Source organism: Caretta caretta, chromosome 4 (assembly GCF_965140235.1).
Source record: "Caretta caretta isolate rCarCar2 chromosome 4, rCarCar1.hap1, whole genome shotgun sequence".
Lineage (NCBI taxonomy): Eukaryota > Metazoa > Chordata > Testudines > Cheloniidae > Caretta > Caretta caretta.
Window position 1 is genome coordinate 130675411 of NC_134209.1, and position 121400 is coordinate 130796810.

At 43.1% G+C, this 121400-nt stretch overlaps 1 protein-coding gene across 4 annotated transcripts; it reads left to right on the forward strand.

The window, feature by feature from the left end:
- Positions 1-11767: 11767 nt before the first annotated feature.
- SH3TC1 (SH3 domain and tetratricopeptide repeats 1) lies at positions 11768-67130 on the forward strand. Of its 4 annotated transcripts, XM_048848978.2 has the most exons (19): positions 11768-11869; positions 20736-20834; positions 21068-21359; positions 25353-25424; positions 28041-28168; positions 34674-34779; positions 36539-36697; positions 37484-37661; positions 39614-39687; positions 44742-44937; positions 46337-46470; positions 50230-50271; positions 51930-53621; positions 55288-55468; positions 59460-59610; positions 62620-62742; positions 63083-63233; positions 64970-65166; positions 66470-67130. In XM_048848978.2, the coding sequence occupies exons 3-19, from the start codon at positions 21173-21175 to the stop codon at positions 66725-66727; spliced, it is 4029 nt and encodes a 1342-aa protein (XP_048704935.1). In that variant the 5' UTR covers positions 11768-11869; positions 20736-20834; positions 21068-21172; the 3' UTR covers positions 66728-67130. The 4 variants fall into 4 exon arrangements, with proteins under 4 accessions (XP_048704935.1, XP_048704936.1, XP_048704937.1 ...); XM_048848979.2 differs by lacking the exon at positions 20736-20834; XM_048848980.2 differs by lacking the exon at positions 64970-65166 and having other exon boundaries at positions 66470-66593.
- The last annotated feature ends 54270 nt before the right edge of the window (positions 67131-121400 follow it).

Sequence of the window (121400 nt, forward strand, 5' to 3'; positions counted from 1 at the left end):
CATTTTTTCCACAACCTCCACCTTGCACATCAGTGCAGAAGGAGACAGGATCAGGAACATAAATTTTAAGAGAGTAAAGGCTTGGACAGTATTTTGGCACATCAGCTCATATCCCTGTGCAACTCAAACTGAATACTGTGGGCTCAATCCTCCACCCCGTTACGCCAGTTTTAGACCATTTTAACTTCATTAAAAACAATGGTGTAATGGGGTAGAGGGTCAGTTTCTGTGTCTGTTGCTCAATTCAGGGTTCAGTCATCATCTAAAATGTTATATGTGGCTAGACAATCATCCAAATTCTAGGCAATTCCATCAGCAGCTTTACAACATCAGAAGAGGACCAGACTGTGTACTGGGCTGAGAAGGGGCAATTCTGAATAAGAGTGTATGAGACATATTGCAGAAAAACCTCCCAGTGAACACAGCTAAGAAACACAAAGGGAAGATACTTTTATGGTCACTAGAATAAATTGGACACAAAGTTTAGCCTCAAGAGTGCATTTAAAGAAAGGGAGACTAAGATTCCTCTGTATGATTGGACCACAAAGCAAGAATGAGCAAACTTCATGTTGTGAAAGGTAATTCTAGTGTTATGTTAGCATACCCTTAATTAAACAGCCCAGAAAATGCTACTATGGATTAAGATTTTCTTTCTCATTATAATCCTTCCAGTGTTTTTCTAAAATTAGAAAGAAGTTGTTGGTACAATCTTTGGATACAACAACAGGATAGGCCATACCTTGACGTAAGTTCTACACTATGTTAGATGCTCTAAATAGATTGCTGAAATGTTCTCTCTGACCAACACGGAAAAAATTACACTCATGCATGGTGGAAAATACTGACAATAGCTATTCATTATTCCTCCAGGATTCATTAACACCTGAATGAAGGATACTTGCAGTACATCTGCTGCAATACTATAAACTGTGATCTCATCAGATCTCATATGAAAAATAGAATTGAACCAAGGCTCACACAAAAAACTCAAGTGCTGCGGGAAGTCGTGCTGACGATTTAGTTGGTGTCACTCTTCTGTCTGTGTCACTTAGTGAACCAATACCCAAACATAGTGCTGGGTGGACTGTGCTACTGGAGAGGATGCAAACAGGAGGTATTGACAATTTCTAGTTATTAAAGATTCTGATCATAAGAACAGGAGTGTAAACCATAGTATTGTGGCCAAATTTCAATGTCGGTAATTGCAGTCTTCCTACATAGAAACTCTCCCTTTAGTTTTAAATGGCTAAAGTACTATCTGCTTTCTGTGAAAAAGGGTTGGATAGCATTCCCATGCATTGGTTGGGTTGCATTCCCATGTGGAAAAACTGGAAAGTGTCCAGCGGAGGGCAACAAAAATGATTAGGGGACTGGGGCACATGACTTATGGGGAGAAGCTGAGGGAACGGGGATTGTTTAGTCTGCAGAAGAGAAGAATGAGAGGGGATTTGATAGCTGCTTTCAACTACCTGAAAGGGGGTTCCAAAGAGGATGGATCTAGACTGTTCTCAATGGTACCAGATGATAGAACAAGGAGTAGTGGTCTCAAGTTGCAGTGGGGGAGGATTAGGTTGGATATTAGGAAAAACTTTTTCACTAGGAGGGTGATGAAGCACTGGAATGGGTTACCTACGGAGGTGGTGGAATTTCCTTCCGTTGAGGTTTTTAAGGTCAGGCTTGACAAAGCCCTGGCTGGGATGATTTAGTTGGGGATTGGTCCTGCTTTGAGCAGGAGGTTGGACTAGATGACCTTCTGAGGTCCTTTCCAACCCTGATATTCTATGATTCATTGTTAAACAGCTACTTTGCTCTTCCCCAGAGGTGATTGCAATGATGCATATGCACACATGTGCACAATCCTATCACTTATTTTGCCTCAGAGATTTCTCAACAAAAGCCAATTGCCATAAAATTAATTTTTTTTAAAAAGGGGAAAGATATCTTCTATGTTAAATGAATTTTAACCATGGTGGGGCTCAAGAACAGCCTTCCTTGGGGCTTGTCCAGACAGGATCTTTTTCTCTGTTCAATATCACTTCCATTCCTGTGGCACCTGGGGTCCTGGTAAGCACAGCCATGGTGATGCCAAAAGCCCTGTGGTGAAATCCTGGCCCTATTGAAGGCAGAATTCCCATTTTGACATTGACTTCAATGGAGCCGGATTTCACCCCCAATGTTTCAAAGGCAGTACAGAGAGCCTAAGGAATCTTACAAAAGCCTGAAGCAGGTATGGTATGGACACCTAAGTCACAGAATAAATCACAAACCAGGGGAAGGCAGGTGTGGGGCCCAATCTGGTAGGTGACCTTGGAGCACCTGAGCCCATTCAAAATCCAGCCTGGGATGGAGGTGTCTACCTTATAAACTTTTATCCCAATGGTTAGAGCACACACCTAGCATGTGGGGAGACCCAGGGTTAATCCCCCACAACTCTGCTAGAGGAGGAGAAAGGACAGGGATCTATGACCTCTCAGAAGAGCACTCTAACCACAGAGCTATGGGATATTCTGAGATAGGGCTTATGATGTTATTGACATAATCTGGGACCGTATAGATCATTGTTGCAACCGAGGTCCTGTCGTGGCACCAAATCTTGTATAAATGGGGTCAAATAAGGTGTCTAAGACAAGGTTATGGTTTGCTGGTTATGATTATGCGATCTGTATGCATGTACCATATTTGTGTTTAAAGTTATGAATATTGGCTCTATACTGTCTGTATTTCAAACTTATGCTATGCTTCTGGGTGACACCCCAGACAAGTTGGTGTCAGCTCTGCCTAGCCTGCTTGATGGGCCATTAAGGACCATCAGCTATACAACTGACCCATTGAGAGAAGGCAGACACACCTTGTAACTCAGCAAGGTATGCAGGAACATACCTATGGACAGAACTCTGAGGTTTTTCCATGCCATGTGATGGACAGCTTGTCTTTGAAACAAAGAAAGAAAGACCACATGGCAAGAGAATATAAAAAGCTGCTGGAGCTCCTCCATCTTGTCTTCAGTCCTGCTTCTTACCTCTGGAGGAAGTTTGCTACACTGAAGCTTTGAACCAAGGACTGAAAGACCCATCCCAGCTGTGGATGTACTCCAGAGACTTGATTTGAACCTGCAGTTTATTCTATCACTGCTACAAGCCTGAACCAAGAACTTTGCCATTACTGTATGTAATTGATTCCATTTAACCAATTCCAGCTCTCATCTATATATTTTTCCTTTTATGAATAAACCTTTAGATTTTAGATTCTAAAGGATTGGCAATAGCGTGATTTGTGAGTAAGATCTGATTTGTATATTGACCTGGGTCTGGGGCTTGGTCCTTTGGGATCGAGAGAACCTCTTTTCTTTTACAGGGGTATTGGTTTTCATAACTATTCATCCCCATAACGAGTGGCACTGGTGGTGATACTGGGAAACTGGAGTGTCTAAGGGAATTGCTTGTGTGACTTATGGTTAGCCAGTGGGGTAAAAACAAAGTCTTCTCTGTTTGGTTTGCCTTGGTGTGCAAGAAACCCCAGCCTTGGGCTGTAACTGGGCTGCTTTAAGCAATTTGTCCTGAATTGACACTCTCAATTGGGTCCTGCCAGAACTAGCATCGTTACAGGGCTCCCTCACTGTACCCTGCTGAAGCTGTTCCACTGTGAATAAATAATGAGAGTGACTGAAGCAGGGGGACTGGATCCTGGGTCTCTCACAACCCAGTTGTGTGTCCTAACCATTGACCTACAGAGTGACTTTCACATGCTCTCTCTTTCTCTGGCCCAGTGACTATTTAAGTATTTATCCACAATGAAACAGTCACCACCACCCACTGAAATTTGGCCCATTATTGCCCCCTACCCCCCAATCATGATGGAAGGGCTGCTGGCCGGCCTAACCCTGAGTAGCACTGCAACCCTGCACGCCAGGCCACAACAGCCAGAATGGGGACAGGAGTTGCTGCTATGGGGTGAGTATGGTGCATGCTTAGTCTCCCACCCACCCTCAGACTCCACTCAGTGATAATTTTTTTGGGGAAGAGTATGGGGGAACCTTAGTTTCAGATTTTTCTCCAGGTCCCCAAAAGCCTCTATGTGGCCCTGCCACCACCACTTCCTCCTCCTTCTCCAGCCTTTTTGTGTGAAGCAAAGCAGGTGCCAGCCTTAAGTACCTAAGCTGCCTAGCTCCAGGCTGCTTGTTCCCATTTGTGCATTGCTAGAGGAAATAGGTACCCAACTCCAAGAGAGGGGAGAGGCCTGTCACCCATTCCCATTACCTAGCTTAGATCGTTCCCCATCTAGCATGCTGGCTTTTGTGGATGGCATTCTAAGGCACCTATCTCTCCCCATTCATTGTATAGGAAGCCTAAGCACTTTAACTCAGGTTTTGAGAATCACAGTGTTGTTCCTGGGATTGTCTAAGCACCTAGAAGTTGGCGCTTTGCCACTCGGAGTGACACAATGCTTAAGTCCCTTCATGGATCCCACCCACATTTTCTCATTTGAGGTCACAGCATGGGTCTCGCTGTACTGTACATGTCAGAACCTCTTTGTGCCTACAAGGTTCAGACTGTTGGTAGCTACTGCTTCTGGGAGAAAACACATTAACAAGGAAAATACAATCTAGAATACAGTACATTTTGCCTAATACTGTCAATATGAAGGAAGAGTTAGACACAGAGCTAAGTGGCTGCTGCTTTTTATCAAGCAGCCATGAAATTCTAGAAAAGGTCACCCTGTGCTCAGAACCCAGCTCTTCTCTATTTCTATTTTCAGCCCTATCAATTCATCACTCAGGCACAGGTGGACACCAAGTCCCTACACTCTGGGGAGCTGAAGAAAATTGCCCAGATGAAAGGCCTTATTGAGGGAAGAGCCTTGGTTAACATCCCTTTTTAAAATGAGGATACAGGAATTAAATCACATTTCTCACAACAATAAATTTGATACTCGCATACCAAGCTTATTTGAGAAACACAACAAACCAAACAATCTTCAACCAAAATGGTATATACCCCCACTAGCTGGAAGTCTCCATTAGTACTCCCAAGCAGGTGCTTTCATTAAAATCCTTTCCTTATTGTCAAGCCTGCTGAGAAGCTGAGCTTTTAAATGGAGAGCTAAGTCACATGACTACCTCACCCCCATGGACTCTTACATTTCCTAAACCACATAAAACATAATGACAAACTATACAGTGATTCCTACTGGGGGAAAAGTATTTAAATTGTTCCACCAGTCATTATGGCAGCATTTAAACTTCTACCAAACTGTGTTTAGACATTTCATAGTATCTCCCCTCCCATACTGAATGGTTTGGCCCTCTCTTGAAAGGCCTTTGTTATTTCACCAAAGCCATTTATACGAGCTCTGTTATTCTAAACAGAGAAGTACTGGCCCAATGTTTTACTGTGCTTCATCCCTCTATGCTATAAATCCAAACTCCTGCTTCATTGGGTGGCTTTATAATCCCAGTTTCCAGAAGATACAAGGGGTTTAGCTTCCTCCCAGTGGTTTCCAGCTTTACAGGAGCTGGGGAAAACTGAATGTCTCAACTATTTTTTGTAGATTAAAACCCCCAAGTACACTAAGCCTCCCTCCTTTTCCACTGAAATCCAAAGATAAAAGATTTTTCTCTATTTGTACCACCCAAGAATTCATGTTTATTTAAAGAAGGAGGTTATCCCCCTTGGAAAGGAAAGGAGTATACCAGAAAGCAAGCAGACAACACAATTTTGCTGAGCAGCAAAAGGGGGAAAAAAGACATTACATCTTCCAACGGGTAAGTCTCTACCATTCATTTTCATCCTGAGCTTTGTCGGTTGAGGCTACTTGAGCTGGCTTCACCCATTCTAATACAATAGAAACCCTGGGTAGGGTTGTAACCCTATTTAATGTCAGCTGAATGTTAGGACCTCTAACAATGCAGGCTTCTATTAGTACTGTGTTGCTTTGTTAGAATTGGACTCTGATCCTGAATCCTAGCATTCAACTTGAACTCATTGCCTTCTTGGGGCTGGAAGTGCTAAAAGTGAGCCGTATGAGTCCATAATAGCTAGCAGGAAGCTTTGTGAGACATACAGCATGTTGCCTTTCCTGCTGAGAAATAACAAGCTGCCTAACAACATACATCAGCAACATTAGTAATCTCAAGTAAATGTAACTATTATTGATAAAGCTAGGTAAACATCTTCAGAGCAACAGCAATGTATTGTCACAGCTGGGTGCTTTGAGTCAGCGTTTCCCTGCAGACTACAGGGCGACTGCATTTCCTTAGAACTGGACCAGAGTATATTTTTCTCTTGGTGTTTTCTGTTTTTACATTCTGACCCAGATTGCAGAGCCAGTTTTTCATTTTGCAAGAGCTGGGGGAAGCTAGGCTATCTTGATTCCGACAAGGAAGAGGAAATGCTGACACAATTTGATGCCAAAAGATTTTAACCCCTGAGCTGATTTTTACTGGGAGTTTCTGTTCAGGTGTAACATGCTTGTTAGAGTGAAGCACAGTCTGGAATCTAATCTTCTCAAAAAGTGGAATTTAAATTTAGAGTAATCCTAGTGTAAAAATGATAATCTAGGACCATGATCCTGCAGACCTTTCTGCGTGCCAGGAATCCTACTGAAATCAATGCAATTATTTAGGTGAGTCACTGAATAAAAGGCTGTAAGATCAGGTGCATGCTTCGGGTATGTCTACACAGTAAAGAGAGTTGTCACTTTGGATGGGCTATTACCAGCAGGAGAGTGAGTTTGTGTGTAGGGGGGTGGAGGGTGAGAAAACCTGGATTTGTGCTGGAAATGGCCCAACTTGATGATCACTTTAGATAAGCTATTACCAGCAGGACAGTGGGGTGGGAGGAGGTATTGTTTCATGATCTCTGTGTGTATATAATATCTGCTGCAGTTTCCACGGTATGCATCCGATGAAGTGAGCTGTAGCTCACGCTCAAATAAATTGGTTAGTCTCTAAGGTGCCACAAGTACTCCTTTTCTTTTTGCGAATACAGACTAACCCGGCTGTTACTCTGAAACAGTAAAAGTTGTGCACAGGCCAGCCTACCTGAGCTAGCTTGACTCTAGCTAGTGCACATAATGACAGTAGTAAAGACAAGTGCAATGAGGGCTTCAGTACAAGTAGTTTAAGCCTGGCACAGACCTTGGGTATGTACTCTGCTCACTAGCCTGTACTGAAGCCCCCGCTTCTGTTATTATCCGTGTTAGTTGGATTCAGGCTTGTTCAGAGAGGTTAGTCCATGCAAACTGTTGTTATATAGACATGTCTTTAGCAGTTGTGCAATATGTCACATCTTCAAAGCATTATACGCATATTAGCTAATGAATGTTTACAATCCAGATTACAGTATTTTGGGGGATTACGCATCTGAGGGACTAATCAGACCAAAACTGTGCAAGAATACAAAACCGTCTTAAGCCCATTTCAAAACCTACCGTGTCCAGCATATATATATATATAAAGAACTAGCATGACTGCCACGTTAAAATGACATTTCTCATTTAACTACACAGTGCATTGGGGGCAGACAAAGTTCAGTCTGGAGACTGCAGATACCGTGAGATTGGTGTTTAGAACCGCACAAATTTCCCTGCAAGTTAGAACATACACAAGGCAGGCAGGAGAAGCCCCCTTAGTCCCAGTTCCGAAGCTCCAGGATTGGCACTTGCGTTAAAGGTTCTCAGCTGTTATATATCCCATGGAGTCCTTAACTCAAAATATCCTTTCTTCTCACGGTTTAAATTGGGCTCTTAAGGCCAAAACCTGCCCTCCTATATATATATCTCACCAATTTCAGTGGGACTGCCTGGGTGTAATTTGGGGTAGAACTTGCTCTTTAAATATTAACACGTTATATAATATTTGAGAGGCACTGCTGAAGAAAAACCCTAAAGCCTTCAGCCAAATGCGCAGCTGCATTGAAGCATGCAAACAGGATGCTGAATAGCAATGCCAGAGAAAGACAATGGAAATTAAAGGAAATATCTTGTTTTCATATGAGACGTCTTTCAACTTCCTGGCAGCTTCTTTCAATCATCCTGAAAAGATCCAGGACAGCTAGACAAAAACAGGGGTTTTTTCTCATCTCATTTGTGTCTAATTATTTTCATAGTTATGAGAGAGATCAAAGCACCAACAGAACCTATGCCCCAATGTGAAGGAATCTGAATAGTTTCTGCAAGTCATGCAGCACCAAATTCCTAGGACTTTCAAGCTGGAACATAAGGGAATATGGAATTCCTAATGTGGTATCCACAATGTACCCGAGTTGTGCTTTTTCCTGTTTGTTACAGTGCATTGGTCTCTGGGGTTATTTAATGAGGGCAGGTGTCCACAGTGTAGAGGTATTGAATTGTCTTTGTGTAGTGGTGTTTTAAAAAGGCTACAGAAGGTCAAGGGCCAGGGCCAGTTTGAGATGTGTTCATTCCCTAGGCACAAACCTTTCCATTTCCCCACGTCCCTCCAGATGCGCATCTTGAGTGAAAAGGCACTGGTTAAATTCCATTGAGAATACCACAATGTAGGGTGTCCACCCAAAGGAATCTAAGAACAATTACAGGCATGTACATGAACTATAACGGTACTATCTTCTAGGCTATAAACCACAAGAAAGGCTGAAGAAAATGGTGATTCTGATGCTGGACTGGGACTAAGGTGATTTGGGTTCAATTCCTGGTTCTGTCATAGACTTTCTGTGTGAAATCTGGCAAGTAATTTAATCCCTGCCTTAGTTTCCCTGTCTGTGAAATAGGGATAATAATAGTTGCCTACTTCACAATGGTGTTGTGAGGATAAATTTATGAGATGCTCAGATACTACAGTGATTGGAGCCATAAAAGAAACCTAGTAAGAGAGTGAGAGACTTTTCTGTTACTCACAGAACAGTCACAAATTTGAATTTGGATTAGATTTGCACAGTTACAAAAGAAAACGATACATTTAATCCAAATAAAGGAACCAATTATCTCTTCAGTCCTTTCCTAGAATCCCCAATAATGTGACTTGAAATTAGGGGAGAAACTGCTCCCAAATCTTCAAAGAAAACAAAAATGTGCCAACAAGCTTAAATATTTACAAAATTGAAGGGAAAATGGTTAGTTTAAAATATATTATTTCCTGCTAAAAAGCACAACAGTGCTACAAGTTAATTTAAAATGTAATGCCTTTAGCACAACGTGTTTTATGCAATCTCATATTATATTATTATGCAATATCATACAGTCACGTTATTGATGGAAAAGACTATCAGGTGAATGGTAGTCTTGACTGTGCAAGGATTTAAGTCGCTTCCAGTTCCACTGATTTCACTGGGAATGGAGGATATTCAGCATATTGCAAGGTCAGAATATAGATGTCTATTGTTATCATATTATAACAATGTTTATAATGCACACTATCACAGTATATAACAATAAAATAACTCATTTATATGTTGCTGCTGTAGCTAGCTTACAAAGTTCTGAAGAAAATGTTAGCTTCTTAATAACAGATATTAGTAAGTATCATAACAAAGATGGTTTAGTATTTTGGGGCTTTTCCCCCCGTGTTTGTATACCACCTAGCACACTGGGGTATGCAATGGTCCATGTCTAGGGTGTGAACACTACAAATAAATAAATAAATAATGGGTATTAAATGAACTTGAGTCTCTACTTTTACATTTTAAAACCACTGGAGCTAAAAGGAAAATGTGGAAAATATACAAGGTCTGATTTTGAGCCATTTTGTAACTGGAAGAATTTCAAGTAGGCTAATACTTAGGGCAGTCAAGCGATTAAAATAATTAATCATGATTAATTGTGCAATTAATGTGCTGTTAAACAATAATAGAATACTATTTATATAAATATTTTTGGATGTTTTCCACATTTTCAAATATATTGATTTCAGTTACAACACAGAATACAAAGTGTACAGTGCTCACTTTATATTTTTTATTATAAATATTTGCACTGTAAAAATAAAAGAAATAGTATTTTTCAATTCACTTAATACAAGTACCGTAGTGCAATCTTTTTATCATGAAAGTTGAACTTCCAAATGTAGAATTATGTACAAAAAATAACTGCATTCAAAAATGTAAAAAATGTAAAACTTTAGCGCCTACAAGTCCATTCAGTCCTACTTCTTGTTCAGCCAATTGCTCAGACATACAAGTTTGTTTACATTTGCAGGAGATAACGCTGCCACTTCTTGTTTACAATGTCACCTGAAAGTGAGAACAGGTGTTCACATGGCACAGTTGTAGCCAGTGTTGTATGATATTTAAGTGCCAGATGAGCTAAAGATTCATATGTCCCTTCATGCTTCAACCATCATTCCAGAGGACGTGATGATGACGGGTTCTGCTCGATAACAATCCAAAGCAGTGCAGACCAACGCATCTTCATTTTCATCATGCCACCAGCAGAAGGTTTATTTTCTTTTTTGGTGGTTCCGGTTCTGTAGTTTCCGCATGGGAGTGTTGCTCTTTTAAGACTTCTGAAAGCATGCTCCACAACTCGTCCCTCTCAGATTTTGGAAGGCACTTCAGATTCTTAAACCTTGGGACGAGTGCTGTAGCTATCTTTAGAAATCTCACATTGGTACTTTATTGGCTTTTTGTCACATCTGCAGTGAAAGTGTTCTTAAAACAACATGTGCTGGGTCATCATCCGAGACTGCTATAATATGAAATATATGGCATCATGCAGGTAAAACACAGATCAGGAGACATACAATTTTCCCCCAAGGAGTCGAGTCACAAATCTAATTAACGCATTATTTTTTAACAAGCATCATCAGCTTGGAAGCATGTCCTCTGGAATGGTGGTCGAAGCATGAAGAGGCATATGAATGTTTAGCATATCTGGCATGTAAATATCTTGCAATGCCGGCTACAAAAGTGCCATGCCAATGCCTGTTCTCACTTTCAGGTGACATTGTAAATAAGAAGTGGGCCACATTATCTCCCGTAAATGTAAACAAACTTGTTCCTCTTAGCGATTGGCTGAACAAGAAGTAGGACTGAGTGGACTTGGAGGCACTGAAGTTTTACATTATTTTTTTTTGCATAATTGCAGTCAAAAACAAAACAATCTACTTTTGTAAGTTGTACTTTCACCATAAAAAGATTGCGCTACGGTACTTGTATGAGGTGAATTGAAAAATACTATTTCTTTTGTTTGTCATTTTTACAGTGCAAATATTTGTAATAAAAATAATATGAGCACTCTACACTTTGTATTCTGTGTTATAATTGAAATCAATATATATTAAAATGTAGAAAAACATCCAAAATATTTAATACATTTCAATTGGTATTCTATTGTTTAACAGTGCAACGAAAACTGTGATGAATTGTGATTAATTTTTTTATCACAATTAATTTTTGTGAGTTAATTGCATGAGTTAACTGTAATTAATCAACAGGCCTACTAATACTTTGACCAAAATCAAACAAATTAAACGAAGTCATGTATTCTCTGCCTTAAGGACTACTTATTACTCTGTTTGTGTAGTGCTTAGCACAATGCGTTGGGGCTTCCAGATATAGATGATAATAAATTTCAGCTCTTAAGAGCAAATGTATCTGACTGAGGCTTTCAGTATATTTCTGACATATTTTCCTGCATGGCAAATTGTTAGTAGTCCAATGCACTGAGCTTGCAATTGTGAGCGTTTTAGAAAAGGAGATTCTTGGATGGACGGTATCAGTTAATGGTCAACTATCAGTTAGTTCATATATCCAAGCTGGGCTGTTCAACCAACAGGAAAGTAAAAAGGTCAAACAGGAAGGGATGGATCAGGAGTCAGTTCCAACTAGAGCTGTGGAAGGCTGAGATCTGCCTGCAGTTCACCAGAATGTTAGAATAGAACAAATCAGATTCGGAAAAGGTAGGAGAAATATTATGCTTCATACCTGAGTATCTAGCTGTATTTAGGCTGTTTGTGTTGTAATATTTGATTGTTGGACTCTACTATGTCTGAAAAAAATGTGAGCAACTGAGGGGAATGATTTTAGTAGCAGAGTAGCTTACTGCTTGGTTACAGGGATAGATTTAAAAATAAATGTAATGGTAATGGGTTGTAGTAATAAATTTCAGCAGTGACATTTATGGACATTTTTATGTGATGTTTTTGTTGCTTTTGTCAAGAACCAGGATGTTTCTGTTCTTTGCTTTTTGTTTTCTCTTCTCTTCTACAGTTTATTCAGAATAGGCCAAACTTTTTTAAACCTGAGCACCCAAAAGGAAGGATTTTGATCCATATTTAGACACTTTAAAAATCACCTGGTTTTCAGAAGACCTGCAGTGCACAAATGTTCACAAATGTTCACTTTAAGTTAGGTGCCTAAATGAGGATCTGAATCCATAATTTTTAGGTGCCAAAGTTTGAGAATTTTGAACATAGGATACATTTTTCAAAAACACTGAAGTCCCATTTTCAGAAAGGGGTGTAGGCAATTAGGTGCTTTTGAAAATGTTAACTATGCTGCAAACAGTAGCATTGTCTCTGTTTTAATCTGTCAATGAATAAAAGCCCTAATGAGCTTTTATGAAGGACTGCAAGTTTTCCATTTTACCTCCCCTTAACTTGAGCACTGAGTTTCACAAGGTGCTGTTTCTATGTAATAGGGTAATACACTGAAATTATATGTTACATTTTTACTGTATCTAAGTGCTGAGAGTATAATACGTTGGATGGAATATTATTATTTTGATTTACAATTGCGGTAGCCCCTAGAGGACTCTAGCAGATCAGGACCCCATTGTGCTTGAGTACAAGCACCTAATTAATGTCAGTCTTTGCCATATGAGTCTCTGCTATGAGAAGTTTGCAGTCTAAAAGACAAGATGAAACAGGTAATGAAACAAACAAATTCGGAGAGAAGTGGGTGAGAAGGAAGGGTGAAGTAGCAGCTTTCATAACGTAAACCAATTTATGTTGCAGTGTTGCTGTAGCCATGTAGGTCCCAGGATATTAGAGAGACAAGGTGGGTGAGGTAATATCTTTTATTGGACTTCAGGACTGGAACCTGGACCTGAATATTGGACATGAAAAAGAGCTGTGTGTAGCTCAAAAGCTTGCCTCTTTCACCAACAGAAGTTGGTCCAATGAAAGATATCACCTCACTCACCTTGTCTAACCAAAATATAGGGTGTCTTGAAAATGATGCAACTTCTAAGGGAATTTAGCAGGGTTCAAAGGGAGATTGGACACTAATATGGATAACAAAACTAACAGTTAATGCCAACAAAAAGTATTTGAGGGGAGAGACGCTGTGTTTCATGTTTTAAACAAATCTCTCATTATTAGTAATTAGGATGAGGGCAGATTATACCTCATCATCTACTGTGGAGTTTCTTGCACTTTCTTCTGAAGCACCTTTTGCTGGCCACTGTTGGAAACAGGATACAGGACTAGATGGACCGCGGGTCTGATCCAGGAGAGCAGTTCCTATGTAGGACTATGTTACTATATTGTTCACTTAGCAGGACAGATAGCAGGAACCGAATGGCTCAGGGGCTTTAGAATGGGATAATGGGAAGGAAGCATAGCCCTGCTGTGTGTGGGTCAGAATCTGTAGTGTGGATTAGTTTTGCTGTCCCAATCCTGGCACCAGTTAGACCAGTCTAAAGACTTGTAATTTACAAGAGCTGTCCATGAGCCCCAAGAAGCTCCTCTGAGATAGCTGGGGCATAGAGAAACTCCAGCTACAATCCCTTTCCCTCAGACCATGCCCACTGTGTGGGGATGTGGCTGGAAAGAGGTGTGCCTAGGAGCTACAAAGGTGATTCTGCACCATCCAAGCATTCCCCTAGGTGTGAGGAATTCTTCAGGGGCAAGTTATGCCAGCCTTAGGGCTGCTTTGAACCACTGAGTGGCTGAGGAACTGGTTATTGGTGTCAGGTGGCTTGGGTTATGTTCTTGGCTCTGGTACCGATTTCCTGTGTGAGTCAGAGAAACTCACTTCTCTCTGCGTTGGTTTCCTCCTGTGTAAAACTGGGATAATAAATTATAATACTGATCACCACACAGGAATATTGAAGCAAAATTAATGAATGTTTGTAAAGTGTGTTGGAATCCTCAAGTGGAAGGTGCTATATAAGTGCTAAGTACAATGGTCATCGATTGCATGTAGCTTTCTAGGCCACCAGTTCAAACCTGGCCCAGATTAGAAATGGCTTCCTGGTGTCCTATTCAAAATAAATGGGAGTCCCTCCCAATGCAGATCCTAGTTCTAGTTCCACATTGGAAGACACACCACTGCAGTAGGCAATATGTTAGCCTCAGCGAAGGGTCCAGTAATGGCCACCTTTCTGACCTAAAAACATAGTCTTCTCAACTTTCTCACCTCCGAGGTGTACCTTACAAGTCACGTTTGATGCACAGGGCAATAGACAGCATCTTGCATTGCAATGTTCTATGCTGTACCTGATTTGTGGGTACAATCAGAGGGTTTTAAATTTCTTGCTCCTCCATCCACCACTTTACCTAAGGAGTAAATTCACTAAATCAAAATGGTGGTGATGGAAAACAGTAAGTCTACGCTGTAACTCTTTACTATTTTCTTAAGCATTTTTAAAAAAAAGTTGCAGACAGAGTTAGCCTGATATTTTCCATTCCCCTATCTGTTTTGTTCCACTCTGTGGCGTTTTAAAGTTGCTTTCCAGATACTTTTAAAATTAAGTGGCAAGGGGGACAAAAATTGTGGGAAAACAGTATTGTTCCGTTTATCTTCCTTCCAAAAGGAAAAATAATGCCTTCCTTTCCCTGCCTGTCCACGCTGAACAACTCTCAAATCAACATGGTTAAGAGCCATGTTAACAAGCTGTACTTAATGCGCAGGAAAATATCTATGGCCTTCTGAGCCACACATGCCAGAATAGGCTGTTGCTAGTGGCTCTCAGGCAGGCCAGCCTGTTCAGATGAGAGACTGATGTATCTTGCTGAGAAAGCTGATAACAAAACCCAACCTCTAGCTCTACATTAGGATGTGTCAAGCAGTCCAGCTGCTATCTCTGCTCTGTTAGTACTGATACTCATGATAGGCTCTGCAGCTAGGAAATGAGCATTGTTATTCTTATTTATTTATATTATTGTAGTGCTTAGGAGCCCCAGTCAGATCAGAACTCTGGTATGTTAGGCACTGTACAAACAGAACAGCAAGTCCCTGCCCCAAAGAGCATCCCCAGGCCAGGGTGCCACAGCTTTTAAGGAAGGATATCTCCTGTTCTCCCCACATGCACTCACTGAATGAGGAATAGGCTCCTATTCGGAGAGATACAGAAAGCCCATGCAGCTTCCGTGGGCCAGCATGCTGTGATACCTATTGGCTTCCAGATCAAGGTTCAAAGAATATGGAATCCTGCTATAGTAACTGTTGGTTTATTTCAAAAAAAATCTGTCTAATAACTTCATTTTAAAAAATTCAAATGCATTGACAATCGCTGATTATAAAGAAACAAATTCATTCAGCATAGGAATTGCCATGTAGCACCAAACCCATGGTCCATCCAGTACAGCATCTCATGTTTGACAGAGGTCAGAACCAGCTGTTTCAGATGAAGGTGTAAGTAGTACCCCACAGTGAGCAGTTGTATCCCACATGCAAGCTTCATCCTAACCCCTAGTAGTGAGAGATTGATTAAGCCCTGAATTCTGAGGTTTAATGTCCCTTCTAAAGTTGTCTTGGCATTAATTACTATAGCTCTGGATATTCTTGTTCTCCCTCATAAATGTCCATTCCCTCTTTGAGTTGTGCTGACTTCAGTATTAAAAAAACAACTCGTAAGCAAAAGATAACTGGCATTAGCACAATAGATAAGGTAATGTACCAAAGTATGGATTGTTTAGTATGGTTTTGCTCCTTGTTGGATTATTTAACTGGGCACCTGAACTTTCAGTGAGAAGAAGAGAAACATGGTGACTAAAACAATGTTTAATAAGTCCTGTGGAAACCCATCAGTTGCTTGGGACCAGCTTGTCAAACGTATTTAGGTGCATACAGATGCACTTAGCTACCTAGCAGGATTTTTAAAAGTACCGAAGAAGGTTAGGTGCCTAATGCCCATTGAAATAATTGAAAATCTGGTCCCTGGTGCTTGTATGTAACCCAATGGATTAAAAAAAGGTAAAAATATAAATATTAGAATTGACAGCTACTGTATCTCACCCATAAACATTAAAGATGGGAAGGGATACTACAGAAAGGAGAATCAGGTTGTCAGGTGCTTGAATGAGACATTTGCTCTTGCTCTGTTACCCTCAGAAGAGCAAAGGGAGAAAACTATCATTGGTACAGACATAGCTTCTCCTGTTCTTTCCCGCTTTGATTTGTCCCTTGGCTTGTGCTCTGAGAAATTCTGTGTCTCATTCTCCTTAAAGTGCTGATATCTATCTTAACATTCTGAGAATTCAGACTTTGTTCTGATACCTTTCAGCATTCTTCTCAATGCATTCCTTCAGGCTAGTGCTCAACCCCGTTATATGTGTAACTCTTAAAACACGCACGCGCGCGCACACACACGTGCACGAAGGAGATAGCAAAAGTTAATTAGTATCTTTTCCATCACTCATTATCCAAATTCCTGGAATTCTAGTCCTTTGTACAGGCTGCTCCCTTCATGTTATATGCATTTGCTAAATTTTAATGAGAATTTGTTTCCATTTACAGATATAAAGTGATGTATATACAGATATTCTGAGCATTGTTGAATGTGTATGATATATTTTGCTATACATTCAGCTCTGCTTTTAGACCAAGATTACCCTTAACATCTGCAACTGTAAAGGACTTTCGAGGTGCCTTGAATAATAGAATTTGAAATACTAGTTCTGGAGTTTAATTATGGAATAATGGTCCAACAATCACCAATCTGAATTGATGTGCATGGGTTCTATCATTCAGATTTTTATTTATACATCCTACTTCCAAAAGTTAGCTCTGAGCATGTAAACCTTTATTGCCTGTGTGATTCTTCACTCATGTGAGCAGTTGCATTGACTTAAATGGGTCAAAAAGGTAAAATATTATTCATTTATTTATTTATATTTTGGTAGTACCCAGATGCCCCAGTCATGGACCAGAATCCCATTGTGTAAATGGTTCCAGATGTGCAATTACTTACGGAACTTTTTGTTTTGCACTTTTGTGCATTTGAAATATTGCGCTTAGGTTTTGATATAGTACCTGTCACTGTGGTCCCTAAGGGCTTGTCTACACTTACTGGGGGATCGATGAATGGTGATAGATTTTAGCAGGTCTAGTGAAAACCCACTAAAATTGACCACAGATTGCTCTCCCATCCACTCCTGTACTCCACCGGATAGAGAAGAGTAGGGGGAGTCGATGGGAGAGTGTCTCCCATCAACATCGCGTAGTGTGGACCCCGTGGTAAGTAGATCTAAGCTACGTTGATTTGAGTTATGCGTTCAGGTAACCCAAATTGCATAGCTTAGATCAAATTTCCCCTGTAGTGTAGACAAGGCCTAAGATAGACAGATATAGAGATAATTAGAAAGAAAGAAACCGCTTTATCCTGATTTATTGGTGACATATAGGTTCTAAGTGACGATAGATTTAGAGCTGGATGGGAAATGAAATTTCACAGGATGGGACGACAAAGATTTTGAAAATTTTTCCCTTGGGACAAAATGTACATTTTCATGAAATGCCCTCTCCGCACACCCCCACCCCCCAAATCAGTTTGGGTCAATCAAAACATTTCATTTCAATAATTTTTAAACATTTAATTTTCATTTTGAACATTTTTAAAAAAAAATTCTCTGTATTTAGCTTAAATTTCTAAACAAACCATTGTTTTGAACTGGAAAACTGGAATTTTATATTTCTAGTTTTGACAATTCCAAAACTTTTCCTTAGTTGAGAAATTCTTCAAAAATAATGCTTTCCCATGAAAAATTACATCAGGATGTTCTGATGAACAATATTTTTTCATTGGAAAATGCTCATTTGTCAAAACTTGAACTGTTTGTGGGATATATATCTGTACATATATATAAAATATGAAGGTTTCTACAAATTTGTTGTTTTGAAACAAATTTGGGAAAAGTTTTGAAATTGTCAAAACAGGATGTTTTGACCTTTTTAATTCAATTTTTTGGTTCAACACATTTCCTTTCAAAATGTAAGGTTATTATAAATTAAAAAATCAATTAAAAAGTTCAATTCAAAACAAAACATTTTGAAATTATGGAAACAAAAGGGTTGGATTGACCTGAACTGAATGCTTTGTCAGATTGTCAGTTTGTGAAAATTTTCAAGATTTTCACTTTTTGTCCCAGTTCAGAATGGTTTTTTTTTTTTTCAAAATCTTGAAAATTTGCCTGAAACAGGAACACCATTTCCCATCCAGCTCTATTCAGAAGGCACGCACTTAGAGGAGCACAAGCAACATGGAGGACAATGCACTATGGAATATCCTTTCAGACAGGGAGCTGGGAGGACAGAGAAATGACTAGACTGATTATGCAGGCATGGTTAGGGGGGCTTGTCCATAGAGCAACCAGGGTGGTGAAGGTGATTGTTTACCACTCCAGTTCAGGGCAAGAGTAAACTATCAACTGCCATGGTTACTCACCAAGTTTTAACCATGTTTAGAGACATAAATGACACCAACAGGTTTGAAACCTGGTATAATTGTACTTAATCTTTTACTGTGAAAGGCTTGTCAAAGCAGGAAAGGATTCCACATGCCTAAGTGGAGTTTACACAAATGCAACAGGGCTTCCTGCAACCAAAGTCAAGCAATGATCAAAAGCATTAGCTAAAGTATGGCTCACTTAAGCCTGGTTCTGTAGAGGGAGGGGTGAGGCCATGCCTCTGCTTTTGCTCCCGATAATTTCCTTTCAGCTCTATCCCTTTTCTCTGGGTATGTCTTATACAGCAAAGAAAAACATGCAGCTGGCCCGTGCCAGCCATCTCGGGTTTGTGTGGCGCAGACTGTGGGGTTGTTTCATTGCTGTGCAGACTTCCGGGCTTGGAATAGAGTCCGAGCTCTGGGATCTTCCAACCCTGCAAGGCCCTAAAGCCCAGGCTCCAGCCCAAGCCCAGAAGACTACACAGCAATAAAACAGCAGAGTCGGCACTAGGCGTAAGCAGACTAAACAATAGCTCAAAGGGGCCCTCAATTTGCTTTTTTATTATGTGTTGTGTAGAAGGGGCCCCCAAATATTCCCATTTAGAGCCCGCAATGGAGTAGCACTGTGAAACAGCCCTGCAGTCCAAGCCCTGTGAGCCCAAGTCAGCTGGCACGGGCCAGCCACGGGTACTCTTAGAGATCATTCCTCCTTTACTCTTGCTTCCAGACTCAGCCCATAATTTCCTGCACCACATACCTCTCCTAGGGTGCTGCAGGGAGCTAATAACTAATTATCCACCTCTGACTTAGCCCTTCTACCCTGAAGATTCCAGCACTGAGGGTGGATCATTAACTGAATCCACAAAAATCAGCTCCCTTTCTTGCGTTCTTTAAGAATGCAGTACCTATACCACCAATCTTGTCCTCTTCAAAATGTTACTGACATTTTTCACTGCATTGCCACTGTGATGTGGATGAATGCTATTCCTGGGAGGCTGTGTGTTAAAGCTAGCAGGGAGTGAACAATCGGCAATGGGCATAAGTAAATTTCATTCTGTCTTTCATTGTTAGTCATACTTATCTCTCTCCCTGCTTATCCAGACATTAATGAATCCAGATTTGCCAAAGCCTTTTCCTGGGGTGTAATAGGCTCAAAGTGCCATGCAGGAAGGAAGCAATCAGAACTAACGTGTAACAGCAGTTACCGTTTTCAAAGCCTTTATAAACCATCAGTTATTAATCCTCACAACATACTAATAAGGTAGATACATTAATATTACTTTCCCCATTTTAAAGTTGGGAAAACTGAGCCAGAGAAGTTAAGTACCGGGGCTTTAGTAAAGGTGTGACATACAAGTGCTGAAAAGAGGCTGCTCTTCAATTTCTAGTCCCTATTACATGTTCTTCATCTGGATTACAGAAAGTTATTTCCTACTGTGCAGCATCCCCCCTGCCATGCGGGATTTGGGAAAGAAACTGCGGGGAGGCGCGAGCCAGAGACTGAAGCCCACACAGCATCAGCAGAATCAGCCTAAGCAGGGGCTGCTGAAGACTTTTAACTGGACTTTTTCTGCCCTCTGTTGATTGGCTGTTTGCTTCAACCTTCTCCTGCCCCCGTCCTCACAGTATCTTCACCTGAGCCTCACTCCACCCTGCTCTCATATCTTCAACCCCTCCCTCTTCTCAACTGCTTGTGTCCCCTTTCCTCCCTCTCTCTTCCCTTCTCTTTCGCTTTAATCTCTTCTTAATTAACCCCCCCAAAAACCCCTTCCAAACTCCTCCCCCCAAATACCCCCAAACATGGAACTAACGTGATATTTGCTGCCATCACATCAGTGGCTCTGCTTGTGTGTTATAACTCTTTCCCCTACCCTCTGTCTCTTTTCTGTTTATGAAATTGTTAGCTCTTTGGAGCAGGGATTATCTGTTATTCTCTGTGAACAATGCCTATCACAAAGGGGCCCTGATCTGGGTTGGTCCCTAGGCGCTGTAGTAATAAACATGATGATTATGATTAGAAAGGGACTACTCTAATAGCTCCCATTACAAAAACTGTACAGTGAATCAGTGGCAGAGCTCGGACTAGAATTCACATGTTCTTGATCCCCGGCCTCTTGCTTAGTCCATGTGACAACACTGCTTCTTTACACCTCCAGATCAGAGTATTGGGGGAGCTTGAGATCTTGTTGGAGAAAAAAATCTGATGATGGAAGGTTTTAAGGAAGAAGCACAGAATTCAACTTACTGTTGAACTGGTGAGCACAGTATAGTTTTTCTTGCTACAAAGAATCCTTAGTTGGTTGACATGTTTTATTTTTTATTTTTTCAGTATTCAATCAAGGAGAATTCAATTTGTATATGATTTCTCTACTGGGCTGAATGTGATGGAAATGTTTTGCTTGCACACACAGTGCTGAAAGTTGTTGAATACATATTAAAAGCAGAGTCCTAATAGTGAGTTTTTATATACTGTGTTGATTCTCTTTAGAATTCGGACGATGCAAATTCTATAGCACTGCTTGGCATTGCAAGTGCTGGAGCTCCAGCAGCAGCAGTGGAATGCAATGTTTCTGGTTTTGGGCTCCACACCCTGATGGAGGAAGAAGGATTCTGCAGCTCTGCTCCCTATCTGGAAAGGAAACAACTTAGCTCTTGGGAAGGAAATAAACAGCAGCTGGGGAGGAGTGTGTCTGATTGTACGCATGTGGCAGCTAATACTGCCATTTCCACATCGATTAACATGGAAGAGGAGGTCTCTTTGCAAGGACAAATGGCCATGGGTAAGTCCTTCACTGTTATATCGTCTGGTCATTTTTGCTCTTCACTTGTTTGTGCTGCACAAAGCTGAGAACTGTCGGGTGTGTTTTCAGTTGTGCACTTTTTTCCCTCCTAAAGAACTTCTACAACTGTTAAACTGAGCAATACAAACAACTATATCTTTCCTTTCCAAAGGGGCTAAATGACCATATTAATGGTTCCTTTTCAGGTTTTTTTCCAGAATATCTTAAATCAGAGGTAAAATAAGGTTTAGGATTACATTGTATCAATATTCCAGGGCCAAGGGAATAGTAGAATATAAGTACTTTGCGAAAGACTCGCTTTTTGCAAAGATCCATCAGACTTCACAAACAGGGTTGATTGGTTTGGACTCCTATGAACACCTAGTTGCTTTAGGGTTGGTGTTGGAGATTCAGTAAGTGACATTCTTCTCTCTGACTCAGAATTGAACTAATATCCAACTATAGTCTTAGAAGGCACTGCGCATCTAGGGCCTCTGTCTTTAGAATTACTGATCATTTGTGTTCATTAAATATTCCATGGACCCCACATTTCGTAGGAGGAGGGTTGTTAATCCAAATGTTCTGAACCAAATACCAACTCCGATAATTATATTCTCCTTACTGAAATTCCCCTAGCAGTTTTAGCTGATTGAGTAAACTTTTTCAAATCCTCCCCTAAATTTATGAGTACCGTTTCTGTAGACTATTTCTCCCAATCATCAAGAACTGCTAGTTTTTACAAATTGTATCTCAAATGGCTTAGGGAGAAATTGTATCCTCTGATGCGCAAATGCAACTCCAATTGCAGTCCAGGAGCCAGGTGCAATCTCCAAGGGCAGAATTCAATCTCCAGTTTAGCTAGATAACTAAGCATGTGACTATCTTTAAACATGCAAAGAGCGCCATTGACTTCAGTGGGACTACTCACATGCTTAAAGTTAGGTATGCCTTAGCCTTACCGTTAGGTCCCTGGGCTTGTTTAAGATATCACTTAGATTGGTTTGATATGGGTGTAACTCCAGTAAATCTGAGTGGATTTACTCCTAGGCTACTCTAGTGAAAATGAGATCAGAATCAGAACTTGTATCTATATTTAATTCACACAAATGATTGCTCATGGTCCCTGGTACTTGCATAAGGTTACAGAAAAACTTGTTGGTTTTTTCCCCCCTGAAACTGATATATGTGAAAATGGTTATTATCCATTGAAGCACTTAGTGAGTCATAAATAAACTTTTGAAAAAGTTAGTCCCTGGTGCTGTATCAATAGCAATAGTGACAAGTCCACATATCAAAAACATTTCCTAATTAAGCAGCACTCTAGACTTCTATTCATGCTCAAAGCAGTAGCATGTCATTGTAGTTCTAAAAAGTGGCTTGTTTTGGGCTTGTGACTAAGCACAGAATCAGAGCTGACAGTCTGGATGCGAAATGATTATACTTATGATAATAATACTCATTAAATCCAGTTAGGCCTCTTCCGCAGCTGCCATATTGCCAGATTTAACTCAAACTGAAAGGTATGTTAAATGTTTTGCATCTATTTTCTCTTCCCTCTTCCATCCAGGTCAGCAATATAGAGAGAAGGATGAAGCCTTTTAGTCCTTTTACATGGAGTCTTTGTTATTCAAAGACTGATAGAGATTAGATTGGAGGTTTTTTTAAAACTGTACATTTGAATTAGTTGACTAGATAAGAAGTAGATATTGAGGGGACAAACTTACTGAGTATTTGCTCAATGTCAAACCATCCCATAAGGATGCAGCCATAGGACCCCACACAAACACCGGCTGGTATGCCTGGAAGAAAGGAGATAAATGTAAATATATTGTTATCCCATCCCTCTGAAACTCATGGAAACCATCTCAATGGACTGAGAGAGGCCAGAAAAGATCTACTCATGGGTATCACTTATATAATCTATAATACTTACAATGGTGACAAGTATCTTATATCGTCCCCTTCTCATCCTAATGAGGTTTCCTTGTGCTAGATCAGTGGTTTTCAGCCAGAGGCCTAAGGCCCTCTGGGGGGCCACAAGCAGGTTTCAGGGGGTTCGCCAAAATAAACCAGAGGGCAGAGCCAGCATTAGATTATCTGGTGCTCAGGGCAGAAAGCCGAAGCCTGAGTTGCACAGGGCTGAAGCCAAAGCCCGAGCAATGTAGCGTGGGGCCATAGGCAGTGCCCTGCTTGTTACCCCCTAATGCTGGCCCTGACTTTTAATCTGTCGGATATGCAGAAAAACAGTTGTTTGGGGCACAGGTGGGCTGTGGAGGTTTTTATAGCGTGTTGGGGGGGCCTCAGAAAGAAAAAGGTTGAGAACCCCTGTGCTAGATAATACTCATGTGGTCAGTGTTACCTTGTGCAGAGTCACAATTCATAAATGAGCCCCTGGGGTGTGCTGGACTGCTGCAGGGGGTTCCCATGGCTACCTAGTTCCCGAGAATCCTGCTGCAGTGGGAGCTGTGGAGGCTTGTGAGGCAGACGTTCTCCTTTTCTCACCTCCACCCAACCTGCCGGGTACGTGAGTTTGTCTAGCTCCAGAGCGTGAGTTAAAACCGGTGGTTGGCACTGAGCGAGTGCTACACTGCTGCTGCCTCTGCAATGGGTCTGGGACCGCACCCCAGCCTACTCTGCAAGGAGGCAAACATTACTGGCTCCCCTCAACATGAGGTGTATTCACGCAATGCCGTGGGACTGGGTTGAAAACACTGAGTGGAAATAGAATCACAGAATATGCCGGTTTACACTGCTGAAGTCCTGCGGGGGAGAAGGAAGGGCTGGAACTCGCAGAGGCATGCATACCGGGAGGCAGGGGCGCCGTCTCTTCACACTGCAGCCTCCACAGTATTGCCAATTGAACAAGTTTGTCACTAGATCTGGTGATTATTATTTTTTTTTTTTTTAGGTCTGCTACAGATTTTTTCAAGCTTTGCTGTGACAAGTCACCAAACTAAACTTTTAATGGCATCTGGTGACATTCTGGTGACTTTTGCTAGATCTAGTGATAGAATCACTTAATAGGTGACACTGGACAGAAGACAGACCTGAGGAGCTGAGATCCATGGGGGGCAGGAATGGGGGTGACTGGGGTAGCACTGAGTCTGTCAAGGGGCCTGGGGTTAAGCGGAGGGAGAGCAGGGGAGATATTGGGGGCTAGAGGCAGGACAGGGATGATATTGGGGCTGAGAGCAGAAGGCAGGAAAGGGGAGATATTGGGGCTCAGGGCATGGTGATATTGCGACTGAAGGCAGAAGGATATTGTTGATCAGGGGAGAGTAGGTGGCTCTGTGACTGGTAAGGAGAGGATTAAAAGAATCATGGTCAGCCAGAGAAGGGGGAGTGGAAGGGGCTTGGGCAGGGGCATGTGGGGCAGCTGGAGAGTCCCCGCTCCATTGCTGGGAAGACCACGCTGGGCAATTCCTGTCCACCGGCCCTGGAGAGCTCAGTTGCAGGTTGCTCCTCTGGGTTGGGCTCTGTAGTACAACCCTTGCCATTTAGAGTTTCCTGTCCCTGGAGATGTAGATCCCAGCGTGGTGGGCTCAGCTCGGGTGGAAGGTGCCTGATGTGAGTGGAAGGAAAGATGGCAATTGAGCTGGGTTTGGACTCTGGAGGGAGGGGTTCCCCATCCCTCATGGGGAACCACTAAAACTGGCTCCTCGCTCTGAAAAGAGAGATGGCAGAGGGTTACTGAGCCTCCATCTCTTCTTCCAGAGCAGGCCCAGAAGTGAAAGAGGCAGCGTGAGGAGATTTTTCCAGTGCCTTACAGCATGGCCACTCAGTTTACTGAGCTGCCATCTCTCCTTCTGGAGCGAGGTGACTTAAAAAACCCTTAAATTCCCTTAAGAAGTCTTTGGGACTTTCTTTGTGCATAAACAACCTTTTTCCTTTACTGTTCACTGCAAAGGATCAGAACTTTAAAAATATGTTTATGCTGTTTTTACTCAGTCTGATTATGAAAATGCCTCTTACTAGCCATTTTATTTGTTATAGACTTTTCTCAGAATAACTGCCTGAAGGCCAGTTCAAGGATACCACCCAGTCCAGCAGAAAGTTTTCCAACAGGTAGGAAGGACCTTTTTCTCTGTTACACATCATTTGAGTATTTGCTTTTTTCCACTAACCTTTGCTCTTCAGCTGAGCTACTAGATAAGTGATATTTCCAGGGTTGCCAACTCTTGCAATTTTATCACAAGTCTCACAATGTTTAATGTTTTTTTTTTTAAACCTTAGCTCCTGGAGGCATGTGATATGTTGAGAATCTCAGCTTTTATTTAAAAAAACAAAATTCAAAGTCTTCATGGATAAAAGCCTGAAAATGTTTACAGATTGTACCTTCAATGGTCTCAAGCCAGAAGGCACCATAAGAAGAACTTAATATTTATGGTATATCATGATTTTCAAGTCAATCTCGTGATCTTTAAGGCCCTCTCTATGTTTTGTGAACCCTTAGGTTTGGCCGTGCTGTATCTGTTAGCAAAGATGTAGGGATACTTTCCGGGTACGGAGGTGCAGCAGGGTTGCAGTCCTAGTATTTATGGGAGTTGAGCCCTAGTACTTATGGTTGTTGAGCAGCTCATGTTCTGCTCAATGACTTGAAAATGTCATGTTTCTGTTCTGTTTGTTTAGATTTCCCCCCCCTCACCTGTGGGGAAAATAAATAGTCCATTGGATAAAACTTTCAGAGGCAACCACTGTAGTTCATGCTGATTTTTCCTTGTTTTCAAGCAAATAGAGTAACTACATATATGCATAGGTAAATGACTTGCACGATACCTCAAGATGGTTTGGTGTCCTAAAGGCAGTGCTGTGCTCTGATGAGTTAGACATTTGGTCCAGAACTTGAACCAACTTGAACATACTGTAAGCAAATGCAACTCCGTGAATTCCAATTGGTCCCAATTGATTAGAGTCTGATCCAAAGCCCATTGAAGTTAATGGAGAGATTCACATATGCTGAGCACTCTAGCTTGATCCAGCAAAATACATAAGTAATTAATTTTAAGGGAATAACCTTAATGAATAACAACTGCTTAAGTCTTTCACTGAATCAGACTGGAGTGCTCAGCGCCTTGCAGAATTGAGCCCTTACTTCTTAAAGATCTGACTCAGAGCCTAGTAACATAAATAGGTAGACTCCAATGATATTAATGAGTCCTGAAGTGTGTTCTAAATTGGCCAAGGGGGCAGCATGCTCAACCTCTACAGAGAGAAGTGTTTCACATCAGTCAATATTAACTCTTTAGCTGATTAAGGGGGTGATTTATCAGGATTATTGGTTAATTTCTTGGAATAATTTGAAGAAAAAACATAAAAAATCTAGTATTTAAGTACAGAAATTGCTTATTTATTAGGGTCGTGTATGTGTATTTGGTTGAAAATTTGATAATGGTTTTTTAGGATTTATTGTGGTTGAAGTACTGTTTAATAGCTGCAAAGGAAGTGAATGAGTCAGTGGTACAAATTAATACTTATCTCAGCAATAGTATTCAGAGCATTTACAGTTTATCATGTTCGTGACTGACTCTAAGTTTACTGATGCGCAGCTAAATAACAATTTCCTTAATAATGCTTTGCCCTTCCATAACACCCTTCAACCCAGCCTTAAAGAGATTTTACAAGTTGTTACATTAGCTTTAATATTAACTGAGCCTGTCAGACTGTTAATGGTCCTCGGAGAAGTGGCTCCTAACAGTGCATAACAGTTTAGGACAATGTGTGAAGATACAGTTTTGGGGAAGGTATTACAATCACTTAGGTAAGGCTTAGCGAGAACACATTTTTCAATAGGTTGCTCTCTTCCCTCTGCACTAGGAATGAAACAGTTCCTCAGCCTGTTGTTGGAGGGCATTGTGTTTTATTGGTGCCCTACTTCTAAAGACATGTAAAATCAAGGTCTTGCTCATTTTGGCCTCAAAGATTCTATGAGTGGGAATAATAAGTAGGACTGGGTTTTTTGGGGTTTTTTTTACTTTATATGGATAATTTTGAGATTTTGTTGAAAACTTTTCATCTGAAAACGTCTGTGTTTCAGCCAAAAATTTTTGGTTGTGGATTTTTCAACAAAAAGTCAAAGTCTTCCATGGGGGTGGAGTGGGGGGTCGGAGGAAACATGACCAGTTCTCGTAATAATTTGTATCCTGGCTCAATTCTAACTCAGGCAGGGTAACTACCTACATTCTATTTACCCTAATTTCCTTCTCCCACCCACAGCTTCTGCTGGAAAAAGTTATTTTTCATTTCTTTCAAACTTTTTTGTGATGTTGCCAGCTGCTATTAAATAGCAGCCACATCTCACCACAGATGTCAGCATGTGAGTGGTAGGTGAAGTGATCCCCGTGTATTGTTTCTATAGCATATTGGTTTGTAAAGTGCTTTGGGGCCCATTCAAGTGAAAGTTCATTGTCATTCCTATTAAAATTGCTGCTCCGAGCAATGGGAATAGGTTAAAGTGCACAATATTATTCATTGTATTCCGGTGAGTTTCACTATTTTTTTACAACCTTGTATTTTTGTAGATTCAGAATTAGCAAATGCCCATGGATGTCATGCTAGTGGCGGTATTCTATTCTATATTTCTCTTGATCAGCAGAGTAGCCTTTTCTTGATAAATGAAATGCGGCAGAACTGGCTCTCCCATTCCAAAGAACTTGTGTGACTATAAACCAATATTCTTCTCAGATATCTCCCTGAAGCTAATCATGGTAAAACGAAAGAGTGGACTTCCTGACCCCCGACTGCAGGGAGAACTGAGAGGACGACTCCGTCTTCTGGAGAATGACAGCAGGGAGGTCATGGCAGTTTTTAGTGTAAGTCAGCTCTGGTATATTTACAGAACAGTTTGGGGTGTTATCAATAACAGAGTCTACCAAAACATTTCAGCATCATCGAACTAACCTCTGAAACGTGCAAGGGTCTGTTCTCCCATTTGTATATGTGTGTGTATAAATTGAAGGTGGTCAAATGCAGTCCACAGACACTGTCATTTTTGACTTGGAGGTGACCAAAATTGCTCAGATCAAAATGGGATCTCTACATGTCTCTGGGCCATACTTGCTTACAGGAGATGACATTGGCTTCAATCTGCTCCATTTAATGTAAATTAAAGGACTGATTTTCCTTCACCTCATCTGGCACAGGGGAGCAAAAATGCGTGCTCCTGAGTTTGGAAATGTGAAGGGGGGAGCAACATGTGTCTCCTCCCCCCCTTCAAGGGCCCACAGGCTCTCACAAGAGGACCCTCTATATTGGCTTATGCAGGACCAATGAGGAAACTATTCCTATTACACATATGGTTTGCATAGGCAACCTGGCCTGATACCTGTACAGGGCTTAAGTGATGTGTAGGGCTTTGCGCCGACACTAGGAACCCAGATGAATTTTGCCCATTCGTTATATGGCATGAAGCTGTTATGTATTTAGGAACAGAAGGTATAATAATGGAGACAGTGGCACTCTGGGATAAGTTGGTCTTATTTATATCAGAAATTTACTTCCAGTGCTCAAAGGATCAGACAGATCACACTATTACAACATCTGTTTGATGAAGTAAAATGAGAGAGAAAACATGCAGGTTTACCAAATATTCAGATACATACAAATCCAAAATATAGTAAAATGAATGAATATTAATATTGACAATAATGGCCAAACTTTCAAAAGGGCTCAGCTCCTGTTTAGGCACTCAGAGTGGCCAGGTATTAAAAAGAAGTCAGGACTCAGTAACTCCATTTAAGAAAAATGGGCTGTGTTGCACGGTAAGCACTTCTAAAAGTCTGGCTACTTCACTTCATTAATGGACCGGATTAGAGTAATGCACTGGAGACAGCGCCACAATAATAGAAAATACCAGTTAAACCAAGTTCGGAGTTTAACATCCCAATGAAAAGCAAATGGAATTCAAGATATAGAAATGGAAAATTGGTACAGCTCTTGAGTTTCCTCATACACACTTTTAATGCACATAATGGAGGTATAAAAGGATATGCCTAGAACACATCCTACCAGTGAAACTGTCCAACAAAAGTGGGAGAAAAAGAGAAAGAGAGAGAGAGAAAAAAAATTCTAACTATTGTGAGAGGTGCCAGACCAACTCATTTAATAAGATAACGTGTGTAAGTCCCAAATTGCAGGTACTGTACAATTTATACAAATGTAAAAGGGACCTGAAATGCTATCCATATCACAAAACTGTGTGTACTGAAAATATTCAATTAAGAATGTTTGGAAGTAAGATCCTTTGTATCTTTGTCTCTGACCTGGATGCAGAAAACAACTCTATAGGCATGAAGTAGTAGTTTCTTGACTTAATGAAAGCAGAATCTGTCTACAGAAAAAGAAGAAACATGAAAAGGGACAAACTATAGATGATCACAGAATTGATACACACAATCATGTGGACGCCTTTGTATCTTCTGACTCTCAGTGAAAATCAAGACTAGTCTTGTTATGCACTCCTTCCTTTCTTAGCTCAAATACCAACTGATAGAACAAATGAACCCAACTGGAGGAAGTGAAATAAGCCACAGTATTTGGGACATTGAAATGGACAAGAATAGGATCAATTATTTATTAGTGTGATTGTTACTATACGTTACATAAAGTGTATAGCAGATGTCTGTAAAGAAAGGAATAAGACATTATGTTCTAGATTTAGAAAAAAACCAAACAATAAAATTATTACCATAGCAATGGAACTAGAAATACTGGAGAACAAAGCAGAAGGCATTTTAAATAAAACTGCTGAATGCATTGCATGTAAAGCGTAACTAGCTAGTTTTAGCTGTTTGTGTTTTTGTAAAAAAGTGGAAGGAAAAAAAATCACATTTTTCCAAGCAGTTTGGAAGAAGTAAGTAAAGAAGTAAAGTAAAGAAGAGAGGCATAAATATGGGATTTATCAGGGTTGACTATTTGTAGTTTTAAATTACATATCAGTGGCATGGGTTCATTTTTTTTTTTTTTATTCTCCCGTAATACGGGTTTGCATTACGGATGAGCTCCTCACCAGTGATAAGCTGCCAAAATCTTAACAGCGGTCCCTCCTCACCCCCCAAGGGGGTTGTTGCCCACTCCCGCCCCCCGGGACTTCTGCCCCATCCAACCCCCTGCATTCCTTCACATCCCCCCCCCCTCAGGACCCTTGCCCCATCCACTCCCCACCCCTGTCCCCTGACTGCCCCCAGAACCGGGCAGGACGGTCTCATGGGCCACCGTAGTGGGTGCCCACCCCTCCCCTAAGAGCCAGAGGGGCCTGCTGGGGGGCAAGGTGGGGAGTCCCGGCGGTGCTTACCTGGTACGGCTCCCAGGAAGCATCTGGCAGGTCCCCCTGCCTCCTAGGGGCGGGGGAGCATAGCTAGGGGGGGAGCAGGCGGAGCGGCTGCTTCCCCCGCTGATCACATCCAAAGTGGTGCCTTAGGCACCGACTCTGTGGGTGCTCCGGGGCTGGAGCACCCATGGGGAAAATTTGGTGGGTGCAGAGCACCCACCAGCAGCTCCCCAGCCCCAGCTCACTGCCGCTCCGCCTCGCCCCTGAATGCGCCGCCCAGCTCTGCTTCTCTGCCCCCCCCCCGGCTTCCGGCAAATCAGCTGTTCGGTGGGAAGCCTGGGATGGCTGAGAAGCAGGCGGTGGCTTTGTGCTCAGGCCCAGGGAGGCGGAGGTGAACTGGGGCGGGGAGCGGTTCCCTGGCGCACCCCTGCCCCCCGTGTTACTGGCTGTGGCGCAGGAGGCTCTCCTCGCGCCCCCCGCCCCGCCCCCGGCCCAGCTCACCTCCGCTCCGCCTCCCTGGGCCTGAGCGCAAAGCCGCTGCCTGCTTCTCAGCCCTCCTCGGCTTCCCGTGCAAACAGCTGATTTGTGGGAAGCCTGGGGTGGGGGGTGGAGAAGCAGAGCGGGGAGGTGCATTCAGGGGAGGAGGTGGAGGCGGAGCAGAGGTGAGCTGGGGCCAGAGGCGGGGCAGGGAGCTGCCGGTGGGTGCACCAAATTTTCCCCTTGGGTGCTCCAGCCCTGGAGCACCTATGGAGTCGGCCCCTAAGACGCCACATTTGGCCGGTTGTTAAATTTAGAAGCCCTTTTAGAACCGGTTGTCCCTCGTGGAACAACCGGTTCTAAAAGGGCTTCTAAATTTAACAACTGGTTCCAACGAACCGGTGTGAACCGGCTCCAGCTCACCATACTCCTCACCAAACCTGGATAGGATTGCCCCCAAGTATTGGGATGCTATAGATTTGGGTCCAAACATTTTTACTCAATAGCATCAGTTTCAAAAATGATTTGAATCATCATCATTTCATGTTGGTGGAATGATAACTATTTGATCTTCTGTGGTTGTCTTCTGCATGGTTCATGTTTGCATTATCCATTTTAATATGGATTCCCCATCTCTCTCACTAACAAGTCAAACACTGAAATCTTCATTACTTAGCATTGAGTTAATAGTATCCATTTCTACATGTTGTTGTCTCTTTCGTGTGCAAGATCTCTTATTACCCGTCTGCTATTGTTATTTCTACCGACTTTATAACCTGTTTTCTTGCTAGTCTGTTTTGATGAATGTTTCTTGGGGGCGGGGAAACGACTGTGCACAAATGACTGGATTTTAAGGCACTGCTAGTGTTTAAGAACAGATTTAGGAAAAGGACGGTCAGAAAAGCAAGATTTATAATGCCAAATTTACTTATAAAATGGTGAATTTGTTTTGATATTGAGTAATGCAGGATGCCTAGAGGTTGTGATATTTCAGCCTTTGGAGGCAATTTATTAATAGATTTTGGTCTCAGAAGACTGTAATTCTGTTCTTGTATTAATATTTAATCAGGTGTAGAGACTGGAATACATAGATCTATGTGCAGATGAAGGGGACCATCTGGGAATATGACGCTTCAGTTTTTTAAAGAGACAGCAGCACTTTTTTGTAATCCATTTATGTTATGTAAATGAAAAATAACATAAATTGTGTGTAAATTGATGGAATATTTCCCAAGATATTGAAATGAGTAAAATACTACTAATAATACCTAGTTCTCATATTTCAGAGTAGCAGCCGTGTTAGTCTGTATTCGCAAAAAGAAAAGGAGGACTTGTGGCACCTTAGAGATTAACAAATTTATTTGAGCATAAGCTTCCGTGAGCTACAGCTCACTTCATGGGATGCATGCAGTGGAAAATACAGTGGGGAGATTTACATACATAGAGAACATGAAACAATGGGTGTTACCATACACACTGTAATGAGAGCGATCACTTAAGGTGAGCTATTACCAGCAGGAGAGTGGGGGGGGAATCTTTTATAGTGATAATCAAGGTGGGCCATTTCCAGCAGTTGACAAGAATGTCTGAGGAACAGTGGGGTGTGGGAGGGGGGTGGGAATAGACAAGGGGAAATAGTTTTACTTTGTGTAATGACCCATCCGCTCCCAGTCTTTATTCAAACCTAAATTAATTGTATCCAGTTTGCAAATTAATTCCAATTCAGCAGTCTCTCGTTGGAGTCTGTTTTTGAAGTTTTTGTTGTTGTTGAAGAACTGCAACTTTTAGGTCTGTAATCTCTTTGGTCACTCGATTACAGACCTAAAAGTTGCAATTCCCCCCCGCCACTCTCCTGCTGGTAACAGCTCACCTTAAGTGATCACTGTCATTACAGTGTGTATGGTAACACCCATTGTTTCATGTTCTCTATGTATATAAATTTCCCCACTGTATTTTCCACTTAATGCATCCTATGAAGTGAGCTGTAGCTCACGAAAGCTTCTGCTCAGATAAATTTGTTAGTCTCTAAAGTGCCACAAGTACTCCTTTTCTTTTAGTTCTCATATAGCACTTTTCATTGGAAGACTTCAAAGCGCTTTTCAAAGGAGGTCAGTACTCTTTTATTAAGGAACAGTGGGTGAAATGTTATCTGGCATAGGTTGTGTTAAACATACGTTTGTATGGCAGTTTCTTTACAGAATTAATAATCTTTGAATCACAGACATGTAGGACTGGAAGGGTCCTCAATAGGTCATCTAGTCCAGTCCCCTGCACTCAAGGCAGGACTAAGTAATAACTAGACCATTCCTGACAGGTGTTTGTCTAACCTGTTCATAAAAATCTCCAGTGATGGAGATTCCACAACCTCCCTAGGTAATTTGTTTAAGTGCTTAAGCACCCTGACAGTCAGGCAATTTTTCCTAATGTCCAACCTAAACCACTTTCATAATTAATTATATCATTTAAAAACTTTTTTTTTTCCGTAAAACTTACTGCAAATTTGTGACCAGACAAAGCCATAGGTTATTTGAAGAGTAGGCGATTTATTGTGCTCTCCATATTCTGACACATATTCCATTAAAATCCTGCCTTATTAGAACATTAAGGATGAGCGTGCCACAGTTGGGAAGCAACATAGTAAACTCAACCTTAATTCTCATTCTTGTGCATACACTGTGATAAAAGGTCACTTCCTCTGCTGAGGCTCTAGCCCACAGTTTTAAAACATCTCGTAGTTGAAAGGTAATCATGCTCTATAATAAGACTGCTGGCTAGAAATTGCTGGAATACTGTATCTCCATTAGCTTATGAGGGGGTCTCCTGCCGGGCTGTGTAGCTCTTACCTTTATAACTGCAGACATGGTTTACATACTGCTCCAACACAGCTTATGAGAAAGAGACCCCAGCCTCGTTCATGCCTTGTCTTATTCATAGTGCACCTTTTATTGTGGGCTTTCACAGTAACATTAGCTCCCCTAAAAGGCACAGATATAATATTATTAGTTAAGCTTTTAAATGTTCTGTCTCACACACACACACTCTCTCTCTCTCACTCACTCGCACACACACAGGATCACATTCCGGTTTCAGTTACACTGGTGTAAATTGTAGTAACTGTTCATTTCTGTCGGCAAAGGGAGCTTAGCTAAATTTTCCGCGAGAAAACAGCAAACGAAAACACTCTTCTTCTGAATTTTACTGTAATGGAATTTTATGGTGGCCAATGTAGCTTTAGAGTATAAATGAGATGAGAAATCTGTCCACAGTATACATTTAGGTGAACGTTTATGACCCAAACAGGTAGCTAAAGGTATTGGGTGAAATCCTGGCCCCAGTGAAGCCAATGGAAGTTTTGCCATTGATGTTAGTGGAGTGTGTATTTTTTCATCTATTCTGTATGTGCAATGTGGATGAATAACTGACACTATGAAGAACCTCAGCTTTTTAATTTTCAGATTTTGTGTGTGTGTTTATAGAAACATTTTTCTTGAATTTAATTACTGATATAACTTAATGAATCTATTATTACCTGTAAGAGTATAATGAAATAATGTGTTTGTTTGCTTTGTTAGGAGCTGTCTGCCAGATTGTTGTCTATTCACAGTGACCAAGACCTAATAGTGGTGACATTTAAAACATTTGAAGAAATATGGAAGTTTTTAACCTACTATTCCCTTGGTAAAGCAATTTCATCTGCAGGACTGTTCAATATTGTTGTTGTATTTTTATTGTAGACATAACTTTTTGATTAGCTGGAAACAATTGTTGAAAGGGATTAGCAAGATAAAAGCACTGGTTCTTAATGTATAATTTTGATTGTTTTAAAGCAATACTATCTATCTGCCCCCGCATCTGAGCACCTCAGTCTTTTATATCTTCACAACACCCTTTGAGGTAGGGAAGTACGATTATCCTCATTTTGCAGATGAGGAAGAGATAATGAAATGACTTACCCAAGAGATCTGTGGCAGAACCAGGAATTAAACCCAGGTATCCCATGGCCCAAACTAGAACCCTAAACACTGGACCAAGCCTCCATCTTCCTAATACTGTCTTTCCCAAGGAGAATTAATTATCCTATTAACAGTGGCATCTTAAAGAAAAAATTCATTCTTGTCACATAGATAGTATGATTCTTGGGATGATATTCTAGTTCACATGCATGCATAATTATTCAGCTATCTTCCAAAGCAGATATTCTAATATAGGCCTTGCATGTTCTAAACTCTGTAAAATGGTATAATCTCTATGTCCTATTGCACTGAGTGAGAGTTTTAAGATGTAAGGCATACAAGATTCAGAAAACAGAAATGATTAGCTAGGAGAGTTTATATAGGAAATGGAGAGTTTTATATAGGAAATTAAGGGCAATTTTTCAAACATGTCCATGTTTTTTCATTGCCTACATTTTTGGGTGCTCAACTTCAGTAATTTAGAACCAAACTTTTAAGAGATGTTGACCACCGCCAAATCCGGCTGAAAGGTGTTCGGCACCTCTGGAATCAGGCTCTAGCTATCTCAAATTTTGACCCTTGAAAATATGGGCCTTAGGCCTGATTCTGAGAGTTGTTGAACACAGGTTGCTTCCATTGACTTTAACTGGAGTTTTGGGAGCTCAGCACCTCTTAGGTGTCTGAAGTTGAGCATCCAATATTGGAGGACAATTTTGACAGTTTGGGACTAAGTAAGTGGTGAGAGAATCCTGCAGGGAAGTATGTCAGAGATGGAAAATCCCATGATGTTTTCCATCTAGAGAACTTCATTTGTAGACATATAATTTTGCTCAGTTTATTCATGATCCTGATGCCAATGTTTTTGCTCTTGAGTCTTGAATTCCATGCAGTTAGGGATGAAAAATGTTAGGAAGAAGTAGGGAACTGATGACAGGACTTGTTGCAGTGGTAGTAAAAGTCTAGTAAGATGAAGAAAGACAAGAGGAGTAGGCACTGCTGGCTAATGGGCTGGCAAGACCTTTGTGAACAGCACGTATCATGAGGCACTGAGCAGCTGATTATGCAAAATACTCCTTGATTAGAACTCTGACATTTCCACCATCAATATTTGGGCTTCATGGCCTTTTCTTAAATGCATCCCTTACATATTTGCTGCTATTTGCAAATTGCTATTTGTTGGCAGTAGAAATAAATGAAAATCTTAAAATTCACTGCTACTCCTACTGGGCCAGATACTCCAATGAATAAATCAGCATCGATCCATTAATGTCTCTTATGTGTATATCCTTGAGTCTGTCATAGATTCCTCTCGATGTCAATGAGAGTTGTGCATGTGCATTTTGCCAATACTGCAATCCAACAGCAGTTGGACATCGTATTTTAAGCAATAATTTGGATTGTCTGACTGGTAACCACCATTTATTGCCTTTTGGAGAAGTCTCTGTGTTAATTTAATTAAAGAGGCCACCTTAATTTTTTACTAGGTTTTATAAATCACTGCATGGAGAATTTGTTGCTAGATCAGTCTTTCTGGCTCTGTTCCCAAGAAGAGAATGAGGATAAACAAGAAGAAGCTGGAATTGAAGTCGATATAAATGAAGAGTCTCTAAATTTGATGTACAGAGGTCTCTTAATACAGGAAGGTAAGGAAGATTGTATTTGTAAAAGGATAACTATTATAGAAACAAGTATAGTCCCCACGGCCCCTTAAAGATTTTGGTTTTGAAAATGTAAGAGTGAAAAGTTGGGGTTTAATCTATCTCCAGTTAAATCAATGGAAGCCTTTCCACTGATTTCACTGGGTTTGAATCAGACACTAACTGCATCAGAATGTAGACAGAAAGAGAGTTGGAACAAAAACCATAGTATTGTACAAAGTTAGAAGAATCTTGAATCTTTTTAGAAGCATTGGCAGTAAATAGCATAAATAGCTGCAGATCATTTTTTAAAATGTATTTTTTTCTACAAGCCCAGTAAACAAACCTACCTAGGAACGTTAAAAACTTCCAGACTTTAAAAATATACAGTGACCCAGATTCTGCAACCCTTATTCACACGAGTACTTTCATTGACACCAATGAGTTAGCAAGGACTGCAAAATCAGGCCCTGGGGCACTATATCACCAAGTGTGTCTTAAGTCCTTTGATACCTTCTAATGTTACAATTTAAAAGACTTCTACAGTTACTAGTAGTTGTTGACTCTGCTCCACATTTTGCACTATAAGTGTCATTTTAGTTTGCATTAAATTCACTCTGGCTAATAAAAGTTTAGAATTTAAAAATATGTGTTAAAATTGTGATTAAAAATAGTCTTCTGAATTAATATCAATTAAAATGATCATTCTAGATGCTTGTGTTAAAAGCCACATGTGACATTAAAACAATTCAATCTCTCTAAAATATGAAATATATTTTATTTCTTTTTAAGGAACTTTCTTTGTATTATGTCCTGACAACCTCATAAGAGAGACAACTGCTGCAGACATGGCAGTGAAAGTTTATCAAGAGAACAGAAGAGTTACTGAAGACATCTCTGGTGGATCACTGCGTGAAGACCTGACCACAGTGTCTAAAGCTGCTGCAGAGACTTTGATTCCTTTTCATCAGTAGGCACCTGACTTCAATTTCCTATTTCATATGTATAAGAATGTGTATTTATATACAGACAACTTTAAACTGACAGCATTTTGTAGCTGGCTTTGGAGGGCTCCCTCCTTTATTCAGGAGGTCTACAGATCTCTCACTCATTTCCTTCTTAAGTTCCATACCAAGTCAGATAAATAAGTGCTGATGCCATAGTGCAGTATTCAGGGAGATGGTTTACTATCTTTTGTATTAGATATTAAACCAATGTCCCTTCTTCCTGACTCTGGTGGCTATCCACTTGGATGTTTAAGGATGCAATGGAAATGACCTAGGTTTTGAAAAGCTCTATAGTGGTGTCAAAGATTTTCACTTTCAAAATCCAAAACATGGAAAAAATAGTTTTCACTTGCATCATCTTAGTGGGGAAGGATTGCTGGCCTCTTACATCACTCCAGCTTCTTTGGCAGGTGGCAGTCAAGCTCCTTTTTGCAGTCTCCTTTGGGATCATCCCAGGGTCACTAATCCCTAAATCCAGGTGAGTGGGATCAGCCTTGGTGCCTAATTTGTGCCAATGCTGAGCTGCAGCACCTCTAGATTTGGCAATTTATAGCCCTGGCACCTCTGGGCTTGCTGCATCAGTTATGAATGTAAAAAAAATTGCTCGAGCCCCGGCACCTCTTTCATTACAAATTAAGCCCTGATCAGCAGAGAACCACTCTAGTGGTGCTGCTGGCCCATAGAAATCTGAGTCTGAAGCAGAGCCCATAAGTTAGTGTCAGTGGTTACTAAGAGATCCCAGGAAATATACCTGACCCCTAGAAGAAAAGCAGAAATTCGTGCTTTAGTTTTGTTTTTCTGACTGGCTGAAGGAGGACGCTTAAAATACAGCCGCTTTATCTAGAAAAACAAGTCCAATTAAATCAAAATGGCTTCTGCTGACCCTCCTGAGTGAATGGGTTAGCTGAACCAATCAGCAAAGCAAACCAAATACCATTTGACTTCATTCATATAACCCATCCCAGCTGATACTCACAATATGAAATGTATTAGTAAAAGATACTTGAAACTTTCACAGATAATCGAGCCTATCTTTTCCTTTGACAAAAAAGGGCTTATTATTATTACTATTACTAATTTGCCATGGACTAGGCTGCATTGTGCTAGGCTCTGTACAAACACAGAACAAAACAACAGTCCCTGCCCCTCAAGGCTAGAGAGTTTTACATGAACCACAGCATTTTTACTAGGAGTCCGGTGGCACCTTAAAGACTAACAGATTTATTTGGGCATAAGCTTTCGTGGGTAAAACACCCATGCATCTGAAGAAGTGGTGTTTTACCCACGGAAGCTTATACTCCTTGTTGTTTTTGTGGATACAGACTAACACGGCTACCTCCTGATACTTGACAGCATTTTTACTAAAGCTCTGCAAACTTTAAAACAGGGAAATGCATAAAGTGTTAAATTTCATGTTGAATGTCTTATCACAGCTCTATTATATGACTAAATTAGTCAGTTATTGCTGCTTTGTTAATTTGCCATATTGAATAATTTAATTCTGTGGTCATCAATACCTTTTTGAGGTGGAGCTGGCAAGCAAATATGCATCAAAACAAAATTTCAACCAAGAATTAGGAAAAAATAGTGAAAAATGTTGTGATTGCCCACTGCCCCCTGTTCCCTTTCTTCTTCCAGCTAGCTGTACCTGTAAAGAGTGTTCAACAATTACATGGTTTGCATAATCAAGAAATGGACAGGATATCATTCCATTATATTTCCAGTCTCCTTCAGATTCTATGGTGCTCAGTTACCACACTGATAAATGTCTTATATGTATTTAAAGTGGACAAGCAGAAGCATTGAAATCAATAAAAGTTTGAAGAAATAGGAGTTTAGAATATCCCTGCCTCTATTAAAACCTTCGGGAGGTGTTTCAGATACTTATTCCAGTGTCCTTTTTTCCTTCCTCTAGATGGTTTCTTAAAGTATACTCTGATCCTGTTCATTTTGCGAGCAAAATGGAGTCTAAATGCAGCAAGCAAATAGGTAAGAAACTCCATCTAAACTTTTGCATCTAATTTTATAGATATTTAAACGGCATTATATAAATTCCCAGAGCTAGATTTTACAGGGTTTGGTAATGTTCGCACCTTCTCATTTAGCTGTACTAGAATAGCAAAATTGCCATAGCAATTATGGTGCTGTAATATAGGATGGCTGGCATAAATTTCTGCCTACAACTAGATTTAAGCATAGCATATCTACTGAGTGTCTTTCATCCAGAAGTGCTTTACAGGCAATAGCCATGTGTCTAATTAATGTCTAGCAATATGATGTCTAGCATGTGTCTAAACTCTGAAGGTCTATTTTCTTGACTTTTCAATTTTATTTTATTGTTTTGCTCATAAATATTCATTCATACTTCAAGGCATATATATCAAGTAGATATGTAATATATTCCAGTCAAAAGAAATACATTAATAAGCTATTCCATAGGTCTGACATTTAAAGTTTGTAAAGAAAAGAAGGAAAATTGGAAATTGAAAGCATTTACATATAATGAACACATGTTCACACACACACACACACACACACACACACACACACACACACAGGTTCACATATATTTTTGTCTGAAACAGCCACAGCAGCCCATGTACCAGATGATCAGTTATTTTCTGACTATGGTTTATTTTGTTTTCCATTCTTTGACTTATTCCAATCATTATACTTCTAGACTAACATAAAGTCATAGATCTATTTAACAGGTACACCGTGCATGTATTCACATTTATTTACTATAGAACAAATCCTGCTACCCTTAGCTAAAGTATCAGTATCCCCAAAAGACCTGTTTCAGAGTGGTAGCTGTGTTAGTCTGTATCAGCAGAAAGAACGAGGAGGACTTGTGGCACCTTAGAGACTAACCTATTTATTTGAGCATAAGCTTTCGTGGGCTAAAGCCCACTTCATTAGATGCATGTCGTGGAAAATACAGTAGGAAGATACATATATATACAGAGAAGATGAAAAAATAGGGCTTGCCATACCAGCTCTAACGAGACCAGTCGATTAAGGTGGGCTATTATCAGCAGGAGAAAAAAACTTGTGTGTTGATAATTAGGATGGCCCGTTTCGAACAGTTGACAAGAAGGTGTGAGTAACAGTAGGGGGGAACATTAGCGTGGGGAAATAGTTTTTAGTTAGTGTAATGACTCATTCACTCCCAGTCTTTATTCAAGCCTAATTTAATGGTGTCCAGTTTGCAGTTTAATTCCAGTTCTGCCTTTTTTCATTGGAGTCGGTTTTTGAAGTTTTTTTGTTGAATAATTGCGATTTTTAGGTCTGTAATTGAGCGTCCAGAGAGGTTGAAGTGTTCTCCAACTGGTTTTTGAATGTTATAATTCTTGACGTCTGATTTGTGTCCATTTATTCTTTTGTGTAGAGGCTGTCCGGTTTGGCCAATGTACATGGCAGAGGGACATAGCTGGCACATGTTGGTAGATGTGCAGGTGAACAAGCCTCTGATAGTGTGGCTGATGTGATTAGGCCCTATGATGGTGTCCCCTGAATAGATATGTGGATAGAGTTGGCAATGGTCTTTGCTACAAGGATAGGTTCCTGGGTTAGTGGTTCTGTTGTGTGGTGTGTGGTTGCTGGTGAGTATTTGCTTCAGGTTGGGGGGCTGTCTGTAAGTAACGACTGGCCTGTCTCCCAAGATCTGTGAGAGTGATGGGTCATCCTTCAGGATAGGTTGTAGTTCCTTGATGTGCTGGAGAGGTTTTAGTTGGGGGCTGAAGGTGATGGTTAGTGACGTTCTGTTACTTCCTTTGTTAGGCCTGTCCTGTAGTATGTGACTTCTGGGTACTCTTCTGGCTTTGTTAATCTGTTTCTTCACTTCAGCAGGTGGGTACTGTCATTGTCAGAACACTTGATAGAGATCTTGTAGGTGTTTGTCTCTGTCTGAGGGATTCGAACAAATGCGGTTGTATCATAGAGCTTGGCTGTAGACAGTGGATCATGGTGTGGTCTGGATGAAAGCTGGAGGCATGTAGGTAAGTATGACGGTCAGTAGGTTTCTGGTATAGGGTGGTTTTGTGACCATCGCTTATTAGCACTGTGGTGTCCAGGAAGTGGATCTCCTGTGTGGACTGGTCCAGGCTGAGGTTGATGGTGGGATGGAAATTGTTGAAATCATGGTGGAATTCCTCAAGGGCTTCTTTTCCATGGGTCCAGATGATGAAGATGTCATCAGTGTAGCAGAAGTAGAGTAGGGGCATTAGGGGACGAGAGCTAAGGAAGCATTGTTCTAAGTCAGCCATAAAAATGTTGGCATACTGTGGGGCCATGTGGGTACCCATAGCAGTGCCACTGATTTGAAGGTATACATTGTCCACAAAAGTGAAATAGTTGTGGGTGAGGACAAAATGACAAAGTTCAGTCACCAGGTTTGCCGTGACATCGGGGATACCGTTCCTGACGGCTTGCAGTCCATCTTTGTGTGGAATGTTGGTGTAGAGGGCTTCTACATCCATAGTGTCCAGGATGGTGTTTTCTGGAAGATCACCAATGGATTGTAGCTTCCTCAGAAAGAAAGTGGTGTCTCGAAGATAGCTAGGAGTGCTGGTAGCGTAGGGCCTGAGGAGAGAGTCTACATAGCCAGACAATCCTGCTGTCAGAGTGCCAATGCCTGAGATGATGGGGCGTCCAGGATTTCCAGGTTTATGGATCTTGGGTAGCAGATAGAATGCCCCTGGTTGGGGTTCTAGGGGTGTGTCTGTGCAGATTTGTTCGTGTAGCTTTGGCAAGAAACTAGAAACCAATACTAGCGGGATTTTTGTTGTAGGCGTAACCCTTCTGCCCGTCAGAGTTGGCAGCAACAAGGGCCGGGTACAATATCTAGGGGATCCATTCCAATAACACGATGCAAACTGGCTCGAGCCCCCACCCAGTGACCTGGGACAAATATATACCACCCCCGCTGGGCGCCTCCAAGAGGCAATACTTGCCCTCTCGCAAGCACCTAGTCTGAGTGTAGCAAAAAACCTTTGTTTCTCTCTGTTATTAAATGTGGCATTATGTTGGGGAAACACCACCAACGGGATTCATAACACAACCCATGAGCAAAAAAACCCACCCCAAGCAAATTGGGGCATGCCCCCTTCCCTTTGGTTCTTGAGTCCAGCAACCCCAAATCACCCAAAGTCCCAAAAGTCCAATGACTCAAAAGTCTCTGTCCCTGGTCAGGGCAGCTCCAGAGTTCGAAAGTTTATCTGCAGAGCTTTACCTCCCAACCTGGGTGGAGATGGGGGCGGGGTAAGAGGCACCTTACATGATCTGAAGCTGACCGCCCCACAGCTCCATAGGCCTCCACTCCGCCAGCCGCCCCACGAACTCCTTCGCTCAGCTCCGCAGCCCACAAGCAGCTCCCGCCGTCCCATAAACTGCTCCACCAGCCCGTCCACAAACTGCTCCACGTCCCACCAGCAGCTCCCGCCGTCCTACGAACTGCTCCACCAGCCTGTCCACAAGGCACTCCAGCCGTCCCGCAAACTGCTCCACAATATATCTTCAGGCTCCCCCACTACTTAACACAATGCTCAGTGATTTCAGCTCTTAGTCAGTTCAGTTCTTTGGTGACTTCAGCTTGTAGTAGGGGAGCCTCAGTGCTGGTGCACTGTTAGCCCAAAGTGAGCTCAGCAGCCTGTAACTAAACTTCTAATGAAATCAAAATTAGCTCTGATATTCCACAGTGGAGAGAGGAGGAAGCGCAATTAGCATGTAAGGCCCTCACCAAGGGGCCATGCCACCAAGTATTAATACTTGTCCACAGCCTCTCTCCATTCACAGAGTTTTGGAACCCATGACCCTTGCCTAGAGAGTACTACTTAGTTGATGGTGAGTCCCTCCATTATAACAAAAGGCCAAATACAGTTCCAAGCACAGTTCCCATAATCAGGGTAATAACAATTTATTCTTCCTGCCCCAATAACAGAGACACTGGGGATCCCACAGCAGCCAAAGTGACCACTTGGGCAGCTATAGCCTCATTCTAGGCGGGGTAGGTGTGCCTATGCAAATGAGATCAGCCCCTGAAGTTCTTTTCCACAACTTGCCACACCTCACCACCAGATGTCAGGGTGGAGCTCATCCTGACACTGCTTACATAGGTAATATCTGAGAATAATAAGAGCACTCACTTGTAATTACTGGATTGATTGGAAGAAAGCAGAAAAGACTTAATTTTAATGTTTGTTTTTGAAATTTGAAATCTTAAAAAAATGTCAATCAGCTCACGAGCTTTTCAAAAAATGGAGGAAAGAGGGGATTGAATTTTTTAACATCTTTCTAGCTTTTTTTTTAAAAAAACAATTTTTTGATCTATTGGTTACCACCAGAGCCAATTAGCATCCCTCAAACATGTTTTGGTCAGGGCAGCGTCCAGAAGAACCAATCACTGTTCCAGCCCAAGCAGGAATAAAGGTGATGGGGTGCTTTAACCAAATTTTCCCTAAGAAAACAGCAATCCAAAACACCAAATGCAGCTGTGGTGCATTTAACTCTAAGTAACACACATTTATGATGTTAGATGCATCCCTTTAACAGTGGGCATTGCCGATGTGGGGATATTTAGATTGCAGATTGCAGTCCCATCTCCATTCTTGTTTGGACCATACCAGCTCCTGCTTCCACAGGGTTTATTTATGGGGATTTTCTTTCTATCAAACTCACAAGTGGGTATTGCAAAATCTATTCACCTCTTCTTTTTTTTTTTTCTAGTCTGTTACAAAAGTAGGTAAATGACCATTATGTTCATCTTTAAAGCAAGTGGAATTTTGAATACATTTTAAATACTGTTTTATATGGGTTGAAGGACTGTGAGATAGATTTGATGCCTTTATACAATACTGTAGTGCTCTAGAAAGCAATTGCTTGCTTCAAAGCATCAAAAAGTAATAAATCTCTCCTCACCATGAGTGCAATTCACAACAATGTCTTTGGCCATAATATTCTCCCTCGTTATGCTGAGTCACCATGATGTTAAATGCTTATGTAGTCATATTTTCAAATTAATGCATCTCCAAAACCTTATTATGCAGCTACGGGATCTTCTGAAGCAGTGATTAGTTATGCAAGTGCTGTGCCTGAAGAGATTAGCTTCCAGAGTGGAGACAAAATTGAAATCATTGGCTACTTCATAGAATGTCTGGAGTGGTTTGTTGGAAGACATATGTTGACGGGACAAATTGGTTTTGTAAAGACCAGCCACGTTAAACCTGACACCTCTGGAACTGAGTAAGTACTATGCATTATATTTTAACCAATGAATTTAAAGGGGCACAGTCAAAATTTTTTTTAAAGTCTTTTAATATACCTTTTGTTTGTAAAACTCTTACATCTCTTTATGGAGAGAGTTTCCATTGTGTGACATGGAAAAAAGAAAACTGTAGCATAAGCTGCTTCTCCTCCATTAGTAACCCAGATCCAAATGTGAGCAGTTCCTGTTGTCCCAGAAGGCACATCGTACCCACTTGATTCAGTCTATTTTTTTCTTGCCTTGGGTCTTTCATTTCAATAGTCTCCATACTCCGTGACCTCCAGTGATCCATGTTAGACAGAGGCACCCAAGGCTCAACCAAGGATCACACTGGTACCCTCAGGCCACTGGCAGGTTAACTCCTAACTTTCCTAGGATACAGAGGAACAGCCGTGTTAGGGATGGGCTAGCACCAGCAGGAGAGTGAATTTGTGTGGGGGGGTGGAGGGTGAGAAAACCTGGATTTGTGCTGGAAATGGCCCACCTGTTGATCACTTTAGATAAGCTATTACCAGCAGGACAGTGGGGTGGGAGGAGGTATTGTTTCATATTCTCTGTGTGTATATAAAGTCTGCTGCAGTTTCCACGGTTTACATCTGATGAAGTGAGCTGTAGCTCACGAAAGCTCATGCTCAAATAAATTGGTTAGTCTCTAAGGTGCCACAAGTACTCCTTTTCTTTTTCCTAGGATAGATTGCAAACACTTCTATTCTGAGGTGCATGCAGTCTGTGGGCACTACAGGCTGTATCATCTTGAACTGAGTGGAGCTCATTGATTCAAACATATGGAGGGTTTGCACATGGAAACAGTATGCTTATAAAACTTGCAGGTGCAATTTTTGAGGCCCATTTGAAAATTTGGCCCTAAAGATTATTGGAAAAGAAATATTGTGATACATGCAATCTTAGCACAGTGAATGACTGTTGTAATAAAATGCTACCATGATACACGAATATTGATAAAACTTCCTTTGATGTGCTTGAAAAAGGATTACCAGCATGCACAATTGGCATTATCAATATACATTTGTATGCACAGTTACCATTATCAATTTTGAACACACCACAATTGATTCTATGATAATGCAAAGATTTTCACCATTTCCTGTAACAAGCACAAAGTATAATAAACCCGTGCGTGGTTTGTTAGCAGGGTTTAAACCTTGGATCTTCAGCTCTGCAGCTGAGACCTATGACACTTGAACTAAAAGCGTTAGTCATTTAGCTGGAAGCAGTAGTAGGCTGATATCCTCTAGTGGGCAAGCTAATAAAGGGGGACAAAGTGCATGTTATGTTCATGTGCTGCATAAGCCAAATATACTAATAACGCAAAGGAATATGATAGCTGTTATTCAAACTTACTATTCCCTTTTGTAGACAACAAAATCTGGATTTTCTTGATAAGGAAGAGAAATCTTTTTTCGCAAAAGAAAGAAATGTTGTGGAAGAGGATGTGGTGCATTTATTGAAGCAGACATCAAATACAGAAGTTTGCACTGTGTATAGAGTAGGTAAGGATAGGTTCTATTCTTTGAGGGATGGATTCTCTCCTCCAGATGCATGCATAGTTCCCATTACTCCTCAGTTATTTTTGATTTCTTTCTGTATCTCAATGAGACGTTTTCCCCATTTATAGGCATTTTGAATGTTATTGGCAGGTGCATTTATATCACAGAAATTGCATGTAGAAAGTCCTTTTAGATCATCTACACGAATCTCCTGCTGACAAAAGACTGTCACTGCAGGGTATTCACCCAGACTTTTTTGTCCACTTTTGAATGACTCAAACAATGTGGCTCCAACATGCCTCCAAGAAACTTTTTCACAGTTGAATAGATCTTGCAGCTTTAAAATGTTACAGGTTGCTGCATTATAAAAGATGCAATGCATACAGCCAAATACTGTATTGTATTGTTCTCAGTTAAGGTTGAATACTAATGTAAACACACACCTTTATGCTTGAATGAGATTTCAAAGTGTAGAAAAATAGCTATAATATGTCAGTTCAAAGAAATAACATTCTCTTTCTCATAGCAGTGGCATTTTTGATGTAAAGTTATTATCATTATAAAAGCCCTCTCACTTTCCATACACAGATAGAAACAATAGGGGGCCATTCTCCTCCCACTTTGCTATGAACAAAAATTGTAGGCCATACTGACAAGATGGGGGACTCTATCCTGGGAAGCAGCGACTTTGGAAAAGATTTGGAGGTGGTGGTGGATAATCGGCTGAACATGAGCTCCTGATGTGATGCGGTGGCCAAAAGGGCTAATGCAGTCCTTAGATACATAAACAGAGGAATCTCAAGTAGTAGTAGAGAGGTTATTTTACCTCTGCATTTGTCACTGGTGCAACCACTACTGGAATGCTGTGTCCAGTCCTGAAAGGAAATTGGAGAAGCTTCAGAGAAAAGCCATGAGAACACATCTTATAGTGTGTTTGGGAAGGGGGAGGCTTGTTGCATCTGAGTCCAGTGGTATTATCAGGTGATGGGAGTCTGTGGAGCTGGTGGTAGGGGAACCTGGGCCCTCCCTACTCCACTGGACCCTGTGACTGGCAGGTTGGATATACAGCCTGGGGGCGGACGCCACCAAGTCTGTTCCCTGGGTCACTTCGTACCTCAACCTCTGTCCTTCCAAAGTCAAAACAGGGCCTGTTTATGGACTCATAGGGTGCAGGGGAAGGAGAGGTTCTCCCTGACAATGATCCAGAGGCTTTTCTTAAATGGCGGCCTGCCGTTCCTGGTCTCCATGAAGCCTTCAGCAGTGGGGCCTGGTTTGGGTAGTGTGGTACCTCCTGCAGGAGCTAACAGCATAGGACTGTTTGCTTACTCTGTCCACCTTGACTGAGCTCTGCCTCCAATGTGAGCATGCCCAGCAGGTGTGGGTGGATGGGGCCTTCTAGGCCCAAAACTGCTCATTAACACTTGGTTCCGCAGGGTGGGGCTTATACATCCCATCACATAGTGATAGATTCAAGGAGCTCAATATATTTAGCATAACAAAGAGACGTTTAAGGTGTGACTTGATTAGTCTATAAGTACCTAAATGCATAGGTACCGACTCCATGGGTGCTCCAACCCCAGAGCATCCATGGGGAAAAAAAATAGCCGGTGCTCAGTGCCCACCAGTCACAGCTGTTTTTCGGTGCCGCCAAATAGCTGTTTGGTGGCTGGGGAGGGGCTTGGGAAAGGGCGGAGAGAGTGAGTGGAGGCCTCAGGGAGGGGGGTGGAGGAAGGCAGGAAGAGGCGGAGCCAGGGTGGGGCCTTGAAGGAGGGGGCAGAGTGAGGGTCAGGCCTTGAGGGAGGGGGAAGAGTGGGGCTGGGAAAAGGCAGAGTGAGGGCGGAGCTTTGAAGGAGGAGGTGGGGCCTCTGGGTGGGTGGAGCACCCCCGGGAAGAAAAAATACTCAGCACCTAGGCCTAGATGGGGAACAAATATTTAATAAAGGGCTCTTCAATCTAGTAGAATAAGGTATAACACGAGGTTGAAGCTAGATAAATTCAGACTGGAAATACGGCATAAATCTTTAATGCTAAGAGTACTTAACCACTGGAACAACTTACTAAGGGTGGTGCTGGATTTTCTATCCCGGGCAAATTTAAAATCAAGATTGGATGTTTTTCTAAACGATATGCATTCGGAATTTTTCTTGGAAAAGTCCTATGGCTTGTGTTAAACACGAGGTCAGACTAGATGATCACAATGGTCCATTCTGGCCTTGGAATCAGTCTCTTAAACTCAATGCCGCAGCTCTCACTGACTTTCGTGGAAATAGGATTAGGCTCCCATTCCCTAAGAACAGCTTCTTATGGTGTTTTTGAAATTGTCCCTTGCTGTGTTTGTCAAACACAACATTTGTCTAAAGAAAAATCTCTCTCCTTGACTTTTACTAGGAGTACCATTTACTGAACATGACAGGATTTGCATGACATAAGAATCTGAAAATAATATCCTATTTAATCTGTGGCTCAGGTCCTCAGCTAGTATAAATCAACATAACTTCACTGAAGTCAGTGGAGCTACGTCAATATACACCAGCTGAAGATCTGACACTGTTGTCATCACAGAGTCCATGACCATGGTATAGAATTACTTACACACCCACACAAAATATTATCGCATTTATGCACACACACACACACACGCAAAATATTATGGCATTTATGCACAAAAGAATCAGAAGGGATGTACAACAAAGCAAATACTGCAAGTACCAGCATAAAGCCATTAATTAACTCCACATGTCATTCTAAATGCCTTCTAAAACAAAAACGTTTCAAACCTGCTTTAACGTGACTTAGCTCCATGAGTCTATATTTTAGACTTTCTGCCATATCCTTACATATTCATACATCTGATGAAGTGAGCTGTAGCTCACGAAAGCTCATGCTCAAATAAATTGGTTAGTCTCTAAGGTGCCACAAGTACTCCTTTTCTTTTTGCCATATCCTTCACACTCTTCGCAGCTTTAGCTGACATTTAGCATGTGAAGGACAGTGAACTCATTCATTATAATGTGAGTAACTGAATTTTATCAGAAACATCAATAGAAGAATATGCAATCAAACAAATTATCCTACAGCAATTGACATAAGCCAGAACTTGTTAAGGAACGAGATACCATTACCAGTTATGGAGGTTGTCTGCAATTGATTGGAAATCCTTTGTGGAAGATTTGATGGTCTGTTCTACATAATATGACCATTCTTAGCTCTTCTTTAGATGTGCTTTGTTAAACACACACACAGCATTTAAATCTGGATTGTGAATATAGCGCTTAGAAAATCTGTGTTATAATGTGTCAACCCAAAAAAACAGTATGTTATACCATTATGCTGCATTCAAGAGGAGAGCTTTATATTTTTACACAGTCCCATCATAGAAACCAAAAATATATTCTAATATTACCACTAGATTATATAGATATTGTGTAATGCAACAGCCACCTACTATAATTCCAGGTCAGTTTTACATGTATAGCTGTACATTGCCATATGCTCAGGAAGAGGTACCATTACTCTTAAATATTACAGGTTGTTGTGCAGAGAATATGAACGACTGTAATAGTGTAGAAGAAGGGAGTCATAAGCATAGGAGTAGCTCACCAGTGAACTCAGCTTTTTGTTAATGTTTACAAGTTTATATAAATGATCCATTCTTTTTAACGTCCATAACGCACCTGAAATACTGTAGGTAGAAAGGCTTAAATAATCCTGCTGGAGAAAAGACAGAGTATAATTACTGGTACTATTTTCGTTTTCTTTCAGATAGATTAGAAGAATTAGAATTTCAGAACCCTCAAGAACAAGGTAAAATGTATAATATATTTTATATTATTTTTGATCATCTTAGGTCTTTGTTTCTGATCCTATTGTGGGAAAAACTAACAGGATTTCACATTTTAAAATTGTTTCTGTTTGGTATGATTCCCCCCCCCCCCTTCTGTGCCTGTTCACAGAAAGGTTGTGTGGATCCCTATTGTTGTTATATGCTCCTTTTCAGATCTCCGTTTTCCCTTGCCATGCAGTCTTGCTGTGAATTTCTCTGGCTAGGAAGGCAGAATGTGTTATGTGACACCCATGAAGTGTTCAGAATCTGCTACAAACACTTTCATGCTCTTAGGGTGTGATCATCTAATGAGCATTTTTCCTGATGATGTTTTGTTGTGTCATTTAATATTATTATTTGTATTGCTGTCACATCTGAGTCCTACATCTTGGATCAGGGTTCAGTTGTGCAAAGCACTGAACACACATAACAATGAGATGGTCTTTCAAGCTTATATTCTAAATATAAAATGGGAATCCTGCTGGATAGTTTTGGGGATGGAGTTCTGTGGGAGTTCACAGAACTTTCTATATGTGCAGCCCCAATGAACAATTGAGTATCAATAAGAGTTTTTTTTCTAATTGACAAAGTCTATGGGCAATTCCTCTCCCCTGTGCTAACCCCAACTACTCTGACCAGGGGACTTCCATATCCTGAGTGGCCTACCAAATCCTCCACATAGGTCCCCCCTCTCCCCATCCCCCAAACCATGCTAGTTCCATTGCTGGAGGGTGGAAGGAAGCAGGATTTGCTTCTTATTTGGGATTGCACTAAACACAGCACAAATCTGACTCATTCTAGACTCATTTTCCATTAATTGAAAAAGGCTCATCACAGAAGCTATAGGCCTGCTACATCTTTAATCTTCCCAGCATACTCCTATGCTCAGAGAAACAAAGAGAGAACACAATATCATTACAGTTGTTAGGATGGCTTTTGATGAATGGGGTTGGTTGGAAAATTTCTATTAATTTTTTTAGTTGAAAAATTGGGTTTTCAACTAAATGAAAATTTTTGTAGAGTGTTTTCTTTTCTTGAACATTATATATTTTTGTCAGAAAACAAAAGGCCCAAACTGATTTCATTTTATTTTATTTTGAGAGAGAGTGTTTTTGGCAGTTTCCACCTGAAATTTATTTCAATTTGTGGCAGTTTTCAGCAACCAAAACTTGCGGGGAGGGGAGGAGTTTTTTGGGTTTTTAAAAAAAAGTCAAAATTTTCAATGGGGGAAAAACACCCACTTTCCCACTAGCTGTATTTATAACCCTCACACAATTATTCTGTTTCATTGAAGAGTATAAACATTAAACGTCTTCTCAAGGGAAAATGAAAGCTCTATTTGTTTCAGAGTAACAGCCGTGTTAGTCTGTATTTGCAAAAAGAAAAGGAGTACTTGTGACAACTTAGAGACTAACCAATTTATTTGAGCATAAGCTTTCTAGCTCACAAAAGCTTATGCTCAAATAAATTGGTTAGTCTCTAAGGTGCCACAAGTACTCCAGCTCTATTTGTATTTCTTTACACCATTGTCTGTCAATTAATTTTGCTTGAATTTCCTGCCCCATAAATCTGTCTATATTCTTGTATTTAGTTGGATCTTGCATTTAGTTGGATCACATAACTTGCTTTTGAATTGCAGAAATGCCACATCCCTCATCTAATACAGACTCCAGTAGAATGAGGGAGATGGTAAAAGAATCCCTTATGAAATGTAAAGATTTCCAGCTCCACTTGAAAGGGACATCTAGTCAAGGAAATGATTTTCCTAGCTCTTCAAATCAGCAGACCTGTGCCTTGGCTGAAGAGCCACGTTTCTGCATACAACAAGATGAAGAAGATCACGGGTCTGGGGTCTTTCAGGCATTATTGTTGTTCTTAAACAGTAAAGAGTATGAGGTGCACTTCAAAAACCTGTACGACTTCTCCTTCCCTTTTCTTAACACCACATTTTATGGCTACACTGGTGAAGAAGAACTGGTTGACTATTTTGGACTGGCAAGGGAGGCAGCAAAGAAAGCAAATCTGCCTTGGGCCCTAACAAGGCTATGCTTTCTCTTGGGTAGACTGTGTGTGAGAAAGCTCAAATTTTCCCAAGCTCGCGTTTATTTTGAAGAAGCCTTAGGAGCTATAAGAGGAGGTTTTAGTGATCTGTATCTTGTAGTTGCTCTTTATACAAATCTAACAGTCATCTACTTGAAACAGAAGAACAAAGGAAAATGTGCTCAGATTTTTGACAAGGTTACTTCCCTGCTCATGGGAATTCCCAACTACATCTGTAGCACTGACATGGAGTCAGACATTCTAAGGTACGCTTTAAAGAGGACAGTACTGAGTCAGAGCAAGCATGCAGAAGCCAGAGCATGCTTCCTCTTGGCAAAACATTACACAAAACTTAAACAGTATGAAGATGCACTACCATTTCTAGAAAGGCTGCAGCTTTTGAATAATGACTTGGATTTACAGAAGAGCTCGCTGTCAGCCGACTGCTATTTTAAACTAGGTGAGTCCTACAATCAAAAATGCTTGCCACACATTGTGCTAAGTTGCATAAAGGTTGCTTCTTCCCAGGGATCCTATACTCTAATGGACTCTTTGAGAAGCATTGATTTAGTCACCAAAAATGCTCCCAAACTCCATAGGCTGAGGAAAGCTGGGCAAATGCTCCCATCCCAAATTGCACCTTATCTCAGACAGGCACTTTCCTCAGCATTTACCAATGAGCAGCAAAAACTATGCAGCACAATTTATCTTAGCTTATCCGAACTCTACAGTCATCACAGACGGTATGGAGAAGCCATTGTTTATATGGAGAAAGTACTGGACTTCAATACTTCTGCCCACGTGGGAGAAACTATTAACCATTTAGTTTCACTTGCTTGGTTATATATTCTTCACAGGCAAAATACTGTCGCTTTGGCCATCCTAAATACCATTGTAGACTCTTCATTGAGTAGTCCTCAGCAGTTAGGTGTTATTTATAATATGACTGCCATTGCTTTGAAACGAACCAACAACATAAAGCAAGCTGCTGCGAGTTACTACAAGGCTCTGCACGTTTCAGAAGAGGCTGATATGGTACACAACCATGCTGTAGTTCTGGCTAATTTTGGAACTCTCTGCCTGCATTTAGCAGCCAATTGTTTGGCAGAGCACTACTATGTCAAAGCAGTAAAGCTATTCTCTGGACTTCCAAGCTTGGATGGTGGTCACAATTTCACTCAAGTCCTCCTCCAACTGGGACGCTATTATGCTAATGGAACTCATAAGAAAAGAGGACAATTTTATTATGAATGGGCATTATTGGTGGCAATGGAAACAAATCATTTGGAAAGTAAGTACATTTGTTTTTCAAATAAATTTTACTGTACCCTGGGAATTTGGGAATGTTTGCTATCTATATACATTTCAGCTCCTCCTTAAGCAATATTTTTTATTTTTAGTTGATGTGACAGTTATATGAGTGACTCAAAACCCAGAAATCTTGTGTTTACACTGAAAGCATGCATGTAGGAGAGGAGAGAGGGAGGATGGTCCAGTTGTTAGGCACTAGGCTGACTCAGAAGATATGATTTCAGTTCCCTGCCCTGTCACAGACTTCCTGTGTGACCTTGGAGAAGTCACTTAGCCTCTCTGTGTCTCAGTTTGCCATCTGTGAAATGGGGAGAAAATAGTGGGAAATAGTATTTCCCTATATGGCATATTGAAAACTGTGTTAAAATGCTAAGATATCACTTTAAATCTTAGGAGTTTTCCTAGTCTTGCTTGCAGGCTAGGGGTCTCTGTAGGAAAGCATGCAATCTGTGTCTTTCAGTTATCAGTCTCCAGAGAGCCAGCCTCGAGCAAGGTTGGGTGAGTTGTGCCTGTCTACCTTATGGAACAGTCTGCTTTCTCTCTCTCTCTCTCTGTTTTTTTAGTTCTTGCGTGTTAAAGTTTTGGAAATTAAGAAATAAAGCAATGTTATGTTGCAACCCTCCAGACAAAGTACTATGTGTTTTTATCTAACTTCTCTGTAGGCCATGATCATAATACCCTCCCTCGCAGGGGTGTTGTGAGGATAAAGACGTTAAAGATTGTGTGGAGCTCAGATGCTGTGGTAATGAGGATCGTATAAGTACCTTCAATTGATAGGTTGCAAAGTCAGGCATTCAGAAGTTAGGAAATGCCAGAATTAAGGCCTCACAGGTTACTTCAATTCAGGTCCCTTTGTGCATATGCATTATGAGAGGGATAGCTCAGTGGTTTGAGCATTGGCCTGCTAAACCCAGGGTTGTGAGTTCAGTCCTTGAGGGGGCCATTTAGGGATCTGGGGCAAAAATTGGGGATTGGTCCTGCTTTGAGCAGGGGGTTGGACTAGATGACCTCCTGAGGTCCCTTCCAACCCTTATATTCTATGATTCTATGAGACCATCTTTAATGATATGATCACATGCTATTTGGCAACGAGAAGTAACTGAGGCAGAGTCCTTGCTCTTTGAATAGTTTTTAGGGCTCTCAGAAATGGTGTAGAAAATGAAAATCTTGACAGAAAGAAACTAGTTCAATAATAAGAGTAAATGAAAAATGCCTGTGTGCCCTGCAGTATCTGGAGTGGAAATGAACTGTGTCGTAAACATGGAGCACATCCATTTTAATTTTAAATTGTAAAAATTAAGGAAAGTTTTCACTTACTTGATCTACCCAGGTACACTGTTGGTCTTTCTGAATGACACTTCATTGATCGGCAGGCAGAAGATGCAGAAAGAACAATGCTTTTAGCACCTTTTATTCCAGACACTAAGCATGAGTCTTCACTAGTTAAGGCAGAGGGGGATGTGGCAGTGGAGGGTACATCTGCCATGGTACAGGGCTATGTCTGAAAAAGATATTATGTATGACAATGTTCCAGCAATTCCGGGTTACAACAACCCGAGTGAGTTCACTTAAGCCTTGTTTCATTTTTGTTTAAACTAAAGATTCATGTTGAGTGTTCATTTCTATTTCCTAATCTGGTTTCCCAGGTCAGCTCCAAGCTGTTCAGTTGCTGTGTCAATTCTACACTACAGTTGTTCCAGATGAAGCTCAGTGTGTCATTTACAATGAATATCAACTATCCTTGGCTCGGAAAATGTCAGACAAAGTTTTGGAGGGGCAAATTTTGGAAACCATCAGTCAGCTGTATCTCTCTTTAGGCACAGAAAGGTGAGGTCCATTTAAACGACTGATTTTTTGTTTTGTTTTGTACTCATGAGAAGATTTAGCTCTGGAGGCTGAAGTCAGCAGGCTGGGTATTGGCAATGGCAGGACAATCTTCTCCCACACTGTTCTGCCTATATACCTTAGCCTGGAATTGCAGAGTCTGCCTTCACAGACGAGAGTTTAATTGGTGCGGCTTTTCCAATGACCTCCAGGCCAGATTTTCCAATGCTCAGCACTCACCGTTGGGGCCATCCTCAGCAGTCCCCCACAAGCTGAACTCTTCTGAAAATTTGCCGCATTGGTGTCACTGCTGTGACAATGACCGATGTTAACAAAAGTCACCATCACAGTTAATATGTGGAAACCTTTTCCACTAGAAACTGAACTGAGACTCTCTTGAATGGCTGCATATCCCCACGGTTATCTATCCTTCTGTTATAATACTCTTCCTGTCTGTGGTTTTACATGTATACTGCGGACACCTGCAAAGTTCCGTATTGCCAGTCAGAAGTGATTCAAATACTTTTTGGATGCAGCTATGCTTGGTGCTTCTTTGTTCAGAGTACATCACCCTGAGTGTTGACCACAGGACATCAGGATCAAACTTCTCACTTTATTGTCTGCATTAGTGATTCTGGTGCTCCAGTTACCTGAAACTTGAAATCAGATGCCACTGATAGAGTGGGTTATTACACTTCCTGGGTTTGTATCAGGCTTGCATCCCCAGTGAAATGAGTGTAATGTTACAAGCCTAATTGTGAGAGGACATCTAGAAAAACTATTTTATTTAGGGGCAAATCCTGTCCCCTTCTCTGTGGCTGTTGATGGCCTTTGAGCAGCAGAACCAGCATAGTTCCACTGCGCAAGTGTGGGAGGCTGGATCCAAGTGAGTCATGCAGCCCTGGCAAAGGATTGTCCTCTTACACATATATCCCCTAGGTAGTAGCACAGAGGAGCCAGGAGAGAGGTGAGTGTGGGCAAGCCAGGGGCTGAGCTAAGGATCTGCCTATGTGAGGAGCCTTCCATTCCCTCACTGGGGGAGAAGCCATGTAAGTGCTCCACATCAGTCACTGGGAAAAAATAACCACTGCAGAGTGTCTACATGGCTGCGCTGTGGCCTGTGGAGACTGATTCCTTTCCCTACCTCCCTCTTTATCTCCACAGCACCTGGCCAGCTGTATTTGGTCCTGAGTATATGTGAAGGGTCCACATAATAAAACCACAGCAAAACATAGTGCAATTAGCTGTCTGTACCAAGGAAAGCCTCAATTCCTAGAAGGCATGGCTGGTCAGAACTGACATGAATAGATAAAATATGTGGACACTTGTATAGTGCCAGGTTTTGGCCACTGCCATCTAGCTTTCATTTCCAGGAGCTTCACATTCTTCTCCTGGGGGCAATCTGTGCCTAAAAATTCTGTGCACAATATTTTAAAATTCTGCAAATTTTATTTATTAAAATAACACTACATAATCACACCAGTTTCAATTATTGTGGTAATTTATTTCAAAATATCAGCAAGTATGTCTGTAACAATATGGACACAAACAACAAATTTCCCCAGGAATAGAGAGTTAAAGAAACCCCTATGACATCCCAGTTCCTGTTTCTCTGCCCTTCCTCCCCCCCCCACCCCGATCCCAGGGATCCAGAGGGAGAAACAGCCTGATGCTCAGTCCCAGGCTTGCATGGAGTTTCCTAAGTACCGCCCTCAGGGACTGCAGCTGCTAGGAATCCTCTAACTCAGTGGTTTTCAAACTTTTTTTCTGGTGACCCAGTTGAAGAAAATTGTTGATGCCTGTGACAAAACAGAGCTGGAGATGATGGGTTTGGAGTGTGGGAGGGGCTCAGGGATGGGACAGAGGGTTGTGATGCAGGGGTGAGGGCTGTGGGGTGTGGCCGGGAATGAGGGGTTCATGGTGTGGGAGGGGGTTCTGGGCTGGGGCAGGGGTGTGGGGTGTGGGAGGGGGTCAGGGCTCTGGGCTGGGGATGAGGGGTTTGGGGTACAGGAGGGGCTCCGGGTTTGGGGGGGCTCAGGGCTGGGGCAGGGGATTGCAATACAGGTTTACCTCAGGCGGTTCCTGGTCAACGGCGCAGCAGGGGTGCTAAGGCAGGCTTCCTGCCTGTCCTGGCACCGTGGACCACACTGTGTCTGGAAGTGGCCAGCAGCAGGTCTGGCTCCTAGGCGGAGGTGTGCAAGCAGCTCCGTGCGGCTCTCGCCCACAGGCACCGCCCCCCGCTCCCATTGGCCGTTTCCCAGCCAATGGGAGTGTGGAGCCAGTGCTCGGGGTGGGGGCAGCATGTGGAGCCCTGTGGCTCCCCCGCCTAGGAGCTGGACCTGCTGCTGGCCGCTTCTGGGGTGCAGTGCGGTGTCAGAACAGGTGAGAACTAGCTTGCCTTAGCCAGGCAGCACCACCGACGGGACTTTTAACGGCCCAGTTGGTAGTCCTGACCAGAGCTGCTGCAACTCAGTGCCTTCCATTCGCAACCCAGTATTGGGTCGCAACCCACAGTTTGAAAACCACTGATCTAGCTCCCTCTCCTTCCCCCCAGCCAAGTCCAGTGGCCCCTCATGGTGGCTAACAGCATTGCAGCCCATTTCTGTGGGAGGAAGGAAATTCTGTGCACACAATGTTAATTTCTGCAAAATTCTGCATTGTGTAGTGGCGCTGAATTCCCCCAGGAGTAATATTCATTTGGCTTAACTAAAGAAAAAACAAAGCAGCTGACTGCAAGAGTCTATCTACAGCTATAATAATTAAAAGTGTTTTACCCAGGGGCTCGGAGGAAGAGGTAGGCTGTGCACATGTCACTTGCTGAGCAATTGTTCAGTGATTTTGAGATCTGTGCTGGATGCATTGTCTGGATGTTTCTTCCCCTCCATTTTGATTCCTCTGATTAGGATTATTTCGTCTCAGATTAAGTGGAGGTCATTTATTTGAGACTCTAGAATGCTTTAAACCAAGCTTGGTCAAGAAGGTTTTTCATAGGATTGGAGCCCTATGCAGTTTATGGCATGTCTTTATACTCCTTGAAAAGACATTTGATTAGCAGGGTATGTATTGTTAAAGCATTGCTAATATTTGGGATCCTCTTTGCGGTTTGAATAGTTTGTGTTAAGGATTCATTGTAATACCATGTAGTTCTTAATGTGTTATTTGATATGCTTATGCTGTATGTTCAGGGGAAAGGATATATTGGGAATGAATGTGGTCAGGATGACTGGATGACTGCTTCTGTAATTTGAGAATATTCTCATGCGACTTCCTGAGAAAGATCACTTACACATCTAGTGAAAAGTGTTATGTTGATATTTATGAGCACAAATGATCAGAATCTAGGTTATACTTCTCATCAGAAAGACATCTCTTTCAAGAGCAGTGTCCTAGCACTGACTCCAAGGGAAGAGTGCCATCTACTGAGTTAGTAACATCAGCTTAAGAAGCACCTGGGCTTTCTTCAGAGGTCTTTCACACAGGTACTGATCAGGCCTAACCTTGCTTAGATTACAGCTCAAGGTGATATAGTGAGAACAGCTTTATTTTTTGTGACTTAATGCACCGTCTGGAAAGAAAATAACTTGTTTATGCACCATAATGCTCTACGACAAGGATTGTAGAAACTAACCATCATGACAGCAGATTCAGGGCCTGGGAGAGGTTATTTCAATCTGTCTCTGATACTGCTCATGAGAAAGGACATATCTGGAAGAAACTATCCTAAAATATTACTTTATTACACTGGGAATTTAACAAAGCAAAGAGATGAAGGAATCAAACAAAACCAAACTGGAAGAGGTGAAAAATGTGAGAAGCTGGTTATTTACCAAAAACATCTGGGAAATATTATCCAATTATACCATAAAAAGAAGACATTTTGAAATCTGACAGAAAATAGTTAACCTACTTTTTATTACACAAGGAAGATATGCATCACAAAGTTATACATATGCACTCAGTTATTAGGATTTACTTTCTTTCTACTTTTTCCTAGGGCTTACAGATCAGCTCTGGAATATACCAAAAGAAGCCTTGGAATATTTATAGATCTTCAGAAGAAAGAGAAAGAGGCATATGCTTGGCTTCAGGCAGGAAAGATCTATTACATTCTGAGGCAGAATGAGCTAGTGGATCTTTATATTCAGGTATGCTGAATTTTATCTAGGCTTTAAAATAACTGTACCTCTGTGAAAATATGATGAATGAGATACAGATGGGATTATTATGGGTGATGTAGCAAAAGAGAAACTGTCTGTAATATAATGAGTCAAAAGAGCTCTTGTTTTGAATTGATTATGTGGGCTGCTTTGTTAAAGGTCTATCACAGAGGTGGACAAACTACGGCCCGCGGGCCACGTCGGCCCACGGGACCCTCCTGCCCGGCCCCTGAGCTCCTGGCCCGGGAGGCTGGCCCCCGGCCCCTCCCCTGCTGTTCCCCTTCCCCTGCAGCCTCAGCTCACTCTGCCGCTGGTGCAATGCTCTGGGCAGCAGGGCTGCGAGCTCCTCGGGCAGTGCAGCTGCACAGCCCGGCCTGACCCGGTGCTCTGTGCTGCGCGGTGGCGCGGCCGGCTCCAGCCGGGGGCGGGGCTGTAGCAACACCAGCCACCGGTGCTCCAGGCAGCGCGGTAAGGGGGCAGGGAGCGGAGGGGTTGGATAGAGGGCAGGGGAGTTCAGGATAGTAGGTGTGGATAGGGTGCAGGGCAGTCAGAGGGTGGGGAACAGGGGGGTTGAATGGAGGCAGGGGTCCCGGGGGATCAGTCAGGAAGGAGGCGGGGGTTGGATGGGGCGGCAGGGGGCAGTCGGGGTAGGGGTTCTGGGGGCAGTCAGGGGACAGGGAGAAGGGGTGGTTGGAGGGGGCAGGGGTCAGTCAAGAATGAGATGGGGGGGTTGGATGAGGCGGCGGGGGGCAGTCAGGGGCGGGGGTTGCAGGGAGGGTCAGGGGACAGGGAGCGGAGGGGGGTGGATGGGGCAGGGGTCCCGGGGGGCCATCAGGGAACAGGGGTGGTTGGATGGGCCAAGAGTCCGGGGAGGGGGGGCTGGGACATGCCCCCCTCTCCTAACTGGCCCTCCATACAATTTCTGAAACCCGTTGCGACCCTCAGGCCAAAAAATTTGCCCGCCCCGGTCTATCAGCATGTCTATGCAAAATTTTGTTTTAGATTTGCTGTTTGGCTATGAAACATCATTTGGGGAATGACTTCTCTGCTCATAAGAACATAAGAATAATCACGCTGGGTCACACCATAGTCCATCTAGCCCAGTATCCTGTCTTCAGACACTGGACAATGCCTAGGGTGACTAGAAGTCCCGTTTTTATAGGGACAGTCCCGATTTTGGGGGTCTTTTCTTATATAGGGTCCTATTATCCCCCATCCCGATTTTTCACACTTGTGGTCTGGTCACCCTAACAATGCCAGATGCTTCAGAGGGAATGGACAGAACAGGGCAATTATTGAGTGATCCATCCCTGTCATCTAGTCCCAGCATCTGACAGTCAGAGGATTAGGAACACCCAAAGCATGGGATGCGTCCCTGACCATCTTGACTAATAACCTTTGATGAACCTATCCTCCATAAACTTATCTAATTCTGTTGTGAATCCAGTTATAGGTGTGTCCTTCACAACATCCCCTGGCAACGAGTTCCACGGGTTGATTGAGCATTATGTGAAGAAGTACTTCCTTTTGTTTGTTTTAAATCTGCTGCTTATTCATTTCATTGGGTTCTTACATAATGTGAAGGGATTAAAAAACGTTTCCTTATTCACTTTCTCCACATCATTCATGATTTTATAGACCTCTATCATATCCAGCCTTCGTCATCTCTTTTCTAATCTGAACAGTCCCAGTGTTTTTAATCTCTTCTCATATGGAAGCTCTTCCATGGTCATTTTTGTAGCCCTTCTCTTATCTATTTAGATTATAAAATGTTTGGAGGCTGGGATTGTCTTTTACTATGGGTATGTAATAGGCCCTAACTACCATAATACAAACAGAAATTAAATAAAAGGGTTATAAAACCTTATTAAGAGAGTTTGCAGAAAGTGAACAACAAGGCGCATGAGCCTATTGGGAATGAATTAATTTTAAAATATGACTGAGATTTCTTTGAAACCCTAATTTGACTATGGACACGCTATGTGCAGAAAGTGAGACTGTGTTTATTGAATACTATTCTCTATGAGTCATTCAGTCACCTCTCTGGAATGCCCCAAAGAGCTTTACAATCTGTTACCAAGAATACTGACACTTTTTAGAAAAGATACATTACAGTCTTATTAATTTTTGCTAAACGAATCCACACACTTTATACTGTATTTCATCTGAGCAGAGTATTGAAGTGAAAGTCTCATACTGCTTAGACTTACTGTACAGTTTTGTGATCATAATTAAAATGAAGCTACTCTTGTCAAATAAATTAACGAAGTGCAGTTGGTGTTGCATTCTCTTTTTAGTGTATGTGCTCTTGTTTGCCTGTCCACACAATTTAATCATTGGCAAGAATCATTGCATTGCAATGGCCACTGAATGAATTAGCAAGGTTCTGCTGTACTATTGCGATATATATGGCTGTAATATTGATAAAGCAGGAATACTTAATTTTCTTTATTCACATGCTTTTTCCCACTATGTCTTGTAAATTATATCCTTCGGGATCAATAACTGAGTATCCTGTACATGGCAGCATTCCTTCATTTTATTGAGTGTGTCCTGACATTTCACTGTGTCTGAAATGGCATAAGTTCATTTCCCAGCAGCAAGACAGAGGGACAAATTCTTTGCTCACTTTAAGGGAACCTCACTCAGCTACATAATTAGAGCATTTGGCCACAGACTTAAACCTGAGCTATAAACCCTCACTCTGTGAAATATCCAATTTTCAATTCCTGTTTCTATCTAGATTAGCTGTTAAAGTGTATATGGTGTAGCTATTGAGTATGTATGCTACAGTACTAAAGAATACTGTATATTGGACTGAACAGCCTTACAGTGAAAAGAGATAGATAAGATGACGTAAGAAGACATTGCTGTCTCTAAGGTTTCTAATTTTGTACAGCAGGTACCAAAACCCATATACAATGCATTTCATTATGGGGTTTTAGTTCTGAATGAATAAAAATTACTTCGTAACAGAATGTGCATTTTTCTTCCTAGGTTGCTCAAGATGCTGCTCTTTGTAATGGGGATCCAAACTTAGGAATGGAATTGTTTGAAGCTGCAGGAGACATATTTTTCAATGGTACCTGGGAGAAGGAAAAAGCAGTGTCATTCTACAGGGTTAGTGATTGTTACTTATTATTTGTATTGTGGTGCTCATAGCAGCCCCAGTCATGGACGCCATTGTTTTCGGTGCAAACAGACTGTTCCTGCCCCAAAGAGCTTTACAATCTGTTCTATATTACTACTCTGAATTCTCTCAAATCCCTGGTTTCACTGAAGTAAATTGCAAAGCAACCTTTGACTTTGATAGGGCCAAATCCCATTTTTATATGCATAAAGCAAAGTACAGAATTTGCTAAATGTGAGACGAATATGGGCCATAGCAGTTAAGAGTACACATGTTTTCTGGGCTTCAGCAATAACCAAACTGATCTTTTTATGCATGTGCTTATTTCAGGACAGGGCTCTTCCACTTGCCATTAAGACTGGAAACAAAAAGGCAGAACTCCGATTATGCAACAAACTAGTGCAATTGCTGGTAAATCTACAGGATTCTGAGGACAGTCTGGAATATGCACAAGTATCCCTCACACTTAGTGTGAAGTTAGGTAAAGCTAATATTCACAGACTACTGACTGTCAGACTTCTATTATCATTGACAGAATTCTAGAGAAGAGTTGTCACTTCCTCCTTTGCATTTCGTGGTGCTTTTTGCCAAGGTTCTGTGTGCTAGGAAGCCAATACCATTTTCCCTTCTGTTTTTGGATCCCCTCTAGCTGGAACAGGTGACAGTTCTTGAGTTCTATTAGTTTTTTGTTACATTTCTTAACTTAGCTGAGTCCGGTAATGTTCTGCCTAACATTTTCTTAATTAGTTCACAGAACTGTAAGTAGTGATCTGAGATTACATGTTTCAGGGGGCAATTTCCAGATGAATCCATCTGAAATCGAGCAATTGTTAGCATTAACCCTCTCCAGGTCTCACTTACTGTACATGAGAAATGTGAGGAATGGAGACTTGATCTGACATGCTGCACCTTCCATGCTGATCAGAGAATATGGAGCAGTCTGTTAACATGAGACACAAGATATAATTCTTAGTGTGTACCTGAATCTGCCAGATTCTTGTGTTTATGGGTAATTTCTCCTTGAGAATTTTCAAGTCCCTTGTTCCCCATTGTCTGAGTGCCTCACAATCTTTAATGTATTTATACTCAAAAGATACCTATGAGGTAGGGAAGTGCTATTACCCTATTTTACAAGTGGGGAAATGAGGCACAAAGAGATTAAATGACTTGCCCAAGGAAGCACAGGGAGTTTGTGGTAGAGCAGAGGTAGACCTTAGGTCTGCCAAATCCCAGGCTAATGCCGCAACCACTGGATCATCCTTCCTCTCCTCCTTTCACATAAGACGGAGTGATTAATACTAATTAATTAGAAGTAGCCTTAAAGAGCTATCTGGGGCACTGTCTGTGACTTTGACTCCTTCCTTTCTTCAGTGATGAATAGAGCTGATAAAAAAATCAATAAAGAAATTGTGGGTATTTTTCAAAATTTGTTACTTTCCCCCCAAATGCATGTAAGACTTACATTACAAGGTAATGTCAGAGTTACTGAAACTTGTTAATGTTTTTCTACTGTTAAACGTCGCTGATCAACTCTAGAGCTGGTTGAAAGAACAGAAAATTTTGACAAAATCTTTGATCAGAATTTTTGGGGGAAAAGGGGGGAATTGGTAAAAATTTTTGATGGAAAATGTTGTTGAAATTAAGGCTATGTCAGTCACATCAAGTGATAAGAATGTAGTCAAGACCTGAGATCCTACTAACAGAGATTATCTCCTTTGATATGGGGTAAAGTACCACCAACCATAAAATATTAGATTATCCAACCAGTACTAAGAAAATCATTGTTTGATGCTAGAGTCCTCACAAAGGCATATGACACACCTACTCTCACACCCAAATATTTAACCATAAACTTAAAAACTAATCAATATATATCTTCCATAGGCTGGAAAAGAGGAAAGAGAGCAATTGCTATCATTTTTATTTTCAAATATTTTAAAGGCAATCATACTGCAGTGTTGGGGGGGGGAGAGATATCTAACTACTTAAATTCAGCAACTCTTACTTAGAAATCAGAACTGCAGTATTTGGCCTTGGATTTAGTCAGGCAAAGTGATTTTATATTGAATAAAGTTTAATTACCAGAACTAAATAAAAGGAAAGGTAGAACAGAAATAATACTTAAAGCAAAACACCTCACATATCTCAATGTGAGAGAATGTATCTTCTCCTCATTGTCTCTTAGATCGTATCCTCATTCACATGTTATTTCATTAGGAAATCAGCTAAATGAACGAATAGCATATCACAGACTGGCTACTATCCATCATCGCCTGGGTCAGTGCGAACTTGCTGAACACTTTTACTTAAAAGCGTTGTCCCTTTGCTCCTCTCCTCTGGAATTTGATGAGGAATCAATGTATTATGTGAAAGTGTATCTAATCCTAGGAGACATTATATTCTATGACCTAAAGGTGAGAAATATTTTTATTGATTGATTTGATTGCTGTAGTACCTAGGAGCTGTAGTTGTGGACAAGGATCCCATTATGTTAGGTCCTATACAAACAGAGAACAAAAACAAAGTCCCTGCCCCAAAGATCTTACAAACTACATTTGAGAGAAAAGGCAACAAATGGATAGAGACAGACAGAGATGGAAGAATACAGGGACACAATGAGATAATATTGGTCAGCACGATAGACTGTGGTCTCAGCATGCCAGCAGCTTATCTATTCTCAAGTTTTTTGTAGGCATCCTGGAAAAAGAGAGTTTTGAGGAAGGACTGAAGGAAGACAGTGAATTAGTTTTGTGGATGTTTACAGGGAGCATTTCCCAAGTGTGAGGGGCAGCATGAAATAAGGAATAGAATGAGATACTAAAATAACAACTGTGGAAAATATATTTGCATCAGCTTATGTGTCAGCCCAGACATTTCACCTGGATAATCCTGCTACCCATGTATTTTGGGTGGAATAGCTCAGAGCTGTGGGGATTAGAGAGCTCAGTGCATTTTTAATGGAATATAGAGCTTTCTAGTACTTGGTACAAGTTCATCCCAAGTTCCTCAAGGACAGATTTCTAGCATACTGTTTATGAACTCTCATACCTATTGGTGCTCTTAGTGGAGAGACCAGGGACCAAATAAGCATGGAACCTGAACTGCCATCTCCTCCCCAGAGGTGGTCCCTCTTGTTCTGGTCTGAAGCAGAGTCATGGTGCAGTATGGAGAAGGTGGTTCCACTGTCTGCTCTGTGGATAAACAAAGTTTGCAGTCTTCACAGCCGTCAATCCAGCACTTTTCACAAATACTACGTTCACATTCACATTCACAAACCAGGTTTTTTTTTAAAAAAAATTCTACATACATTAGACAGAGAAAAAAAGTAATACTGATATATTGAAATTGAATGATATTGTGTAGAATAACCTATAGATAGGGAAGGGAAAATATCTGCGAAAGCATTAGAAAAAAGGATGGACCATACAGCAATATCTCAATAAAGATATGGAGAGAGGAGAATGGTTAATAGCTATCTAAGGGATAGAGTGGGAGCTCAGGGCCTAACCTGCTTAGATGTTTTAAAAACCTCACTAGGCACCTATCTGCATCTTTAGGGGGTCTAAATACCTTACAAAATCTGGCCGTAAGTGTCTAATCCTTAATTTTGCCTGAGTAGAGCATTTAGAATTGGGACCCAAATTATCTCTTGCTTTGATATCTAATAAACCAGGTTTGTATACTTCTTAATATAACATATATTCCTTTTTATTTCAGGATCCTTTTGATGCAGCAGGATATTATCATTTGGCACTTGCAGCTGCCATGGACTTGGGCAACAAAAAGGCTCAGCTGAAGATTTACACAAGGCTCGCAATAATCTACCACAATTTCCTTATGGATCGGGAGATGTCTCTTTTCTTCTATCAGAGAGCAAGAACCTTTGCAACAGAGCTTAACGTTCGGAGAATAAACCTGGCACCTGATCAGTATTATAAGAATGCAACATGGGTACCTGTGAAAAATGCCATGTGACAACCTACCAGGCAGCTAGAGAAATATCATTTTGGTTTTGTCAGACAACACCTAATGTTCCTTGATATTCTGTATTGTACATAATGTATATGGGACTTCAGTGCCACAGGCTAATGGCCCTGTCTAGACAACAGTGGGCCAAATTTCACTTTTGTTGACTCATGTGCAACCACATTTTCTTCAATGGAATTGGACATGGACATGTCAGGGCAGAATTTAGCCTAACTGAACTAACTAAAAAACCCACCCACAAACTTTTTTGTATTAGAAGACATTTTCTGTATTAAGTGCTTAAGTTCCTGGTTTTGAAAACTCATACAGGTCTTGGAATGTGATAAATATAAGTATGCAATGAAGTGTGGTAATAAAGCATTGTAGAGTGATAACATTCACTAGATAATCATGACCGCTTTTGTATTTAATGGGATCAACACCATTAAAATAGAGCCTAGGTGCTTTTGAAAATCTTATTGGGCACCTAGCTGCATCTTTATACACTTAATACCTTTAAAAATCTGGCTCTTAAGCACTTGAGCTCCTAAATCCCATTGACTTTCAATGAGACTTGGGTTCCGAAGTGCCTAAGTCCCATTTGAAAATGGAATTTAGGTTCTTAAGCCACTGGGGTGCTTTTGAAAATTTCACCCCAGATAAGATAGGTTTGATTCACTATTCATTTATGTTTCTAGGAACCTGAAAAATCTTCTGCTCATAAGATATGATGCTGCTACATCCTTTAATATAGTCTGGGAACTGTGAATATCTGAACAGAGCAGTCAGCCTTGAAATCTTCCTAGATTATGAGAAGTTGAAGGTCTTGCCATAGGTCATTAGAAAGGTAATTTCCCCCAGATTTATAATAAGTTTCCAGATTAAGTATTAACCTAGTGATGCAACAATCCGGGAGTTAATGCACCTCACTTCACAGCTGGGTCGCAACCTGCAAACTTGAAGAACTTCAGCCCAAGTGTCTAATTATGATCTCTCCAGAATCGGGAAGATTGCAGGAGGCATTGCTTCTCCGCTCATTACTTTGCCTCTTGTCAATTTCTCACAGCCACAGCACAAGTCAGTTTTCTGTTCCAAGTTGTCATTCAGAATAAATATAATTATAGCAATTGGAAGTAGAGAGAGTCTATCATCACACTCATATTCCAGGAAGAGGGGGAGGTTTAGATTGGATATTGGGAAAAACTTTTTCACTAAGAGGGTGGTGAAACACTGGAATGCGTTACCTAGGGAGGTGGTAGAATCTCCTTCCTTAGAGGTTTTTAAGGTCAGGCTTGACAAAGCCCTGGCTGGGATGATTTAACTGGGAATTGGTCATGCTTCGAGCAGGGGGTTGGACTAGATGACCTTCTGGGGTCCCTTCCAACCCTGATATTCTATGATTCTATAAGAGAAAATATACTTCTTCATCTGAAATTCAATTTTGCTGTAAAGGCCCATCTTCTTCTTTGCATCACTGCTTCCTGCTGCTGCCCTGGCACTGCAGACTCGTACTCACATAGCATTTCAGTCCCCTACATTAATTCATTCTTATGAAGCGAGAGTGTGCTTATGCGGTGCACAGCACACTCTGGATATCTTGTGCATTACCCTGAAGCCAATTGAAAAGCACACAAAATGTGATCAGTCATCCGCAGGTTTTTCGAAAGGCAGCACCTGAGTTCTGTAACAGCTTTGGTGGTACAGGCATGCTGTGTTTGTTTTTGTGCAGTGGCGGGTTAAAAATGAGTCAGAAGCATCTGATTTCAAAGAAAGATTCATGTTTAGACATATATATATATGAGTGAATGGCATTTAGGCATCAAAGCTACTTCTCACCCTGCTTGATATCAAATCATCTTCGTCAAGAATGGCAACAGTGAATATTTCCTAGGATGCCCAAGTGTGAATGTCAGAATTTAGGGTGAGAAAGTGGTGTGGTCTGAAGGATAAGAGTAGCATGTTTTATTGCTTTTAACAAGATGACAGCAGTGTTGAGGGATCTTGCTTGTGGAACTTGACTGCAATTAAAATTATTTAATTTGAATCATCTGCCTTACTATGGAACAGAATATAACTTCCTAAGCTTGTTAAGTGCTCAGTCTTGCAACCCTTAATCATGAGGTGCCTCACTGGAGCCAATGGGATGCCTCAACATGAGTAAATGGGCCTCAAATCTGTAAATTTCCTCTTAAAAAAAGTTTTCTATTGTATATTGTAGAGCCAGCTATTGTCACATAAATGGCCAATTGTAGGTAGCTAAGAGAGGAGTCTTTCTTCCATTTCAATGAAGCAAATGGGCAGAGCAGCATGGATTTCAGCACATCTAAGAATCTAGATGTCTTACATTATAATCCACATGATACCAGGAGAGGTCTCTGCAAGGAGTTTTTGAGGAGCCATAGGATCTAAGAATATGAAGATCTGGTGGTCCTAAAACCCAGCACAAGTTGTATAGAAAGGCAGGAGCCACTATTCTATTTTAGAAGGATACAGATAGAAAGAATATAGGCATCTCTTCACCTGTTGCTTCTGCATCTGCTGCTGAAGCTCAAAGCGGACCACACAGTTTTCCGTGGATGTATTTCCCTGCCTAAATACAACCTGAGATCTCCTTGGGCTCCCTGGCAGAGATACAACTGAGCACATTTTTGAGAACCCTCTCACCCGCCAGAGCTTGTCATTTGGGATTTGTCATTTAAAATATAGTGTAACAGGGTGGCCTGCCCCTTTAAGGGCCGGTCAACCCAGTTCAATTAGCCTCACCCTGCTACACCTGTGCAGGAGGTAGGACTTAAAGGCGGAAAATTTAGTGGTTGCGGGCATGCTGGGGATGACAATGGATAGGCTGCTCTGACGTGAGACAAGAAGCTGGACTCAAGCTAGGAACTAGCTGGGGGTTATGACCTGCCAGAGGCCCTGTAGGAGGGTAGCTCTGACCCAGATGGATGATTGGAACCCGGAGCTGGTGGTTAGACAGTGAAACAGACTGTTGCCATTGGGAGCCTGCCGGTAAGGAAGGGGTCTGAAGGGTGAGCCCAGCAGGGCTGAAGACTCTCTTTTGTTTTAATGTTGATTTCGGACATAGACCAAGGCACTCTGTTTCTCTGGAAGGGATTGAATATCAAATCACCTCTATGGGAGGAGTAGGCAGAACCAGTTTGGGGGAAACTGATGAGGTGGAAGTACCACAAGGCTGGATCTCGCTGCAAAGGGACTGCTCTGGGATGGTGAGTCTTGTTCACATAGGTTATAGCCATGTCAGGTATGGCTTTAGTAAAGGGTCACATCAGTAGTATTTGTTTTTTTTTACTTTAACAAACAGAAACCTTTAGCATTTTCTGTTCATTATCAAATACTTAGGTAAAGAAGCTGTACGTTAAAAATGACACCTGACAGCAGTCCTTGTGCTTCAGAGAAGGAGCTAAATTCTAACTGGAGATGGGAAATTATTTTCCTTCTTGTATAACAGCAGAATGTTCAATTGATCAACTGCTTTGTTTTTTCCCCTTCCTTACTGTAAGTGCATCAGCTATCAAAGCCCAGGGTGGGCTAATGACTAGTTATGGAATGTCCGTTCCTTTTTTTACTAGTACATGTAGAATGTTGATGCAGACTTTACAAATGTCTGGCCTCAGCTTTTCTTTATTTACACCAATTCTCATAGATTCTAAGGTCAGAAGAGATCATTATGATCGTCTAGTCTGACCTCCTGTGTAGCACAGGCCAGAGGAGTTCCTTGAATGCATTTCTGTTTGAACTGGAGCATATGTTTTAGAAAAACATCCAAATGTGAATTAAAAATTGCCAGTGATTGCCACCAGGACCCTTTTAAAAAAAACGGTGTCTTCTATTCAGTCTGAAATAGTCTAGTTTCAACTTCCAGCCACTGGATTCCATTATACATTTGTCTGCTACACTGAAGAGGCCACTGTTAAGTTTTTGTTAGGTACTTACAAACTGTGATCAAGTCACCCCTTAACTGTTTGTTTTGTACCGGTGTAAACTTTATTCTCTTCAATGAAGTTATTCCTGATTTACCAGTGAATACATTCTTCTAATAAGTTCAGTCTTAGTAACTTTTTTCTCTGACTTTAGGAATGTACTATAGAATATATGGCATCACTACTCTTCATCCACAAGGTGGCAGTTTCTAGCTTTAAAAAAAACAGACCTCCCAAAGGAAAGTTTGGATTCAAGATAGAAACAAAAATTGTTATAATTAAAAAATCTGCTGACATCAGGTTGAAGTCAACAGATATGATTGCTGAAGAATTTATTCAGTTAATAAATATACACCACTCATTTGAAATTAACTAAGTTTGAATAAAATATAAGGGCCCAATGAAGTACTAAAATGCATTCTGTGTGCTTGATTCTGTTCTCAGTTACACCATATAAATCGGGAGTAACTCCATTGAAGTCATTACAGTTACACCAGTGGGATTGGGTTCAGAATCAAGCCAAATTTCTCCATTCAAAGGGAAAGCCAGCGGTATTGTATTTGCCTGGTTTGTTTTACAGTTACATAAATGGCCACGTGCACTGGGTTATTTTTGTCTTGCAGCACACAGATAAAACTACAGATTAGTATGGTTGTAGAATTTTAGGGCTAAATTCAGCAACCTTCACTGGAGCAAGACTCCCATCAAAGTTAATGGGAGGCTTGCTCAAATAAGGACCACAGAATATGCACCTTAGAAATTATGGGCCAAATACTATAGCTCAGTAATGCCCCTCTGGCAGGGCAAAGGGGCCATAGATCTGCCCCAAATGGGCATGGTACAAAAAATGGGCAAAGAGGGTTGTGTGACAAATGGGGCATCAATGTCAGCATCGTTGGCAGAGCAGAGGGGATACAACAAGAAGTGGATGAGTAGAAAGTGGCAGAGGTATGCAGGACTTGGAATTTAATGCTGAGGAGAAGGGGGAGTCAGCGGAGAGATTTGAAGAGTGAAGTGAGGTATTAGAATGACAGGCAAGAAAGAGGATCTTACCAGCTGCATATGTGTGGAGTAAAGGGGGGAGGGGGGACAGAAAAGGAAGTGATCAAGATGGAAGATGGTGAAAGCCGGGATGAGAGTTTTAGCAGTATGGACAGAGAGAAAGGAGATGTGTATTTACAGTGCTATAGAAATTAGAATAAAAATCTGAGCCGTGATATACACTTTAACATTAATGAGGTGGCCTTAACCTTGTCGGGCATTTGTGATTTTATGTCCAACACTTAGTGTTAGTTTGATAGATTTTTTTTTTAAATTATATACATGTGTGCACTACACAGTGTGTATTTATAGAGGGACCTGTATATGCAGGGCTCCCATATATTAAAGGATGCTATATAACCTACTATGAAATCATACCCCAAATTAACTGTCAGCCTTTTAATCCAAGCTGTGTCTTCCAAAGTTTGTGATGCTAAATAGAGGACTTTTTGGGTTACCTGTCAAAACAAGGGTTTGTAATGGCCGCAAGAGAGGCATGAATCTACTGCTATAGCCTAACTCAGGTTTTTAATCAATTCACAAGCTTACACGACCACCGACTGCTTTTGAAAGCTTGATAATTGAGAGAGGCAATTGAATTACAGGAATCTGCTAGCAGAGATTTTGGAACAAACACACCAGCCAAATTAAAAATGGCCCTACATCAAATGTCACCCTGAAAGCATTGACTGCGCACTCTATAAACACAGACCAGCCATCAACTAGGTAACATCATTTAATTGTCAGTCAGACACACTTAAACAGTATCAGAGCACCGCACAAGACAGAGGAAATCCAAAAATGAGAAAGGCAAATACTGAAACTGAATAGATAACTTCAATGTGAATTTAAAAAAATGGCCAACTTTTGACACAGATGTCAACTGACAGCTCAACATTTTGTAAAGGAATCTGCCATAATGCTTGGGTTATGTGAGTCAACAACTATTATAGACCTGGCAACGAGTCAATACATTTAAAGTACCTAATATATGGATAAAACTTGGGCTTTACTCCTTTTCTGCAAATGTCTCAAAGATGTTGGTGAGACTGAAAGTGTCTGCTTACTTATGTCAATTTATATTGATTGTCTGGTTATGTTATCTGTGCTGACATGGCATTTCATTCTTGATCCAGTATCTCTCAAAGGTCTTCACTGTTTTCACTATGCTCTTAGTGATAATCAAGGGATGAGAGAATATTTAATTCTCTAGCAGGTCCATCTGATATCTATCAACTCTGATCAGTAAATGGTCAGTCTAGGTTTTCTTTTTTAGCGTTTTGACATGTTAAATAGTTTGTCCACTTGCTTGAAAAAGCAGATTGAACAGCATTACCTTGATTTATATTCTCATAAAGTTTATATCCATTTTACATGGAGACTTGTGTCCCAGGAAACCCAGGATGTTTTTCAGCAACTTGTTTCTGATGCAACAGATATACAGACTCACTGAAATGGATGCTTCACAAACAGTTGAGCATTTTCAATAAAACAGAAAAATCCCCTTACTCTGATTTAGCAAAGGATTTTACTGTTTTATGGAAAATGCTCAACAGTTAATGAAAGATCCACTTCAGTGAGTCTGATAACTGAAGTATTTCTGTTTATATTAAAAAGTCAAGGAATCTTTTTACATGTTGGACAAAATGTAAGTGGTACTTAGTAGCCACGCCACCTTGGCTCTCAATTTGTTACATGTCAAAGTTTTTAATCGTATGGGTAAAACTTGTCTGTGTGGGAGACAGAAATGTCTCTGGGGCTGGTCCAATGAATTCCCCCAGGACCTATGGACCATCACAAACCTCGCCACCTTCCACACCAAGTGCAAGGTGCATTTTCTTTGACCTTGCCTTCTCTAACACAAATATGTAGCAGCTTGTGCATTTATAAATATAAACCCTACCAAAATAAGACACAGTGTACTCGCTTCTCACCAATGGAGAGGATGATGGAATAAACAACATGTGATGGCGGTTAGTCATGTCACTTAATGCACTACTGGAAGATGCTCAGATACTTTGGTGATCACCATAGCATAAGAACCTAAAGAAGAAAGCTAAGTAGGCTCAAGGCTGCTCGGAATTTGGATAGGACACTTCCAAGGGAAACTTCAATGGTGTTGGTGATTCAGTAGTTATCATTCTTCCTTCTTCTTCCATACTGAGCCAATACCTGATTTTTGTGGACACACTGTTTCTGGAGGCATCCAAGGTCCTGATCACTACTAATAATGAAAAATACTTTTTGCAAGAGTAAGACAGGACATGAGGATAATCTCCTAACTTCCAATGGAGTATCTACATTCTGCTTACCTACAATTTCCCTGTAGAATTCTACATCAATGTAACAATGCACTGGTACAGCAATGTATAGTTTGTTGTGGTGCTCCTCATGTAGGGAGGCAGGCTATATTAGATTAGTGCAACAAAATTCTGAGCAAATAGAGTTTACACAGTCTGATTATTTCTTGAAGTCATTCTAAAGAGACACTGCTGCTCCTTAAGAATCTATCCAATTAGTGTAATATTATCTTAAAACGGAGGTAGAACCAGGACCAGCCAGTGTCCACTGCAATCTTGCCAATAGATTCTCCTCCGAGGTTAGGATCTATCATCCCACTCCTTTCTGAAGTTGATGTCAGTGCTACTCCAGGAACTAATGATTAGAGCGAGCTATAGCAGAGAAAATCAATACAGTCTCCTCTACTTCATTTAGACAACGAAAGCCTCAAAGAACCCATCTCAAACCAGATTTTCTGAAGGAAATAATGTGAACTAAAGATGGGTACACCAGTGCCATTGTCGTTAAGGTTGTGTCAAGTTATCTGTTTAAAATCCTTTCTAAGTCCTCTAAAGTTGATGCACACAGTTGGATTTCTGTTGACATTTGGTGTGCCTCAGGACAATGCAGGGTAGGGCTCATGACACAAATCTGGAGTTTGTTGAGAGCTAGGTGTTCTGGAGATATAAGTCCTGAAAAAAATAGCCATTTTTTAAACAGTTTCTAGGTGGTCCCCCTGCTCGCCCCCCACCCGAGAGCTAAAGATCAAACTATGGATGTGTTGTGGGTCAGAATAGTCTCAGTCTGTTGTTTTATTCAAGGTAGTGCATGGCACCTACTCAATCTTTGGGGGACCCAAATTGAGAACAGTATTTAAGAAAATGTACATTTTTACACTGCATATGCTACACTACAGAAAAACAGCTAGAGCGTTTACATTCCTGCCATTTTAGATGCTTTAAGCTTAACTCTTGTAAGTTCTCTAAAATATGAATGGTTAATTGGATTGCTTTGGAATGTGGTATGCCTCATAAGAGTGTGGGGTAGCATTAGTGATCCAAAAATCAGGGTCATTTGACCAGGGGTTCTCAAGTTACAGGACTCTCTCAGAAATTCAGTTTCCTTCTGCTGCCTTGTACTTTTAAACTGAGAAGTACTAATGACTGGATGAATCACAGATCTTTTGATGGCTGTGAACTCAGCCTTTATTTAACACATCTATGGATAAGTTAATCACAACCCCCAGTAGGGTCGCCAACTTTGTGATTGCAGAAAATCGAACACCCTTGCACTGCCCCGCCCCTTCCCTGAGGCCACACCCCCCACTCACTCCATCCCCCCTCCTCCGTCGCTCACTCTCCCCCACCCTCACTCACTTGCTCATTTTTACTGGGCTGGGGCAGGAGGCTGGGGTCGGGACGGGGTGAGGGCTCCAGCTGGGGGTGTGGGCTCCAGGGTGGGGCCAGAAATGAGGGGTTCTGGGTGCAGGAGGGGGCTCCAGGTTGGGGTGTGTGTGTGGGGGTGAGGACTCCGGCTGGAGGTGCAGGCTCTGGTGTGGGGCCGGGGATGAGGGGTTTGGAGTGCAGGAGGAGGCTCCGGGCTGGGGCCAAGGCGTTCAAAGTATGGGGAGGGTGTGAGGTGTGGGCTCTGGGAGGGCATTAAGGTATGGGAGGACACTTGGCTGGGACAGGTGGTTGGAGTGCAGGAGGGGGTTCAGGCTGTGGGCGGTGCCTACCTCAAGCGGCTCCTGGAAGCTGGCCAGGAGCTCCGTGCACTGTCCTCGCCAGCAGGCACTACCCCTGCAGCTCCCATTGGCCTTGGTTCCTGGCCAATGGGAGCTGCAGAGCCAGTGCTGGGGGCAGGGGTAGCACATGGAGCCTCCCTGGCTGCCCCTCTGCCTAGGGGCCTCAGGAACATCCTGGTTGCTTCCAGGAGCTGCATGGATCAAGGGCAGGGAGCTTGCCAGCCCTGCAGCGCTGCCAACCTGACTTTTAATGGCCAGGTCAGCAGTGCTGATTGGAGCCTCCAGGATCCCTTTTTGACCAGGTGTTCAGATTGAAAGCTGGATGCCCGGCAACTCTAACCCCCAACCTAAGAAAAAAGGATTTTTGACTGTCTGAGTGACTGGAAATTGTTGCCATTTGTGAGTCATGGATGACAATTTCATTTTGGGAGGAATGTAATCAAATTCTTTGGGGGAAAAAAGTTACACATGTGAATGCTTCTTGGGAGGGAAGGGGTGTTAGGGGGTGGAGAGTGGGAGAATAGGGGGAGATTGGTTTATGGTTATAGTGATGGGAGGAGGTTATGGGGAGGCAGATAATTGTGATGGATGGTAGGGGAGGTGAGGGAGGTTAGGGACTCAAGAGAGGGAGACATGGCACCCCCAGATCTGACAGCGTGCTCTAACCCCCCTGGAACTCTAACTCCCAGCTACCAGTGCACCCCAATGCTCCTACACCTCAGTGACCCCACAGCTTTGGCTTTGCCGCTGCAGTCAACCCCTGTGCATGCCATAGCTTGGCCAGTGCATCACAAACCCCTGCACCTCAAGCCCCAGCTCTGCCTGTGTACCTGAACCTTCCTGCAAGCTAGCCACCCTGCAATTCCAGCTCTGCCAGTGCATCCCAACCCCCCGCCCCCCATGCCCAGAGCTCTTCTAGTGAACCGTAATTCCCCTGCACCCCCAGCTCTGGAAGTGCATCCCAATCCCCTTGTTTCATGGACCAGGGCAAGGGCAGTCATGCCTTATGCTTGGAACCAAGAGTGAGGAACTAGAGGTCAGGAGTCGAGGATCAAAGCCACAGTCAGGAACCAGGAATCAGAAACTGAGCCGGGGAGCAGGGCAGGCAACAAGCAGGCATAGGAGTGATTGTAGCTGCGGGCATAAGCATTGAGCAGCCGCTGGCCAGGTGCTACTGCTGGGCTTGTAACTTGTGATCTGACCAAGAGCTGCTGAATATATGATATCATCTCATGTATAGTCTTGTAATTGCTTAACTCTTGGTTGGCAAGCCTCTGAAAAGTGGCTCCTTCATTAGTTAAACCATGATTAAGAAAAATGGGATGAACTTAAAGGATATTTTGGATGAATATCAGATCTATTAGACTGTCAAATAATTTTCAAAGTGGCAGAAACACAACTGCTTGAGTCACTTAAAACTTTAATGGCCAATGCACTGAATAATATTGAGAACTCTTGACGTCTCATATCAATAGTAAAAGCAGATTTCTTCTGTGCATCATTGCCCAAAGAAATCTGTCAGTAACCTTTCACCAGGGTGATTGTGTTTAGATATTTTGGGCAATGCAAACTATCTTAACATGTCATCATTCTGGGCATGGGATAAGCATCAGGAGCTGTGATAGCATTAAGTTTTCTATAATTGACATAAAACTGTAAAATGTTAACCTTCTTAGGAACCTGCATTGCAGGAGGGGCCCAAGAACTGTCAGACTCTTTAATTATTCCTATATCCAGCATACTCTATATTTCTTCCTCCTGCACTTTGCCAGTGGTCAGGGTGTCCTATTAAGTGCAGGTTGGGGTTGCACAGTCTTAATTCTGTGGACCATTTTATGAGTCATCCCTGGCATGCTAGAAAATACCCCCTTGTAGCTTTGCAGCACAGTCACCATCTCTGCCCTCTCGGTCTGCGGTAGCCCTCTGCATATCTCAGTGCTTTCAGGTGGTGAGTAATTCTGGCTTTCAGCCCCAGATCAATGAGGTGTGCAGTCTCAGACGCCCCTTCATCACAACAAATCATATTCACAATAGCTTCTCTGTTGTGATAGGCTTTAAGCCTACTCACAGGCACCTGTCTGTGGGGCAATTTTGCTGTTGGATGTTTTTACACTGTACATGATTTCATTTTCTCTCTACACAACCTCTTATGGTCCCTCCTATTCATTTTGCACTTTTGTTTAGCATTAGCACCAAATCCCCCACCTCAAAAGAGCACTCAAAGCCTTTTTATCATGTCATGCCTTTTGAGTGGCCTGGCTATCAATGAGGTTAGTCTGAATCACTTGTCATGTCTTTCAACTCCTGTCTGAACCTTTGCACATATTCAGTCACTGGTTCCCCTTCTGATTCAGTGCCTTCCTCTGAAGAATCCCACACCTGTCTCCTATCAAATGGGTCAAACCTTGTGGTATGGAGGATGGGAGCTGGGGACTGGTTGGGCAGGGAAGCTCTCACTGTGAGCTAAAGGGGGGGAAGGGAAGCTGCAACTGGTTAGGCAAGAAGACTCGGACTGGAGCCGAAGGGATACTGGTATTGCGCTCTGGTGAGAGAAATGTGGGGTAGGAGAATAGGAACCAGTTTACTAGGGATGTGGGAGAGACACTGAAATTGAATGAGATACTGGAACTAGAAACTAGTGTGGGAATAAACAACATTGTGGGAGAGGGGTGACAGATCTGAGAAGGGCTGTGGGGGAGAACTGGAATTGGCCAGGCAGGGAGATTGGGACTGGGTGTATGTGGATGGGGAGACTGGTAATGTTGTGGTGGGGGAAATTGGGACTTGGACAGAAAGCAGGGAATGGGAGACTAGGACTGGCTTGGCAAGCAGACCAACATTGGGAAGAGAAGCCTCAGGAATGAAGATTGGGACTGGGTAGGGAAGGAGAATAGGACTGAGATAAGGAACTAGGAGTGGGAAGAGACAACATGGTGACAAGGATAGGTTGGAGGGGATGGAGCAAAAGGCAATGAGACTGTTCCCACTAAAGCACTCTCCACCCGTGCCTGGAATGGAACCCAGTGATTCTGAGTCTTACCATTCCTGTTCTGTCAATGTATATGTGTGAAACCCACTCTCAAATTGTCTATCCCATCCCCAGCTAGTGCAGGTTCACACAGAGGATGACAACCTACTATGGCAGAGGGTTGTGTAGTAGATCTAAAGGTTCTGACTAGAGCTGGGTGGAAATTTTCTGACAAAGTTTTTCTGTCAGAAAATGCTGATTTGTGAAAAGCGAAACATTTCATGGAAATGTTGCCTTTGATGAAAATTTGTTTTGAAATAAAAATTGAAAAAAGCATTTCAATAAAGATCAAAACATTTCATTTTTGATCTTGTCAGAATTTAACATTTCAATTTGCCATTTCAAAATGATTTTTAATTTAATGTTTTTCATTTTATATTATAAAATAAAGTAAAAATAGTTGAAATAGAAATAAAATATTTAAATTTTGTTGAAGCAAGATATTCTGATTGACCCGAAACACAATTTTTTTCATATGTTAGCTTTGCGGGGCATTTCAAATTTGGGGGTTTTTTATTCTGTTCTGGAATGAAAGAAACTTAAAAATCTTGAAACTCCCCCAAAACCAAAATATCTAGTTTCTTTGGAACTCTGGTTCTAACCCTGCTGTTGAAATATGTGAATGTCAATATGATGCCACCTGATGGAATTTCTGTTTTTTCAATTAGTTTTTTGTATGTAATTTCTGAGGTTCTTTAAAAAGCAATGTTGAAAGAACATTTAATAAGGATGCAAAATCAAGTGCTCAAAAGTTAGGAAAGGCCAGAGTTAAGGTTGCCTGTGCAATCTTAATTGCCACCTGGTGCATATGCATTATGATACATGCTTTAATTACTATTTTATTCACACAACCCCGCCTCATTCAGTGCATAGGATAGATGGTGTTCACTTTATGAGCAGCTGTTCAATATTTTATTTTACTCCTTGTTGTTCAATGTGAGGCCCCAGAACTTATTTACTGCAAACTATTCAAACCCTGCTCTGAAGACACAATTATTAATTTCCTCATGATGTTTTCTATGACACTCATCACTGTAGCATCTGACTGCTTCACAGATTTTAATTAATGTGTCTTCACAACGCCCCTGTGAGACAAGGGTGGTGTTATTATTTCCATTTTACTGATGGGGGAACTGTGGCACAGAAAGATTAAGAGCAAAAGTATCCAGTAAGTTTGCGTGCTATATATGAGACACCTAGGACCGGATTTTTCAGAACACTTAGCATTATATAGCACTTTATATGATCAAAGCACAGCTCCCAGTGACTTTAGTTGCAGCTGTGAATACTCAGCAGTTGACCCCAGTTCTCAAGTCAGGCATCCAGAAAAAAGAGGAACAGACAATATGTGAACTCCTGAGTAAAGTTTGGTTTAAGTGACTTACATAGCATCCCACAGGAAGCTTGTAACAGAGATAGGGATAGACTCCAATTCCCCAGGGCAGCTTTCAACTGCCTTAACCATGAGAGGTTTCAGAGTAACAGCTGTGTTAGTCTGTATTCGCAAAAAGAAAAGGAGTACTTGTGGCACCTTAGAGACTAACCAATTTATTTGAGCATAAGCTTTCGTGAGCTACAGCTCACTTCACCGATGAAGTGAGCTGTAGCTCACGAAAGTTTATGCTCAAATAAATTGGTTAGTCTCTAAGATGCCACAAGTACTCCTTTTCTTTTAACCATGAGACATCCTATATCTTCCTGCAATCTTCTGATTCATTCACAACTCGCCTTCCAACTTCTACAACAGGATCAGCAGGAGTCCAACAGACTCCTTCCCATACAACCCTGATCCATCCCCAGCATAGGCCCATCCTGTGCACTGAACAAGCCAGGGGTGCAGTGGGAAAAACGGTAGGTGAGCATATAATTTAAAGACACAGGGAGCTGCAGTAAGGGTGCACAGGCGGCCTTAATTCTGGCATTACCTAACTTTTGAGTGCTTGAATTTGCAACCTTTATAATAATCTTTTAATGTAGTTTTTTGTTTATATCGCCTCTTCAGTGTAGTAATTAGGAAATAAGGATTGTGCCCGACTGGAGATTTCCTTATGTTTTATCCATGCTAATTTTAAAATCTCTCACAGTGTAGTTTCCATTGTTTCTTTTGGGAGATTGCATTATTTGATGGTTTTTTTTCTAATATTCAAACTAAGGTTCCTTTTTAAATTTCACCCCATTGCTTTTAATTTTACTTTCTTGCACTACACTAAATAATTCCTTTATGACCTTGGTGTTTATACTTCAATAATATTTTTGTACATTATTATTATGCTGTCTAGTGCTTAATTATTTCTTATTTATGGTATATGCACTTAATTCTTTTAATCTGTCCTCATAAATCCATCCCTGAAGCCTGCAACTCCTATTTGTTGCTCCTGTCTGAACTCTTTCCAAGTTTGTCAGTATCTCTGTGAGTAATCTAGTGCGTGGTCTTGAACATGATACGCTGGGTGTGGTCTATAATGTGGTGAATGTAAATATTAATTCTGAACACCTCAAAATTTGGTAACATTTACACTTGGATCCAGTTTTGGAATCTCCAAGTTCACGTCTGGGGGTTTGTTTCCTCCTGTTCTGAGAGATGAAATTTGGATTCAGATAAAGTGCCTGAATCTCAGCTGATGTAAACCAACTGATGTCCACTGAAATAGGGTGTTGACTTCAATAGAGCCACACTGATTTACACTGGCTGAGGATCTGGCTCAGGGTGTTTGGAGCTGAGATTTGGTGGGAGGTCCATCTGTAATTGTGATGTTCCCTTGACGCCTGTACTTTACTTATGTGATTTAGGACTATATGGTGGGCCACTGCATAAAGGCCCAAACTGAAGCCGCAAAAAGCTCTTTTAATGGAGATCTGTGGATTGGCGAGGGATAGAATCCTCCTCCCACCCCAGGAGCAGAGCACTGGTGCAGTTACCCTCCTTCCCCCAGGTGAGAGTTTTGACTAATGTATCTGAATAAATATGGACAAACTGGCCATGCACTATTTTGGATAGATCCGCTGTCGAGCACTGCTATGTAGGACACAGAGATTTTGGAGTCCTCCTTCATATCCTCTCTTTTTTCGTCCTCTCCGTGACCTCTCCCCCCACGTCCTATTCAGTGGAATTGCAGTGGCCCTTCTGCATTTGGGGCATTCCACGGGGCGTGTACTGTGATAGACCCAGGCCGTTTGGGTACAGCAGAATAGCCTTATTGGGGATCCAGGAAGTGCTAAAGGATCCCCCCCCAGCCTAAGGGGGGGGGTCCACAGGGCAGAATAGCAGAAGGCAGATATACTGGCCACTGGATTAACAGTTTTCTGTTCCCTGACTGACCAGAGCATGGGCTGCTCCAGGCTAATGAGAACACCTGACTCCAATTAACCTGCAAAGACTCAGGTGAGGCCATTAAGCTAATGTGACCACCTGACTCTAATTAAAGGCCCCCCCTCTCTAATTATATAAAAGGGCTCACTCCAGTCTGGCAGAGAGGAGCCAGAGGAGAGGAAGTGTGGCTGAAGGACTGGTTAATGAAGACATCCTCAAGTCATTGGTAAGGAAACCCTAAGGTAAGGGAGAAGCAGGAGAGCTGTGGGGAATTGGCCCAGGGAAATGTAGCAACTCTGGCAGTAAAAGGTTGGCTGCCAACAGCTGCTACCGTTAGGGTCCCTGGGCTGGAACCCGGAGTACAGGGTGGGTCTGGGTTCCCCCAACCCACCACTACAGAAACACCTCCTGGGAGGGGAAAACAGGCACCTGTTAGGACAGGAGGCTAAACTGTTTTGGCATGAGGCTGTAGTAGCAACAGAGACTGTGGGAATTCTCTCACCAACCTCCATTGCTGGCTTATGATGAAAAGGGCTCAGTAGACTACCCCTGGCCTAGAGAGAGAAGGGCTACGTGGAGGGTTGCAGTGAGCCTCTGAAGCTAGCATAAACCTCCTGGAAGCGTGGGACCCCCGGGGAAAAGTACACAGTACATTGCAGAATTTGGTGTAGAAGAGATGTTAGATCTATTTGGGGTGGTAGAGGAGGAGTATTGATTCCAGAAACCAGTTGATCTCTTGTCCATTATATATTGAGCAATTGAGGGCAGAGTTCATGAAACTCCTTAGCTCATGAAAACCTGTAACCTTCCCTTGGCTTATTCTTATTTCTGTAAATAATTATTCTTGTCCTCTTCCACAGTTGGTGAGCCAAGATACTGTCTGCTTTGTTTCCCTTTTCATAAAACTTTTGCTTGGCTGGTTTTTCTACAGTGTTTTGTTTCCCAGAATTTCTACTTGAACTCCTCCTTACTTCATTTGTCATCTTATGTGGGAACTCTTAACAGTTCTTAGCTGATGAGTCAATAGAATGTCAACTAGGGTAATTTTATTCCTGTGTTTAATTCTGAATATTAAAAAAACAAAACAAAAACCCAGAAATGGCAATTGTGCACCTGCCAGTGTTTCTGAATGAGGCTACAAGGGAAACATAAAAGCATTTTATTTTTCAAAAGTAGATAGCTACAAATATTTTCAAAAAAATCCCTGTAGCTTTATACAATTGATGCTCTGACATATGTCTTTAGCTGAAGACTAAATGTAATGTGCGAGGTTCAGATGAAGATATATGCTGTCAGTACCAGCCAGCTAGCCTAAGATATGAACATTTTTTTATTTTTGCTATAGCTATTTCTCTCTTCTTTGTTTTGTGAACACAGAACTCACCTCTGCTGTCTGGCTGTTTATCACCCATTATTCTAATAAACCTATCCCACATGGGAGAGACTGAGTAGTATTTTTTCAATAGTGTTGTTCAAAGTCTAGGGAAATCTGCTGGCCCTGACTTTCTTCTCATTTTAAGCATACCAGCATAACTCCATTGATTTTAGTGGATTTACTCTTGAGAGGAAACTCATGTCCACTAAATTTTCATTTGGATTTTTTTAGGGGAAGATTATTTTTTAAAAGTGGTGCTCTAGATCAGTGACAAGTTGTTGAGCTAGACGCAGGAATCACGAGGTGAAATTCTATGGCCTTTGTCATACGGTAGGTCAGACCAGATGAATGGTCCTGTCTGACCTCAGAATTTATGAATCTGTGAATCTGAAAAGGACAGGGTGGCTGTATGCTATGCATGGTGTCCTTGATTCTCTTCTCCTTTTCAGAGGGTTTATAAGTTTCTAGAATTTTTGAAATAGTTTTGAATGTACTTCAGAGTTTGGTGACTGAGTCTCCTCTTAATTTCAGTGGTGTAAAACAGGAGTAAGTCCATTGAATTTAATGCAGCTTTACTTATGTAAGTAGAGAAAGAGGAGGATAAAACTGTTAATTGCACAATTTGTATAGCAAATGATTGAAAGCAAATCTAAGTGAATAGGAGAACATTAAATTAGTGAAATTCCCAGGTAGAGTCTTTGATCATAAAATTACACACAAAAAGTAGATATAAAGAAAAGGTGGAGATTGGCATCCCAATGTTGGTAGAGTTAAGATTTGAGGGAGTTTATCTATTTCCATTATGTCAGTATTTCTTTGAACTTTTGCCTTAACTCAGAGTTTTCTGCCTTTCTGTTCTGAGAACTACAGTGTTCTTGTAAGGATTTTAACTGTAGTCTCCACCATAGACTTTCAGTTTTAATTCCGGTTTAATGAAGCGGTTTTGCCCGGGGAATTTCTTAGGTTTTTAAAAAGTTGAAGTATGGGTCACTCAGAGGATTCTATAGGGAGCCTGAATCATTGCATCCCTGTTCTCCTCTCCACGCCATCTCTGAATTACAGTTCTTTGTGAGGTTCCATGGATCATGCTTATTGCTCCTTTTTCTTCCTTCTCTCCTTTTATTTCCCTATGAAATGCATCAGCTCTACAGGGTGATGGCTCCGAGGAAATGCTGTTTGATTCCATAATGACTCATCTTGCACGTCTGCTTACCCACTCCACACATGCTTCCTACACAGGTGAAAGTAAGCTGGTACAGTACGGCGTACTAGCAAGAAAGTGCCGACTGTACCAACAGGGCCGCTGATGTGGGGGGCAAAAGGGGCAGCTGCCCCTGGGCTCTGGCAGTGATTTAAAGGGCCTGAGGCTCCTGGCTGCCGCTGCACCAGCAGGTGGAGCCCTGGGCCCTTTAAATTGCCACCGGGGCCCCGGGCAGCGTGGACCAGGGAGCGCTGAAAGGCTGGCTGGGGGATTTTGTCCCCAGGCCGCCCCTTCCACCTGAGGCCCCACCCCTTTTGGGGGCCCTGAGTCGCTCCCCCAGGACCCTGGGTGACCGGCGGACCAGTAAATCATTTAAGTTACTTTCCCCCCGGCTTCCTATAAACTCATTCACTCACCTCATGTCTGCTCGCTCGCTCACTCACTCACCAGCTGACTTAGCTCAGGAGCTCTGCAAGTATTCTATCAGGCAGCTCCTTGCTGTAGCTGTTCCTGAGGCCCTGTTGAGCTCCCAAAATCTGGGAGACCTCCCTCCTTTTGGGGAGCAAACTAACCTCACTCCTGCACTCAACCTAGGCTGCAGGGTCAGCTGGAGGAGGCTGAAGGGAAACAGCAGGTATCCAGCCATGACCTTCTGATGTAGCACTGCCTTTTAAGCCTGACATGCTCCCAGGTACAGAGTGATCATCTTACTGGCCTTAGAATGACATAAACTCTGCAGGAGCACATGGACTTTCAAATAACTGAGAGTTCCCTTGGTCCAATGAAGACGTAAGGAACCAACACATCAGGAGAACTTCTCCTGAGTTTCTAATGTCCACAGAAAGAGTGCTGTTGTACTGAGAGCATTGCAGGGCTGGAAAGGTTCACTTGCTACAAACGGGTTTATTTATAGGACAGGATTGTAAGAGCAAGCAGAACTTGAGCTTAATTGTGGAGCAGCTACTACTTGTTCATATTTATAATAATACAAAATATATAAGTAGGTTCCAGTATATATTTACTCTTACATTTATTCAAAATATCCTCAAAGCTACAGTTTGAGCCCACAAACCCTTAGTGATGCAACTAGTTCTTACTTGCATGAGTAATCCCATTGAGTTCAAGCAGGGACTGCTCAGGAGAGCACAGGTTTGCAGAATCAGATGCCAAATGAAGACTCCCCCTCTCCGCCCCCCCCCCCCCCCCGTTTCAATTTAATGTAATTTAAAAGTAAAAGGTCCAATTTGCTCCTATTGGAGTCAATTACAAAACACACACTGATTTTGAAGGGAGCAGGATTGGACTCAAATTTAATAAGGCATGCAGCCATTTTTACAAGAGTACTTAAATTAAAACAAAAGAGTTGAAAAAACAGACAGCAAGAAGAAGTTAGAGGGGTTCATTTCAAATCATTTAACTGCGGAGAACCTCTGAAATTAACCTGATTTTTTTTCCCCCTTCATTTCAAATGCTTAATCCAGTGTTTTGACTTGGGAAGTTGGCTCTGTCTGTGTTGAATGGAGTCAAGTGCTACTTTTCATATGGTTGAGGCATTACAAATATATTCAAACCCAAAATCCATACATCCAACTCGGATGAATGAAAATCTAAATAAACTAACTTCTGTTTGTGAAATAAGTGTCAATGATTGTGAAATAATTTATTTAGTTTGCATAAGTGAACTCGTTAAAAGAAAACAACCCATCAGATTTGTTTTACATCTGCTTAGAAATTATACCTTTTACAAAGAACTTGGGGAGTTATAATGGAAGAGTATAGGTCTATTATCAATGATCCTAATCCAAAGTCCATTGACAAAAGCAGAAAGGCTCTTAACTGAATAAAAATCTTATTGTATCTGTAGATCTTTCACTATAGTGTTCTTTGAAATTTGCAGCATTAAAAAGCAAGCCCTTGTGAACTATGTCAGACATGATGGCATGGAAGACGGAAATCTTCTCCTTATCTACGCTGATCCTGAAAGACTCTAGTTAAAGGAGGATAGTTTCGTTTTTAGGCTGAGACAGGTTTTGTTGTCTGTCTCCGAGACTGACAATTCTGATATGGCCACCTGTCCATGAGGAAGTGGATTTGAGAGAGCAGTGGCCAGTAAACAGCTGTCACATGATATGTAATAACTTTGGTCACTAACATCCTGGTCTGGAATGGAACCAGTAATTTCGAAGGGAAAGGCAACAACAATATCATATTACTGATCTGCTGAGCAATCCAGGGCTAAAATAATTTTTTATGAGTGAAACTATTTTAGGCACACCATCTCATTTTTGATTTCATAATGAATAGTAAATTGATTCTTTGTACTGGAAAAAAATTCAACCACTGCTGAACTTTCAAACCTGTTACAATATGCACAATGTACATACAATTGACCCAGCAGTGTGTCAAAGATAATACAATTTTTTTCCATCTATATTTTGGCATATATTCTTGCTGGTCTAGATTTCTTTGCTGCGTGTTAACATTAATGAGAGTTATGGGTGCAAACTCTTATTGCATGTATTTGCATGGAACAATGAGAACAGGCACACAACAAAATCCTCTGCTACACCATTAATCTGGGATGATGAAAGTGAGCAAAATTAAAATGGATAGATCTGCTTTTGTATTGTTATGGCATTTGCCTCACCAGGTGATGCTGTTACAAATAGTCTTTCAAGTTTTTTTTTTTATTTTGTTTTAAATCAATGCAAGCAAAAGCTCAGTCTTGGAAAGACATGATAAGTTGTTGCTTGTTAGTATGGGATTTTTTTTGTTTGTTATGCAAGATTCTGTGTAGATGCAGCTTCTGGAGCAAGGAAGCAGCAGGAGAGTTTGCTCTTTACCTTTGTCTCTGGTTATAATCTTGGGGCAGTTGCCTGAGATCCAGGCATTGGTGTTGAGCTGAGATCCCATAAAGAAGGGGATTGACCCACATGCTGTGTGGTCACCTTTGTTCAAGGACTGGTGTATAAATAAAACAAGTTGCTCTGAGACTGATTTCTTCTGCATTGAAAAGCCAAGCCGCAAGGCCCCGTGTATTTGCTACCACTTAGCAGAGTGACAACACTGATGTCAGAAGGTGATACTGGGGTTGGAAGAAGGGGCAACAGTATTCTGCCACAGTCTATTTTCTTACGTTGGAAAAAATACTGTGATGGTGGGGGTTGGGTGAAACCTTGTTGAAGCTGTTCGGATAACAACCAGCCTTCATTCAGGATAAATGTGAAAACCAATTAACTCCTTTTATGGAATGGATAGCTGAAACAACAGGAGCCAAAAGTACAGGCCTTATGAAAGGCTGGAGTAGGAGTTTAATCTTGCAGTGTGAGGGGTTTTCCCTGGGATCTGAATGCAAGTGCATGGAGCTTGGTATTGTTTGATGGAGTTGTGTATGTGTGTGAGGCGGGGGTGGGGAGATGGAGCAGACACACCTCAGAAGCATGTAAAGAAGGCAGCCAGGAAGTCCCAGACACAGCTAGAGAAGCACTTGTGGTTTGATGCTGACAAGAAGCTGAGAGTGAGAGAGAGCTTTGGGCTGAGTGCTGCCTGGAAAGAGGTTTGGAACTGTATGCAAAGAAACGGTCTCCTCCTGTTTAATTCCAAAGAATTTGGAATTTCGGGAACCAGGACTTTATTTACATTCTTGGTAAATAAATAAGACTTTTCTGGTGGTCTTGGGGTGTGAAGTGGTGTGGGAAGGGCCTGCTCCTTGGAGCTGGGGGAGTGAAGAATTGCTGTCCAGTATGCTCAATGGACTGTAAGACATGGCTAGTTCGTGGAATCACAAAGTGGTGACCTGGCTGCACCATTTTGTAATTGACGCAGGAGCAGTGGAGGGTGTCCAGGTAAGCAGGCCTGTGCAGTATACAATAGCATTAGGAGGACTGCCAGAAGCAAAATAATTTGGAATTGGATTTACTCAAGTTTGGAATGAGTTATCCGGCTATCAGGTACACACAGATACCACCCATTTCAAAGTGGATTAATTAACATGGAATGAGATGCCAAATAAGTAAAGAAAAAACAAAACAAAAAAGAGATTTTGTGTAGACACACAAGGCAGTTTATCTCAAAAATACTTGAGTTAATCCAAAGGAATGTTAGTATTTTTATTTTTCTAATAGGCAAAGTTAATGCTATTGTACTTATTTAGCTGGTTTCGAGTTCCACCACCAAATGCGGAATCTAAATTAAGGTATCCAATGTGAAACCCTCCCTAGAAAGTAAGCCATTTTAACCTCTTATTTTATCAGTTTCATTGCCAAGGAAAATATTTCCAAAACTAAACATGTACAGAATTTATTTTTGTATGTGTCAAAAAAAAAAAATCCCACTGCTGTTCAGGAAAACATAAACACACCAGAGAGAACTAATCCGGAGTGAGGTAATGGCAAAGTTAAGCATCAAGACTTTGCAAGGGCTGAGCCCTGCTAACTTCTTTACATGGTGAAAATGTTACCCTTATACGCTGGCAGTCTGACTGGTCTCTCCAACTATTACTAGATGTAAGTTGATGAGAGAAGGATTTACTGAACCTTTCAAAAAGTTGCCACATACTTATTTGTTTTGACATAAAATGTGCCTGTCATAAGACTTGATCTTTTCTTCAGATCCACGCAGATGCACTGTGTCCTTGTATAACCCCACTGATTTTAATGGGACTCCATGCAAGTGTAAGGGTCTACCTCTGGCCATCAGATTACAGGGTCCAGGCCATAGTTTGTGGACAAGTATAGCTGCAGTTCTATAGGAATGAATTGTGTGCCCTGATCTTGTAAACATTTACATACGTGCTTATTTTTTACTACCGTAAGTAATCCCATATGAAATGAATGGGATTACTCACAGTAGTAAAGATGAGCACATGCATAAGTGTTTGCAGCATCAGGGACAAATTCAGCAAGTTGACCAAAGTAGAGCTGAGGAAACAATGAGGACAAATAATTTACAACCATTTTTGGAATTTATTTTTGAATTTCAGAATTTCCTATCCAGCTAAAACTGGCTGAGGCAGGGGTGGAATGGGGAAGAGGAATTGAGAAATGTAATTCCTTTTATATTTTTTTATTTTTCACTGAAAAATTGAATGTTTCCATCCAGTCCTAACTGGAAGACTCAACAATTTCCATGCACAAATACCTCAGGCAAAAGCCTGTGTAAATGGAGATAGTCACGTGAATATTTTGTTTCTGGGTTTCAAAAAACTGAGTTTCCAAGGAAAATTTTATCTCAATCCAGTGAAGAAGTCCTGTAGTTTCTGGGGCACTGAAATCACGGAAGGATACTGATGCTGTTTGCTTTTATCGAAGGGAAATCTTGGTTTGTTTTACAGTTTGTACAGAAGGCCAAAAGATCTGCACCACAGAGCTGTGGAACAGCTTGTGCGGAGAAGAGTTTATGTAAATCAATTCCTTGCCTCTCTTACAACCAGCCTGTGGAAATCATTATCATTATTACTATTATTTATCTATAGTGCCGATAATTAGGCCCTGTATAGATCCCAATCCTGCAAAGAGAATTGCACAGAGCTTCTGTGTGAGCTCCCCCATGAAGCCCCATTGATTTCAATGGGGCTCTGTATGGTTAAGGGGGTCTAACCATGTTGTTACCTTTGCAGGATCAGGTCCATAAAATACATTAGTTCCCTTTCCTGAAAAGGTTACAGTCTAATGCCAAATGTGCCACAACTAGTGAGAGCCGGAAGTTATGGAGGATGATTGGATGAGGATTACAAAAATAAGTTCAGTCCTTACACATAACTCTCAGACTCTTCAGTGGGAGTTCTGGGTCTGTAGTAAGTATACAATATGCAAAACAGTGTTGCATGGCAGATAAGAGAGCCACAGTGTGAACGGGAGAAGGGAATACTGTACATGGAATTAATGGCTGGGAAGAACCAGTGTTTCATTTTGCTCTTTCTCCACTCAGAAATTAGTGCACTTTCCCAAGAGCTGTGCATTAGGACCTATTTTCAGAAGAGTGCCTCAGATGTGGTACAAGAAAGATTCACATTCCACACACACCACATCCTCCACTGAGAAGACATTAAAAAACATTTGCTAAAAATGATTATCATTGTCCTAGTTTGTGGGATAGTCATAACAAAGGGCAAGGCCATCCAGTTCTGGAGCTATTTAAGGGTAACTTTTGGATCACTCATCTTCTTTTTATGCTGCTTGGCTGTCTCAAACTCCCTTGTCTCCTTTGAAACTCACAGCCATTACATCTTCAAAGATGAGCATGAGACAGGAAGCACTAGAATTTATGTATATGCACGTATTGTTTGTGTCTAAAGGAAAAGAAAATATATTTAGATACAGATTTAGTTTGACTTAATAAAGGGTGAGCTATACCCCTGAGCATGTATGTCAGTTTACCTACTTCCAAAAAAAAAAAAGCCAATGCTATTATAAATTCATAATACATTGCTAACGAACCTGAGGGTCATTTAGTACATTTTTAGGTAATCTCGGCTTTCTTGTGGAAGTCTTAATGTTGTTGTTAGGCTGAGGGATGTGAATCTAATATTAAAGCAAAGGGCATACTGAAATTTAGCAGCAAAAGAATATCATTTGAATGAACATGGAGGTTCATTTAAAAAAAAAGTGACACACAAAATATTGTAGTGATTTAAATGTCTACAGCATGACAGATAATTCCCCTGGCAAAACCAAAATGAAAGCCCACAGTTACTATCACAGCAGAAGTCCTCATCATGCTCCACTGTAATTTGGTAATTATTGGTTTCAGAGGAACAGCCGTGTTAGTCTGTATTCGCAAAAAGAAAAGGAGTACTTGTGGCACACAAGTACTCCTTTTCTTTTTGGTAATTATTGTAATTATTATCATGGAATACGTTTAGTTGCTCTCTTTATCTGCCAGACTTTGGGGATCTTTCACTGCAAGGGCCTGTTCCAATCCCTGTGGTTAAAGTCAATGGAAAGATTCTCATTGACTTTTGTGAGGGCTGGATTTGGCTACAGATACAAAAATCCTTCACATGCATACACAGAATCAAGCATCTTTGACACACTGTATCTCATCCTGAAGATATAACTAATAACTCAGGCACTTCTGTAAATGACAAGGTCTTCAAAAACAAGTTGTAACAGGTATTGGGAAACGTGAATGGACAGCAATAGCCAAAGTTCAGCATTGCCTTCTCTCCTCGGTGGCAGAAGTCTGCCTGCAGCATCTTAATTCAGCTACCCAAGGTTTTTATGTCCCAGACATAGAGAGTGAGAAGAGGGATGACAAGTGATGGGATGGAATATGCACTATTTTTTTCTTGAACTAGAAGGGAAATAAGTGGAGAAAACTGGGGCGGGGGGGAGGGGAAACAAACACCCCAAATCGACTTTTACTTCTTGGCGTTCTCTGCGACAAAGAAAAATTCTGGTCTCCCTGTTGCAATCATTCCCTTCACTCTTAAAATAATTAAATTGAAACAGTTACATGTTTGTTTCTATTTTTATAAATCTTTCTTCTACTTCATAACCCTGTCTGTGTCCTTACTCCAGCACAATGTAGTGGAAGGGAAATAGATGACACAGCAGAAGCTCCTTCCAACCCAAATGATTCTATGTAATCAAGTTTTCAGCAAAACCACTATCTAAGCATTGCTATGCAGGGTGTGTCTCCTTCTTAAATGAAGATATATTTTTTACTTTATCAGAAAAGACTGTTTTAATGCAAATGAAATGACTAAAGTTTCCTAAAATGTCTAGTTGTTTCTTCTGATGACTGAAAATCAAAACTGGATGGAGTAGCTTGTTATGGCTCCCACAGAATATGGTTATGTGTTATGGTCACAGTGTGAAATACATTTCTGTTTCAGTTTCTGACTTTCAAGTCTTGCATTCAGCTGTTTTAAGTGTACCCAATCTTTTAGAAAATTATTCTTACTAATCTCTCTTGTTGAAGGTTTTGTAGAAAATGACTGTGTGTACATTTGAAAGTCATCCCTGTCTTTCCTTATAAAGATGGAGGCACTTGTTTACCAGGAACCATTCACAAGCCTATCTTATTTCATCTGATCTAGCACATTTCATGCATGGAAGAAAAGCCAAGTTAAAGATATAGAAAGAAGATATAGTATCTTATTTTAAAAACTTTTCCTTACCTTGCCTTTTTGGTATGAATTTTAGTGCTTGTGAATGGTGCTGCATTGACACTCTGGAGAGTCATCTTTTTGGGGCCTGTTCCTGTTTGTTTTTTTTTTGGGGGGTTTTTTTTTTTGGAGGTAATGGGCATTTCACCATTGGTTACAATGATAGCAGGATCAAGCCCTGTAAGGCTCAATCTGCCAAGATGCTGAGCACCTCTGTAGATGTTCTGAGATCCTCAAATCCCTTTGATATCAATGGAAGATGTGGGTGCTGAGCCTCTTGCGGAATGGGACCCTTAATCCACAGAAAAGATACAGTATCAGCAATGGCAGTGTAAGCTTCTTCCTAGTGCCCAACTTGTCTCAAGCATCACCTTAACAGGCCAGCTGTAAGGGTAGCCTCCATGCCCGTTTGATCTTTGGCATTTCTTCTGAGATTGCCGAATGGTGCTTCATAAAGATGAATCTAAATCAAAATCCTGACTCTAAATATTCCTGAATGTGAAGTTGTTTGAAATTTGGATGCAAATATTGTAAATAGCTCTTAACTTTTATTTGGCAGAACCAAAACTTCAGATACAAACAGCTCCAAACATTGGGATGTTCAAAATTGCAAGGTGGATTCTGAGTCTTGGACTCATTTCTAGTATTAACTTCATTGGTGGTTTCTGGGCTGTGGACATCTGTCCACCAGAATCTGGACTGAGCTCACCAAACAGCCATCAGATGACAATAAGCTTTGATATGTGCCAGTGTGGGTTGGATTCTGAGTGGTAAACGGCAAGCTCTGTTGCCTATTGTCAATTGCCTGGGTCATCCAGTCTCCCAAGATGTTCTTTCTGTAAAACAGATATATTAGAAAAGGGTTAAGCACTTGATCAGACTCCCAATGAAATCCATGGAAAGACTCCCAATGCCTTCAACAAGACTTAGATTAAGCACTGGTTAAACTGTCAACTGAAAGCTTGTTTTTGTCACCAACAGAAGTTGGCCCAATACATATTACTTGTCTCTCAACTGAAATGAGACACAATCAATGCTAATTTGATCCTTGCCTCTTTTTCAAAGCATTCAGTTGTGGATTTATGAACCAATTAAGGTTAAATAATGTCTAGCATGTACGTTCATTATTTTTTAAAAGAACTTTGCGAGACATTTACTTTAGGGTATTTATTTTAAAAGCTTATAGATGAGCTACCATTGTTAACATCCTCAATCACAGAAAGCCTTCTAGGATAATTAAAGCCAAGTACCAAAGGGAAGCCACAAAATATAAACAAGCCATGGGTCTGAGGTAATGGCATTAGAATGAAGTCATAGAGGGAATGAGAAAACATCAAGTACGTTGTGGTTGTGAACAGCTAAGCAGAAAATATATAGCATAGTACAGTGGCTCTCAACCTTTCCAGACTACTGTACCCCGTTCAGGAGTCTTATTTGTCTTGTGTATCCTCAAGTTTCACCTCACTTAAAATCTACTTGCTTATAAAAATACAAAAGTATCCCAGCACACTATTACTGAAACATTTCTCATTTTACCATGTAATTATAAAATAAATCAATTGGAATATAAATATTGTACTAACATTTCAGTGTACAATATATAAAGCAGTATAAACAAGTCATTGCATGAAATTTTAGTTTGTACAGACTTGGTTAGTGCTTTTTATGTAGCCTGTTGTAAAACTGGGCAAATATCTAGATGAGTTGATGAACCCCCTGGAAGACCTCTGTGTACTCCCAGGAGTATTCATACCCTTGGCTGAGAACCACTTGCATAGTATATAAGAATATTCAGGCCTAAGGGTTACTAACCTCCTGAATTCTGTTCTGCAGCAAATCAAGATTGGGGGGAGGGGATAGCTCAGTGGTTTAAGCATTGGCCTGCTAAACCCAGCGTTGTGAGCTCAATCCTTGAGGGGGCTGCTTAGGGATGTGCGGCAAAAATTGGAAATTGGTCCTGCTTTGAGCAGGGGGTTGACCGCCTGAGGTCCCTTCCAACCCTGATATTCTATGATTCTATGAAGGTCCATAGCAGCAAAGCTAGTTAAAGAGGCTTTGTTTTGACTGTGGCCATTGTAAACAGCTGAAGCTTTGTTTTCTGTGTGCATAAATTTTAGAGAGAATTTCTACAGATTTTAATGCAATGCAGCATTGATATGGCCTCTGGTATTTAAATAAAATAGGCCATATCCTCAGCTTCTGTAATTTGGTATAGCTCCATTGAATTCAGTGGAGCTTTCCAATATACCCCAGCTGAGGATCTGGATCAGTTAGGTAAAATGGAGGGAGTTTGCCTGGGGACCGTCCGAGAAGAGCTAAGGTGAGTGCTGCATTAGAGGGGGCTGTGTTGTGAGCTGTTGGGGTGAATATCCGAGTGTCTGTCTGCTGTGACCATTTGTTTGACTGGAGATAGTTGCAGGGACAGTTTGACCGTGTGGTTGGCTGTTTGAAAAGTGTGAGTTGGGAGTGCTTTGTTCCAGGTGGGTCTTGAGTGTCTGATTGGAGGGAAGGCTTTGAGCCGGGCCAACTGCTTCAAGCCAGCAGCCTTATAAAAAAGCAGCCAGTTGTGAATTGAGTGAGCAGGCAAGCAGAGGGAGTTTGCTTGGGAGTTGCCTGGGGGGAGTTCCCACAGAGGTTTTTTTTGCCTTTCAGGCTTCTGTGAGCAGTAAATACAACATCTGAAGAGGCTCTTAGAAGGAAGACATTATGGATAGTGAGCGATCAGCTGTTGTGACCTGCACAGGATGTGCCATGTTTGTCTTTCTCTCAGAGGATAGAAGCGACTTTGTCTGTATGAAGTGCTAGCTGGTCTTCATATTGGAAAAGAAGGTTAAAGGACTAGCTACCCAAGTATCAACCCTGTGTTACATCAGAGAAAATGAAGACTTTCTGGACAGAAGTCAGCGTTTGGTACTGCAGGCAAAGCATGCTGAAGAATCAGGGCAGTGCAGAACAGGGAAGAACACTGGATGTATGTGACCTCCAGAAGAAGAAATAGGAGAACCCATGTGCCCCCAATGCAGATAGAGGTAAGGAACTGTTTTCAAGCTCTCTGCACAGGTACTATGATGGAGAATGGTTTGGAAGAGTTATCTGATAGAAGGGATCAGAAGGAGACCCCATTGACCGGAAGGCATGGGATGCATTGTCCTAGGGATGGGGAGCTAGAAGTCAGGATGTGATAGAATATCTTCTGAGACTGATCAAGCCCTTGGACTGCTAGCCATTCCTACGTGGCCCTGGGAAGAAGGATAAAGGAGTTTGAGGCACATGTCATGTTCTCATCCATCCTCCCTGTTGAAGAAAAAGCCCCAGGTAGGGACCATCAAATTGTGGAGGTAAATGCATGGTTATGCAGGAGGTGTTGGAGAGAGGGCTTTGGATTCTTTGAACATGGGATGTTGTTCCAGAAAGAAGGATTTCTAGGAAGAGATGGGATCCACCTAACGAAGAGAGGGAAGAGCATCTTCACAGACAAGCTTGCTAAACCAGTGAGGAGGGCTTTAAACTAGGTTCACCGGGGGATGGTGACCTAAGCCCAGAGGTAAGTGGGATACCAGGAGGAAACACAAGGAGGAGGGTGCAACAGGGGAGGCCTCCTGATTCATATTAAGAAAGTAGGGCAATTGGCTAGTTATCTTAAGTGCCTGTACACGAACGCAAGAAGCGTGGGAAACAAGCAGGAAGAATTGGAAGTCCTGGCATAGTCAAGGAACTATGATGTGATTGGAATAACAGACTTGGTGGGGTAACTCACATGACTGGAGCACTGTCATGGATGGGTATAAACTGTTCAGAAAGGACTGTCATGGGAGAAGAGGTGGAGGAGTTGCACTGTAGGTAAGAGAGCAGTATGATTGCTCAGAGCTCCAGTATGAAACTGGAGAAAAGCCTGTTGAATCTTTCGGTTAAGTTTAGAGGTGAGAGCAACAAGGGTGATGATGTGGTGGGCTTCTGCTATAGACCACCAGACCAGGAGGATGAGGTAGATGAGGCTTTCTTCAGACATCTAACAGAAGTTTCCAGATCACAGGCCCTGGTTCTCATTGGGAACTTAAATCACCCTGACATCTGCTGGGAGACCAATACAGCAGTGCACAGACAATCCAGGAAGTTTTTGGAGAGTGTTGGGGACAACTTCCTGGTGCAAGTGCTGGAGGAACCAAATAGGGGCCATGCTCCTCTTGACCTGCTGCTCACAAACAGGGAAGAATTGGTAGGGGAAGTAGAAGTGGATGGCAACCTGGGCATCGGTGATCATGAGATAGTAAAGTTCAGGATCCTGACAAAAGGAAGAAAGGAGAGCAGCAGAATACGGACCCTGGACTTCAGAAAAGCGGACTTTGACTCCCTTAGGTCACTGATGGGCAGGATCCCCTGGGAGGCTAATATGAGGGGGGAAAGGAGTCCAGGAGAGCTGGTTGTATTTTAAAGAAGCCTTATTGAGGGTGCAGGAACAAACCATCCTGATGTGAAGAAAGAATAGCAAATATGGTAGGTGACCAGCTTGGCTTAACAGTGAAATCTTCGGTGAGCTTAAATGCAAAAAGGAAGCTTACAAGAAGTGGAAACTTGGAGAGATGACTAGGGAGGAGTATAAAAATATTACTCAAGCATGCAGGGATGTAATCAGGAAGGCCAAAGCACAATTGGAGTTACAGCTAGCAAGGGATGTGAAGGGTAATAAGACGGGTTTCTACAGGTATGTTGGTAACAAGAAGAAGGTCAAGGAAAGTGTGGACCCTTACTGAATGGGGGAGGCAACAGTGACAGATGATGTGGATAAAGCTGAAGTACTCAATACTTTTTTTGCCTCCGTCTTTATGGACAGCTCCCAGACTGCTGCACTGGGCAGCACAGTCTGGGGAGGAGGTGAGCAGCCTTCAGTGGTGAAAGAACAGGTTAAGGACTATTTAGAAAAGCTGGACATGCACAAGTCCATGGGTCTGGATCTAATGCATCCACGGGTGCTGCGGGAGTTGGATGATGTGATTGCAGAGCCATTGGCCATTATCTTTGAAAATTTGTGGTGATCGGGGGAGGTTCCAGATGATTGCGAAAAAGCACAGATAGTGCCCATCTTTAAAAAAGGGAAGAAGAAGAAGAAGAATCTGGGGAACTACAGACCAGTCAGCCTCACTTCAGTCCCTAGCAAAATCATGGAGCAGGTCCTCTAGGAATCCATTTTGAAGCACTTGGAGGAGGGGAAGGTGATCAGGAACAATCAACATGAATTCACCAAGGGCAAATCATGCCTGCACAACCTGATTGCCCTTCTATGATGAGATAACTGGCTCTGTGGATATGGGGAAAGCAGTGGACGTGATATACCTTGACTTTAGCAAAGCTTTTGATATGGTCTTCCACAGTATTTCCAGCAAGTTAAAAACTCAGGGACTCGTTCACCTGCACACCTACTAATGTTGTATATGCCAGCAATGCCCCTCTGCCATGTACTTTGGCCAAACCAGACAGTTTCTACGTAAAAGAATAAATAGACACAAATCGGACATCAGGAATGGTAATATACGAAAGCAAGTAGGAGAACACTTCAATCTTCCTGGACATTCTATAACAGATTTAAAAGTAGCCATACTTGAACAAAAACACTTCAGAAACAGAGTTCAAAAAGAAACTGCAGAACTAAAATTCATTTGCAAATTTAACACCATTAATTTGAACTTGAATAGGGACTGGGAGTGGCTGGCTCACTACAAAAGCAACTTTCCCTCTCCTGGAATTGACACCTCCTCATCAATTATTGGGAGTGGACTACATCCACCCTGATCAAATTGGCCCTGTCAACACTGATTCTCCACTTGTGAGGTAACTCCCTTCCCTTCAGAGTCAGTATAATAATGTCTGCATCTGTAATTTTCACTCCATACATCTGAAGAAGTGGGTTTTTTACCCGTGAAAGCTTATGCCCAAATAAATCTGTTAGTCTTTAAGGTGCCACCAGACTCCTTGTATCTGTTTAGAGTGAGGATGGCAAACAGAAAGGCCATTGATAGCAAATTTGGTTTTACGAATAATTTCAGTACACCAACTGTTCAACTGACACAAGAAAATGTGATTAAACAACTGGAAAATTATGATCTTCACAAGTACTCTTGTTTGCGTTTCATCATGCTACACACATCTGCCATAAAAAGGCTTATGAAATCATTTACAGTCTTTTATCTTCAGAAACATTCCTCATGAACTGATATCCTACAAAACATGCCAGGATAAACAAATCAAACACAACGGCAAACAACTAGTTTGTACAATGAGCATTGTACAATGGTACAATGAGCTACACCTGTTGTTTTAACCTCAAGGTTAAGAGTTCTACCAATATGCCTCTGCTAATTATTTCCAGGGAGAGGTCTATAAAAATTCAGATGGCTGGGGTGAGAAGTCTCATAATAACTCTTGTTTGTGGTTCTACTTTCCTAGGCAGACTTACTTTGAGTTACAAATAAATATTTGTATATAAATAAATATAGTTCCATATATTTGTTCCCCACATCCAGTTTCCTTGCAGCTCTCAAGTTGTTCTACTTTTCTCTGTCCGTACTCTGCTCAGGTGATTCTATGTTTTTTACCTTGAACTCCACCCTCTCATAGACTCTCTAAGGTCAGAAGGGACCATCATGATCATCTAGTCTGACCTCCTGCACATTGCAGGCCACAGAATCTCATCCATCCACACCCGTAATAGACCCATAACCTCTTTGCCACACTTGGCTCCTTCATTCCCCACTTGAACTGCTCTGTCCACCCCACCAATCTCCTACCTTGGTTCTCCCCTTCCATCTGTGTCCTCTGTTCCACCATCATTTTAGCATCCCTGAAGTTTTAGGGACCATGAAGACTTTCTATTCCATGAATTTCTCTCTTTATCTCAGTGCTACTATAAATAGCATTAACTCATCTTTTCTGACCCCTGTGCCTACAGCCCTCATGCAGTGTTGCCACCTCTTGTGATTTTTACCAAAAGTCTTGCAATATTTGGTGTGTTTTATTAAAATTCCACCTCCTGTAATCACATAATCTCAGCTTTTATTTTATAATGTAAGTTTCTAGCCTTCATGGCTGATAGTGGAAAACTTGAAAACACAAAACCAAAAGGTTCAAAGAAAAAGAACCAAATGCTAATTATTTTAAAAAATCTCATGCTTTTAAAATAAATCTCACGGTTTAGGTTGGCAAGACTCCCAATGGCGCCTCCCTCCACCAATTCTCCAACTGTTAAGTTACTTAGTTGTATTTTACGAGATTAAACAGTAGGGTCATATAGTGGCTTTAAGTGTACCCTAAATAAAGCATAAAATTGATGTTAAATTCTCATTTTTCCCCTTGATAAGCGAGATTGAAGACATAAGCATATACGATTGTTAATTTAAGCAGAATAAATGCTCCTTCATTCAAACTATTTATCATCATTGCACCAATTAATTCTTGGACCAACATAGACAGACAAGCATGAGCAAAATACCAGGAAACAAAGGCTATCTCTGGTTATCATTTCTGGTTCCTTTGTTCTTCATCTCTTCAGAAATCCAGTTAGGCAGCATCTCTCACAGACGTTGGGACTGACAAGTTCAGTTGGCTCTTCTGGCCCACTAATGTTCATTTGTCCTTTAATAACAATGCCAGGCCGTTATAAATGATTGCAAAGATCTTTAATTCATCAAAAGTGCCAGGAATATTAGCTTAACTCCAGTCTTCCAGTTTAAGCCTGGTATAGATACCCAGCCAGGTGTTTAAATCCATGGCCATGAGAGAATGCTGTAAAATCACTAGGCAAAGGAGTCTGGGTTCTTTGTCAGTAGGAAAAATAGTCCAAGAAAATGGGAAGAAAATCAAGAGAAAGAATGAAAAAGATAGAAGACAGATGTTAGTTCTGTGGAGCGTTGGGATAATGTCCAGTTGTTTACATAGTTAAAGGTACACTACAAACTGTTTTGTTATAGTGAGTTGATAAACAGTACCCTTCATGGTCACATTAGAGACAGACTTGGTCCACAAATGGACCTTGTAAAATTAAAAAAAACCCTCAACGTACAAGAGATTTCCCAGAAGTATTTTTTCCTTCCTTGCTTAACGTAAATTTAACATAGCTGGTACGCCTCTCATTGCAGCACTGCCTGCCTCTTGGCCAGGGACCTTGCCAAATCTGTCAAGGAGATAATTGCTACCATATGGAGGGAACTCTCTTTTTCTTCCCTTCGGTAGAGATTTTCCTTCTTTTTATCCCATATGCCAACATTTTCTCACTGATTATTGTCCCTCTTCGTCTCCTCATCCCTGGACTTCATACCCTCTGGACTTCTCTCATTTCTGCCACCATTCTCTCTCTCTTTCTCTCATCTAGCTCCTTTCCCTCTGTCTCCAGCATGCTACTATATCCCCTATCCTACAATAGCCTTCCTTGACTCCTCCTTCCTCTCCAACTTCAATCCATCTCCTTCATCTTGGAGGTCTCTAAGTGCCTCTCCTAACACCCTCTGAGGTCTTCTGCAATCTGGCTTCCACCCCCTTTACTCCACTGAGACAGTATGTGTGCACCAATTTCATTAATGACCTGCTCCTGGCCTCTTCTCTAGACTTAATTTCATTAATCTGTTCATTGCCTTTGACATGGTCTATCACTCCTTTATTATAAACCGTCTGTCTTTGGACTTCTGCATTTTTGGGCTAGGTTGATTCTTCTCCTTCCTCCCTAAACATCCTTTTTTTTTGCCTTGCTCTATTGCTTCTTTTTCTCCTTCCTTCTAACGTTTTCTATCACTCCAGGATCTGTCTTTTGTCCCATTCTCTACTCCCTCTGTATTCTATCCCTCATCCAATTTCGCTGCTTTGTCAATCCCCAAACAACTTCTCTCTGCCGACCTCCCACCTCCAGTGCCACACCTGTGATTGTTACAGAGAGACCTCTTGTGCAATGTCTGGTGATCTTCTAACTGAATATCCTCTTGGTGTCAGGATACATGTATCTGCAGCAAGAAGTCAGTCAAGATGAGGGAATGGGGGGAATAGGTTCTAGGCGGGAGCTCAGCAATGAGGCAAAAAGAGGCAGTGCAGCATTAGGGATTATACTGTTTTCCGTGCTCCAGTAATGTTTTTTTGATGGGAGAAAGTAACTTGCTGTGATTTCTTTTCCATTGTTACATGACACTTAGCTCCAAGGAGATCTATCACATGCTCCTATCTGGAAGTTGGGACAGGTAGTGGTGTGGCTCTCCCAACAGCCTTCACCCACACCTAAACCGATAGCACTGAGTGCCTTGTTGCCATTTATATTTTCCTTTGGGGTGGAGACATGAGCTCACAGAGAGACAGCAGAGCCACATGCAGAAATACTTTATACTGCAAATTGCCACATACATTAGGGCAATCTGCTGTGGGAATATACTGTGTAGAGTGGCTTAGCTCTAGACCAGGGTTTCTCAAACTTCATTGAACCGCGACCCCCTTCTGACAACCAAAATTACTACATGACTCTGGGAAGGGGGACTGAAGCCCAAGCCCCACCACCCTGGGCAGGGTGGCCAAAGTCCAAGCCCTGCCACCCTGGGGGGCACCAAAGCTTGAGGGCTTTAGCCCTGGGAAGTGGGGCTCAGACTTTGGCTTCAGCCTCAAGCCCCAGCAAGTCTAACACCAGCCCTCGTGACCCCATTAAAATGGGGTTGTGACCCACTTTGGGGGCCCGACCCATAGTTTGAGAATTGCTGCTCTAGACACTTAAGATTCATGTGCCCCTCTATTAGCAAGTGCTGAGCTTTCACATCGTGGGTACAGATGTGCAGCCACTGACTATCAGAAAGTGGTAGGGAAGTACTATTCACCCATCTTTTCCCATGTGCCACCCCGCTGCTTACCATTTGTGAGTGTGATTAATGCAACGGAAAGGAAACATATAATAATATAATATAATTACTGTGATAGGGTTGTGACATACTATACCTTGGAGTGTCTTGTAATCCCCACATTCCTCATCTGTATATAACTGTGATTTACCTTACAAGGCATGCTTTATATGTATCGGGGAAGGTTATGATCTGCTGACAGTCATTTCTCTATCCATATATATGTAAGCAGAGACAGGGTAGGCTCCACCCTGACATCTGGTGGTGAGGTGTGGCAAGTTGTGGAAAAGAACTTCAGGGGCTGATCTCATTTGCATAGGCACACCCACCCCGCCTAGAATGAGGCCATAACTGCCCAAATGGCCACTTTGGCTGCTGTGGGATCCCCAGTGTCTCTGTTATTGGGGCGGGAAGAATAAAGTGTTAGTACCCTGATTATGGGAACTGTGCTTGGAACTGTACTTGGCCTTTTTGTTATGATGGAGGACTCACCATCAACTGAGTAGCACTCACTAGGCAAGGGACATGGGTTCCAAAACTCTGTGAATTGAGAGAGACTTGAGACAGGAATTAGTGCCTGGTGGTGTAGGCCCCTTTGTGAGGGCCTGAAGCACCAATTGCACCTCTGTCTCTCTCCACTGTGGCATGTCAGAGCTAATTTTGGGTCTATTAAGAGTTTTGTTACTGGTACTGTGCTGAATTCACTTCAGCCTCATGGTGCACCAGCACTAAGGCTCCCACTACTATGAGCTGAAATCACTGAGAGCTGAAATCACTGAGCACTGTGTCAAGTAGTGGGGAGCCGGAAGATCTAGTGTGCAGCGGAGCTATTTGTGAGACGGCGAGCTGAGCGGAGCCGGTCGTGAGACAGCGGCGTGTTCGTGAGACGGCGAGCTGAGCGGAGCCGGGCGTGAGACAGCGGTGTGTTCGTGAGACGGCGAGCTGAGCGGAGCCGGGCGTGAGACAGCGGCGTGTTTGTGAGACGGCGAGCTGAGCGGAGCCGGTCGTGAGACAGCGGCGTGTTTGTGAGACGGCGAGCTGAGCGGAGCCGGGCGTGAGACGGCGGCGTGTTCGTGAGACGGCGAGCTGAGCGGAGCCGGGCGTGAGACGGCGGCGTGTTCGTGAGACGGCGAGCTGAGCGGAGCCGGGCGTGAGACGGCGGTGTGTTCGTGAGACGGCGAGCTGAGCGGAGCCGGGCGTGAGACGGCGGTGTGTTCGTGAGACGGCGAGCTGAGCGGAGCCGGGCGTGAGACGGCGGTGTGTTCGTGAGACGGCGAGCTGAGCGGAGCCGGGCGTGAGACGGCGGTGTGTTCGTGAGACGGCGAGCTGAGCGGAGCCGGGCGTGAGACGGCGGTGTGTTCGTGAGACGGCGAGCTGAGCGGAGCCGGGCGTGAGACGGCGGTGTGTTCGTGAGACGGCGAGCTGAGCGGAGCCGGGCGTGAGATGGCGAGCTGAGCGGAGCGGAGCCGGTCGTGGTGGAGCGGAGCAGAGCCCTGTGAGGCAGTCAGCTTCAGGACACGTAAGGTGCCCCTTACCTCTTTCCCCCACACCCAGGCACATTTTAGCCAGACTGGGGAGTAACACTCTGCAGATGAACTTTTGAACTCCGGGGCTGGACTTTTTCTTGGACTTTGGGAGATTTGTGGATTGCTGGACTCAAGAGACGTTTGGGTTCTGGGACTCAAGAGCCTGAGGGAAAGGATGTGGCCCAATTTTTCTGGGGTGGGTCGGTGTTCATGGTTTGGTTAATGAACACTAGTTGTGGTGTTTCCCCAATTTAATGCTGATGTTGTTTACCTCATGTTATTAAAGATTCTCTACTACACCGAGACGCCGTGCTTGCGAGAGGGGAAGTATTGCCTCCTTGAGGCGCCCAGGGGGTGTGTAAGATTTTCCCAGGTCACTGGGTGGGGGCTCGAGCCAGTTTTACATTTGCTTTAATGAGAGGGAACCCCTGTGTACTGAACCCGGCCCTTGCTGCTATCAACTTGGCCTGGCAGAAGGGTTACATTTTTGGGGGCTCGTCCGGGATCGAGACTGGGTCAGTACCCCTCGCAAGCACATCTTAGGTGAGTCATTAAATTGGGAAAACCCAGAATCTGGTTGTTGTTGTTTTGATCTGTTATATTTGGGAAAGAAATTACAGTTTGTATAATGGCCCTACATTTGCTAGAGGATTGGTGCAGGGGGATGAATATTAACCCTAGGAACTGTGTCCTGGTGACCGGGGTGCCGGAGGCATTCGATGAAGGCTCAATAGAGCCTGCCTTAAGGGCATCCACTGAGTACCTGAGTAAGTGTAAAATGCGTGGGCGCATGTTTGTGAGGGAGGACGGAGATTTTGCTGTACTGTGTGAGCTGCCGTTGGCTGTGGACCCTCTACAGGTTCCAGGCACGATAGCAGTGGAAGATGGTGAGTGGAAGGTAATAACTACTGGGAGCCAGCCCTCACCGGCTCCTGCATCTGAAGTGGAGTTTTTAAAGAAAATGTCAGCCTTTTTGGGGAAAGAGGGGAAGACCTTGGCTGATATGCTGGGTCTGTTGGGCCTTGACCCAGGAGTCCCAACCCGGGAGGCTGCTCCATCACCTGATGAGTGGGTGAAGGCTTTGGGGCAAGCATTAGAGAAGGTTGTGCCACCCCACCCTGAGTCAAACCCCTATCGTAAACTGAGGTTGTTTTCTGGGGGTCCCACCCCAATACCTGGGGAGGAAGCATTTGAACCCTGGCTGGAACACACCACTGAAATGCTGCAGGAATGGGCAGTACCTGATGCTGAAAAGAGAAGGCGACTAGTAGAGTGCCTCAGGGGGCCAGCCCTAGATGTGATTCGCACCCTGAAGCTCAGTAACCCTGGGGTCAAGGTAAAGGACTGCCTAGAGGCCCTTGATCATGCCTTTGGGAGAACCGAGGGCTCAGAGGATGTTTATTGCAAGTTCCTCAATGCCAGGCAACAAAAGGGAGAGAAAGTTTCTGCCTACATACAGAGGTTGGAGAAATTATTACAGAGAGCCATCATGAGGGGAGCAGTAGCGGTTGAGCAAATGGACCGGACTAGATTGGCTCAGATTGTGAGGGGAATTCAATATCAGAACCCAATCCTTCTCCACCTTCGATTAAGGGGGCGCCAAGACAATCCACCGGGTTACTCTCGACTGATAAAAGAGGTCCGAGAGGAGGAAGAGAGGCAGGCAGCTGGTGAGGTTTGGGAGGTTCAGCCACCCCAAGCAACTGCCACAACATCCATATGAACGCCCAAGGCACTGATGGTGAATCCTCAAGAGGAACTTACCCAACGAGTGCAGGTCCTGACACAGAAAGTGGCTGAACTAGAGAATACTATCGATTCAGCAAAGACTTCAGCGTACAAGGAACCCCCTGTTACCACGGTCCAGAAGACCACATTTAGAACCTCTGCCCCACCCCGGCAACATGGGAAAGGGCAATCCTTCTTCTGCTACCGGTGTGGCCAGGATGGGCACATTGCTGCCAGGTGTCAGAATGCAGAGAATCCCCCGCTAGTATACCAAAAGCTGAGGACCACCTGGGGAAAGTCGGGAAACGGCCCCAGGGCCTGGAAAGGGAGCCGCCTAGGCCTGCAGGGTTTGGAGGCTCCCCTGCGAAGAACCATGCCACCCGAATCCCACCAGGATTGATAGGACCTCGAGCTGAGGTCACTGTAAAGGTTGAAGGGACAGAATGTAGAGCAGTGCTTGACACGGGATCCCAAGTGACTATCATATTCCAGTCTTTCTACCAGCAGATGCTTATGCATCTGCCTATACAGCCCTTGATAGGGCTTGGCCTGTGTGGTCTCAGCATGGATGAATACCCGTATCAGGGGTATGTCATTGTACACCTGGAATTCCCAGAAGAGATCGCTGGGGTAAGACAGGAGGTGGACACTGCAGCTTTAATATGCCCTGACCCTAAAGGTGTCTCTGATGTGTCCGTGCTGATAGGGACCAACTCCAGCCTCTTTAAGGTACTTGCAGATTACTGCAGACAGCGAGCAGGGGACCAATACCTGAATACCTTAGTGATACACACACATTGTGCCGCAGCCTACAGAAAAATTGAGGACGCAAAAAGAGTGATGCCTGATTTGCCGGTGGGAGCACTGAGGTACGCAGGCCCGGTCCCCTTAGTGGTGCCTGCAATGACAGAAAAGGAGGTGATTGTCATGAGTACGTGCCTGAAAGGCAATAAGAGAACATTAGCAGTGGTAGAGCAGCCGGCCGAGGGAGGGCTCCCTGAAGGAGTGCTGGTTCTTAGTGGAGTCATAACCCTACCTGCTGAAGCCCAAGAAGAGGTGACTATACTGATTGCTAATGGAACAAGTCGTGATATTTTTGTGAGGCGAAGACAAAAGATAGCAGACCTCTTTGAGCCCGAGTCAATTGTAACCCCCCAGTGTGAAACGCAAGTTCCGACGATAGACCCAGCAAAGTTTGACTTTGGAGATTCACCAGTGTCCGAGGAGTGGAAAGATCGCCTGAGGAAGAAACTTTGTGAAAGACCCAAGGTGTTCTCACTGCATGAGTGGGATGTGCAAAAGGAGTAGAACACAATATCAGACTACATGACTCTCGACCTTTTAGGGAGAGATCTAGGAAGATTGCTCTCTCTGAGATGGAAGACGTGCGACATCATCTTCAGGAGCTGGCTGCGAATGGCATCATTACAGAGTCCCGCAGCCCATACGCCTCGCCCATTGTGGTAGTCCGTAAAAAGAATGGGAAAATCCGGATGTGTATTGACTACCGCACCCTAAACAGCCGTACTGTGGTCGACCAGTACACTATGCCTCGAGTGCAAGATGCCTTAGACTGTTTGCTGGGAAGCCAGTGGTTCTCTGTGTTGGATCTTCGAAGTGGGTACTACCAGATCCCTCTGGGAGAAGAAGATAAGGAGAAGACAGCCTTCATCTGCCCATTAGGGTTTTATCAGTTCGAACGCATGCCCCAAGGGATTTCTGGAGCACCTGCCACCTTTCAACGTCTCATGGAGAGAGTTGTGGGAGACATGAATTTACTGCAAGTGTTAGTTTATTTGGATGACCTGATTGTGTTTGGAAGAACCCTAGAGGAGCATGAAGAAAGACTTCTTAAAGTGCTTGATAGGTTGGAGGATTATGGTCTGAAGCTTTCAATTGACAAATGCCAGTTCTGCAGAACCTCAGTGAAGTATGTGGGTCACATCGTATCCCAAGAGGGTGTGAGTACTGATCCTGATAAAATAGAAGCACTCACTACATGGCCACGTCCAAGTAACTATAGAGAACTCAAGACCTTTCTTGGATTTAGTGGCTACTACCGCAGGTTTGTGAAAAACTATGCTACGATTGTAAAGCCTCTGAATGATCTTACCAGGGGACATCAGTCCAGCAAGAACAAATCTAAGACCAAGAATAAGGGGAGGTTCCCAAAGCCTCCTGTGCAGAGAAACTATGGCCCCTTTGCACCATTTGGGCCACGGTGGGATGAGAGATGTGAAAGGGCTTTTCGAGAAATCATTACTTGCCTAACTCATGCTCCAGTCCTAGTTTTTGCTGACCCAAGCAAACCATTTATCCTGCATACTGAGGCCAGTTTGGAGGGTCTGGGAGCAGTCCTGTACCAGGAAGTGGAAGGCAAACATAAACCTGTAGCCTTTGCCAGCCGAGGATTGTCTGATAGTGAAACTCGTTATCCCACCCACAAGCTGGAATTCTTGGCCTTGAAATGGGCCATCACTGAGAAATTTCGAGACTATTTGTATGGTGCTCAGTTCCAGGTGTGGACAGACAACAATCCACTGACTTATGTGTTAACAAGTGCTAAGCTGGATGCTACAGGGCAGAGATGGGTGGCTGCCTTGGCTAGCTATGAGTTTAGCATTCAGTACCGATCAGGGAGAAGCAATGTAGATGCAGATGCATTGTCCAGGCGTCCACAGGCTCCAGAAGTTGCTGTGATACCCACAGATGGAGTGAGAGCTATTTGCAGTGTGAGTCGTCGAGAGCCAGAGGCCTGTGAGAGCCTTCAGGGATGTATTGCAGAAGCTTTGGGCCTGCCCCCTGAATGCATGCCTTCTGCTTCAGTGAACTATATTGCATTGGACCAATCTCCTTTGCCCATGCTCAATGCGGCTGACTGGCAAGAAGCCCAGCGGCAAGATATTGACATTCGTGATACACTACTTGCCAAAAGGGAGGGGCGAAGCCCAGCTGCGGTTGTCCCACCTAACCCGGAGGGTAAACTACTATTGAGAGAATGGACCAAATTAAAACTGATTCAGGGAGTGCTACACCAAATGACCACCGACTCTTTACAAAAGCAACGAGCACAACTAGTACTGCCAAAAAAGTACAGAGCCCTGGCCATGAGGGCCCTGCATGATGACTTTGGGCATTTAGGGATGGAGAGGACCCTGGGACTTATTCGTAGTAGGTTCTATTGGCCCTGAATGGCTGAAGATGTTCGCAGGAAATGTGAGACTTGTGCTCGATGTGTTCAAAGGAAAACTCTGCCCACGAGGGCTGCATATCTCAAGAACATCACCAGCAACAAACCTTTGGAATTGGTATGCATTGATTTCTTGTCTGTAGAGGTAGACAAGAGGAATGTTGGGAACATTCTAGTAGTGACTGACCATTTTACACGGTATGCACAGGCATATCCCACACATGATCAGAGGGCCACCACCGTCGCTCGAGTATTGTGGGACAAATATTTCTCAGTCTATGGATTCCCGGCTCGGATACACTCTGATCAGGGGCGGGATTTTGAGAGTCACCTTCTGAAGGAGGTGCTGAAGATAGCAGGAATTAAAAAGTCTAGGACAACGCCTTATCACCCCCAAGGTGATCCCCAGCCAGAGAGGTTCAACCGAACCCTATTAGATATGTTGGGAACTTTGCGACCAGAGCAGAAGGCAACCTGGAGCCAGCATGTCGCATTTCTGGTGCATGCCTACAATGCCACAAAGAACGATGCTACGGGAGTCACCCCATATCTCTTGATGTTTGGGCGAGAACCAAGATTACCCATAGACTTGTGCTTTGGTGTATCAGAGGATGGAGATAGCTATGAAACTCATCAGCAATACGTATCCCGACTAAGAGAGAGGCTGCGGGATGCTTATCGCTTAGCTACCACTGCGGCTCGGAAGAACGCAGACCGCAACAAACATCGATATGATGCTAGAGTGCGTTCGCAGGAGCTCCAGCCGGGGGACAGAGTCCTGCTGCGAAATTTGGGTATTGCTGGCAAACACAAGATAGCTGACAGATGGAAGGCAGTACCTTACCTGGTGATGGAAAAGCTGGGAGATCTGCCGGTCTACAAGATCAAACCTGAAGACAGTCCAGGGCAAATAAAGACGGTGCATAGAAACCTTTTGCTCCCTGTGGGGGAATTGGTAAGCACCCCTTATGAGATGGGCCATGACAGGGCAGCCGGGCAGAACAGAAGTGCTAGACCAAAGCTGCCATCCAACACAGACAGTGAGCCCCCTGCAGCTAACTTACCCCTATTCTGCACATCTGAGAGTGAGTCTGAGGAGGAAGACACAACCCTGGTGTATCCTGGGATGGAGACAAGATTTCAGTCTCGACCAGCTGAACCAAATGAGAGTTCTCCCTTTTCCACCCTAAACCCTATGGCGGAATTATTTAGGCCCATTTCTGACACCCCTGTTCCGCTGATGAGACCCTCGTGTGATGACACACACAGGTTATTGGCCAGTGGAGACACACAGGTAGAGGATGTCCTGGGCACCTTGGACCCTCCAGCGTTAGAACTAGGAGTGCAGGGGCCTACGCCAGTAGCCGAGGGACCCTCCAGGGAAGCCTCTCCATCCGTCACGCAGGAGGACGTTCCCCCTACCTCGGCAACAGAGATTCTCAATAGACGAGACAGGGTGATAAGACCTGTGAAACGGTTAACTTATGATGCACCTGGGGTGACTAGTGAGGAGCCAATACATTTAGCACACAGGATTGTGGAAGCCAAAGTGGGCTTTCTGAGGCCCTTTGGAGGAAACCAATGAGTTGGTATAAAGGGAGTATGATTTGTCGGGACGCCAAATTCTCGGCTGGGGGGAGGATGTAAGCAGAGACAGGGTAGGCTCCACCCTGACATCTGGTGGTGAGGTGTGGCAAGTTGTGGAAAAGAACTTCAGGGGCTGATCTCATTTGCATAGGCACACCCACCCCGCCTAGAATGAGGCCATAACTGCCCAAATGGTCACTTTGGCTGCTGTGGAATCCCCAGTGTCTCTGTTATTGGGGCGGGAAGAATAAAGTGTTAGTACCCTGATTATGGGAACTGTGCTTGGAACTGTACTTGGCCTTTTTGTTATGATGGAGGACTCACCATCAACTGAGTAGCACTCACTAGGCAAGGGACATGGGTTCCAAAACTCTGTGAATTGAGAGAGACTTGAGACAGGAATTAGTGCCTGGTGGTGTAGGCCCCTTTGTGAGGGCCTGAAGCACCAATTGCACCTCTGTCTCTCTCCACTGTGGAATGTCAGAGCTAATTTTGGGTCTATTAAGAGTTTTGTTACTGGTACTGTGCTGAATTCACTTCAGCCTCATGGTGCACCAGCACTAAGGCTCCCACTACTATGAGCTGAAATCACTGAGAGCTGAAATCACTGAGCACTGTGTCAAGTAGTGGGGAGCCGGAAGATCTAGTGTGCAGCGGAGCTATTTGTGAGACGGCGGGGTGAGCAGAGCTGTTTGTGAGACAGCGGCGTGTTCGTGAGACGGCGAGCTGAGCGGAGCCGGGCGTGAGACGGCGGCGTGTTCGTGAGACGGCGAGCTGAGCGGAGCCGGGCGTGAGACGGCGGTGTGTTCGTGAGACGGCGAGCTGAGCGGAGCCGGGCGTGAGACGGCGGCGTGTTCGTGAGACGGCGAGCTGAGCGGAGCCGGGCGTGAGACGGCGGCGTGTTCGTGAGACGGCGAGCTGAGCGGAGCCGGGCGTGAGACGGCGGCGTGTTCGTGAGACGGCGAGCTGAGCGGAGCCGGGCGTGAGACGGCGGCGTGTTCGTGAGACGGCGAGCTGAGCGGAGCCGGGCGTGAGACAGCGGCGTGTTCGTGAGACGGCGAGCTGAGCGGAGCCGGGCGTGAGACAGCGGCGTGTTCGTGAGACGGCGAGCCGGGCGTGAGACAGCGGCGTGTTCGTGAGACGGCGAGCTGAGCGGAGCCGGTCGTGAGACAGCGGCGTGTTCGTGAGACGGCGAGCTGAGCGGAGCCGGGCGTGAGACTGCGGCGTGTTCGTGAGACGGCGAGCTGAGCGGAGCCGGGCGTGAGACTGCGGCGTGTTCGTGAGACGGCGAGCTGAGCGGAGCCGGGCGTGAGACTGCGGCGTGTTCGTGAGACGGCGAGCTGAGCGGAGCCGGGCGTGAGACAGCGGCGTGTTCGTGAGACGGCGAGCTGAGCGGAGCCGGGCGTGAGACAGCGGCGTGTTCGTGAGACGGCGAGCTGAGCGGAGCCGGGCGTGAGACTGCGGCGTGTTCGTGAGACGGCGAGCTGAGCGGAGCCGGGCGTGAGACTGCGGCGTGTTCGTGAGACGGCGAGCTGAGCGGAGCCGGGCGTGAGACTGCGGCGTGTTCGTGAGACGGCGAGCTGAGCGGAGCCGGGCGTGAGACGGCGGCGTGTTCGTGAGACGGCGAGCTGAGCGGAGCCGGGCGTGAGACGGCGGCGTGTTCGTGAGACGGCGAGCTGAGCGGAGCCGGGCGTGAGACGGCGGCGTGTTCGTGAGACGGCGAGCTGAGCGGAGCCGGGCGTGAGACGGCGGCGTGTTCGTGAGACGGCGAGCTGAGCGGAGCCGGGCGTGAGACGGCGGCGTGTTCGTGAGACGGCGAGCTGAGCGGAGCCGGGCGTGAGACGGCGGCGTGTTCGTGAGACGGCGAGCTGAGCGGAGCCGGGCGTGAGACGGCGGCGTGTTCGTGAGACGGCGAGCTGAGCGGAGCCGGGCGTGAGACGGCGGCGTGTTCGTGAGACGGCGAGCTGAGCGGAGCCGGGCGTGAGACGGCGGCGTGTTCGTGAGACGGCGAGCTGAGCGGAGCCGGGCGTGAGACGGCGGCGTGTTCGTGAGACGGCGAGCTGAGCGGAGCCGGGCGTGAGACGGCGGCGTGTTCGTGAGACGGCGAGCTGAGCGGAGCCGGGCGTGAGACGGCGGCGTGTTCGTGAGACGGCGAGCTGAGCGGAGCCGGGCGTGAGACGGCGGCGTGTTCGTGAGACGGCGAGCTGAGCGGAGCCGGGCGTGAGACGGCGGCGTGTTCGTGAGACGGCGAGCTGAGCGGAGCCGGGCGTGAGACGGCGGCGTGTTCGTGAGACGGCGAGCTGAGCGGAGCCGGGCGTGAGACGGCGGCGTGTTCGTGAGACGGCGAGCTGAGCGGAGCCGGGCGTGAGACGGCGGCGTGTTCGTGAGACGGCGAGCTGAGCGGAGCGGAGCCGGTCGTGGTGGAGCGGAGCAGAGCCCTGTGAGGCAGTCAGCTTCAGGACACGTAAGGTGCCCCTTACCTCTTTCCCCCACACCCAGGCACATTTTAGCCAGACTGGGGAGTAACACTCTGCAGATGAACTTTTGAACTCCGGGGCTGGACTTTTTCTTGGACTTTGGGAGATTTGTGGATTGCTGGACTCAAGAGACGTTTGGGTTCTGGGACTCAAGAGCCTGAGGGAAAGGATGTGGCCCAATTTTTCTGGGGTGGGTCGGTGTTCATGGTTTGGTTAATGAACACTAGTTGTGGTGTTTCCCCAATTTAATGCTGATGTTGTTTACCTCATGTTATTAAAGATTCTCTACTACACCGAGACGCCGTGCTTGCGAGAGGGGAAGTATTGCCTCCTTGAGGCGCCCAGGGGGTGTGTAAGATTTTCCCAGGTCACTGGGTGGGGGCTCGAGCCAGTTTTACATTTGCTTTAATGAGAGGGAACCCCTGTGTACTGAACCCGGCCCTTGCTGCTATCAACTTGGCCTGGCAGAAGGGTTACATATATAATGAATGCATATGAAGTTATGTCTATTGTATGTTTTAGTGACAATCCTACAGCACTATAAGTTGGGGAATCAGCCAGATATTAGCTCCCCAGAGGCAACAGCAAGGAAAGTAACCAACAGCTGGGCGGGGTGTCAAAGAATCCATCAACAACCATTGTCCAGCAAGGGAGTTACAATTCAATGACTCACCTGCATGAGGCCACACTAAGGGAATTGCTCAACCTTGCCTGGAGACTCAGCATTGCCCACAGACATGCCTGGACTTGTGGTCCTCAAGAACACAGGACTGAGGACTGGAAGCGTTCGCAGAACGTCTCCTCTGAGATGTCTAGGACATCAAGAATTGTGGCCTGAACCCAGGGAAACAGCAAGGTATAAAGCATGATTCATGGTCTGTGCTACCCCAGTTAACTACAGGGCCAAACCGCAGCCCACTGGTCTCAGCGCCCCCTGGCTACAGTGGTAACCTGCTCAAAAATGTCCCGGAAAGTCTTGGGGGCATCATCAGCCCCATCTTGGCAAGCCTGATGGGGGTGCGGTTAGGTGATCCTGCTGGAGTACTGGGTCATAATATTGTGGCCACCTGCTGGACCAGCTGCTGCTGCTGGGCACCAATATGCAGATTAACTGCTGCTGCTGTGGGGTCATCTGCTGCAGCAGTTGCTGCTGTTGATGGTAGGTGACCATCCATTTTAGCAGCTGTTGCAGCTCCATTCAAGGTGTGTTGTGGTTATTTTTTTTTGGTTAGTTTGGTTTTTTTACTTCCCTTCGGTAGGGACTAGGGCGTGGGCCTTCATTCGCCACCACTTGTGATAGGGTCTTCTGTGGCTGGGTGGCCTAGGGGCTAGATCACTGGTCTTTCAGTCTGCAAAGCCAGAGCGGGTGGTGGGGGATCCAGACCCTCCTTCTTTATTGGGTCCCAAGCCAGGGCCCTGTGTAGATCTCCCCTTAAACAGGGGAGATGAGGTCTCTCTCCTGGCAGGGAGTCAAGACCCACTCCCCTGGGCTACATCCTACAAGTCTCTTCAATTTGGGGTGTGGCCCCATTAATCCAGTTGCCCCTATTGCCTCCCTTTGGCAGGGGAGCCCTTACTTGCCTCAAGCGTCTGGCTGGTCGCTGACCCATCCCTTCAGTTAGACAGACAGAGAGCGCTTGTCTCCTCGCCAGTCAGCCTCCTACTGAGACAGACTCCCGTCTTTTCTTCCCCCTCCAAGCTTGGCGTTAGCTGGAAGTATAGCAGGGTGGGGCTAGCTGAACCCAAAGGTTTTCTTTAACTCCCACTGTGCCAGATGGCAGTTTCTCTGCTCCCTCACACTTATATAGCACTTTTCATCCATATATTTCAAGGAATTTACCAACGTGGTTGTAATGATCTGCATTTGACAGATTCATAGATTCCAAGGTCTGAAAGGGCCATTGTGATCATCTAGTTTCATCTCCTGCATAATACAGGCTATGGAACTTCCCCAAAATAATTCTTAGAGCATATCTTTTAGGGAGACGCAGCAAGACAATGGCAGAACTTGGACCTGCTTGATTTCTAGACCTGTGCCTTTTCCAATGGGCCAAACTGTCTTCCCCCTTATTGTGCCTAGAGGCATATGCTTTTGTGGTGAGGAGTTGTGAATGGAGTAGAAAACAATGAAAGATGTGACTTTTCTCTACATATGTCTGACTCTGTGCTCATGCTGTGAGCAGAGCACATGTTTTTCTAGCTCTTGGCCAGATTCTTCTGTCACACCAGTTTCAATGAGTTCAGAAAAGTCACTTCTGATTTGTATGAGTGTATACTACAGGAGAATTAGCTCCTTGATTTTAGAACATGCTTTCACGAGCTTTTAAAGGACACATGAGTTTAATGCATTCTAGAGATTCGGTATTTCTTTCAAAACTGTCTTTTTGGTGTCATAGGTTTGGACAGAATACAAGAAGGGAAAACTGATCCCTACCTGCCTTCCATCACTGTCACAGAAGAGATTTGCAATAAGAATATGCCTTTGTTGTGCAGCGATAAAGGCCTCAGGCACAGCTTCCCCCTTTGATGAAGGCAGCTGAGAAAATTCTCACTGTTTGGGCTGACCTGTTTGTGAAAGTTCCTTTTCTCCCTTGCAATGTCTAGTCTGAAAACAAACTGACAGCTGTATTCTTGGACCAGTTTGTGGGAGTTGCAGTGTCAGAAGTGCAAACAGACTGTAGCTACTTAGTTCAGGAAATGAAATGCAGATAATCTGATAAATAAACAGTGTTTATAACTCTGTTTTATGTGTGCTTTGGATTTCTTTTCAAAATACTCCTACAAGGAACTGCGAATGCATATTAAACATGTGCTATTAATTTAAAGTCCTGAATGGCAAGGTCAAATTGGTCATTAACTTAAATAATTTGATCCCCAGAAAAGTGAGAATCCTTGAACTTGAACCATATTAAGTAAACAGTATCAGTGCATTACTTTTATATAGAAATTCATCCCAAAGAAGAGCAAAGCACTTTGCAATATGAATGCAGACAGAGCTAGATGCGAGTAAAAGGGATAAAATACTACAGAGTTTAGGACAGAGGGTGGAGAAGAAGGTTGTATCTAACTTAAATGGAGAGGGAATTATTTAAGTAGGGTGAAAAGTAATTACCCAAACTGGAATTTGGAGAGGACAGTGGGATTTAGTTACCCAGTTTGGACAGGACAGTGGGGTTGTGTCCTTACCATTGAAATAATTTGTTAAGATATTTTTAATTATCACAGGGGTCAAGAGTCTGGTTTGACATTTCATCCAAATGACAGCTCTCTAGCAGCACGGAATTCCCTAGATCAGCACCAAGATGCGGCGTCGGTTCCTTCCTAAGTCAGGGCCAGTTTGTGACCCATTTAGTTAAGGTTCCCCCTTACTAGTCTTTAGTGGCTACCAGGACTGCTGGTAGCAGCACAGAATGGAAAATGGCATTAATGGATCCAGCATTAACATTTGTGCAGCTGGGCAAGGAATGGCCCAGCAAGGATAGGGATAGGGTGGAGCCTTGACTCCATCCCCACAGGGGGATGAGCACGCACAGCAGGGTAATTAATCTAGGCCAGATATAGGGCCTGCATGGATTCCTTCTCCTCTGGAGCAAGAGCAGAACCATGACCAGAGTGTGATTCTGTGAGTCACAATCTGGCTCCTGGTGTGCTCCTAGGGCAGGGCCATTACAGGCTACCCCATTTTCAGAGCTTGCAGAAAAGCTGCCATCTAACCCTCAGGAGAGAAGGCAGCCACCCACTGAATCATCAGCACTCTTTCCTGTACTGCCCTGGGTTTGTCTTGAGGAGCCTCCCATCCAACTACTGACCCAGCATGACTCTTGCTGAGTGATTCAGAATCCATGTAATTGTTTTTCCCATTGTGCAGAATTCTTTTCACTGAACAATCTGATTCATTGTCTGAAGGAATTTTAGCTGCATATATTTGGTATTTGTATGTAGTGTAGTTGTAGCCATGTGGGTCCCAGGATGTTAGAGTGACAAGGTGGGTTAGGTAATACCTTTTATTGGGCCAACTTCTGTTGGTGAGAGAGACAAGCTTTTAAGCCACATAGAGCTCTTCTTCAGCTCTGGCCACTCTACCTTGAATGGTCCCTTACTATATGTGCTAACTACTTATGCTAAACAATCTGTTCCAAATTGCATTTTGCTATGATACTAGGAGTACCTTTTCCAGACCTGAAGAAGAGCTTTGTGTGGCTCGAAAGCTTGTCTCTCTCACCAACAGAAGTTGGTCCAATAAAAGATATTACCTCACCCACTCTCTCTCTCTTATATTCAATATTTGTATTTGAAGTGAATTTAAGGGCTAGGGAAAGGTATTGGATTGACAGCACTGGACAGGGAAGTTTTTTATTTATCCACAGATGAAGTACAGCATGCACAGTGTCAGTTCCATTTCTTTTCACCCCACCATGTGTGTCAACCTTGTTTTGGAGAGAGAACCTATGGGAGTAAGAGGGTAGCTCAGTCTCTCTAACCACTTAGGCTATGTCTACACTAGAAAGCTTACAGTGGCACAGCTGTACCAATGCTGCGCTGTCCCCACCGCCAACCTAGTATAGTCCACACCGGCGCGTTTGTTGGTGTAACTTATGTCGCTCATGGGGTGGGTTTTTTCTTTCCACACCCCTGAGTGACATAAATTATACCACCATAAGTGGTAGTGTAGACATAATTAGTCTCTGGTCTCTCTGGTGAGACTGCTAAGGAAGGGTAATAAGAGATTGATCTTGCATGGTGATGAATTCCTACTAGGAGTTGAGAGCGCTCAGTACCACTCTGGACACAATCAAGATGGAGTCCTAGTGGGGGCAATGTTTTTGTTATGTGTACACCTGTCCCAAAGAAATTGTAAAACTAATTCCTCTTACTTTGGCCACTGAACAGCCATCAGATAAAAATACTTTTAGACCCTCCCAGCCTGAATTAACAACATGCAAGCCACTAACCTAGATGTGAAGGGCTATGTAAAACTCCACACACTTGCTAGATTTCAAGTTCCCCAAGGACAGACCTAAGTCATCCTATATATTTGTAGGCCCCTAGTATAATGGAGGCCTTAGCTTACTTGGGACTTCTATGTGCTACTACAATAGAAATAATGAATAATAATAATGATGATGTTGTGAAAGGTTCTGTCACCCATCAGAAATACCATAGTCTACTCAGTCACTCACAGCCCATTATTTACAACTAGAAATCTTTTCCTTGACCTCTCACTTGCAGCTAAGGTTGTGCCAAAATAACAAAAATACTTCCATGAAATATCACAGACAGACAGACACAATTGCACGCACACAGGTAGTTTCTTTCTGGAGTTTGTTTAAATCCCAACACTTTTCTTTTTTGTGATTTTTTCTTCCCCCCTCCAAAAAAAAAAAAAAAAAAGGCTTTGCATGAAAACACAGATGTTTTCAACATTTTGTTTCAGTTAAAAATAATCTTTGTCAGATCATTTCAGTTTTTGAAAATGTCCAGGATTTGCTCAAAAGCAAAATTTCAGTTTTTTTCCCCCATGAAACTGGACTAGTTCAGGAAAATCCAAAAGGAGTATGATAACAGAACATTTCAAAGTCTTTGAATTTTAAGTTGAGCTACACCGAACATTCTCAGTCAAAGCTTGTTTAGTTTTTCAGTATCAAACACTATAAAAATATTTTCTATAAAGTAACAAGAAAATGAATATTTTGATTTTACAGTAACAACTAAGGCCACAATCCTGCAAAGACTTACTCATATACTTACCTTCACCCAATGGGACTACTCACAGAATGTAAAGTTGGATGGCCCAGATCCTCAAAAGTATTTAGATGCCCAACTTCCACAGAAATCAGTGAGAGATAGGCGCCTAAATATCTTTGAGGATCTGGGCTGATGTGTGCATGATTCAGCAGGATAAGGGCCTAAAATGGTGATGGCAACTGGTAGCCTAGGGGCTGTATCTGGCCTGCCGGATCATTTTATTTGTCCTGCCACTGCCCAGCTTGATGCAAATGATCCAGCAGTGCCAGGGCCAGGAAGGGGGTGGGGGGCCATGGTGGGGGCAAGGTCCCTGCATGCAAGGCCCCGCATGCCTGTGTCATGTGATGCTGTGGCGAGAGTCAATGGGCCAGGGAGGAGAGCTGGGCCCAGCTCCATGGGATAGGAACTGCCACTGAGGGGTGGATGGGAAGGGCGTGCTCGCTTTCAGACCCCCCCCACCCCCGGCCCTTCCACCCCTCTAGGGGCAGGACCTGACCCCCCCACATCACACAACCCAGCCCGCCAAAGGGTTTTAGTGGATTTTGTGGACCTCTAGTACCTTAAAGTTGCCCATCCCTGGCCTAAAATAACATCGATCTGCTCAAGTTAAAAGATTCCAGTTTCCAGGAGAGTAATGCACTTTTTGAAATGTTTGGCCTTTAAAATCTTTAAAAGTTATAGTTTAGTTGCTGCTTCCTTTACTTACTTTGGGTTAGCATAAATATTCATGTTCATACATTTCTGAGAATCAAGTTATTTATTTGAATAAAGAAGCGCTTTATCTTTCATGCAAATAACCCTCCAGACAAAAGCATATATAAAGTAAGCTGACCATCTGTTCCAATCTTCTGAACTAGATCTGCATATCAAAGGTTGGAGAATAGTATGGAGTTCCATGTAATAATTTCTCGTGGAAAGTTTTGCCAACAGGGGGAGGCTATTGACCCTGAAGATGTGAGGGGAAGCTAAGAGAGCAAGATATGGCATAATCTAGGGTGAAATAAGTTGGGAATGGGTGATAGGATCTTCTCCTTCCAAAGATACAAATTTGCGGCTTCAAAAAAATTGCACTTTTACTGGGACTATGGGAGACTCATAGTTGAAAAGTAGAATGTTTGGGCTGATCTGCAAAAGCATCAGTGTGTCTTCCATTCCCAGGGCAGAAGCTGTGAGCCAGGGCTGTTTGCACTAAACACGGAGAATTCAAACCCAGCAGGAGAGACAGATGGGAACCATTGTAGCAGCACTTGGTTTATTTGTTTAAAAAGGTATTCTGGAAGTGAGCATGAACTTACAAGCACTGAATCTGGGCATTCCTCTCCTCTCCCTTTTCTAACAGTCCTGCTCAGATAGAGTGGGGCAGCACTGTGTGTCTCCACCCGGTCCTCCGCTAACTCCCCCAATCCTATCCACCCTATGGCTCCTCCAATCTCTCTGAGTTTCTTTCTTTGCTGAACCCTCTCTTTTTCTCCTCTTGCCAGTGTGTTGCATAATGAACATAGGAGTCCGCAGGGGCCACTCTAGCTACAGGTAAACAGACATCTGCCCAGGGCAGCAGATTCTGTCTAAGGCACCAGGGGTGGTTGGGCCAAACCTGAGTGATGGTGTGACCCGTGTGCCAGGTTACAATGCCATCCCTCAAATTGGGTCCACGTGCGCCACTCCTCGTCATGACCGAGGGATGGCTGGCCCAGACCTGAGTGAGTAGCATTGTGACCTGGCGCTTGCCCCCGCATATCTACCATAACCATCGAACCGTCAGGAGGCTCGATGCACTCCCACCCACAGTTGAGAACCTCTGTTCTATGAGTTAGGAGAGGGGAAGACTGTCTTGAGCAGCCTCTGCGAGTCTTGGGGAAGAAGGGAAGCACCGATTCAGCTCCTGCACACAGGGCTTCCTGCAGGGAAGGAGGAAGTACTGTGGTGTCTGGGCTCTGCAGCATTCACCCTTTCTGCCTGGCAGGGCAGCATATTGAAGGATGATTAGGGAAAGGGTTAGGGCTTTTCTGAGATGTCCCACTTTCCTCTCTGCGTCACCCAGGCTTTCCCTCAATGTCATGCTCTCCTACGAGGTCTATTTAGAGATCTGTGGCTGAAGAAACCATCTCACGCCCCATTCTCAGACTGGAAACAACATGCAGTGCCAACTCGAAGATCTGCTTGCATTCAGGGGACGAATCCCACCCTTGTGGCCCAGGGTGTGACACCACGACTGATCTCTCGCCTCTCCTCTGCTACAGCAGCTCATGCACTCCTGGACAAGAGCGCTACTGGCCCTTTACCATGCACAGATGATCAGTGCTGCCAGGGAGCTAAAAAAGACATTTTTATAGAGCAGAAGCATTGGTGGGAAATTCTAACACACTAAGCAAATTCAGGAGCCCATCACTTGTCCACTGGACCAGGCTCAACAGGCCACTCTCTGGTTCATCCAGAGTTGCCTCAGCTACGTGCTGCACTGGCTTTAGATTCTTCTCCATGCTGTGACTGTAGGGCAGCGGTGCAGAAAATAGCTCATGTGGTGGAAGGGCCCAACTGAATA

What these genes read in the sequence shown, in the direction of transcription:
- SH3TC1 (XM_048848978.2), top strand. Translation starts at nt 21,173, where the DNA reads ATGGAGGAAGAAGGATTCTGCAGCTCTGCTCCCTATCTGGAAAGGAAA. An exon ending in AGGTCATGGCAGTTTTTAGT is followed by an intron (nt 28,169 to 34,673) that starts GTAAGTCAGCTC and finishes TTGCTTTGTTAG; the next exon opens with GAGCTGTCTGCCAGATTGTT. An exon ending in CACACTTAGTGTGAAGTTAG is followed by an intron (nt 63,234 to 64,969) that starts GTAAAGCTAATA and finishes TTATTTCATTAG; the next exon opens with GAAATCAGCTAAATGAACGA.